Below are 144,179 nucleotides of genomic sequence, written 5' to 3'. Positions count from 1 at the left end.
CTGTAAGACATCAAATAGCTAACTTATACATGAACCATGATAATATATGAATGAAATAAGTCTAGAGATCTGCTTCCCAAACTGCATTGTTTATTTTAAAATACTATATTTTCCTTATTATGAAAGTGATATGTGTTCATTATAAAATATTTAGAAAGCAAAGAAAAACTATAGGAAAAATTTAAATGATTTATCATTCAACCAGCTGTCATAACCTCAGTTGGAGTTTCCAAATGAATAATTTTCATACGCCTATGTAGGAACATTTTATTCAGAATACCTGCATAGCACTGAATATAATCCTATATAACATTGCATTGGCATGTTTCCATTTAATATTATCTAATATTATTATTTTTAGTACTTGGTAACATTAAATTATATGGATCTTAAAAACTTTATATAATTAGTAACATTAGATTGTTTTATTCTAATGTGACAATAAATATGCCATACAATTAATAACACTGATGTTTGTTCTAATTATTTCTCCTCACAAATTTCTCAGAGATGAGTGCACTATATATTGACAGTATATGTTGATTTCATCCAAGAAATAGAATTGCAAAACTGAATAATCTAGGGTTTTTATTTTTTATATAAAATTCTACAGTGTGTTCAGATACTTCTATATTAGAATGAGCCGTAAATGACACTAAATAATACACTTCATTTTAATCTTTGACAATCTGGAGACAAAATTATTTCTTTGCTTTTCTAATATTAAAATCAAACATTTTTATTACTTTATTTTTATTGTTTATTTTCTTTTGTGAATTGCCTATGCATCTAGTTTGCCCATATTTCATTTAGGTGTCATTTATTTATTGATCTTGAAAATTCTTTTATTTCATATATTAATATCATACATATTTTAAATTTATTCCCAATTTAATGTCTCAGTTTACATATGCATCAAGCATAGCATAATTGCTTTTGAAAAATTATGTATCAAAATAGTCATGAGCATGACTACAAAACAATCAAGTTGTATCAGACCAAAAAAAATCCTCTTACTTAATGACATGATTATAGCTATGAATACACCTAAAAATCACTATCTTTATCTATTTAGTTATAATCTATTTTTCTATGTTTCTTGTTTCAATTATCTAAGATATTTATCTTGAAAAGAATATTTGGAAGACATGACCAGCTAAAGCCATATAGGTTAGAAGACAAAAAGCTCTGAAGTGTTCATAACAGTGATAATTCTTATTCACAGTACCTCCCCAGAACATTTATAAAAATATTGAATTACTAAGAATTAATATATATTTAGAAATAAGTCATCATCACTTTTGCTATTTGTTTTAATGAAATGATTTTCAGTTATCGGGAAGATGAATTCATATGATATATCTCATTTCTTGTTAACCTTCACTGGAATATTCAATATTAAAAAACTAAAGAAAATTGTTTTCTTTTATATCATTTCTGAAATAATGGAATAAACTTCCTACAAATAAAACATGAGTTTGAAAATATAGTTTCTAATGTTTTTAATGTTAATCATCACTCTACATTGGATATTTAGGTTAATTACAAACTTCATTTTATTTTGCTTTTTAGACTTTAATAATCATAACAACAACAAAGAAATAGATCTATACTGAATTTTTTAGCTCTCTGGCTCATTATAACACTTATGTCACCTACAAACTAGAGGTGAAGTTAATTAGACATTTGTGCCCTCATATGTATTCTTACAGTTTTTGTATGTACCCTATATCATTAATTCATTCAATAAATATTTCATGGGTATTTTAAAATATCCATTATTTTGTACACTTCTGGGAACAATAGAGAACAAGAGTGAAGTCTTGTACTCATGGAATGTATGGTTCAAAACTGGTAGTAATTAGATAATCATGTTAACAAATTTATAGTTGTCAGATGCTCTGAAGAAAACACACAGAATCTACGTGAGCTCATAAGAAAGCAGCATTACCTAGACTGTGCACTGGCTTTGTGTGAGGCACAGATGATGCTGTTCTCTCAGTGCTAAGCTCCTCATACTCAAGTGTTACATTATATTTATCTTTGTATTTCCAATGACAAGCACTGTAACTAGGCATATATTGAGTAATCAAAACATTCAATCAACTGACTTTCTGTAACAATAAAATTTTAAATGACTTTATGTAGTTGGCACTATAAGAAGACTCCTATTATTAAAATTAATTAATAATCCAAAATAAGCTATCAAAAGAAAATATTTAGTTCATTGTTGGTAAAATATCTTTTATTTTATAAAGAGACTGTTTAAAATGAGATAACATACTCTGTCTCCAAAATGTCAAGAAAATATTTTTCTCACCTAACAAGCATAAAACATATAATTTTTGAAGCATGACCATAAAAAAAATCGTATTTAGCATTTTTCTGCCCAAACTTAAGTAGCAAACTTCATTGCACTCACGAGAACACTAATCTCTACATATGAAGATTAGTTAGAGCTGAAATTTCTTCTGTGCTAATCTCATGTTATTCCTGTAAACAGTTATGGGATAGATTAATGAATGAGGATCACTGGTTACCATGTAAAATATGATAAATAATAGTGCTTCACCCCACTCCATTTCAGTATACAATCTTGGGTCAATGTTTTCCCATCTGTAAAGGCTAACAAAATAGAAGATAGTCAGAGAAAGGCAACTGTCTTGTTGTGGATTGATTTGTTCCTTTTATTTTGTTTGAATAGATAAGTGGTAGAAACTGATTACTATAGATTGGATAACTAGGAGTTTACTGTGATAGGCTGGCTTCCTTTACATCATTTTGCTATTACCCTCAGTCACTTATGGAAATATAGCCACAGTCAGGGAAGTTAGGAATCACTTAGCTTTAATGGAAAGAATACTCCCTTTGGGGAAAGGAGTTGAGAGGAGTGGGAGGGAGTAGGAAGGATCTAGGGGAAAAAGATTTCCTTTATGTTGTTAGATGAATGAGTATCTCCTGCAGGCCTCAGGCCTGGAATCCAAAGCTAATGAACTAAAAGTGGGAGTAATTGGTTCAAATGTTAATAAACCTAGAAGGTTGCAGACATATTCAGGGGTGCATTTGTGGTATTGCATATTGGCCTTTTGCGTCATTTAAAAATATATGTTAGTTGTTGAAAGATGTGCTGTTCATACACTTTTAAGATGTTTACAATTGTTCAATATCTCATCAACATCTTTAATAGCCATGCAAGTATATTTTCTTACAAGATATATTTCAATATTAGTCACAGTTTAATATCTGTGGTTTCCTATTTCAAGTGCTGCTACTAGGGTGTTAATCCACATTGCATAAATTGTGTTCAGTAAAATCACTAAGGCTATTTTTTTAAAACTTAATTGAAAAGGAAACACTCAAATAGAACAAAAAGCAATCATAAATTCAAGGAATAGTTAATTTTTATACTGATTGTTGAGCCAGTGCTGCTAATTGTGATGATTGATATTGAGTTACTTTCTTGATTTTGGGAAATATTAGTAACGTGAAATATATGACTTGTATTTATGCAAAAATTCCAAACTTCAGTTGCCATTTACATGTTTCTGTGTCTATAAAGATAGGTTTTGTTAGATCTTTAAAATAAAAGGAATTTTTATTTAGACATGTTTATGTTAACTGTTTGATAAGATTCCATAATTAAGCTCTACAGGAGGTACTTTTTCAGAGTTTTTTGCTGTATAAATTTATGAAAAATATTTATGAAGTCCTAAAATTGCTGGTGACTCTTGGATGGTTGCATATTATCTATGGGAGCCAAATGAAATCAGCAGTTTTGTCTGCTTAAAGTCCAGAGGAAGTTAAACTTCAGCCTTGGTTTGTATAGATGGGCCTTTCAGTTTAAGTGTAAACAATAACATTAGGTTATATAAGGTTAAGAAACATACATGGAAACAGTAACAATGTTTACCTGTCTTTCTTCTTTTGATGAGATTTTCTTTCAGAAAAGGTTGAAAGAATACTTTCTAGTTCCTTTCATATTTGATACTGTCACATAGCGATAATCTTGCTGGAACAATGTTATTTTACACTGTTTTCTTGTATCCAAAGCAAATACTAGTTCCCAGTCCTTTGCATTTTTTCAAATAGGACTGTTAGAGTTCTCAATTATGAACTGTATTTATTCTGCTATAGTTAGAAGGTTTGGCAAATGTCTTCTAATGAAACTTTGTAATATACCTTATTAGGTTTCTACCTAAAAAAAAAAAAGTTGGAGATCTGGAAGAATAAGTCAAAGAAATGCCTTATAAACATTTTACCTTAATTTTCTAATAAGGGAAATGTATCAGACTTATCACACGGATGTCCTTTTTAAAATATATAAGGATGGGGATTGAATATCATTTTAATAAAACTAATTTCTCTATAACAGAAATTCCCTCTTCATGTTAATTGCTCCCATTAAAATCAGCTGTGAAAAAATTAACAGTGCATGATACAATTCATTTTCTTACTAGAATATACTGAGTTTCCATATTTTACATCAATTTGTACTATTTAAATAAAATAAAATTTGCATTTATTTTACCCGTGAATACTTTAGGATTCTTGGTGGGGAATCTACCCAGACAAATTTCTCTGGGATGTCCACAGGGACATCCACCACAGGAATATCTCCTACCCTAAGAGTCTGATTTCCATGAGGAGGACCACTTCTCAAGTACTCAACTGATTGGACCAGGGTTGGAGCCCTCCTTGCCTCCCCAACTTGAGCTGAGTCAATCAAACTTTCTCTCCCAGGGGGCTTCCCTGGTGGCGCAGTGGTTGAGAGTCCGCCTGCCGATGCAGGGGACGCGAGTTCGTGCCCCGGTCCGGGAAGATCCCACATGCCACGGAGCGGCTGGGCCCGTGAGCCATGGCCGCTGAGCCTGCGCATCCGGAGCCTGCGCATCCGGAGCCTGTGCTCCGCAACGGGACAGGCCACAACAGTGAGAGGCCCGCGTACCGGAAAAAAAAAAAAAAAAAAACTTTCTCTCCCAGGAACTTAGAGCTCTGAGACTGGAGTTTGCTCTTCATCTGTGACTGAGCCTATTGCTTGTTACCTTGATGCTGGTGATACAGCCTGCCTTCAGGAAAGAAGAACTGGCTTATTCCTAACATTAATGGGACCAGGAACAAGCCTATTACTTTTTTGTTTTGTTTTGTTTTTCTTGGCTCTGCTTTTATTGGATTGATGTAAACTTTTGACCATTTTCTTGAGTTATTACAAATTTCATTCTGACAGATTTTGCTTCATTCTTCAGTGATTTTATGGAGGGTCAGATCTTTGGATTTATCTACTCTGCCATTTTCACTAATGTCATACGATCTGCTTTTGTAGTTTAAAACTATATTATTAGTTGCACATGAATTGAGAACTGAAATATTTTCCTGTCTAATTGACATTTTTATCATTTTAGAATATATATCCTCATCTCTACTAGGACTTCATAAATTAAAGTCTGGTTACTCTATGATATATTCATCAGAGTTTTCTTTGGCTCATGTTTGCAAAGTATAGCCTTTTCCAGCCTTTTACCACCAAACTGTCTTTATATTTAATATGTGAATTATGTATGCATCATATTATTTGTAGTATATCTTACTCAATTTACAAAAAATGCATTGGGCTTCCCTGGTGGCACAGTGGTTGAGAGTGCCTGCCGATGCAGGGGACACGGGTTCGTGCCCCGGTCCGGGAAGATCCCATATGCCGCGGAGCGGCTGGGCCCGTGAGCCATGGCCGCTGAGCCTGCGCGTCCGGAGCCTGTGCTCCGCAACGGGAAAGGCCACAACAGTGAGAAGCCCGCATATCACAAAAAATAAATAAATAAATAAATGCATTGAAGAGAAATTAAAGATCTGCATGAATAGTAGGATCTATTATATAAGTGGATTGGAAGACCCAAAATTGTAAAGTTATTGTGACTTTCCAAACTGGTTTTTATGTTCAATGCTATTTCATTAAAAATCTGAGCATGAGAAGAGGAAGGAGTTTAACAAAATTATTTTTAAAAATTAGTGTTTTTCTTTGGTTCTTAGGAATTTTGCTATGTACGTGGCAAAATTTGTGTTTATCTGTGTTTATCCTGCTTGGGGTTCACAGAACTTGCATCTCTGGATTTATGCCCTTCATTATCTTTATTTTTGTTTTTATTTTTTTTGGCCACACTGCATGGCTTGTGGGATCTCAGTTCCCCGACCAGGGATCAAACCAGGCCCTCGGCAGAGAAAGGGTGGAGTCCTAACAACTGAACCTCTAGGGAATTCCCTATACCCTTCATTATCTTTAGAAAATCTTGTCCTGGATGACTTCAAGTGTTTTGCTGCCAAATTCACACTCTTCTCAACTTCTAGTACTCCAATAATGCACATGTTATGCCTTTTCACTGGTTCCCATGTATCTGTTAGAGTATTATGTTATATGTTATCATTTTTTTCACTATGATTCAGAACAAATATTTTTCACTGAATTGTTTTTGAGTTCACACATCTTTTCTTCTCCTGTTAGTCTATTATTAAAACTCAATACTTGCCTTTACTAATGAAACTTTTTGTTTCTGACATTTCCATTTTATTTCATATTCTATTTTCCATTTAATATACAATCTTTGTGACTGAGCATTTTGTATGATTCCATTTTCTCTCCATTTTTAGCATATGATTTATCTTAATTTTTCCACTTTTTTAGAAGAGGTTGCCCTAGAGTTTGCAATATACTTTATGACCAACTCAGGTTAACTTTCAGGTAATACTATGCCATTCCACAAGCTAGTGCAAGTACCATATAATAACAAATTATGGCTATTCCTCCCTCTCATCCCTTGTATCATCGCTATTGTTTATTTTATTTATTTGTAACTATAGAGATGTAATCATCAATACATTATTACTATTATTTTAAACAAACTGCTATCTGTTAGAATATTTAAGAACAGGAAAAATAAAAGTTTTTATTTTACCTTCATTTATTACTCTTCCTATGCTCTTCCTTTCTCGTGTATATCCATATATAAATTACCCTATGTCTCACTCTATGTCTCAGCAATGATCCTGTAGATAAATTTACAGAAGTTAAAAGCTGAAATATTTGACTCTACTGTGTATATGCATTATTTTTTTATAATTTAATATTCAAAATATTGAGAAATGATTCACTTTTTCTACTACTCAGTTACCTCTAGGGAAGTGAACACAATTCTATAATGTATTTGTTTTTTAATACAACATATGCCCAACTGTGTCAGAAAAGGTTTAGGCAAGATTCTGGTTGGTTTACTTTCAGTGTCTGTGATATTAGTATGATGGATTTTTTTTTTTTTCCTCTGTTGTTAGGTTGAAATAGTCTCTGCTACTTACTGACAATCTCTGCATCTTTAAATAATTTTAATAGCTCTTTAAGCCTGTTTTGTACTCCACAAAATGGTGATAATATTACCTATCTTACTTGGTTTTGTTAGTATTTACCTAGATATACTGCATACTGTATTTAGCACACTGCTTAATGTACTTACTATACTGCTTTGCAAATATTAAACACTTAATACATGACAAATTTATGAACAGTACTGTAATTACATTCATTGCTAATAGTAGACAAGTTTTAGAATCATTTTCATATCATACCTTAGAGAAAAAATTAAACATGACATCTAAATAGAGTTGATCATTCAGTTTTACTAACTTAAAATAAGGGGTACCACTCATTTTTTATAAAAAGATGGATAAAATTACTCTGAAATTGTCTGCATCTGAGAACATCAGGGGTTTTAATATCATAACTTGTGTTTTATGCCAGCTTGGATTACCATAACTAAGCAGTAAAAAATATATAAATCCTTTATTATATTGTTTGCTTCTTCTTTTTATTCTCTTTACTTTTTTATACAATGCCAGATTGAATGAGCTATTTCTGTCTAATTGACATATGTAACAGTTTATTGGGCTAAGTGCTTAGAGGATTGCATGAGAGGTTTAAACTTCAGTGTCAAGATCCTGTTGCTGCTGTAGGCTATTCACCTCTTTTCAATAGCAAGTTCACTCCAAGTGTCACCTGCTTTCTTGGATGTGCAAACTTTGTGGCAGAAAAGGGGTTTGGAATCCTCACAGCTGGTCAAGAGGGACAACATATTTCAGTATTCTCACATAACACTCACACACGATTTTTTGTTTTTTTCTATCCAGCTGACTTACATCTTCATTTTAACATCTTGTTACATCTGCCTCTGCCAATATTTGTCCCTTGGCTGATTGGCACCCCTCTCTATGTTTCAGCCATTCCCAAGCAGGGCACATACACAATATAATTTCAGCAATGAATTTGAACAAAATTTATATGTTCCTTGTTCTTATATTGGCTTACAAGGTTTTCTTGTTTTTACTCATCTCTCTGTTGTCTTTTAACTTTCTGCCATACAATTTTTTTCTAAGCAAATATGTGTGTAATCTGTCTACAAAATACACTTTCTCACTTGTCAAATTATTACCCCTTGTTTATTATTTATGTTATAAATATTTCCCAGATGTGATTTTCATTTTTGAACGTGTTTTTTTAAATTAATGGCATTATGATTAATAAAAAAAAACCCAAACATTTAGGAAATGCACTAAACTAGACAGCTTAGAAATCAAAGAAGTATGATGGCCCTTTCCTCATTTTTACATATGACGGAACTAGTACCTTTAGTCCTCAGGCTTCATTAACTGTCTGACGTACAATGCAATCATCAACCAACGCAAAGTTAAATAACAGCTTCAGCCTCATCTGCTTATGAAGATTGGGATACGCCTTGGTGGCTGAAGACCCCATATTTCATAGGTCAAGTGTAAACTATATGGCAGATCCTTAGCCTTTGGTTTCCAATAACCTCCCTCTTTAACGCTTTTGCTATATTGACTCAGGTTATCACCTGATATTTCTACTTCATTTTTCTGTTCCTTAGCATGATAATTCCTCTTTAAAACTGCAACTTCCTATGAACCTCAATGGGAAGAAAAGTAAATCTCTCTTCCTCTTTGACAGTAGTTTAGGATTTTCTTCACTCCTGAGTGGTTTTAATTTTCTTGAGAGAGCCTCCTAGAGTTGTGGGGAAGAGCAAGTTTGGGCTGCAGGCTCAGGATGTGACATGAGAGGACAGTGGAAATAAAGGCTATAAGCTAGGAAATGTTTCAAGAAATTCCCAACCTGGAAACTGATTCAGACTGTTTGACACAGAGAGGGAGGCTGGGTACAGCCAAGGCTGCAAGACCCACTCTAGTGGCACGCTTACTAAGTCTCATCTTCCCAGTGCTTTCCACATGTGAACTTTTTCACTCCTTACAATTACAATAGATACTATTGTTCTCCCTGTTTTACAGTGAGTAAACCAAGTCACAGAGGGGTTAAGTAACTTATTTAAGGTTATGCAACTAACAAGTCATCAAGGTAGAATGTGAACCCTGGCAGTTGTCTGCCTTACAGTACATGCTGTTAACTACCTTTTAAGTCGATATATTGGGAGTAGTGGCAAAAATCAGATGCTATAGCAAGAGACAGCAGGAAGGAGAAAACTGTGTGTGGCACAGCAGTGCTCAGGTTGAAAAGTTACTTTAGATGATAATTGTGATGGTTAAGACACAGAGGGCTGCATCACAAACCTTTGAAAAGGCGGGCGGGCTGACAATACAATTTATCATCCAAATTTAGGCACTTTTAAGGATAAAAAGAGGGCTATTAATAATTATGCTGAGATTCAGGCTTAATTCAGGACCATCCTAGGCAATCTGAACATATAATCACTAAATGTATACTGTATAAATGTCTTCCCCAATATTTCAGGTGGTCAGAATAGGGCCAATGTAGAAAATTGCTATGTTGATCTAGCCAGTAGTAATGAGCCAAGAAATCACTGTTTTGTACCAATTTTTATGTAAACATTTTGTGCCATAGGTGGGTTACCTACTACATCTATTACAGGTTCTCAGACAATAATATTACACTTTCCAGAATATCTCTTCCAAAATTTCACTTTAACGCTGCTCCCTTGATTTCTGTGTCAGGATATGACAAGAAATAACCATATGAAATTTCTTATTGAGCCTGTTTAAAGATGAGTTTGTGACAAGTGTATATTATATCACCCAGTATCCTTTCTAAAAATGTCACACCTGAAATATTACATTTAGAAATCGATATTAGAAAAATTATTTTCTCTAAAATGTAGATAGGTTTACTTTTCTCATGAATATTATTTAACTCTTTGTTTTAATTTGTCCTGTAAAATATGCTGACCCTTCTAACCTTCATAGTTGTATTCTCATGTACTTGGTCTTCACTTTCTGTGTATATTTATATTTCTTTTTGTCTGGATTTTCTACTTTTATTTTATATTTTTTAAATATAAGTGCTTTTTTGCTCACAGCTTTAGTTCTTTCCTGAAGTGAGATTAAATAAAGTATCATAAGTGCCTTTTCAGTTGTAGCAAACCAGTAGAATCTGGATACACCTTTCATAATTATCATTCTGGAGACAACTGTTGATAATGTTCTTATTTTTTAAAATTTCTTTTCAGGGAATTATCTGAAATAATACCCACTGATTATATCATTAGTGTTTCTGTATGGGTAATTTACCTATACTCTGTCCTCTAAATCAAAATAAGGGCAGCCTTGCTCAGAAATGCTTCAATTCTTGCCACTAGCTCCCCTAAGTGGGGAAGGGTAGCATAACACTGATCAGAAAATCAGATGTCAAATCATCTGTAGCACAAAAGTCAGCAAGAGTCATCCCTACCCAAGAGATCTCTTTTTATACCTCTGTATAAATGTTAGTAACCTCCACTATAAATGCAATCTATATGAAAACATGCTGGACACAGGACAGAATAAGTCTTAGTGCATTTAATGTAAAAGTTCATAGTTTGTGTCAGAAAAGGAATTTTGTGAAAGTTGAAATTTGGAAGAGCATAGACCTGTGTCTGAGGGAATGCATTATATATTAAACAGAAGTGAACAAAGAATTGTCAACTGCACCTGATTCCAGAACACCCACAACTTGAGAAGAGCCTGCTCCAGTGTGTCCCTGCCCAACATGCTGAATGATTTCAGGCACAGAAATTTAGTTGGTGAAGGTCACCAACACTTATACCATGCTAAGACATGAATATAAAGAGCATGACTTCAAACATAATTACACAGAAAAGGATTGGAGGGCAGAGAAGAGATTAAGGCACTCCTCAAACACTGACGAAAACTTTGCGTGTGTGTGTGTAGAGGGGGGAGCTTAACTGATCTATTATTTGAAGGAACATAGATATAAAAAGACAAGCATGGATCTCATAAATAATTTTGCAACCACTGGAAAAAGAAAAGTGGCCATGAAGATCCAGAGAAAAAGCACAAATTTTAAAAAAATGCTGGGCTTCCCTGGTGGCGCAGTGGTTGAGAGTCCGCCTGCCGATGCAGAGGACACAGGTTTGTGTCCCGGTTCCAGGAAGATCCCACATGCCGCGGAGTAGCTGGGCCCGTGAGCCATGGCCGCTGAGCCTGCGCGTCCGGAGCCTGTGCTCCGCAATGGGAGAGGCCACAACAGTGAGAGGCCGGCGTACTACAAAAAAAAAAAAAAATGCTTTCTGTGGCAAACATAAAAATATTACGATAGCAATATTTTCTTTAAAGATCCTGAGGACCAGGATAAGTGAATAAACTTAAAGAGAAGTAAAATGAGAACTATAGGGTCCAAAACAAGTAGATTTAAAATATAGATAAAAGGAATGTAAGTGGTAGTTTATTCAGAATAAATGGAGAAGTAACAACAATCAAGGACATAATAGAATATTATTATCTTCTAACATGCTTTAAAGATATTTTTATCAAGGTATTTAAACTAATTGAAACAGTAATGATCATACTCATCTTAATTGAAAAGCCAATTCTCATTGCAAAATGAACCATTCATATCAGATTTATGGTAAGAAAATATTTGTCCTCATTTTTCAATTTCAATAAACATGCTAATATGTGTCCCTGAGACACTCATTTTTTTTTTATTTCTAACTCTAATATTAGGTAGATTAGGTGAAGACGGATAGATAGTAAGATAGGTAGTTGGATGGATGGTTGTATAAATGACAGATAGATAGAGTTGCGGCTTGAGTTGTGTTCCCCCAAAAGTAACTGTGAATGTAAACTTATTTTGAAATAAAGTCTTTGCAGACTTAATCCAAGTTAAAATGAGGTCACGTTGGATTAGGGTGGACCTCATTTATAAGTTTATAAGAAACTGCCAAACTGTTTTCCAGAGTGTCTCTGCCTTTTTATATTCCCCACCAGTAGTGTAGGAGTATTCCACTTTCTTCACACCCTTGTTATCACTATTTTTTAAAATTTTAGCTATGATAGCTGTATAGCCATATTTGATGGTAGTTTTAATTTACATTCCCCTAATGGCTAGCGATGTTGACTATCTTTTTATATACTTATGTGCCATCTGCATACCCTCATTGGTGAAATACCTGTTCATGTCATTTGCCCAGTTTGTAATTGGACTGCTTGTCTTTTTATGGTTGATCTTTGAGAATTTTAAAATATAGATACTTGTTCTTTGTTTGATATGTGATTTGCATACATTTTATCCCAGTCTGTTGCTAGTATTGTTATCATCTTTAATGGTCTTGTTCGAGAGAAAAGTTGTTAATTTTGGGTGTGATATATCAAATTTTCTTATATAGATCATGCTTTTGGAGTTAATTCTAAATTGTTTGGATATCCTTAGATCCTAGAGATTTCCTCCTAAATGTTTTTATAAAATTAGCAGCCCCTGAGATAATTTTATTTTGTTTTGTTTTTAATTAAATCCTATTGCTCTGTCCTTGAGCTCACTGATTCTATCCTATTTTCTCCATTTTATTTTTGAGCCCACTGAACAAGTTTCTTACTTATTGTATTTTTTTCAGTTCCATGGTTTTTATTTCATTCTTTTTATAACTCCTCTTTCTCTGCTTAGATTTTCTATTTTTCATTTGTTTGAAGATCATTTGAAATTACTTATTGAAGCGTTTTTATGATGGCTGCTTTAAAATCCTTGCCAGATGACTCCAAAGTCTTACTTACCTTGGCACTGATTTCAGCTGATTATTTTTACTCAATCCATTTGTGATTTTCATGATGTTGTTTTTGTGGATACTTCTTACTAGACATCTTGGGTATTATGTTAGGAGACTGTTGCCCTCATTTAAACAATTTATTCAGCAAGCAGTCCACTGTATACGTTTAGCATGCAGGTCTAGGTCTACATTCATGAGCTGTGATTCCAATGAAACCTAATTTTCAGAGCCTTTGTGGTGCTATTTTCATCTGCTTGGTTTATCTCTTGCTGGTGGAGTTCCCATTGTTTCTTGCTGGTACTATTTGCAGAGATGGATTTTGCTTCAGGCTGGGCTGCCTGGTGCCTCTTGCTGGGGAAAAGGTGTCACCAGCCCAGAGGACTTAAGAGCTCTTCCCAGATCTGGTGCTAGTTGTAGCATGATCTCTCCTGCTTTGGGGGGATAAAAAGTACTTCCTAGGCTGTGTACTTGTGACTAGGTTAAGCTTGCTGGTACTGCTTGCTTGCCTGGTACCTCTAATTGAGAAAAAGAGTCTCAGGTTTATGGAGACAAAGAGAATTCCTGGACTGGGCACTCATTGTGGCTGGATCTTTCTTGCCTGCCTATCCCACCACCACTACTGCTCTTGGTCGGGGAGGGGATTCTCAAGATCAGCAGAAAGCAAGAGTGCTTCAAGAGCTGGATTTGCTTATTGTAGTGGGAGGTCCTCTGTTGGTGCTCCAGGGCCACGTGCTGCCTCTGAGTGTGGGAGGGGAATTTCAGTCCCCGAAGTGAAGAAATGCACTTTTCCTAGCTTCTTATTGTCAGCATGGGTTTCCACTCTATCTCCCTTGCTGGTTCTTGAGTATTAAATACTCGTTAGGGAGGTAAAATATACACTTTAGAAAATATGTAATTAGGAAAATCTGCTGAGGCACATGCATAGCAAATAAACAGTGTACTGACTCCTGCTAAGTAAAAGTTAGAAATATAAGAACATTTGTGTCATTGGATATATGTCTTCATATAGTTCAGTAGACTCCACTCCAGTTCTTTCTTAGTGCATGTAGACTTAACCAGATATATTAGAGCTCACAAACAAGTCCAGTTTGATACAATTCAAACTATATATGATGTGGGAGCATTGAGGAAATTTTCTAATAAATCAATTTGTAGAGTACTTCATTTTGAAATTTTTAGTTTCTTTCTTAGTAAGTACCAACCTTTAAGATTATTCCCTAAAAAGGTGTAAATGCTTGACATAACAACACTTTTAGGTACCCTTCTCAACACAGTAACCGAGAGCTACATGTATTACATATTGTTCTAAAAATATTATAGTAAATAATAACAGTAAAAATAGTTATTGAGCTCTTATGGTGTCAGTCAATCTTCTAAGTATTTTATATGAACTTATTACTTTAATTCTTATAGCTGTCTTATGAATTAAATACTTATTATCACTCTGTATATGAGAAACCTGAGGTACAGGAGTTAAATAAATACCTTGCCTAAGGTCACATAGCTGGCAACAGAGCTAGGATCCAAACACAGGGATTCTGTCTCATATGCCTGTGCATATTGCTAGTAATAAACAAACAAACAAAAAAACAAAACAAAAACCACACTTTAGACAGTAATTACCAAATTCAGGCAATTTCTGGGGCAAATAGAATAATCTGTGAATAATATGGGCATACCATATTTAAGAAAAAATTATACATTTTGACATAACTAGTTTGTTACATCTCCTCCTTAATACATGAAAAAGGAAACACATATATTGGTTTGCCATGTTAAGGCAATTTTTCTTGTTAACGTGAGCACAATTATTCTGTTTTGTCAATGCCAAGAGTGTTTTTGCATTTTGAGACATTTTTATATAGGAAAGAGGAATTCTTCAAGGGAGCTCTGATTTCCTATTTTACAGTAGTTATTGTTTCCTCAGACATCCTGTGCTCCCTCACAGTCAACATCTGAGTATAGTGCAGTGTTTGTTTCTTTTTAGTTATACATTTAATCTTTGGTCTCTTGAAATAACTCATATGCCTATTAAAAAATGGTAAGAGAGACTTTTAAAATGATCCTATGCACTTTAATAACATTACTCTAAACCTTTCCAAGACCTTATGATGTTCTATTTTTGCATTGAAACTGCATGAGAATTTAAAAGGAGATTTAAAGATATTAAAATTATTGCCACATTTTAATTTTGTTTATTTTCTATTTTCTCATGTTAATTTTACAATCCAGTGTAAAACAATTTTTTGTTGCTGATTACTAGTAACTGAAAATATTATCAAATCATACTGAATCACAGAAATGTTCTAGCCAAGCTGAAATCACTTGTGATTATTTGGACTAATCTATGTGTTCACTGATGTATGTAAAACATTTGTAAGGAAATAATAAATGCTGTGAGTTTGTGATTATTACTGTGTCAAGGGGCAGTGCATAAATTAGTAAAATTCTGCCCTGAAGAAAAATAATCTAGCTAGAAAAATACATAGTTAAATGTAAAATGATAACCACAGTCTTATTAACAACACAGTTTCTTAGAAAACGTTTTACCAAGAAAAAGTCATTTAAAGTTTAAAAATTATTTTGCATTAATGAAATTTGGAAAGATAAATTAGTAAAATGGATCTTGGATTTTATTAACTAAACAACAGTACTATACAATTAATTGTTCTCAATGAGAATACTTCTGCAGGCATGTATTTTTGGCACTTCCTCATAAATTTCAAAGAGAAGTATGGAGAAAACATTTTAGGTTAGTAAATACCATGATATCTGTTTTTTCAAACATTGCCTTCTATTCTTTGTGTTCTCTTCCATGTAGGAAGAGAATGGCAGAGCACAAATGATGTAATTTAACAGCACTTATATACTAAATAAACATTTAAAAAGTGTAACAGATTACTGAAATAAAGAGGGCCATTTTCATACCTGTAATGTCCCCACCTTTAATAGAACTTCATTTTTCTTCCAGTTGTGGACTTGAAATCATAAGTATTTTTAATGAAAATAACTTTACAAGCCTGTTTCATTTATTTTAAGTCAGTTTGTGAAATACTTTTATTGTTTCATCTAAAAACAGCAGGTTCATAATATACTATCATCACAGGACAGGAGAAATTTTTCTTTGCTCATCCAAGTTGTATTGTACTATGCTCCATTATCACGGTAAATAATTCCAGTATTTGAAATTTAGACTTTGCTTTAAGAAGGACAGTTATTTCAAGTTATCAGTACAGCCACAGTTTAAATAGTAGGAACTATAAAAAATTAATTAAATGCCATTATCCTAATATAAAACTTAGGATTTTTTTTTTTTTTTTTTTTTTGCGGCACGCGGGCCTCTCACTGTTGTGGCCTCTCCCATTGCGGAGCACAGGCTCCGGACGCACAGGCTCAGCGGCCATGGCTCACGGGCCCAGCCGCTCCGCAGCATGTGGGATCTTCCTGAAACCGGGACACGAACCTGTGTCCTCTGCATTGGCAGGCGGACTCTCAACCACTGCGCCACCAGGGAAGCCCTAAATTTATAATTTAAGTACAATTTTGATTGTAGTACTAAACCAAGGGCAACTTATATTTAAAATTACGCAATTCAAAAATGCAGGAAGAAGGTAATTGATGTGAGCCAATGTAATAATAGTCAAATGGAGCTGTATCTGGTATATTTGTGGAAAACAGTCTATCTTTCACATACTCAAAAGTAAAGTATGTGTACTGCACAATTTATGGCAAGTCCTTATATTTTTTGTTGCTCCAATCATCATTCTTTATGTGAAAGTTTGATTAAAGACAAATAATTGATAGATGGAAGTTTATTATGCCACCCCAGCTAACTCATAGTTATCTTTTAAAAAGTGTGGTTATTTCTGGTATGGACCAAAAGGCATATAGTGCTCAGTAAAACTATAAACCACAGAAATAACACAAAAGACAAGCAAAGGAGGACTCTGAAAGGTGATAAGGCAGGGCACTCCAGGACTGGAAGAACAATGGTGCCAGAATGTCTTCGCATTCCTTGCACAACAGAGAAAGAAACCCTGACTTGGCATTTACTGTCCCCCAACCTCCTACCTAGAACAGAAAGCAGCACAGGTAGGATCATTGCTCCTATGATTCAACCAGGAGTCCCTCTGACAACACTAGGAGAATCAGAATATATATATAGACACACACTGGAGCTACCGTAATCAAGACAGTGTGCTCTTGGTGGAAAGATGAACTCATACATCAGTGGAACAGGGTGGAGAACTCTAAAATAGACCCACACAAATATATCCAACTAAATTTTGGCACACAGGTACTAAAACAATGCGGTGGAAGAAGGTAAACCTTTTCAACAAATGGTGTTGGAGCAACTGAGCATCTGTAGGCAAAAATATGTACCTCAATGTAAATCTCAGACCTCATACAAAAATTACATATTTTTTACACCTGGACTTATATGTAAAATGTTAAACTATAAGTTTTTTATAAGAATAATAAGACAGGACTTCCCTGGTGATGCAGTGGTTAAGAATCCACCTGCCAATGCAGGGGACATGGGTTCGATCCCTGGTCTGGGAAGATCCCACATGCCGCAGAGCAACTAAGCCCGTGTGCCACAACTACTGATAATGCGGCCACAAGTACTGAAGCCCACATACTCTGGGGCCCACAGGCTGCAACTACTCAGCCCGCATGCTGCAACCACTGAAGCCTGTGAGCCTAGAGCCTGTGCTCCGCAACAAGAGAAGCCACCGCAATGAGAAGCCCGTGCACCACGACAAAGCGTAGCCCCTGCTCACCCCAACTAGAGAAAGCCTCCACGCAGCAACAGACCCAACACAGCCAAAAAAAAAAAAAAAAAGAATAATTGGAGAATATAATTGAGATATAGGGATAGGCAAATAAGTCTTACATACTCCTGTATTATTCAGAATATTATTCAACCTTGAGAAAGAAGGAAACCCTGCCATTTGTGACAACATGAGTGAAACTTGAGGATATCATGTTAAGTGCAATAAGTCAAAGATAGATAAATACTGAATGATATCATTTATATTTAGAATCTTAAAAAAAGTCAAACTCAAGAAACAGAGAGTAGAGAAGTGGTTGCCAGAAGCTGGGCGAAAGTGGGGTGAATAGAAAGGCATGCATTTCTTGACCACTTATAGACTTCAGAGTTAGTGACTGAAATAAAAATGTCTCTAGATATTTCAAGAAGAAAGGACTTAATACAAGAAATTAGGTCATGAAAAAATCTAGGGGAGGGTGAGAGGAGCAGAAGTTGAAGAAACTGTTGGAATATTGGTTTTGACATCAATTACCATTGCCACAAGACAGTGGCCAGGATGTTGCTGCTGCTGGTGGTGCATTGGACACGACCATGACTTCCTCCCATCATGAAGGTAGTGATTAGGCATTGGAGTGTGGAGTTGAGCCACCGAATACTTTGAGTCTGTCAGAATCTGTCACCAATCAACACAGCAGGAATATGGCCGCTGTCTCACTTCTGCCTTCTAAATCTATTATGGATTTATGTCCTTCTCCAAACCTTAATCTCATTTAGGACTCAAAAAGCAGTCTTCTGAGAAATACATTTTGAGCCTGATAGCACCTGCAATTCATGGGTAATATACAAGGTGTGAAGAATGCCACCTTATTTAATGTCTTGCCTTAACCTAGTCTCTCTTATACCATTATTTTGTATAGTATATATCATATTTTTTCTTTGTCCATTATAATTTGTTACATTAGCTATCAATCTCCACTAATATGCCACATGAAAACAAAGATCTTTTTCACTTGATCATTACTTTATTATCAGAAACCAAAACAGACATATGATAGTTGCTCAGTATATATTAAATAAGTACATGATTTTTTATTAATAACCCCAAATTCCCTTGTCACTTCACATTCAAGCATCAAGGAAGCTTGCTAAGAGATTAGTAACAAGAATCTGTTTTCCCCAGTATTGCTACATTCTGCCCTCCCATTTAGCTCCTTTTCTTCTTAATCAGGAAATGTTAGTAAGATTTCACTGACTCCCAAGAAATCTGCTCTTTTGTGAACCATGAGAGTAGTTTGGTTTTCTTTCAATCCAAACTTGCCAGTGCTATAATCAGGACATGACTGTCAAAGTTTCTGGGTTGTGTGCACCAACATTGCTAGTTCAGAGCATCTCCGCATGTTCTGTCCACATTTCAGGTTTTTATGACTTATGAGAGTAGGGCCATATTAGCCTCTTAAGGGCAACTCTTTTTTCTCCCAGAGCATAATTCATTACGTGCTCAGTACCAAAAACTGTTCTCATGTGTAGAAAGTAAATAAATATCGGTCAATGAATGAATGAACCAATCAATATATGGGAGAATCCTACTTCCTTGGTTAGGTGGCTAATCTTTCCAAGAAGCCTACTCCTCTGTTGAAAACCTTAAAGCCGTTTGTCTACAGAAAAGTAAAATAGAAGTTTTAAATTTTTAAATATTTTCCTTTCTGCTCATTATCTATGTGATATTTATAAGGGATTATTTATGGTGAGTGATTGCTTGCTTGACTTACTTAAAAATAAAACAAAACAGAAAATGAAATGAATTGTATAGGGTATTTACAATGAAATACAAATTAATTTTAAATATTATTTTGTAGACTAATATTCTTTAATAAAATTAATGATTAAAATCTATGTTTTAGGCTATATTTAATTATTATGAAATCATTGTTCACCCAAGCCCAATGTATAATATGAAGTAAAATGGAAAAAGTTTGCTTTACTCACTTTATCTCAGTTAAAAACCTAGAAGTCAGGGGTGGCAGATGGCAGTGCAAGGCGTTTGTGAGGTTTGGTTGCCACTGAGACTGGCTGGGCAATGTCAAAGGCAGAGAGAACCACACTTGCCAGATTTCAGCTTATCATTGCCTCACATATCAATTGTCTTTCTTTTTTCCTGGAATAAAAGACACAATGTGGTCTTTTAATAATAACCCGAAAAAGTAAATTAAAGTTATATATAATTCTTCTAATGCTTCTTGGCTTAGTTACAACTTACCTATCATTGTTGAGACTTGAGAATAAAATCATTCTTGCTAGTCCAGATGATGTTTTATGTTTTTATCTTCCAAAATAAAAAAATAAACTACCTTCTTATAATTACATTCAAAATGGCTTATTCTGTGGGTTAAGAGATTTCCACTGTAAAATTGGTGGCCTCACAGTACAAACAGATAAATTAGAGTGTAGTAAAATGCCAGCCTCAGACATATATTCAGAGCTTGTGATTATTTTAATGGAAGGAGTTTCTTTGTGCTACTTGTAAAGCCCAAAAGTTTAGCTTATTTTCAGCCATTTTTTCACTGCCATAGAAACAAAATCAAGATAACCAGAGTTAAGGATCTCTCATTTATTCTATCTAAGATATTGAATTATAACAACCATAAGCTTTTTCAAAAATATACAATAAAAATCTTAGCTAACTTTCAGAACATAGAACTTTTGATTATACTTCTATAGTCTAAAACTGTGTTTTCATTGCATATATGTAATGTATATGCCAAGTAAATATTATCTTTTGAAATTAGTTATCATTGTCTTTTTAACTAATTAAAACAAAGATATGAGATCAAATTGTTTTCCTTACATTTTAGAATTTATCCATAAAAAGACTCAATTCCATCAAATTTTATTACTCTCAGTGAGATTTGTAGAAATTATATTATTGGTGATTGTCCTCTTACACTCTTACTAGCAGAAGAGAGTCACCAAATGACATCTTATAAATTTATTTATTTTACTTATTTATTTTGACTGCAGTTGGGTCATCGTTGCTGCGCGTGGGCTTTCTCTAGTTGCGGCGAGTGGGGGCTACTCTTCGTTGCGGTGTGCGGTCTTCTCATTGAGGTGGCTTCTCTTGTTGCAGAGCACAGGCTCTAGGCACGTGGGCTTCAGTAGTTGTGGCATGTGGGCTCAGTAGTTGTGGCTCACGGGCTCTAGAGCGCAGGCTCAGTAGTTGTGGCGCATGGGCTTAGTTGCTCCCTGTCATATGGGATCTTCCCGGACCAGGGTTCGAACCTGTGCCCCCCTCATTAGCAGGCGATTCTTAACTACTGAGCCCCCAGGGAAGCCCCCAAATGACATTTTAAATGTCTCCCATTTTATTATAGATGAATTTTTCTTTAAGTTTTATTTGAAATGTCACTGAAAAGTGTAACAAGTGAAAGTGAAAGAGAAACAGCTATTTCTAACAACACTAAAATAACATCCAACTGTGGAGTCAGGGGGTCACAGTTCAAGAAGACACAAAGAATTATTTTATATAATCAAAATTTCCGGCATCATTTTTTTAAAATTTCCTTTTCATATAGAATATCCTATTAACAAGTCCTTATAAAAATAATTCTGATAGAGTAGGAAAATCATCCCACTCATGACTTTATACTTTCTACAAATGATTTCTTGTGTAGCATGCAGAAATAGAATTCCACATGTGTTGCAACCACAAATTACAAGTGTGGAAATATAGTAGTTCCTACAGTTTAACTGCAGTGAACCTGACATCTGGCAGCTACACTGCTGTGAGTCTCCACTTGAGGGCAATTTTCTGATCATTTTTAACTTAGTGTAACTTTTTCTCTGTGCAGTAACTTGTTGTGTCCATAGTATAAATTACTCTGCGGTAGAAAAGAAAAGCCAAGCATGAACTGATGGCAAGGTGAGGGAGCTCACAAATAAAGCCATTCTTCCTTATTCTTTCCATCTCTCCAGAGAAGCATATGTTATGTATAGCATATCACTGATAAATGGCAGGGGGTGAGAAGGATTGCAGAGTTTTTCTCATTTATTATAGGTTATAATCTTTTTCTAGAATTTACTACTCTTTTGATTTATCCTATATTTTTATAGTTTAATTATCATAAGTTGTTTTAAATAATTCCAGAAAGCTATAAATTAGTAAACCAACATTCAAAGTTTCTAGTTGCAAAAGGTACTGCCTGAGTTAGTTTTACCAACCTCGGAATATGCTGTATTTTATAGCTCTTTTTCAAAATGCACAATGGCTATTAACATAACAAAAGCTATGAGAATATATAAGTTAAATTTTCACTTAAGTTTTGTTCACCAGAATTTTTTAAATTCAATGGCCCTTTTGACATAGATTAGTTCCACATAGAAGAAGTTGGAAAACACTGGAATGAATGATTTGGTTAATTGATAATCAAACAAATATATACCTATAGAAATAAATTTTAACATGATCTATTCAATTCCTATTGAAATTTGATACAAGTTTAATAAGGGTAGTAAATAATAACAAGTGACTTCAGGCCATCTGCTTTACATGACATAGCCATGGGAAATGTTGGAAGGCAGGCTGGTATTTTTACTTCCCATGAATGTTCTCTACAGGTATGGTCATTATAGTCCATATTAAACCAGATGGAGTTATAAGATAAATAATACTAGCTAATTTTTTAGTATTTTGATTACAGTACTCTAATGTGGGTGTAGATTTTAAAAAATAATCGTCAATATTATGGAGCTGTGTGATGTGTTATTCTCAAGATTCAGAGGCAAAAATCTTGACTTTCTCAGTATTGGGATGCACACATGCAATTTTAAATCACAAGAACGTCTTTCAGTAAATTGTGTGTTCCATCTGTCACAGTCTCCACATTTTACCATTGACAACATTTGTGATGTGATCTAAGAAATTGTTCCCAGCAGGTCCCATCATATTGAAAAATAGTCTCTTTTATATGGGCAGGTGGTTAAATCAGCAACACTCCCAATTTCAGAATAGAAATGAAAATCAACATTAAACTTAACACATGAATGAAACTGATGGTTTCCTATAGAGAAATACATGAGTCAATTTAGAAATGTAGTTAACGCAATACAAATCACTTAAAGAAAAATAATAAAATAAGGAGCCATTCTTCAGATTATCTATTAAAATCTGATTCTACTGTAGAAAGTAAAAATGCGGTTCCTCCTATGCATCTTACTAATTTTGATAATTAAATCAATACATTTTTTGGTTGGTTCAAGCTCACCCCAATCTCTAAGGTAAATATAAGAAATGTTGCAACTGGTGTTTTGTTTTGGTTATCTCTTGCTTCACAACAAGCTACCCCAAAATGTGGTGGTTGAAAATAATAATTTTGTTTTAACTGTATTTTTGTAGGTGAGTAATTCAGGTCTCACCAGGTCTATTCTACTGCAGTGGAACCTATAGGGGTCACTCAGTAGATTTTGGCTAACAGCTGAGTGGTGTAAAAGGTCTAAGATAGCATCACTCATATGCCTGATGCCATGGTGCGAAGTCTGGAAGGCCGTGCTCAGCTAGACCTGTTTCCATCTCCTTATCGTATCACTGCCTCTCTAAATGGTCTATCCAGCAGGATAGTCTCACTTCTTACATGGACTCCAAAGTGAAAAAGAAGAGGTTTCTAGTCCTCTAAAGGGCTAGGTCTGGAACAGATTTATTCAAAGTAGTCTCTGAACAAGCCCAGATACACAGGGAGGGAAATTAGACCTTAATTTTTGATGGAGGAAGTATCAAAGAATTCTTGGACTTTTAAAATCTACCACAGTCTACTATCCAGTAACAAAATATTTACATTTCTCCCATATGCAAAATATACTCAGCCATTCCAAAGACTCTTGAAGATTCATCTCATTAGGGGGTTGATGCAAATTCCAAGATATTGTCTTCTAAATCACGTTCAGATGAAGATCAATTGCCTTGGTTGGGGCTCCTCAAGTACAATTTCTCTCTTTCAGAAAATGGAAGAAAGGTAGCACTCATTGGTCCGTATCAATTCTGAAATCAAGCAGAGCACATGATAACAGTTCCTTGATTAGGGCCTTGTTCTATTTTGTAAAGTGGTTCTTCAATACTTTTAGTTCACCTTCTGTGATCTTGGCTGCAATCTTTGAACCACCTTTTGCATAAGGATGGTCTGTGTGTTTGGATGGTCTGAGTACTTTCTTAGTCTATTTCCTGCCTATGGAAGGGTTGAGGCATTCAGGGTTATTCTGAGTGATCTTTCAAACCAAACTAATAATACTTTTGCAAGGAAAATTCTCCTAAGAATCTGTGGGTTTCCTATGGATGGTGTTGAGAGCTATTACATTAGACAAAAGCTATATACACAAATCTCTTCAGACAGGCCCAGTTTTGCTTGGATCTGAGTTACATACTGTGGGACAATAACCTTAAGATTCTTCAAAATCCTAATGGACATTTTCTTATTTTTTTCTCAAGTGTCCATAAGGTGCCTTGGACCCATACCCTTGGAATATTTATCTTTATGCTATACTATACTGCAGTGTCCTGGATTTTATCTTTTTCTTGAATCTTTCTTTCTTTGCAAGTCTTTTGCCATCTAGAAGGATTGGGACTTAGGTACAGTTTTATTTTAAACAATCTGGCAAATTCTGGCTCCCTTATATTTTCTCTAGATTTTGCTCAACAACTGAGTATTCCTTCCTTAGCACAGGTCCTGTTTCTCATATTTTATCACGGGAAGTTAGGAGAAGCCAGTTGGCACTTTGTACATACTCTGTGGGAATTTCTACAGCCAATCCATGAGTTAAGTACCTTTTCTATTCTTCATGTTACTGAAAATCACAGTGTTTACTAATTGTCTGCTACTACATAGCAAATGTCTATTATACTTTCCAGCTTCCAATAACAATTTTTCTCTTTGTCTCCTCAAGGCTCTTATTGCCTTTATAAAGCTTCCTAAAGGTCCTTGCACCTCTTTCCCATCAACCCATCCCAAAGTCACTGTCATATGCTTTAGGTTTTTGATCCAGTAACAAATCACGCATTACCTGGTCCCAAAATCATACCGCATGCTCACTGACTCAACAGTGAATCCACTTGGCTTTGACATATTCCCAGTAACCACTTTCCTGCTGCTCTGACAAATGTAGTTTTGAGTTAGGTAGAGTTCTTTACAGAATAAAGCCACATGAGCTGGTCTAGGGATATAATTATGATTATGATAACACATAATAAACTGTGAGAGATAAGAATGGGTATAATATCACAGATTATAGATGAGACTGCTTATCTTTGGTATTTCCTTCCTTTAAATATGTTTTCTTTCTTTCTCCTTCTAATCCTTAAGTCATAGGAAGGAAGAATAAGATGTTGGTACTATTTGTTTCTAGTACATGACATAACACATTTCACTAATTTCTTCTCTGTCTCTACTACATTCACTATAAAAAATGACTAGGGTCCAATAATTGTATATAATGACTAAACAAGGAATTTTATTTAGATATGTTGAGGGGTGCTGTTATGGAGTGAATGTTTGTATCTCCCCATAATTTGTATGTTGAAGTCCTAACGTCCAATGTAACTGTATTTGGATATGGGAATTTGGGGAGACAATTAAGGTTAGATGAGATCATAAAAGTGGGGTCCTTATGTTAGGATTAGTGCCCTTATAAAAAGACCTGCCAGAGGCTTCACCCTCTCTCTCTCTCTTCCTGTGCACATTATAAGGAAGGTCATGTGAGAAGGTTGGCACCCTGATCTCAGACTTCTCTGACTTCTCGAGAACTGTGAGAAATAAATGGTTTTTGTTTAAGCCACCCAACCTATGTCATTTTTCAATGGCAGCCTGAACTGACTAGTATAAGAAAGTTTGGTTTATCGCATGGGTACTTGCAAATTAAGTTGTATTGTGCAGTAAATCTAAGGAATATTTTTGTGACTTGTTTTCAATTATTTTTCACTGATCCTAATTTATGGGAATCCTATTTATGTTATTCCTATGATTATCATATAATATTGCCATGGCTCTCAAATGGCAAAGATCTTGAATATGTACTTTATCCCTCAACTCCAGAAGAAATTTTGGTTTGGTAAATAAGGAAGAATAATTCTAATTACAGGGACCAAATGTATAGAGCATTTGGATATCATTCTCTTAGAAGACATTACAGAATGTATAAGTTTTTGCATTTGAAAGAAGCTTGAAATGTACCAGTTTCCAGATATATGTGCAAATGATGGAGGGTCTGTAGCTTTTTTCCATCAAATAGAACAATTGCACTCTAAGGGAATAATTTTTTAGGATAACTTAAACCATGGTTTTCACTAAAAATAATTATTTTGTGAAATGTTCTGAGGTTAAGATTTATAACTTCTAGGGCTTCCCTGGTGGCGCACTGGCTAAGAATCTGCCTGCCAATGCAGGGGACACGGGTTCGAGCCCTGGTCTGGGAAGATCCCACATGCCGCGGAGCAACTAAGCCTGTGAGGCACAACTACTGAGCCTGCGCGTCTAGAGCCTGTGCTCCGCAACAAGAAAAGCCACGACAATGAGAAGCCCGCGCACCGCGATGAAGAGTGGCCCCCCTCGCCGCAACTAGAGAAAGCCCACGCACAGAAACGAAAACCCAACACAGCCAAAAATAAATAAATTTATTAAAAAACAAACAAAAACAAACAAACAAAAAGATTTATAACTTCTATTTGATGTTTTAAGAAAATCCTTTCTTTTTTGTTAGCACTTCACTTTTGGGGAAATATATGGTACCCCTCCCTCTCCAAGAACTTAGCAATAATGAAAAAAAGAAGTAACTCTCAATGTTAAACCACAATATTGATATGTAAAATCTATATAAAACACTTTTTTAAGTTTAATTTTTTTTCTAATACAAGACAGGGCATCAATCAATTAAACAAAAAAACAAGGTATGCAAACTTGCATTGAATGTTTATTAGTTTAGATAAAATTCACTAAAGGCAAGAATATTTTTATAGAAATAATTTATTACTTAGAATTATGTTTGATAAACTATTAGAACCATAGAAAAGTAAGGATTTCAAAACATATATTGTTAGAGAATTCTCCAGTAAGAACAAAATACAGCACAATCATCTTCAAGAACTGCAGTCTCATATGCAAGACTATATACTTGAAAATGTTGAGGCATCAATACATTTCAGTAAAATTACATTTATAGTCACAAAAATAAGAACTATACTTCACTTTTTTGTTTTGTTTTCTATTTTACTACCAATTAATCTTCTGATACAACTTGACTTCTCAGGGATGTCAAGTTAGAATAAGTCAAGCTGACCTTATTATTCCAGTTAATTGATAGCAATATTTCATATTGAAAAATAAGAAGTTGGCATTCTGGTGCATGTCCTAGTTTCTATGAGCTTGCTTAATGTACTTCTCCCATGGAATCATTTTTGTTTTGCTTAACAGAGCTAGTTTTGAAGCCACTTTAGTGGCTAAATGTCAGCAGTGCCTCTCTACAAGTTCCTTGGCACATGCACAGAAGCCAACTATTTTCCTCATAATTTTCTGATAAGTTCTTGCATTCAAAAAAAAGAGCCATGATTTTATTAATTTTCTTTACATGGGGAAAAAAAATACACGTTCCAGTTTTGGAACTTTCTAAGTATATGTTGATTTCATAGAAAAAAGGACTAAAAGAGTTAAATAGATAAAAGAGGGAAAGCAACAAAAGATATTTTTCTAAGTTATTTTTCTCTTAGCATTTAATAGAAAACAAAAGTGAGTTCATTGTTTTTATTACAAGAGAGTCATATTTATCACCTAATTTATCACTTAATACATACTTATGTTTTTACAGCAGGTATAAATAAGGAAAACACAAAGTAACATGCACAAACTTATATTTTTATAAATAACTACCATGATATATAAGTATTTCTACATACTGTACATATGTGGATTAACATGGTTGCATTATATTCCAGAAAGAAGGTAAAACAAATTAATTACACAATCCATTTATTTTAATGCAGGATTATTTTAATGAAGGATTTTTATGTAAAATTATAAATTTACTTCCATTATCTAACTTCAAATATCAATGATATTTTAAGGATTGTGATACACATAGTAGAAAGTTTTCTAATTGTCTTTCACCTAACTTGACAGATTAGTGATTTCAGTTATCTTAAATACTGAATACTTAAACTGAATGTTTATGGCTAATTGGTCACCCTCTAGTCTGCATGTGTACTTACATTTCCAGGAATTGAGTTAATTACATTTGTGTCCAAATCAGTTATCCCAGTTATACATGTTTACTACATAATTGTATTTACAATTAACAAAACTGATGAAATAAGTGTAAAAGATTTATCTGTGAGAATATTGTTGAGTATTTGGAAATAGTAAGTTAAATCATCAATAGAAAATTTCTATGTAATTATTGGTAGGCAAGACATCTATAAAAGATTGATAAAAATTTGAAAAGTGTCCTGAGGTTTCACTGAGTGTAGCTTTAGGACACTTTTAAGTGTTTGGTATGAGATTTTGTAGCCTATGTATATAAGTGCATTTTGTGAGACAAAAGAAAACAAAGCAGAGGTAGGCTCTAATTAGAGTTTCACATACAAAGAATTTTATGTACCAAAAAAAAAAAGTCTTGTTCCTACAACTAGGAGTTGATGAATAAACACATTATTTGTTTTTGCCTAAAACTGTTAATGTAGGAATGTCAAATTCTTAACTAACCTACTGATCACTGATCCAATCATGTCAAGACAAGAGGGCTTCTAGTGTTGCCAAATTGTCCTCCAGAAAGTTTGAACAGATGTACACTCCCAGGAGCAGTACAGGAAAGTGGGTATCCCAATCCACTGCCAACACCCAGTACTGGTATAGTTGAATATTTGTGGACTGGATGAATGAAAGATATCTACCTGCTTTATTATAAATTTTATTTATTTCTAATAAAAATTTGCATTAACATATGTGTGCATAGACAATCATAGTTTGAATTGCTTATTCATTAACTCTAGCAGTATTTTTTAAATTTTTTTGATTTTTCCTAATATTTATGAGCTCATTTTATATTAAACCTTTACAATAAAATATCTCAGGAGTAGTTTATTATTTTTTACAGTTTTACTGAGACAGCACTGACATGTTACACTGTGTAAGTTTAAGATATACTGTGAAGTAATTTGAAATATGTATTTATTACAAAATGATTACTACAATCAGGTTAGTTAATACATCCATCACCCCCTGTAGTTACATTTTTTTGCATGTGATGAGAAGTTTTACAATCTACTCTATTATCAACTTTCAAATATATATGATACAGTAGTGTTAACTATAGTTACCATGCTATACATTACTACCCCAGAATACGTTCATTTCATAACTGGAAGTTTGTACCATTGAACTACCTTCACGCATTTCCCCCACACCCTGCCCCGGCAACCACCAATCTGTTTCTATGAGTTCGGGTTTTTTAGATTCCACATACAAGTGAAATCATATATTATTTTTCTTTCTCTGTCTGACTTATTTCACTTAGTATAATGGTGTCAAGGATCATCAGTGTTGTTAAAACGGCAAAATTTGCTTTGTAATATATTTTGAAATCAGGAAGTATGATGACTCCAGCTTTATTTTTCTCTCTCAGGATAGCTTTGGCTATTTGCAGTTATTTCTAATTCAATACAAATTTTAATTTTTTTTTCTATTTCTGTAAAATTGCCATTGGAATCTTGATAAGGATTGCATTGAACCTATAGATGATTTTGGGTGGTATGGACATTTTAACAATGTTAATTCTTCCAACCCATGACCACAGGATAACTCTCCATTTTTGTGTGTATTCTTCAATTTCTTTCATGTAAGTTTTATTGTTTTAAGTGTACAGATCTTTTCCCTCCCTGGTTAAATTTATTTCTAAATATTTTATAGTTTTTGATGATATTATAATGGGATTTCTTAAAATTTCTTTTTCAGATAATTCATTGTTATTATATACAAACACAACAGATTTTTGTACATTGATTTTGTACCTTGCAATTTACTGAATTTCTTTATTAGGTCTAACTGTTGTTCCTTTTTTTGTTTGTTTTGTTTTTGGTAGAGTCTTTAGGATTTTCTAAATGTTAAGATCCTGTCATTGCAAACATAGAAAATTTTACTTTTCCTTTCTGATTTGGATGTATTTTATTTATTTATTTAACATCTTTATTGGAATATAATTGCTTTACAATGGTGTCTTAGTTTCTGCTTTATAACAAAGTGAATCAGTTATACATACACATATGTTCCCATATCTCTTCCCTCTTGCGTCTCCCTCCCTCCCACACTCCCTATCTCACCCCTCTAGGTGGTCACAAACCACCTAGCTGATCTCCCTGTGCTATGAGGCTGCTTCCCACTAGCTATCTATTCTATGTTTGATAGTGTATATTCATACTCGTGCTACTCGTCAGCGTGCTTGAGTCTTTTGTCTTTTATTTTTTAATTGCACTGAATTGAGTTTATATTTTATACTTTTGCCTGAATGCTCTGGTTAGACCATCCAGTATTTTGCTGAACAGGAATGATGAGAATGGGCACTTTAGTCTTGTCCTAATCAAAGAAAAAACTTTTAACCTTTCAACATTGAATGTGGTATTAGATGTCATATATGAGCTTGTCATATATGAGCTTTTATGTTGAGGTGCATTTCTTTTATACCCAATTTGTTGAGAGGTTTTATCATGAAAGGATGTGGAATATTTTTCAAAGCTTTTCCTTCATTTATTGAGATGATCATGTGATTCTCATCTTTTATTCTATTAATGTGATGTGCCACATTGATTTATTTGTATATGTTGAATCCTGCTTGCACCTCAGGAGTGAATCCAACTTGATCATGGTGCATGATTTTTTGATGTCCTGTTGAATTCAGTTTTCTAGTTTTTTGTTGAGAATTTTTGTCTATATTCACCAGGGCTGTCGGTCTGTAGTTTACTTTTCTTGTATCCTTATCTGTCTTTACTATCAAGGTAATATTGATCTCATAAATGATTGGAGGAGTCCCCTTCTCTTCAATTTTTTGGAAAAATTTGAGAAGGATTGAAGATAATTCTTTTAAACATTTGGTAGAATTGACAGTAAAACAATTTGGTCCTGGGAATTTCTTTGGTATGTTTTTGATCACTGATTCAATCTTGTTAACATTATTGGTCTGTTCAGATTTTTATTTCTTCATGATTTGATCTTGGTAAGTTGTATGTTTCTAGGAATTTATCCATTTCTTCTTTGCTATCCAAGTTGTTATTGTACAGTTATTCATAGTGCTCTCTTACAGTTCTTTGTATTTCTGTGATATCAATTGTAATGTCTTTCATTTATAATTTTTATTTGGTTTCTCTCTTTTTTTTTTCTTGGTTTGTCTAGCTAAAAGTTTGTCAATTTTGTTTATCTTTTCTAAAAACTAAGAGTTGATTTCGTTAATCTTTTCCATTGTTTTCCTAGTCTCTATTTTATTCATTTCTGCTCTAGTCTTTATTATTTTTATTCTTTTGCTCACTTCAGGCTTAGTTTATTTTTATATTCTAATTCCTTTGAGGTGTAAAATTAGGTTGTTTATTTGTGATCTTTTTGTTGTTGTTGTTTGTATTTAGGCATTTATCGCTATAAACTTCCCTAATAGAACTGCTTTTGCTCCATCCCATAAGTTCTGGAAAGTTGTGTTTTCCTTTTTGTTGGTCTCAAAATATTTGAGTAATGGTATGGATGTACCACAATTTGTTTAACCTTTCACTCATTGCAGTATATTTGTGCTGTTCCCAGTTTGGGGCTATTATAAATCAATTACTGTAAACATTCATAGCTTTCTCTGAGCTGGTAGGGTTTTTCTGGTCTCCAGTTAAGGTGTAGTAATACTTTGTGACTCCCAGCTTTCTTTGGTAGGTAATGTCTTGCATCCAGTGAACACAAGGCACACAGTTATAATTTCCCCCCCCGAAACATTAAAACTCCATTTCCAGCTAATAAGTATTAAACATATCCCTAATTCTCTGATGAACTTCAGCAAGCACACACTTCTTTGATGCTATATCTTTATATTTGTTAATTGGCAGATTTCTATTTCCTTCATCTCATTCTACTGGGAACTTCTATTTTATTAATTTCATCTAGCATTTCTATGTCGTTGAAGCAAATGAAGTTTAATATTCCATAATGACCAAATGCCTCACATTTGTTTCCTTTACAACAGTTATCACTATCTGATATTCATGTTTATTAATCTGTTACTATTTTGTGTGTATGCATCTTTTCCACTAGAAAGTAAGATTCATAAATGCTGCGACTTTATATACCTGGTTCTCAAATATATATATATAAATATATATATATATATATATATACTCACCATTTAGAAAAGTTTCTGATACATAGTAGGTACTTAATGAATATTTGCTGTTACTTTGGTTATTATTCATTGTTAATTTTATCAATAACTTTATAAAAATCAGTATTTTTGCCTTAAAAAATGCAAGTTGAAAATTAATTTCTCTACCTTGTCTTTCTTTATCATTTAGAACCATTAGTTTCATATCAGATACCTCTTCTCTTGGATTCCTTTCTGGAAAATTAATCAAATAAATATTTTTATTGTCATTATAATTAATGTTAAACTTATAATTAATGTATATAAATTTATTAATTGGATCACAGATCATATTTATATTTTACTGATGTTTGCAGATTTATACATATATTATTATAATCAATTTACCCTAGGTAAAGTAAAAATATGTTCTTAAATTATTTTTATTACATATAAGGTGAGTATTACTAATCATTGATATCTTTCAAAGTAAAATCAAATTTTTATAATGTTACCACAAATATATTTCATCCAAATAGTTTTGTAGAGGAAAATATTTTGAAAAAAATCACAGTGTAGGAAAATCTTTACTAACTATAATGATATGAGTAAAAACTAGAGGGTGTATTATCTTTGCATTATTAATCTTATAAATTTACTGACTGTAAAACACAGGAAAAGGCAAATAAAGCTATAAAGCGGTTTCTTAAAAAGGAATTTCAAGAGCAACAGCCATGAAAACTTGAAGGAACTATTTTTTTACCCTGTTTCAAATGCCATAAATGATCGTGACTTGCTTGTCAATTTTAGGTCACCTGGAAAGGATATGGTAACTATGAAGTCATAAATTCCTGGAGTGAAATTCCTACCGAATAATTGAGGAACGTGCTTCAAGTGAATTGGCTCTAGTCCTAAGAACTATCTATTCAAATATAGGAGCGAGCAAGCTGAAATATTTCATATGTATCTATTATTGTTTTTTACAAGCAGCTTTCACAATCATCCATTCTTATCCAAATTTATGAAATCTAATACAACATTCTATATAAATAGGGTTCAAAATATTTATGAGGATACTGAATATCACTGTATGGTGATAAATTTTATGTGGTACATATAAAAAGTAATATGGATAATTGGAAGTTAGAGCTAATCAACCATTTTTCCCAGGACTAATCCCTTTTCTTTTATGTATTACTTGCAATATATATCAAGGCAATAAAGATAAAATGATGTTTCATTACTCTTTTTTTAAAATTTATTTATTATTTATTTATTTTTGACTGCGTTGGGTCTTTATTGCTGTGCGCGGACTTTCTCTAGCTGCGGTGAGAGGGGGCTACTATTTGCTGCGGTGCGTGGGCTTCTCTTATTGCAGAGCATGGGCTCTAGGTGTGAGGGCTTCAGTAGTTGTGGCATGCAGGCTCTGGAGTGCAGGCTCAGTAGTTGTTGCACACAGGCTTAGTTGCTCCACAGCATGTGGGATCTTCCCGGATCAGGGCTCGAACCCATGTCCCCTGCATTGGCAGGTGGATTCTTAACCACTGTGCCACCAGGGAAGCCCCATTACTTTTTGTTCTTATAAAATTTTTACACGTCACCTAACTTAGACTTAAGAATTTTAAATTGCACCAAACTTGCTACATAATTACTGCAATTCTTGGAATAAAAAATAGAAATTGATGGCAATAAACAATTAAAATTTTAACACTTTCTAGGTTATTTGGGAAAAATAAATATAATAGGCAAAAAGCAACCCAAGTTTCTATGATTTCTATCAAGACTGTTCTTCCTATCTTCTCCTCTAGGAATTTTATGGTTTCTGGTCTTACATTTATGCCTTTAATCCATTTTGAGTTTATTTTTGTATATGGTATGAGAAAATCTTTTAATTTCATTGCAGAGACTTTTCATGATTACCTTTGTTGATTCTGACCAGCTGTACCATCAGAGCAGATTCATGAATTGTATCAAATGTCCCACTGCTGTGGAGGATTTTGATAACGTGAGAAGCTGTGCTTGGGTAAAGCAGGGGGTATACGGGATACCTTCCCCTCAGTTTTGGCTGTTCATCAAAAAATGCTCCAAACAGTAGTCTTCATGTTTAAAAAAAAATAAAAAATAACGGGATAAGGAGCATGTACATAACGAACCTGTAGTGTTGGGTGAATACATTTTGTGGCCAAATATTAAAACAGAAACTGGTTTTATCTACCAGGAAAACAGGAAGTGAAAAGCACCAAAAGGAATGGCCAGTTTACAAGCAGGATTTAGAGGAAATAAGGATAGACTTAACATTTCAGAGGTGGAAAATAATCAAACTGTGGCCATGAAGAGAAAGCTTTATAGAAAGATGGAATCAAGAGTGTGGTTGTAACACTCTCTTCTAAGACCTCTGAAGGTGTCTAATGGATCTTTCTGGCTCAAAAAATAGCTCCCAGAAAACTTAAAGACATTGTGCCACAGAACTTCAGGTACCAAAATTACTCATAATTAAAACTAGAGATAAAAAACTAAACTATCTCTTAAGAAAAAAACTATGTGTGTGGTTCTGGGACATGAAGTTCACTTCAATGTTGCACTCTTTTCTTTTTTTTTTTTTGAAGATGTTGGGGTTAAGAGTTTATTTATTTATTTTTGCTGTGTTGGGTCTTCGTTTCTGCGCAAGGGCTTTCTCTAGTTGTGGCAAGCGGGGGCCACTCTTCATCGCGGTGCGTGGTCCTCTCACTATCGCGGCCTCTCTTGTTGCGGAGCACAGGCTCCAGACGCGCAGGCTCAGTAGTTGTGGCTCACGGGCCCAGTTGCTCCACGGCACATGACATCCTCCCAGACCAGGGCTCGAACCCGTGTCCCCTGCATTAGCAGGCAGATTCTCAACCACTGCACCACCAGGGAAGCCCCAATGTTGCACTCTTATACTCCTGGGTTTTGCCACAAGATGACTTGGGGAGATTTTGTTTCAAGGAAGATAAGATCCATGGAGAGAAAACCCAAATTTCATCTGAACTTTTGAGCCAAGCCCAGGCATGCCCAGCTAGATTAAGTGACTCCAATCTAACTTGAAAGTAGGAGAGCAAGAAATAAATGCTTGCTGCTATAAGGCAGTGAGTTTCAAGTTTGTGTAATCTAGCAATTGCTTCCTGGCATAACAGCACAAATCAAATTTATTAAATGACTGTAATACACCAAGTTTGTGTTCGATAATGTGGATATAACAATGTGTGAAAAATTCTCCTTGCCTTTGAGGAGATTATAATCAAATAACTAGTGATATCGAAATAGTATAACATTCATTTTCACAGTAGGATTTTTGAGAAGAAGGTGACCAAAGAACTAGATTCCTTAATGCAAGTTTTTTCTTCCCTCAGACTATTTTCTGAATGTGTTTGTCTCAATGCTTGTCCCTTTCTCTAAACCTGTGATTTAGCAACCCCACTCTGAATAACATGGTTTTAGGAATGTTAAGAGTTTATGTCTGGTTACAGTTGAATCTTGATGAACGAGTAGACATACTTATGAAAATGATTTTTGTATAGCAAAGTTCTCATGTGTTATGAGCAAATGTATAATTTGCCGCTGGTGTGAGGATTATCTTTTTTCTAAATCCTTGACTGAGCAGGACCTCAGTGTTCTTTGGGGGTACATAAACATGTTTCTGTAAATATGAATACATAAATAAAAATGAAGAGTAACTAAATTTATGTATGCTCAAAATTTAAATCTGAATTAGTCTGAATTACTATCTGAAAACATCTGCAGGGTAGAATGTTTAAAACAAAATCAATATTAAATTGCCTGCTGTTGATAAATAATACTTTGCTGACCTCCACCACTCTGAGTGCCTTTTTTTTTTCCTGCTTGGCAAATAAGGCACAGGGGCTAAGGATACTCACTGTCAAATACTCCTTGGCTGCCGGAGGTCCACAGAAAAATGAAGGTAGTCAAAGAGATGCCACCAGCTTATGTGCCAGACTAGCAAGATTCCAGATTTAGGTTATGTTTATGTGACATTTATCTAATAAGGAAGGCCAAGCAGAATGATAAATGCTTTTCACTGTGTCTGTGCAGAAATGGGTTTATAAACAAGCACCTGCCATAAATCACAAAAACAGCTTTGTCAAAAGTAACTAGAGACTAGATGCATCTTTATAATTACTCGAGACATCTTGTGTCCTGCTTTCACATCTTCTACTGTTCTCTTAGATCAACTATTTAGCCCTGCTTTAAACCCAACTTGTTTTCATTCTATTTACTACATGTGTTATGGCCAGAACACTTTTAGGGTACCTCCTTGATTATTTTATTAGAATCTATAAATATGTCTGGGTATAATGCTTATACACCAATAATAAAATATCACAGATGAACCTACCATCTTCTGCCAATTTTCCAGCTCTTTCTTCCTCACTAGACAGCAGTCTTTCCTTTAACATAACATGTTATCTTTTCACATGTGTATAGTAAGTTAGTCATTTCCAGATTTGAAAAGAGAAGTGTTCAAAGAAATCAATACCTTATTCAGGATAGTGGCCAAAAGGTTTTATTTGGAAGTTTTAATCATGTTGAGCAACATGTAGAATAGAATAAATAAACACTTAATAATAGAAATGACACCAAAAGGGTCAAAAAAAATTTTTTGGAAAAGTGTGATACATTGAAAAGTAGTATATCTAGTCCTAGCAATTTTTCACTGTACAGTATTATCAACCATCAAGAAATGGTCTGAGTGCAAGAAAATACTCAATTCATAATAGACATTCACAGCACAAAGAATAAAAAATTAGAGAGGACGACAGCTTGAACAGATAAGAGCAGATTGAATTTGACTTCCTTTAAAAATTGACTTATCTTTCTTCCTGTGGCTACAATACTTAATTGATGCACAATTGTTCTAATAGTGTTTCTTCATATTAGCTTACAAGAGAGCTTTGCAGTAATCACAGAACAGAAAGTGCAGAGCTACACAATAAATGTCTTAGCACTTGGGCCAGCCCATTTAATTTCTCTTTCAAATTCAATTGTTCACCTGCTGTGCTTATTAAATACAACCATACTGTCTGTATTTGAATGCACTGGCTGTGTCGTTTTGGCACTGTCTACCTACTGCCTTTGCCATTTCTAATGAGAGCTGCCTCTGTCAGAGCAAATCCCCAGAATTTAAATTAGGTATACTTTTCCACATGCATTTTTTAGTTATTCAGATTACCTTATAGCTAATTTATAATCATGGCATTGCTACTGACTAATCAACTTATTATTTTTATAGTAGCTTGAGGAACAACATACACTGCCAAAGGGAACATATTAAATTAGTCAGGTTAGTGAGTTATGTGAGTTGCTTGGTTATTATGACTAATTAGGAATGCTTTTGGATTTCAATACATTTAATGTTTGAACACTCAGATATTTGCTGATAGACTGATGGAAATAGTATATAAAAAAGAAATATTTTTTATTTTAGGCTGGTCAGAAACAACAAAGACAATCATTAAAGTTCTCTGGAGATTAATAATAAAATTTAAATCAGATTTGGGAAATATTTATTTAACAAAAACTACTGAAACTTAGTAAGAACAGTGAGAGGTTGTAGCATTCAAGCTAGAGACTGCACACATTCCTCCTCCCACCCCACCTGCCAACACACCTGTGCCTTGTAGAAGGACTGTTCTAGAGGTCTCAGAAGCCAAGTGATAATTACTTTCTCCCTCAGCTCCCTGAAATGGAAGAGACACTCTAGATGGATTCAGCAACCATTCAACAGGGACATATCTTTTTTTCCACAGTTAAAAAGGAAAAGAAGATTTTCAACAAATGACATGGGGATAATTGGATATCTATATGCAAAAGAATAAAACTAGGTCCCTACTACACATCATGCATAAAAATTAACTCCAAATTGTTCCTAGACTGAAATCTAAGAGCTAAAGCCAAAGCTATAAAACTCTTACAAGAAGAGGTGGGAGTAAATCTTTGTAACTTTGCATTAGGCAGTGATTTCTTAGATACAACAACAAAAGCACAAGTGACAAGAGAAAACAAAATAGATAAATTGGACTTCATCAAAATTTTAAAATTGCTCTGAAAATAATACAAACAAGAAGGAAAAATTTAAAACACAGAAAGTGAGAAAACACTTCCAAATCATTTGTTATGATGGAATTGTATAAAGAATACAGAAAAAATCTTACAATAATAAAAGAACAAATAATCCAACTTATAGATGGGCAAAAAGTGCAAATAGACATTTCTCCAAGAAGATATACAAATGTCCAATAAGCACATTAAAAGTTGCATATCATTAGTTATTAAAGAATGCAAATCAAAACCATAATGAGATGCCAAGTCACATCCACTAAGATTCTTACCATAAGATAGACAATAGGGACTTGCCTCGTGGTGCAGTTGTTAAGAATCTGCCTGCCAATGCAGGGGACATGGGTTTTTCTGGTCCAGGAAGTTCCCACATGCCACAGATCAACTAAGCCTGTGTGCCACAACTACTGAGCCTGCGCTCTACAGCCCATGAGCCATAACTACTGAGCCCATGTACCACAACTACTGAAGCCCACACACCTAGAGCCCATGCTCCACAACAAAGAGAAGCCACCGCAATGAGAATCCTGTGCACTGCAACGAAGAGTAGCCCCCATTCGCCACGACTAGAGAAAGCCTGTGCACAGCAATGAAGACCAAACACAGCCAAAAATAAGTAAAATAAAAGAAAAAGACAATAACCACAGTTGGTGTTATGAGATTAATGTGTCCCTCCTAAACTCATATGTTGGAGCCCTAATCCCCAGCATCTTCGACTACAACTTATTTGTAGATAGAGTTTTTAAAGAGTTAATTGAGTTAAAATGTGGCCATTCTGGGGGTCCCTAATTTGGTATAACTGTTGTTCTTATAAGAAAAAGAGGTAAGGATACAGACAACAAAGACTGAGAGACACCAGGTGCATATGTAAAGAGGGGCAACCACAAGAAGAGGCTGCAAGACGGTGTCCACCAGCAAGCCAAGAAGAGAAGCCTCAGAGGAAATCAACCCTGCTGGCACTTTGATCTTGTGTTCCGACATCAAGAACTATGAGAAAATAAATTTCCACTGTTTTAACCACCCAGTCTGTGGTATTTTTTTTATGAAAATCTTGTGAAACTATCACAGTTGGCAAGGATGTAGAGAACTCTCACATACTATTATAGTGAATGTACAATGGTGCAGGCAGTTTGGAAAACATTCTACAATATAAAAAACTCTTAAATAAACATTATTATTTGACACACAATTTCACTCCTAGACATACACTCAACATAAATGAAAACATATGTCCATGCCCAAACATATTCACCATTGTCCATAGCAGCCTTATTCATAATAGCCAAAGGTAGAAACAACCCAAGTGTTCATCAACTGATGAATAAGGAAACAAAATGTGGTGCATTCACCTCATGGAATATTATCCAGGAATGGATTAAATGAAATCCTGTTACATTCAATAACATGGATGAACCTAAAAATGTTATACTAAGTGAAAGAAGCCAGTCACAAAATACCCATGGAGTATAAATCCATCTTTATGTAATTTTTAGAATTACAGAAACAGAAATTAGATTAGTGATTGCATTGGGGTGGGAATGTTGGCTGGGAATGAAGAATGATTGCTAACAAATACAGGGGTTTTGGGGAGGTTTGGAGTGGTTGATGAATATATTCTAAAATTAAATGCTTATAATGGTTGTACAACCCTGTGAATATACTAAAAAAAAACTAAAAAAAAACATTGATTGCACATTTTAAAAGAGTAACATAAAGTGATGGAAAATTACAATATTTGTCAAAGTTCTGTTTGAAGCTTCAAAAAGCAATTCATTCATATTTAAAATATTGACAAAACTTTATTTTCTCTGAATCAGTGAGAAATTATTAGAATAAGATCTGAAAGGAGAAGAAACCTAGAGACTTGAGCCCATTACGTGAGACTAAGAAGCTGAGCTTTTAAATACCACATGATTAAGAAAAGAAAATGCATGTCATGGCCTGCAAGGCAGATGAGGAAAAGTAAACATTCCTCCACTTGAGACCACATGGCTATACAAGACATGTACTTATAAAGCTGTACTGAAAATAGATCAGCTCTCATAGGGACTAAAATTCTTGTTCAAATCATGTCAATCCTTGATAAGATTAAAAGGATTTGGGGATCCTGTGATCTTAGACTATCCGTCTTGCAGAGCAAATTTAAATCCTCTCTCAAGTGACACTTCACCATTCAGAACATTAAATTGTATGCAATTTGTCATACACAGTGCACTGACCCAAAGGAAAGAACACACAACAGAAACAATTAAAGGGGATCCAGAGGATGCAATTACCAAACAAGGACTTTGATATAACTATTCTTTTTATGTTCATTTAACTAAAAGACAAGGATATATATTTTTAGCATAGAATTAGGGCACTATAAAATAAGAAAAATAATTAAAATGTAGAAGTCATGTGTTAAACTCAGTGGATGACTTAGTATTTTAGTCACAGCTTGTGAGAAAATTAATGATCTGGATGGTATCAGAAGAAAGTGCCTGGACAGACACAGAAAAAAATGGATAATACAGAAAAAAGCATAGAAGTGTTTTTTGCAATATCATGAAACAGACAATATACATTTTACTTGGATTTCCAAAAGAAAGGGAATAAAGGAGGGGGTTGATGGAAATCATAAAGAAATAAAGGCAGTGATGCCAGCATCATGGTGGCATTAGATGCTTTCTTTGTCTCTCCCCTTCAATCCACCACTAGCAAAACATCCATAACTCAGAAAGTTCCCTCTGCCCAGGATGCCAAAGAGATCCACACATCTGTACATTTGAAGGTGGATAGATTGTAACATATTGGGGGGGGGGCAGAGCCTAAGGAACATCAGAAGCAGTACTCACAATCCCAGGCCCCTAGTTGCAGCAGCTGAGCCCACAGTCCTAATGAACCCGGTAGTAGCAGCAGAGGGGCTGTACACAACCACAGCCTCCTGGTCACAGTGGTACCCATGGCTGAAGGGAACCAGGCAGCAGGTCTCCTAACCGGTCCCTTCAGGTGTGGCAATGCCTGTGACTCCAGCCCCCCACCTCTGGCGGCGGTGCCTGTGAACCCAACAACCGCAGACATGGTGAAGGCATCCATGACTCCAGCTCTGCCCCTATCCTCTTTCTCCCCCAACAGCAACAGCAGTACCTGCAACCCAGGTGACTTCAGATGCAACAGAGGTGCCCACCATTCTGGTGCTCATGGTGGCAAGGCCAGTGACAGCAGCAATACTGGCAACAGTGAGGCACAGGTGACTCTGGAATCACAAGCAGTGACGATGAAGGCACTGGAGACAGCTCTGACAGAGGCAGTGAGGGAAGAAAGTGCCAATTCTCAACCATAGCCAGTCAACTCAGGCAAAAACAAACAAAAACTTGCGCTATAGTGCCATCTACTGAAAAGTAAAAGAAAGGCCTCTAATTATCAATATTAAATTGTTAGAATCAAAGTAAACAAAGCTTTACCTAAGTAAGAAAGGTGTTTGTTATTTCAAATGTGTCAGCAGAGCAACAACTCATCAAGTACCATGAAATACCATGGTAACATGGTATCAAACTTAAATTCATAGAAGACTGCGAACTAACTGACAGAGGAATCAAAATAGCTGTCATGAAGAAACTCTATGAGCTACAAGAAAAATCAGAAAGGCAGTTCAATGAATTCAGGAATAAAATTAATGAACAGAAGCAATACCTTACCAAAGAGATTGAAACTATATAAAAGAACCAAACAGAAATTCTGGAGCTGAAGAACTCAATACATGAGATTAAGATTGCATTAGAAAGCACTGGAAATAGAGCATATGGAAGAGAGAATTAGCAATCTCAAAGACGGAAATGTAGAAGGGATTCAGGAAGAAAACTAAGATTTAAAAAAATGAAGAAACTCTGTGAGAACTATTTGACTCCATTAGAAAAAGCAACATAAAGATAATGGGTGTCTCAGAAGAAGAAGAGCAGTAGAAGGGAGCAGAAAACTGATATAAAGAAGTAATACCTGAGAACTAGAAAGGAACAGGATATACAAGTCCATAAAGTAATAGAACACCTAATTATCTCAAGGCAAAAGATCTTTCACAAGACATGTTATACTAAAACTGTCAAAAGTCAAAGATAGGGCTTCCCTGGTGGCGCAGTGGTTGAGAGTCTGCCTGCCGATGCAGGGGACACGGGTTCATGCTCCGGTCCGGGAAGATCCCACATGCCACGGAGCGGCTGGGCCCGTGAGCCATGGTCGCTGAGCCTGCGCGTCGGGAGCCTGTGCTCCACAACGGGAGAGGCCACAACAGTGAGAGGCCCGTGTACCACAAAAAAAAAAAAAAAAAAAAAAAGTCAAAGATAAAGAATTTTAAAGGAAGCCAGGGAAAAAAAACAACTTTAACCTACAAAGTTACCCTCATTAGGCTATCAGCAGATTTCTCAGCTGAAACTCTGCAAGCCAGGAGACAGTGTAATGATATACTCAGAACACTGAAAAATAAAAACTGTCAGCTAAGAACATTCTATCCAGCAAAGTTATTTTTCAGATATAAAAAAGAAATAAAGGCTTTCCCAAACAAAAGCTAAAGGAGTTTATCACCCCTATACCTGCCATACAAGAAATGTTGAAAGGAGCCCTTCAGCCTGAAATGAAAAGGCAGAGTTACAAAAAACTTTGAGTAAAATGATAGAATCAAAAATTGAAATTGTATATTAGAATAGATTTTTAAACATTTAATTAAAGCATAAAGGTTAAAGGGAAAAAGCATTAAAAATAATTACAGCTACTTCAATTGGTAACAAACTCACAACATAAAAAGATACAACAAAAACATTAACGAGGAAGAGGAAAAGGACAGAAACTATATAGGTAAATGAAGCCAAGATGTTATCAGCAGAAAAGGACTACTTCATCTGTGAATGTTTTATATAAACATCATGGTCACCACAAAGCAATAATCTAGAGCAGACACAAAACAAAAAAGAGGAGACTGAGTAAAACATAACAGAAAACCATGAAACTAAAATGGCAGATAGAAACACAAGGAAAATGCAAATCAAAACCACATGTGATATCATCTCATACCCAGTAGAATGGCTATCATCAAAAAGACAAAAACAAAACAAAAAAAGAACAAGTATAGGTGAGAATGTGTAGAAAAAGGAACCAGCTGTTGGTGGGAATATAAACTGGTGCAGTCACTATGGAAAACAGTATGGAGATTCCTCAAAAAGTTAAGAATAGAATTACCATAGTATCTAGCTATTTCAATTCTGGTTATTTATCCAGTGGATACAAAAATACTAATTCAAAACTATATGAGCACCCCTATGTTCACTGCAGCATTATTTATGATAATCAAGATATGAAAACAACTTAAGTGCCATTGACAGATGAATGAATAAAGAAAATGTGGAATACATATGCAGTGGAATATTACTCAGCCATAAAAACAATGAAATCTTGCCATTTGTAACATATGGGTGGACCTTGGCTGTTTTATATGCTATATATGCTAAGTGAAGTAAGTCAGATGGAGAAAGACAAATACAGTATGACTTCACTCATGTGGAATATAAAATACAGACACAAAATAAACAAACAAAGCAAAACAAAACCACACACATAGATACAGAGAAGAGATTTGTGGTTATTAGAGGGAAAAGGGGTTAGAGTGAGGACAAAATGGGTAAAGAAGGTCAATTGTATGATGGTGGATAGCAATTAGACTTTTGGTGTGGAGCGTGATGTAGTGTATACAGAAGAGTAATGTACACGTGAAACTTATAATGTTATAAACCAATGTTATCTCAATTTTAAAAAAGTGAGAGATAATGGCTGCAATTTTTACAAAATGAAAAAGCCATCAAACTACATATTTAAAAGCACTAGGAACTCTAAAGATTATATATAGCTCTTAGTGGAGAAAGATTATGTATATGTATAATCATCAAAGAAACAACAATGATAGATGACTCAGTAGAAACAATGAAGTCCAGGAAAAAAAATGGAACTTTTACATGAAAAATAGAATTGCCAAAATAGGAAAAATAAGAACATTTTCTAGCAAACAAAACTAAATTAATTCATCACCATTAGAACCATGTTAGATAAAATACTGAAAAAAAAAGATTGTTGACAGAAGAAAAGATACTAGAAGAAAGCTCAGGAATGAAGAAAATAATAGTAATAGAAAGAAAAAATATGTGAGAAATTTTAATGTATATTTATTGTATGAAACAGTAATGATGTTTTTGACGTCTAAAAAATGTAGAGTTAAAATATAAGATGACATAAACCAGAGTGGCATAAATAGAATCTATGTGTTCTGAGGTCTATCACTAAATGGGAATTTATGAAAGAATAATTTATATTAACAAGAATGCATTATGTAAATTACTCAGTACTCTCTAAAAATGGCAAAAGTAAGTATAACTGAAAGAATAGTAAACAAATATAAGGAAAGGGAAGATATAACAATATAAAATAAATCAGTTGAATGAAGGCAAGAAAATAGAGCTAAAGGAAAACAAAGCAGCTGGGATATATAGAAAGCAAATAGTAATATGGAAGTTTAAATTCAAATATATGTTATGTAATAGATTGGATGCTCCAAGTAAAGGATGAAGACTTTCACTGGCTTAAAAATTAAGTTACACTTTCAAATAATGTTTAATATAACATATTCAGAAAGTTTCATAACTATAGAAAGATTTAAAGGAAACTTTGATACAAGAAGGAACCAATCCACCACAAATATGTAATACTTCCAATGTATATATATATATACACAATAATATAGTCTAATTAACATGAAGCAAAAGTGGACAGGACTGAAAAGTTAGAGAAAATTATATGGAAATATTTTTAACACAGCCCCATCAATACCTAATAAAAGAAGGCAACATTATATAACAATGCATTCAAAAACTAAAGAACGTATATTATAAATATATATTTAATTTGCTGATGTCTCTATTTTTTTAATTTTACAATGGTGTGTTAGTTTCTGCTTTATAACAAAGTGAATCAGCTCTACATAAACATATATCCCCATATTTCCTACCTCTTGTGTCTCCCTACCATCTTCCAGATTCCACCCCTCTAGGTGATCACAAAGCACCAAGCTGATATCCCTGTGCTATGCAGTTACTTCCCACTACCTATCTATTTTACATTTGGTAGTGTATATAAGTCCATGCCACTCTCTCACTTCATCCCAGCTTACACTTACCCCTCCCCATGTCCTCGAGTCCACTCTCTACATCTCTGTCTTTATTCCGGCCCTGACCCTAGGTCCTTCAGGAACATTTGTTGTTGTTGTTAGATTCCATATATATGTGTTAGCATATGGTATTTGTTTTTCTCTTTCTGACTTACTTCATTCTGTATGACAGTCTCTAGGTCCAACCACCTCACTACAAATAACTCAATTTCGTTTCTTTTCATGGCTGAGTAATATTCCATTGTATATATGTGCCATATCTTGTTTATCCATTCATCTCTTGAAGGACACATAGGTTGCTTCCATGTCCTGGCTATTGTAAATAGAGCTTCAATGAACATTGTGGTACATAACTCTTTTGAATTATGGTTTTCTCAGGGCATATACCCAGCAGTGGGATTGCTGGGTCGTATGGTAGTTCTATTTTTAGTTTTTTAAGGAACGGCCATACTGTTCTACAGAGTGGCTGTATCAATTTACATTCCCACCAACAGTGCAAGAGGGTTCCCTTTTCTCCACACCCTCTCCAGCATTTATTGTTTGTAGAATTTTTGATGATGGCCATTCTGACCTGTGTGGTAATACCTCACTGTAGTTTTGGTTTGCATTTCTCTAATGATTAGTGATGTTGAGCATCCTTTCATGTGTTTGTTGGCAATCTGTATATCTTCTTTGGAGAAATGTCTAGTTAGGTTTTTGGCACATTTTTGGATTGGGTTATTTGTTTCTTTGATATTGAGCTGCATGAGTTGCTTGTATATTTTAGAGATTAATACTTTCTTGGTTGCTTCATTGGCAAAAATTTTCTCCCATCATGAGGGTTGCCTTTTCATCTTGTTTATGGTTTCCTTTGCTGTGCAAAAGCTTTTAAGTTACATTAGGTCCCATTGTTTATTTTTGTTTTTATTTCCATTTCTCTAGGAGCTGTGTGAAAAAGGATCTTGCTGTGCTTTATGTCATAGAGTGTTCTGCCTATGTTTTCCTCTAAGAGTTTTATAGTGTCTGGCCTTACATTTAGGTCTTTAATCCTTTTGGAGTTTATTTTTGTGTACGGTGTTAGGGAGTGTTCTAATTTCATTCTTTTACATGTAGCTGTCCAGTTTTCCCAGCACCACTTATTGAAGAGACTGTCTTTTCTCCATTGTATATTCTTGCTGCCTTTATCAAAGATAAGGTGACCACATATGCATGGGTTAATCTCTGGGCTTTCTATCCTGTTCCATTGATCTATATTACTGTTTTTGTGCCAGTACCATACTGTCTTGATTACTGTAGCTTTGTAGTATAGTCTGACATCTGGGACCCTGATTCCTGCAGCTCCATATTTCTTTCTCAATATTGCTTTGGCTATTCGGGGTCTTTTGTGTTTCCATACAAATTGTGAAAGTTCCTTCTATGCCTACTTTCTGGAGGGTTTTTATCATAGATGGGTGTTGAACTTTGTCAAAACCTTTTTCTGCACCTATTTAGATGATCATATGGTTTTTCTTCTTCAACTTGTTAATATGTTTTATCAGATCGATTGATTTGCATATATTGAGGAATCCATGCATTCCTGGGGTAAACCCCACTTGATCATGGTGTATGATCCTTTTAATGTGCTGTTGTATTCTGTTTGCTAGTATTTTGGTGAGGATTTTTGCATCTGTGTTCATCAGTGATATTGGCCTGTAGTTCTCTTTCTTTGTGACATCTTTGTCTGGTTTTGGTAACAGGGTGATAGTGGCCTCATGGAATGAGTTTGGGAGTGTTCCTCCTTCTGCTATGTATTGGAAGAGTTTGAGAAGGATAGGTGTTAGCTCTTCTCTAAATGTTTTATAGAACTTGCCTGTGAAACCATCTGGTCCTGGGCTTTTGTTTGTTGGAAGATTTTTAATAACAGTCTCAGTTTCAGTTCTTGTGATTGGTTTGTTTATATTTTCTGTTTCTTCCTGGGTCAGTCTCGGAAGGTTGTGCTTTTCTGAGAATTTGTCCATTTCTTCCAGGTTGTCCAATTTATTGGCATATAGTTGCTTATAGTAATCTCTCATGATCCTTTGTATTTCTGCAGTGTCAGTTGTTGCTTCTCCTTTTTCACGTCTAAGTGTATGGATTTGAGTCTTCTCCCTTTTTTTCTTGTTGAGTCTGTCTAATGTTGTATCAATTTTGTTTATCTTCTCAAAGAGCCAGCTTTTAGTTTTATTGATCATTGCTATTGTCTCCTTCATTTCTTTTTCATTTATTTCTGATCTGACCTTTATGATTTCTTTCCTTCTGCTAACCTTGGGGAGTTTTTTTCTTCTTTCTCTAATTGCTTTAGGTATAAGGTTAAGTTGTTTATTTGAGATGTTTCTTGTTTCTCTGGTAGGATTGCATTGCTATAAACTTCTCTCTTAGAACTGCTTTTGCTGCATCCCATAGCTTTTGGTATTTTTTGATTTCCTCTTTCTTTCTTTAATGATCTCTTGGTTACTTAGTAGTGTACTGCTTAGCCTCCATGTGTTTGTATTTTTTACATTTTTTTCCTGTAATTGATATCTAGTCTCATAGCATTGTGTTCAGAAAAGGCACATGATGTGATTTAAATTTTCTTAAAATTACCAAGGTTTGATTTGTGACCCAAGATATGATCTATCCTGGACAATGTTCCATGAGCACTTCAGAAGAAAGTGTATTGTGTTGTTATTGGATGGAATGTCCTATAAATATAAATTAAGTCCATGTTGTTTAATGTATCATTTAAAGTGTGTATTTCCTTATTTATTTTCATTTTGGATGATCTGTCCATTGGTGAAAGTTGGGTGTTAAAGTCCCCTACTATAATTGTGTTTCTGTCTATTTCACCTTTTATGGCTGTTAGTATTTCCCTTATGTATTGGGGTGGTCCTCTGTTGGGTTATATCTTCTTCTTGGATTGATCCCTTGATCATTATGTAGTGTCCTTCTTTGTCTCTTGTAATAGTCTTTATTTTAAAGTTTATTTTGTCTGCAATGAGAATTGGTACTCCAGCTTTCTTTCTTTTTTTTTTTTTTTGCGGTACACAGGCCTCTCACTGTTGTGGCCTCTCCCATTGCAGAGCACAGGCTCCGGACATGCAGGCTCAGCAGCCATGGCTTACGGGCCCAGCCGCTCCGCAGCATGTGGGATCTTCCCGGACTGGGGCACAAACCCATGTCCCCTGCATCGGCAGGTCGACTCTCAACCACTGCGCCACCAGGGAAGCCCTGTATTTAATTTTTGATAGCTTGATTAATATGTGTTTTGGTGTGTTTCTCCTTGGATTTATCCTGTATGGGACTCTTTCTGCTTCCTGGACTTGATTGACTATTTCCTTCCCCATATTATGGAACGTTTCAACTATAATCTCTTCAAATATTTTCTCAGTCCCTTTCTTTTTCTCTTCTTCTTCTGAGACCCCTATAATTCGAATGTTGGTGCATTTAATGTTGTCCTAGAGGTCTCTGAGACTGTCCTCAATTCTTTTCATTCTTTATTCTGCTCTGCAGTAATTATTTCTTCCATTTTATCTTCCAGGTCACTTATCCGTTCTTCTGCCTCAGTTATTCTGCTATTGATTCCTTCTAGAGAATATTTAATTTCATTTATTGTGTTGTTCATCATTGTTTGTTTGCTCTTTAGGTCTTCTAGGTCCTTCTTAAACGTTTCTTGTATTTTCTCCATTCTATTTCCAAGATTTTGGATCATCTTTACTATCACTACCTTGAATTCTTTTTCAGGTAGACTGCCTATTTCTTATTCATTTTTTTGTTCTGGTGGGTTTTCACCTTTCTCCTTCACCTGCTGTGTGTTTCTCTGTCTTCTCATTTTGCTTAATTTACTGTGTTTGGGTCTCCTTTCACAAGCTGCAGGTTCATAGTTCCCGTTGTTTTTTGTGTGTGTCCCCCAATGGCTAAGGTTGGTTCAGTGGGTTGTGTAGACTTCCTGGTGGAGGAGACTGTTGCCTCTGTTCTGGTGGATGGGGCTGGATCTTGTTTTTCTGGTGGACAGGACCATATCAGGTGGTCTCTTGTGGTTTCTGTGACCTTATTATGATTTTAGGCAGCCTCTCTGCTAATGGCTAGGGTTGTGTTCCTGTCTTGCTAGTTGCTTGGCATGGGGTGTTCAGCACTGTTGCTTGCTGGTCATTGAGTGGAGCTGGGTCTTAGCTTTGAGATGGAGATCTCTGGGAGACTTTCACCTTTTGATATTACATGGACCAGGGAGGTCTCTGTTGGACCAATATCCTGAATTCGGCTCTCCGAACTCAGAGGCACAGGCCTGACACCTGGCTGGAGCACGAAGACACTGTCAGTCACATGGCTCAGAATAAAAGGGAGAAAGAGAAAGAAAGAAAGAAAGGAAGGAAGGAAGGAAGGAAGGAAGAAAGAAAAGAAAATAGTTATTAAAATAAAAAATAAAAGAAATTATTAAGAATTAAAAAATTAAAAATAATCAAGAAAAAAGAAAGAAAGAAGAGATCAGCCAACCCCCCAAAAAAACCCAACCAATGATAAGAAGCACTAAAAACTATACTGAAAAAAAAAAAAAAAAGACAGACAGAACCCAAGGACAAATGGTAAAGGCAAAATTATACAGACAAAATCACACAAAGGAGGATACACATATACAGTCACAAAAAGAGAAAAAGGAAAAAATATATATTTTTTTAAAAAGGAAGAGAGCAGCCAATCAATTAAAAAATCTACCAATGATAATAAACTCTAAATACTAAAGTATGATAAACATAAGACCAGAAACAAATTAGATGCAGAAAGCAAACCCCAAGTCTACAGTTGCTCCCAAAGTCCACCGCCTCAATTTTGGGATTATTCGTTGTCTATTCAGGTATTCCACAGATGCAGGGTACATCAAGTTGATTGTGGAGGTTTAATCCGCTGCTCCTGAGGCTGCTTGGAGAAATTTTCATTTTTCTTCTTTGTTCGCACAGCTCCTGGGACTCAGCTTTGGATTTGGCCCTGCCTCTGCATGTAGGTCCCCTGAGGGCGTCTGTTCTTTGCTGAGACAGGACGGGGTTAAAGGAGCAACTGATTAAGGGCTCTGGCTCACTCAGGCTGGGGGAAGGGAGGGTTATGGAATGCAGGGCGAGCCTGCAGCGACAGAGGACAGCGTGATTTTGCACAAGCCTTAGGCGCGCCATGTGTTCTCCTAGGGAAGTTGTCCCTGGACCGTGGGACCCTGGGAGTGGCAGGCTGCACAGGCTTCCAGGAGGGGAGGTGTGGATAGTGACCTGTGCTTGCACACAGGCTTCTTGGTGGCTGCAGCAAGCGTTTCATGCCCGTCTCTGGTGTCCGCACTGATAGCCACAGCTCACGCCCATCTCTGGAGCTCGTTTAGGTGGTGATCTGAATCCCCTCTCATTGCACACCCCAAAACAGTGGTCTCTTGCCTGTTAGGCACTTCCAGACTTTTTCCTGGACTCCCTCCCAGCTAACTGTGGCTCACTAACCCCCTTCAGGCTGTGTTCACGCAGCTAACCCCAGTCCTTTCCCTGAGATCTGACCTCTGAAGCTGGAGACTCAGCTCCCAGCCCCCACCCATCCCAGTGGGTGAGCAGACAAGCCTCTCGGGCTGGTGAGTGCTGGTCAGCACCGATCCTCTGTGTGGGGATCTCTCCGCTTTGCCCTCCGCACTCCTGTTGCTGTGCTCTCCTCTGTGGCTCTGAAGCTCCCCCTCTCCGCCACCCGCAGTCTCCGCCTGTGAAGGGGCTTCCTAGTGTGTGGAAACCTTTCCTCCTTCACAGCTCCCTCCCACTGGTGCAGGTCCCGTCCCTAATCTTTGTCTCTGTTTTTTCTTTTTTCTTTTGCCCTACCCAGGTTCGTGGGGAGTTTCTTGCCTTTTGGGAGGTCTGAGGTCTTCTGCCAGCGTTCAGTGGGTGTTCTATAGGAGCAGTTCCACGTGTAGATGTATTTCTGATGTATCTGTGGGGAGGAAGGTGATCTCCAAGTCTTAGTCCTCCGCCATCTCAAAGGTCTCACCACCTACATTATTTTTTGATTTATGTAAAACCAATTCAAAATGTAAAATGACAATAACCTGTGCCACAAAGCAAGTTTCACTAAATTCAAGTGATTATTATCATATAGTATATGTTCTCTGACCATATAATTAAGCTAAAATTAACAGCATAAAAGAGAACTAGGATCCCCTGAACATGTTAAGACTAAGAAGCACATTGTTAAATAACTCCTGGGGCTTCTAGAAGACAATAAAAAATAATAACTTCAGGAATTTTGCATAGGCAACTATTTCTTAAACAGGAAACCAAAAGCACTAAGCAAATGGAAAAATGTTTTAATTAGAGAGCATTGAAGAAACTGTCTTCGTAAAAATAAACCATTAACAAATAATGATCATAAGGATCATAGATATAATGAATTGAAACACTTCAAATTTGTTTTAAAAATACTAATTAGGCATTATTGGAGAGTGTCACTGAACTACTGAAATAGATCAATATTTTAAAAACAGAAAGATGGAAGTGTTAAGTATCTTTCTACATTTCTTTAAGAAAAATTCTATTTTGTAATGAAAGTGTAAATGACAGTAATTTTCTCTTTATAAAATAATTTCAGCTAAAAAGTGAAGGTATTAGAAAATCACCAATTTGTAATCCCTAATAAAATAATTAACCTTGACATTGGCCATTAAAATTCCCTAAGATAATAAAAAGAGAGACAAGCATACATTTATTCCTGTAAGCACAGCTTGATGTGTAAAGCACAATAGTTGATATGTCATATTTTTAGTTTGATAACATTAAATTTCGATATATCATATTTTTATAATGTTCAATGTACCATTATTTGTAGTCAACTGAAAACAATTTAGATGTTTGTTAACAATAGAATGAACATACATTTTCTATTATATTCATATAATAGTACACTATTCAAAAATATACATGACTAAAACATAATTGATGATATTTAGAAATAAAAATCAGATACAAAATAATATGATGTGTAATTCATTCACATAAAGCTCAAAAAAGGGAAAAAATAATAAAAGATAATGGTTATCTTTGTGGTGAAATAAAAGACAATGATTGGTCAAGTGTATGAGTAAAATGGAGAATTGCATCTTTCAATAATCCATAGTTTATTTTTAATTTGTACAACTTTCTTAACATATTTTATACTTCCATAAAATTACAGAAAAAATACTTTTTTTGTTAAATTAATTTTCATCCATACATATTTTTGTTTTGGTTTTGAATTACACAATCTTATTTGCATTTCATTTTTTAATTTTGACATATCCAATTCTTTTCACTAACAGAATTTAATTTCATATTTAATCCATATTTCAACCATTTGCTAATAATTTGAGGAAATTTTGAAACCTCTTAATATCATATTTTCTATTTTACAATGTATCTATTCTTATAGAATTTAAAGTCATTTCCCCAATTTAAAAAATGGAAAATAAGTGATAAATAAATATACTTGGCATTTTTTTTGAGTTTTGACATGGCTTGATAAATGAAGTCATCATAATACAACTGACTAAGATTTTTTTTAAAATAGTAGCTTTCCTCTGTCCAGTTCCAAAGATGCATCAATAAACTTCGACTGAGAAAACAATCCACCCATGTGTTGTATGTCTTGTATATGCTATAATTATCTGAATAATGTATTTATCTAAACAATTGTTGTAATTTATTTTTAGACCACTTCAATTCTCTACAGCTGTTGCAATAATTGTATTTAATAGCCATCATACAAATAATTTTTCAAGAGAAAGGCTATGAGAATGGGAGCAGTAATATTCTTACTCTGTGCTTTCATTTAATTCTGTACTGAGATTAGTGCCAGAATTTGAGAAAATTAAATATATTTTTGGCAGTAATCTTAATTCGAGTAGTTTCATTTAGGCCTAAACAACCCTTTGAATGCCCATGATTAGTCTTATAGCCATAAAGCCTTATAATAATCATTATAACAAATATTACTAATAATTATAACATATATAGTACTCACTCTGAACCAGGCAGAGTTTTAAAGGTTTTCATATCATCTCATCCTCACAGACACCCCACACCTGTGATGATGCTCATTTTACAAATGAGGAGACTGAGGCACAGGAAAGTTAAGTAACGCCCCTATAGCACACAGCTACTCAATGTCTAAGTGAGATTCTAATTTAGGAAGTCCCAGTTCAAAATACACTGCTTTTAGTTTCTAATCTCTCCCTAACATTTAAGCAGTGGTAGACACTGGCCTTTTAGAGATAGTGTTAAAATGCCAATGTGTGGTCTGGCAGAAAGAGCAGTCCTTTAGCACCGCCCACCCCTAACCCCATTTCAAATTAGTGGATGGAGAGTAGTTTATAACATTTTAGTTGTAGTCTTGGCAGTCATAGAGACTCTGGCTTTTGTAGAAGACACCAAGAATACATCAGTTTCCAGGAGGCATGTGAAAAGTTAAAAGGTGGATTATAAATTGCAAAAGAAATGCCCAAGTGAGTTTGGCACATGCATTATTGGATTTATGAATCACCAAGGCTCAGCTTTGGAGTTGAGAATCCTTAGATTTAAGGATATTGGGCAGAATTTAGCAGTCCAAAATTTCGTGGAACAGGTTTATCCTCTGCTGCCTATTGAATGTCTAATTGTTCTCTTTTCTGTTATCTGCTATTCATTTATTCTACCCTTCTGTGACTAAAACCTTTAGATTTCCAAAATATTGGGGGGGGAGAGGTTTTTAATCTCTCTGAAATAATTCTGAAGACAGCATATAATATATAATAGAAGGACATTACACTCCTTCTCAAATGGAAGTTGTCTCACTATCTCCTGGGATGTGTCTTAAAATTAAGATTAATGGAAGTAGTAAATTTTAAAACCTAAATTAAAAAGAAACAGTGAAATGGACATTAACATATACAGACTAAAGATAGATATAATGGAGACATTATTTAAACACTGATTCAGCTTGTGTTCAAAGCACAAGTAAATTACAAACACACTTCTACCACCTCTATTGTGTAGTGCAATCTTAAGGAAGTAGAACTAAAAGGTGTGGGGTGGGGATTGAGGCAGGAAAAGCATGAGAGCAAATGTGATGGGGCATTTTCCTGCTCCTGCTGTAGGTACAGTGGATTGCTTAGTCTTGGGGGACTACATAGAGATAGATTTTACGAACTGCTGCCAAGTCCTTCTAGATGGAAGAAGGGAGAAAACAACCCACCAGTGTCCTACCTTTCCCTGCCTCCCATGGGTTCAAATTTACTCTACAGACATCTACTCCCCACACTTCCAGATTGTATCACCTGGACTCTCCAGATAGCAGCAACTGGTACAGCCAGGGGATAGCAGGCAAGAGCAACAGCACATGATTGACTCTGCTACAATGAGAACATGCACAAAAGCTATTTTGGGGCCACGTCAAGCTACAAAGCAAGTGACATGCACGCATCTGTGGTAGTAATTACTGAATATCATACAGTAGGTACAGCCCTCCAAGAAAGGAAAAAGGACAGAGTAGTCCTCCAACAAAGGAAAAGGTAGAGAAAGGAATACAACCTATCTGTCTACAGGTCTACTGGGGAACAGTCAACTATTAAGACACAGATTTTCATCTTGTATGCAGTGTAGACCCAAGACACAGTGCTCCCAGACAACTACTAACAGGATCAACTTTCAGCCTCTGGTATTAATCTGCCTTGCAATAATCCACTTTTCAATTCATCCACCTAAATCCTGACTACATTCCATCTTCTTATTTATCTGTCCACACAAATATCAGACTCTACTCTTTGACTTTAACTTAATTTGACCGTGATAGTCCAATGAAACAGATCCCCCCAAATTTACAGCTAAATAAGAAAATCAGCTTTTCTTTTTCCTTACAAAGCCTGAAGGGGGTGGGTACAGCCATAACTCTTCTTTGAGGCTTAGAAAATTATGAAATGGAAAAATTACAAAACAATTATAAATAGCTAGTACATTTATGGAAATATATTCAATATCAGAAGTAATAAAGGATATGCAAATGCAAAAAATACATATTTTTGCCCAAAAGTTTGTTAACAATTATGTCAGGAAGCATATGATAAAACAGACATACTTATTTGTGAGGATACAAAATATTAAAGCATTTTTAGAAGAATCTGTCAGCATATATCAAATTTACAGAGACAAATCCAAGACCATAACCTAAAATAGGCATGTGTATTTGTGTGTGTGTGTATATATGTTATATGTGGTATTGAATCATTATGTGATATCGATAAAAAAATTAAATGATAAATTATATAGCCATTAATAGGTGTATGATTGTAAGTATCATACTTTGGAAAACTAAGCATGCAGCTATTCATAATAATGGGAGACATCTATATGACTTTGACATGGAAAATCGCCAAGAGAAATGGTGAAGTGCTAAAAGCAATTAAAGTAAATTTAGAACTTCATTTGGGTTTTTAAAAATGCAGAACTTCATTTAGAAAAAAAATACAAGCTAAAACTTCCATTTGCTTTGGTGATTAAAGACATATGATTGTATGTACAGTATTTGGATAGAAAGTTACAGAGGAATTCACATTATGCATTATATACTTTTATATCCTTTTTTACAGTAAATATAAATTCATGTCTTATTTATAGAATATTAAAACTGATTAAAATGCAAAAATACTAGAATAAAAACGATGCCTTTTACACTCCTGACAGCTATACAGAATTATAACGCCACATTTGACATTCTGTCCCTTTGTAAGTCTATGAAAATAATAGATTATTGAGGTAACCAATTGTTGATACTCAGTGCTCTGTATTTATGAGGGGAAATATACCCTCCAGGTGAATTTCCTGGGAAGCAGTAAGCTTAACCAAACAAATATAGTCTATTAATTTTCATCATATTATTAAATATATGCTACTAAAATTAATGTTTTATTGAACTTTAAAATAAATATTAAGTACACAAATGCACAGTTAAACAACCCTGTATTTCTGGAATAATGGCAACTTGGTCATAAGATATAATCCATTTTATATATCACTGGGTTTGATTGATTAATATGCTATTTAAGATATTTATTTCTATGTTTGAGAGAAATTGGCCAAAAATTGCTTTCTTGAAATATCCCTGTTGGTTTCAAGGTTACTCTGGCCTCAAAATGCAAGTTGCCATATTTTCCATCTTTTCCCAACTTCTGCAAGTGTTTGTATAAGCTTCCTATTATTTCCCTCTTAATGTCTGGTGATGTCATCAACAAAGTCATACTAGTTTGAAGCTTTCATTTTGTAAGGTTTTAAATTGCTGATTTTTTAAAAATAGATGAATTAGCTTTCAGTTTTTTTTCTTTCTGTGTCTTTATTTTGTTAGGCTTTTTAAAGGAATTTTTTTATGTCATGTTAATTTTTAAATATGCTGGCATGAAGCTGTTCATATACATTATCATCTATTTAATGTCTGTAAAGTGTGGTAGAATTCTGTTTTTCATTCCTCACATTGTGATTTGTACCTTCTCTCCCATCCTTTTTTTTTTTTTTTGCGGTACGCGGGCCTCTCACCGCTGCGGCCTCTCCCACTGCGGAGCACAGGCTCCGGACGCGCAGACTCAGCGGCCATGGCTTATGGGCCCAGCCGCTCCGCGGCACGTGGGATCCTCCCACACCAGGGCACGAACCCGCATCCCCCGCATCGGCAGGCGGACCCCCAACCACTGCGCCACCAGGGAAGCCCCCCATCCTTTTTTATATCATCAATTGTTGTCATCTTTTAAAGATAATTTCTCATTGAATTTCTGTATTCTACAATATATGTTTTCAATGTCATTACTTTCTGCTCTTGTTATTCCTTCCTTTTATCTTCTATAATTTTAATCTGCTCCATTTTCTCACTTCTTGGAATAGATACTTCATTGATTTCAGCATTTTTCTTTTATATTTCCATAAGACTATGTATTTCCTTTTAAGGACAGCTTTAACAAGATTTCCTAGGGACATTCCTTTATTAACATTCACTTCAAAATATTTTGAAATTTCTGTTGTAATTTTTCAGGAATTTTCTAGCATTTGGCATTTTGTGGTTCTCCTAGCTATCCTAATTCCACAATGATCAGAAAATGTATTTGTTATTATTTTTTAGATATTTGTTGGCCCAGTATTTGAACATGGTAAATGTTTTATATGAATTTGAAAAGTCTGTGTTTTACCATAGTCTACTTGTTGATTATTTACTGAGAGAAGCTATAAAATCTTCAACAATATGTATGTATTTTAATGTCTCTTACATATTTATTGAAGCTGTGTTATTAAGTGTATAATTTTAAAATATATTCCTCTTGAATTGACTCTTTATAATTATAAATATTCCTAACATCTAGTAATATTTCTTGAGTTAAGGACTTTATCACCCTTTTTTGATAAGTGTAGACTTATAGTAATATATCATCCTTTTATACTTCTTACCTTCAATATCTTTGTATCTTTATATTTAATGTACATCTCTTATAAACAGCATATAGTGGGTTTTTCAAAAATTCATAAAGAGAAAATATTAACCCACTGCCTAGAAGGTAAGTGTTCCATAAAATAATTAGATCAAAATCTACACAATAACATTCTTTTATTTTATTGTGAAATTAACACAAACAGTTAATATGAAGTTTAATAAAAACCTATAACCCTAAGGTGAAGATTCCAGTTCTGGGAAAGATGAATTAAGCTCTCTGCAGTCTTTCTTTCCCAGTGATTATAACTAAAACCTCTGGCCAAATGAAACCCACTACACACACACACACACATACACACAATGCCTGAAGAGTCTGAAAAGTAAATAATAGCAGGGAAATCAGGAAGGAAAGTAAAAATTTGAAGAAAGATAAAGAAAGTGAAGGAGGTGAGTTTTCTTTATTTTTATTTCTTTTTTGCCTTCTTTTATTTTCCAGCAGTGCCCCAAAGGAGGCCAGTCTTTCTGGACCATGGGCAAGGAGAAAAGATGCCCATGGCCAGAGTGTGAAGAGAGAATCACATTATTGTTATTATTATTTTTTCTTTTTTTCTGTCCTGAGCCATCTCTGACATCTGTTTCAGTCCCAGATCTGTACTGCCATTGCCATCCTGTGGGTGCAAGCACCTTAGAGAAAATCTGTGCCTCTGGATCAAAGAATCAGAAAAAGGGCCCTGATTGTGTAAAAATTATGAGGAAATATGAGGAAATAGTCCTGTTATTGGTTGATTGATTTAATGGTTGGATGAATATCTTTCTCTCATTGTTTTGCCCTAAATATAGCCTCAATCATGAGGAACTGTGGGACAGTGTTAAATGCTAAAACTTAAAACTCTAAGAAATATCAGTATTTCCGGCCATAGCAACTGGTGAAAGATATCCCTTGCATGTGCAGAGTGTGGAGGAAATCCCACAGAGGAGGACCCTGGAAAAGGAGGTCCCCTGGTCTGTGTATGAATGAAAACATATATTGGGATCAGTCCCAAGCTTGCACGTGTGCAGAAATAACCCAAAGAACTATAGCAATCCCCAAGCTTGCACGTGTGCAGAAGTAACCCAAAGAACTATAGCAAAGGCTTTGAGAATTGAATTGCAGTAGAAACACTGCAGACTCCTAAATGGACCCTTGAGTGGAGCATGGAGGGGCAAATTCAAATAGCACCTGCAAACACTTTCAAAACTCAATCACTGTTGGAATCACCACCACCACAGAAAGTCAGATGGTACTTGCATTCAGAAAATAATCAGCCTGCCTGCCCACTAAAATGAAACTATAACATCCCCAGAAGATTCTAACAGAACCCAGAGTCTCAAAACAACTATTCACAATGTCCCAGTAAGAGGCAATAAGCATATCTCACCTATGTTTCCCACTGGAAAAAAAAAACAAAACAAACTATAATACTAGGACAGAAGGTGTGGGAAGAAGCTTATTTGAGGAAACTCTGAAGTGAGCACTGTGGTGCTGACAGGGAGAGCTCATGGACAGGGTTTTTAGTTCTGGCTCGAGGAGTGGAAAAGGGAGCTCCTAAAGTTCAGAGAGAAAGTGTGGAAATCGACTCCTCTTTCTAATTTCTTCTCTTATTTTCTTTATTGTCTTACATCTCATCGCAGGCAACCCTCACATTCCATGGTGGTGGCCATTAAAAGGGGCAGGAAGAGCCATAATTCTGACAGAGGGAAGTATGATCCTCCATTTGGTTGAATTGTAGGAACAAAAAACAAAATGGGCGAAGTCACAAAAGCACAAAAATGCTTAGTTTGTCTTGAAAAGACAGAAAAGCTCAGCATGGTGACAAAGTCAGGCTGATTAAAATGAAAAATAAACCTCAAAAGCAAATGACCCTATGTATCAGGAAATGGGATAGAGACATTATTCTGTAATAATTCTGTAATGAACTCATGGCACTATCTGAAAGCTCCAGGTTAATTCAAGAATCACATGCACAAAGTCAATATCTGTGTGAAGAGAGAAGACAGAATAAAGGGCATTTAGTGGGACAAATAACATTTGCATGCAAGGATGAGAGAAAAAGGTGTAAAATTTGGTAAAAGCCCCAAAGTAAGTTTTAGTCCTATGAGAAGCAGATGCCAAAATACAGTGAGATGTGTGGGAGACTTATTGGAAGGAGTAAAGGTAAAGGATAAAATGGGAGGGAATAGGTGTGGGTAAGGAGAGCTTTTACACCATAAGGAGGCTTGATAACAGAAAAAGGAGAAAAGGAGTGAAGAACTGGTAGAAAGATACTCAGATCACAGTTTAGTTCTGAAAAATTCTCAACTAGCTTGTACTAGAATTTAGAAAAAGGAGGTTAGTGAAACTAACCCCAACCCACATAACTGAAATCAGCCTCAGGGTTACAACTTGTACTTATCTCTCCTTCCTGAAAAATCCATTTGAAACTCTCCTCAGCTGTCAACTTGGCAGGTCCTGATGGTATGACCCAAAACATTATTCTTGAAGGCACTGAGATCTTGGTGATTATACTTATGTCATGGTGGTCTCTGGACACAGAGTCCAACATGGCCTGGTGGCAGATGTATCTTGTAGGTCCATAGGACAATTACTGTATTTCCTGACAAGAGGACACCACATTTGGGCATCCTGACCTCCAACTAGGCAGAGTGCAAAATTGCAGGGACAGGAAGCACAAAGGTCTCTAGTAGGTCATTGGAAAATAATCTAGGTAATTATAATAATGTAGGTCAAAATAATGAAGGAGGTCATTCTTATTTTCACCCTTGGTTCCCAGTCCCAAGTATTCTTCCTATTAGGGACAAAGCTCATAAAAACATATCTAATTCAGTGCCTATACTGTGTCTGCAGGTTGGCACTCCATCCTTGTGGGGTACTGCCTATGAAGCCAATGCTTCAGCGTTCTTTCAGTAGTTCTTTTTATCCATTTGTTAGGCTAGCTGTCCCTTGATGGAGAAGGGACATAACTTTGAGTTCATTTTTGTTTTTAAAATTTGTGACTGTATAGAATTTGCTTATATTCTTTAACATGCATAGCCCATGTTTCAAAGCAGATACAAAAACATTGTATAATTATAACATCTGTAGACCAGATGAAGAACAAGTTATTTGGTCCATCTTTCAATGAAGCGCATGATTTATTATTCAACAAAAAATTTAGTAAAATGGAGTACTGTATCTTCCATTGGGTAACTCATGACACCTCCAAAAATTAGATTCTTAGTAAATTTTTATGAAAATGCTTTTTCTACTATAAGTCATTACATATATCAGTAATTTTAACACTACTAATATATAATTTATCAACTACAGCATAGGTGAAATATAAAAGCATAATTACCTTTACAGAACAGTGTAAAGAGCTTTATATTGATTTCCTTATTGATTCTACAAAGAGGTCAGTTTCCTTTTTGTTTCTATATTTCTAAAGAAGGCAACACAGAGATTGCCTAAGGAATACATGCAATTTGAATGGAAGACTATTACAATAACAACTATAATAGCAGCTCTACATGGATATTTATGTTAAACATTAGCTGTATGGATATCTATATCTAGTCACTCACTGAAAGCATAAGTCTACAAGTTCTAGAGAGAGACTTTTAGAAGGACAAGGTCAACAAAAGCACTACCTGGATGTTGTTTGTGTCCTCGTTTTTGTCTGCTGATGATCTAGGCTGGATCACCTAGATCACCTAGATCACCTAAAGCATGTCTAAGGCCAACCACACTCTAACTCAAAGCAAATGAACATTTCATCCCATGCCCAGAGCTTGTATTAATTCTCTAAATATTGTTATCTTTCTCAGAAAGAGAGCTAAGAAAAATAAACTCAAAGAAAGGTGCACTGAAAGAAAGATCCAGAAGGAGCATTTTTTCTTAAGGCAACAGCAGCAGTGCTGAGACATCTACTACAAGATCCCTTTCCCTTGTACTTTGCTCTTGTTTTTACAATATGTACATTAACTCAAAAGGGTCTATCAGTGTTTCTCAGTCCTGGACACCATTAGAATATTTTGAGGAAATATTTAAAATTCCAATGCACAGACCACACCGAAGGCTGACAATTTGAGGATACAATATCCTGTACACTGATAGCCTTCATTCAATTGCTTTGACACGTATTGGTAATATTTGTTTGAGTTAATAATTCACTTAGGAATTGAAAAATGATGTGTTTCTAATTTTATTATTTTTCCTACATTTATTATGTGAACTTCAGTTGCAAAGAAGACTTTTCCCCACCTTCTATTTTTTCATGTCATTATGTACCACCAAATTCTTTTTTATTGTTCAATATAATTCATTATCATCACTGTTATATTGATGTTCAAATTATACCAAATTTGGCCAGTGAATTCCCTTAAATTTAGCTCCTGTGTCCCTTTGACATATTCAATAGGATCAGAAACAAGATAATGCCCACTATTTCTATGACCACTTAACATTGTATTGGCATTATTAACCAATTCAGCTAAATGAAAGAAAGCAATTACAGGCACAAGAACTGAAAAGGAGAATTTAAATAACTTCCATTTGCAGAAAATACTGAAAATAATTGAATTTACAGTTAAATTTAAGAAGTAGACATAAAATAGATTAAAACTAAAGAATTTAAAGAGAAAGTAATAGTAAAATTCAAAAGTAAAAATTAATAAATAGAAAAAAAGCAGGAAAAGAGTTCAATAATACATAAGCTATCTTTAAGAAGATCAATAAGAATGGCAAACTCTAAAATATATCTTAGGCAGGTATGACTTTGAACCTGCTGTAAGGATGTGTTATGGAAAATTGTTGTTCTTCCCTACTCCCGTCTCTTCCTAACCCCTCAGGAATGTGCTGAGTTTCTTGCCTGCCCTTGGCAATAATGATGTAGCCAAAAACTTCAGAAGTAATTGGATGGATCAAAAGGATAAGACAAACCTCAAGAAAATGAATATATGTGATCCTTACCAGGATCAAGCTACCAGGAGTCTTCATGGGGGTTTTATCAAGATGTGATTGTTACTCTGTAGCAGAAATTGTTGCTAAGTCTTGAGTGTCCTCCTTCAAATAGTTAAACTGCACACTTTACCTACAATAGGGTAACTTTCAGTCTTTCTTTCCTCACTTACCATCATTCTTGTGCATCCTTTCAAACACTTAGTAGAGCTTATCAAGAAAAAATATTTAGAGAATAATTAGATAAACAATCCTAAGACAGGTAAAGGTGCTTGTTAAACAATACATTGAACAAATGTATGCTAGTACTTTTTAAAGTGAAATAAGTAAAAAATATAAATTTATAAAGACTGAAAGATAAAATCTGAATATATTAATGAACATTAAAATAAAATTCCATACCACTAGGAAGGTTATACATCTTATTTCTTTTGAGGATGTGTAAATTTTGATATCAAAACTCAACATGGGGAGGAAGTACAAGAGAATTAAATTTCAGACTAATCTCACATATAAACAGAGATGCAAACATTTTAAATAACACATTAGCAAATCAAATATAGTAGTTTTTAAAAAAAAGTAAATAGTGAATAAGTATGACATAGAATGCAGAATCATTTTAATATCTATATGATAGTAAAGGTAATATTGATGTGTACAGAAAAAATATATATATATATATATATTCTTTTTTGCGGTACGCTGGCCTCTCACTGTTGTGGCCTCTCCCGTTGCGGAGCGCAGGCTCAGCGGCCATGGCTCACGGGCCCAGCTGCTCCGCGGCATGTGGGATCTTCTGGGACCGGGGCACGAACCTGTGTCCCCTGCATCAGCAGGTGGACTCTCAACCACTGTGCCACCAGGGAAGCCCAGAAAAAAAACCAATATTTGATAAAATTGTACCTTAGTTCACATATCTGAAATAAAACAAATTTTAGCAATCTAAAATTTCAGCAATCTAAAATTTTAAGGGAACTTCCTTAAAATGATAAATATCTTTAGCAAAAAGTTATGGCAAACAGCATAGAGATAGGAACAGGACAAGTAAGTCAGCTATAGTGAAAGGGAAAGATAAACTATCCATATTTGTAGATTATATGATTGTTTAAGTAGTTTAACATAGAAAGTATAGAGACAAAATATTTAATTTACTAAGAGTGTAGTAATGTTCCTGGGTGTAAGATAAAAATGATAGTAATAATTGATATCAATTTTATTCCTCATAAAGGAAGGTAACTCCAGATGGCACTGGAGGCTCCTTTCCTCTCCAATTTAAACTACTTCATCAGTTTTCAGTTGTCTCAATCATGTCTAGGCTGTACCTGCACCTAAACTTTGTAGGCTCCTTCTTCCTAAGAAGGCCATATCCTAGATGAGGAAGTTTCTAATGTGTTCCCCTTTGCAGAACTGTTAGAGTGAGCCCCTCTCCTGGCGTAGTCTCTGTGGTGCATCTTGATAAGATTGGCCTAAACACAACTCTTTTGGGGTAATGAGAGTCTGTGGAATTGTGAGTGCTTTGTTGCTTCTCTGCCTGGATATTTACCTAATAAATATTATTTAGGTACACACACTAACTCCACTTTTAAACTGTGGAGTTAGTATATGTCAGTGATCCTATGTATGGTACCATAATTATGCATTTATAAAATAAAATAAGGAAAAACTATATACATATCATTATAAGAGCAATTCTATAAATTATCTAGGAATAAATCTACAAAAAGATATGCAAAATCACTAAAGAAAATTACAAATTATTTTGAAGAATAAAAATGAGGCATGAATAGATATTCATGGATACTAACGTTCAAACTGTAAATTATAAAAATGTTCCCACAGAAATCTATAACTCTATAAATAAATTAACTAGAAATTAATCTAAAAATTCAAAAGCAAATTCTACAGGCTTCATGGATATGTTAATGTATAGTAAAAATTAAAAGTATAGCAATGTGATTTAGAATGGTAAACATACATTTCAGACAAGTGGTTACTTCTGTGGGAGAAACACATCATTGGAGAGGCACACATAGGCGATGAAATAAACCTAAGATATTTTTTTCTAAAATGAATAAGATTTGAGCTTAAAAGTCAAATATCAATTTTTAAAAACTTGGTCATTGGTATATGGATGTTCATTATATGCTTACGAAGATTTCTGTACATTTGTAATATTTCACAATAAAACATTTAAAATAGTGGTGGTGCAAGGCTGTATCAGCTGAGCACAAATTTTATATCTGCGGTTTAAAACCGAGAAAAGAGAAAACTAAATGACTCTAGTGGTCTTTTGTTGTAAAGATGTCATTATTTTAGGACAAATGTAGTAGCAAAATCAAGGGGAACATATAGAGATCGCCCCTCTGCCCTGCTGTCCCCACACATGCATGACCTCCTCCATCATCAGCATATCCCACCAGAGTAGTTTGTTACAACTGATGAGTCTACACTGACACATCATTATCGCCCAAAGTCCATAGTTCACATTAGAGTTCACCCTTGGTGTTGTACATTCTATGGGTTTGACAAATGTATAATGGTGTATATCCACTCTGGTGGTCTCTTACACTCAACAGGAAATCATGTTTTTTTCCTGACCTAGATGTCTTTACTTCTTTGAGGACTATAGAAGACACACTGAATAATATGATATATAACAATATAATATAGCAGTGAATGAGAACAAAATCTGTATTTGAGATTTAAAATAAGGCAAAAGGAGGGATGGAAAGAACTACATGAATCTCATGGCCTTAATACTATGAATATAGTTTGAATAGTAAATCAAGATTTTCCTTACTGAATTTCCTTGAAGACTCCAGAAGACACACTGAATACCATAACAAATAATATTCTCAATAGGAGATATAACCTACACACAAATTTTGCAGAGGTGAACCATTTATGGCTGTATCATATTTCACCCATAATCTGATTGTGTAATTTTCTTAAAGTACACTTTTATAAAATAGGATTTAAATGTTAGAATAATTGTTAGCCTTGGATGTGACTTTTTTGTTGATCTTTTTAACTAAAGGATAAAGTTTGCAGAATCTTGAGAAATATATGTTTAATAAGTCTTGCAAGCTCTCCTCAAATCCCAGCCATCTTTACAGACTTGACGGCTGCTGGAATGTAGCCAGGCTGACAGAAATGAAGTAATGGAAAGTACCACTGAACACACTGGAGGTGTACAGACACTACATGAAAAAGGGTACCCAAAAAAGTTACTTTGTGGGGATAATTCCACACCTTTGCATATAGGGGTGATAGAGAAACTAATTTATAGATACACAGACATGTGTAAAGCCCAGTGAAATAATCTTATTATTAATATTGGATGCATCATTTTAATGGGAAACAAAAGACCTTTGCTTTCTCTTCTCAATACTATCACTGGCAATTGTTTAAAATTAAACCGGTGATTTTTTTTACTTCCTATTATTCAAAAGAATATTAGATCCTAATTACTTAGGAGTGCTATGGCCAGAATTATTTCTGCTTTAGTTTATTCTTTAATAATACTCCATACAAGTTTCTTAGATTAATAAATTCATTCACCTATGGCCACAGTAACAATAATAACAAATATAACATTTTAATTCTCATCCAGTATGTGTACTTCCCAGTGATAAAATCAAGCTAATTTGAAGAGAGTAATTTGTTTACTTTCATTATTAGCATTTTTGAAAAATTACCAAATTCTGTTTTGTAGAAAAGTTACTTTTTTTTTTTAAGTTACTTTTTTAAGCCATTATTCTATGAGCTGGCATGTCACCTAATCAAGAAAAAAAAAAATTGGAGGAGTCTGCCATGTATGTTGATGTATAAGATTTTGATTACTCCTTCTAGAAGCAAATACACAATGACATTATTGAAATGTGAGGAAAATTGTAAATACGCTGATAGTAATTTCTGCCTTATTTATGACATTCTTTCTTCTAATGAAAGATTTAAAAGCTTTTTTTTGTCTCTACATAAAAAGGTGCATGTTGGTTTATGAAAGGGCAGCAAGTGTGCTTGTTAGAATGTTGCTTTTGGGGTAATTAATGACTAAGGATGTACGCAACAAAAGAAATTTTTTGTGTGTTATTGCTAAGGCAGCAAATTCAGCCTGACATTTCCACAGCACATCCTCCAATTAAGAAGGCAGCTGTCATATTGACCAAGTTGATCATCTGTTTCTATGTCACCAGAGAATGAGAGGGTTCAAGTTTAGAAATTAATGTTTCCTTGGATTTTTGTCACTGACAACAAGAAAAATATTCATCTTGATTGTCTTTCTGGCTTTGCAGAGTTAGACTTGTTTTCTGTAGGTCTGAATTATTAATATTGGTATAGGGCAGGAGTCTTTTTAAAAAATACAATAAAAGTAAGGATTATTTACTTGTCTTCTGCCCTCTGTGAAAAGAAAAAAAAAGACTGCGATGTCTGATAAAATGGTATAGTTGAATGAAAATGTCTGTATGAAGGCTTGTGACGTTTTAGTCATACCAAAATTGATTTTAGAAAACAAGCTAAAGAATTAATGTAGTAGTAAATTTACAAATCCTTCTATTATGGATAGCACATATCTTCTCTGAGTTGGTCCCTAAATACTTTTAGTCTGTGTCTCCAGGTTCTTCACAATACCTTTGATACTAAACATCATGTCGTATAACAGAAACACATGCCCACAGGCATAGAGACTGAAGAAAAAAATCAAGTTGGCTGTTTTTGTGTGTTTTGTAGTATGTACAACATTAATTTTTTTACCTTTCTGTCCCTTTTTAAAAAAACTTGTTGGTTTCAAAGACAAATGTTGATCTGATGACAGAAGGCATCAGATAGAATAAAATATAAATGATGGGGAAATCAAGTGAGAATGTGAAAAGGAAAGGTGAGAGAGAAGTACAAAACTGGATAAAAGAGGAGGAAAGAGAAAAGTAAGCAGATAAAGAATGAGGTAAGAGAAAAGGAGAGAACAGAAAACAAGAAACATTGAAAATCTGCATGCTTCTAAGCCCCTCAGTTGAGGAATGTAATTTAGAAGACAGTCGAAAAACTTTAAAACTAAATTTTAATTGGTTTAGAAAATTCATATTGCTCCTACCTAATCCCTTAAAATATCACTTCTCTTCATATCGGTTTCTACCATTACATTTCTCCATACTCTGCCTATCACTCATTTGAGCTATATCAGTCTAATATAAAACATTTTAGATCTTGGCAAATACCAGAATTGCAAATGAAAATCAATTAAAATGTCAATTCTAAAATTAAGGTATATGTCTATTTCTGGGATAATGTGAGAGTGAAATATAGTATTAATTTATACAAAAAAAAGCACTTTTATATTAAGTGAATAAAGAAGTTTACAAAACTAAAAAATATGGTTCCAAAAGTATAAGCAGAACTGGAAAGACATCCTTGCCTATGGAGACTAGAGGTTGGACCAGTCATGATGAGGTGAGTTTGAAGTTGAGTATAATGCTTCCCTGCTGCTATAGTTGAATTCAGAGGTGAGCAGAAGGAATGTGACACAAGACACCAAAAGCATCTGCTACAGGAGTTAAGAATGACTGCAAAGATGGTTAGCCTGAGTAGCTGGAAAAATGAAACTTCCAACAATTGAAATGAGAAAAGCAACATGTGGGACAGATTTTTGGACAGATTGACTTTAAAGGGTCTACTTTTGTTCAAGTGGAGATATCAAAGAGTCAAATAAATTTGGAGTTCAGGATCTATTCTGAATATATGCATTTAAATGTCATCAGCAGGTTAATGATATTTAAACACATTACTATGTTTTGGTAAATAATTTGTTTCTTTTTCCTCGATGCTATCCTTCCATTCCCCAGCTCTTCAAATTTTACCATTCTACTGACAAATGATGGCATCGTTTATATTTGAGCTCCATTCTAGCCTACCTTGAACTCATCTCCATTCCTTGATTGATTTTAAGTTTTGGTTTCAAAATCTCTCATGTTCTCTAGTGAAAAATTCCTGGCCTTAAAGAACCCTATTCTTTGAGTTAGTCCTGCTAGATAGTATGAAATTCAGGTAGATACAGGCTCATGCTTTGAGACTCCACATATCTATCACTACTGCAGAATACATGTCCAATTTTTGAGCTCCACTTCTGCTTAAAATTTAGATCCCTGTCCTCAATCTAGCTGGGCCTCCTCTCATTGTCAGACGTGAACCCCTACTTTTATTTTATTTTGCCTATTCTCAGCTCTTTGCCAATGGATCTGACCAATGCTATCTATATACCTGGTAGTACATTATGTACCATTGGTCACAGACTTCAGGATGATCAAAGTTACCTAATGTTTAAAAGAAACTCATTTTTAGCCATTTTAAATGCACCTTTTGTTCTATACAAATAGTTTATAAATTCATACTTCACTTTGAGCTTGTCACTAAATGATTAAAATCTTATAATTATGTAAAATAAATAAAGTTTTATAAACTCAAAATGTTCTGGTGCTTGCATAATTAAATCCATCTCAATACTTACACATAATAAATTCTGCATTCACAACTCTAAATAATTATTAATATAACATTAAAGTTTAAAAACCTTAGCTGTAAAAATTTTCATTCCATTGGCCATTTTACTTCAATCACTTGTCATCTCTTAATTGGACTAAATGAATAACACAACCTAAGTAGAATATCAAATAATAAAATTTCTTTCAAAATGTTACAGTATCCTATTGCAAGAAACTAGAAATTGAAGACCAAAATACACCCAAAGCAATTGGAAAGAAGGACATAATAAAGATAGTAGCAGAAACCACTTTTGTTGAAATTAGGAATACAATAGAGAAAAACCAATGAAACAAGAAGATGATTTGTTGAAAGGATCAATAAAATTGATAAACCTCTAGTAAAACTGACAACAGTATGAAGAGAGACGACACAAATCACCAATATCAGGAGTGAGATAGGGCATATCACCACAAAGACTGAAGCCATTTAAAATGATATGGAACTACTACTAGCAATCTTACACTAATTAGTTAAGCAACGTAGATGAAATTGACAAATTCCTCAAAAACCAGACTACTAAAACTCAACGAATTTTAAAGGGATCATGGAGTAGCCCTATAATTAGTAATTTATTTCAAACTTTCAAAAGCTCCCATAAAATAATCACCAGTTCCAGATAATTTCATTCAAAAATTCTATCAAACATTTAGATAATAATTAACACCAATTGTGCACAATGTCTTCCAGAAAATAGAAGAGAAAGGAACATGTATTACTTTCTCATTGATTCTGTAACCAATTTTTATAAATTTAGTGGCTTCAAACCACACAGATTTATTCTCTTATAATTCTGTGTCTTATGTGGCTAATATCTAGGTCATCAGGATGAGTTCCTTTTGAAGACTCCAGGGAAGGCTCCTTGACTCTTAAGGCTTCTGGCGACTGCCAGCAGTCCTTAGGTTATGGTCAGGTCACTCTAATCTCTGCCTCTATCTTCACATCACCTTCTCCTCCAAGTGTATCTAATTTCCCTGTACCTTCCTCTTATAAGAACTCTTGTGATTACAAAATAGTTAGGTATATACTTAACAAAACATGGGCAGACTCTGTACATTGGAAATTACAAAATGTTCATGAAAGAAATCAAAGAAGATGTAAATAAATAGAAAGACATGCCATGTTTATGTATTGAAGACTTCATATAAGAAAGATGTTAATTCTCACAAACTGATCTATAATTTTAAAGCAACTGCTATTAAAATCCCTGAAAGTCGGGCTTCCCTGGTGGCACAGTAGTTGAGAGTCCGCCTGCCAATGCAGGGGACACGGGTTTGTGCCCCGGTCCGGGAAGATCCCACATGCCGCGGAGCGGCTAGGCCCGTGAGCCATGGCCGCTGAGCCTGCGAGTCCGGAGCCTGTGCCCTGCAACAGGAGAGGCCACAGCAGTGAGAGGCCCGCGTACCGCAAAAAAAAAAAAAAAAAAAAAAAATCCCTGAAAGTTTTATTTTATTTTATAAGTAGACAAGCAAACTCTAATATTTATATGGAGAAACACTGGTCCTAGAATACCTAAAACGATCTTAACAACAACAACAAAATAGTGAAAAATATCACTCTACCAAATATTAAGGCTTATAATCATCATAATAACAGTGTGGTTGTGGAAGAGGATTAGAAATATAGAACACTGGAATAGAATGAAGGATACATAAATAGACCCTTAAAATATGCTCAACTAATTTTTGACAAAGGTGTAAAAGGAATTAAATGGAGACAGAAGAGGTGTTTTTAATAAATGACACTGGAACAAATGAACATCCATAGGCAAAAACAGCAACAAACAAAAAACAGAACCACATAAACCTCACATCTTATACAAAAATGACTCAAAATTTTTCATGGAGTTCAATGTAAAATTGTAAACCTTAGGGCAAAAAAGAAAAGAAATAACTTTAGAAAAAACCTTCAGGATAGCTAAGCAAAGAGTTCTTAGATTTGACACCAAAACCATGATCAACAAAAGGAAACACTGATAAGTTGGACCCCATGAAAATTCATCACATTTACTCTGTAAAAGCCCATGTAAAAAGGAAGGAGACAAGATAGAGACTGAGAGAAAATATTTACAAACCACACATATGACCAAGGACTAGTACGTAGAATATACAAAGAACTCCCAAGATGTAACCAAAAAACAACAAAAAATCAAATTAGAAAATGGGCAAAGGACATGAACAGACAGTTTACTTATGAAGATACATAGATAACAATAAGAACATAAGAAGGTGTTTAACATTACTAGCCACAAGGGAAATGCAAATTGAAACACCCATGAGATATTCCTACAAACCTATCGGAATATCTAATACCAAAAACAAAAACAGCAACACCAAATGATGTAGAAAACTTGGATTGCTCATACTTGTTGATAGAAAACAGTTTGACAGTTTCTTTTAAAACTTATCATGTAATTAGCATATGACCCAGTGGTTTCACCCTTGGACATTTATCCCAGAGAAATAAAAACTTGTGTTCGCACATCAAAAAAATATCCCAAAACTAAAACAAAACAAAAATTAAAGAAAAAAGACCTGTAAAATAATATTTATACAAACTTTATTTGTAATAGCCCAAAACTGGAAACAACCTAGATGTCCTTCAACAAGTGAATGGTTAACCAAACTGTGGTACATACATACCATGGGGTACTTCACAACAATAAAAAGAAACAAACTGTTGATATTCAAAAACTTGGATGAATCTCCAGGGAATTATACTTAATGGAAATTTTGGTGGGTGGTGGTGCTGGTGGTGGCAGTGGCAGTGGTAGAATGAGGCCAGAGAGAAGTGAGTGTGGTTATAAAAGGACAATAGGAGGAATGCAGAGGAATCCTTGTAGTGTTGGAACTGTACAGTATTGGAACAGTTGGAACACTACATTATTGTAGTGCTGGAGACTCAAATCTACAAAGGTGATAAATTGTATAAAACTTAATATAGACACACACACACACAAGTACAAGTAAAACTGAGGAAATCAGAATAAGATTAATGGATTGTATCAATATCATTATTCTGATTGACTAATATAATTTTGCAAAATATTACCAGTGGAGGAAACTTGGCAAATTATACAAGGAATTTCTCTGTCTCATTTTACAACAGCACAGTAATCTACAACTATTGCAATAAAATTTTTAATTTAAAAATGCTGCAGTACCTGGAATAAATATTTAGTGAAGAGATTTAAGAATCTGTGTCTCTCTTAGCACCCTACTCTAAAATCATCTTTATTTTTTACATGTAAATTTCTCAATGACTATCAGAGTGAAGTTACTGCTGTACAAATTAGATTGTATCCATCTTTGATAGGGCAATCGTTTAACCTAATGCTTTCTTATACTGTAAATTCTTACTGGTAGAATGATAGAAAATGACTAGTTTCTATATTGGTATCTGTTCTTTCTGTTATAAAGCTTTATATTATTCATTTAAAGCATATTCTCGGGATTACATTATTTGAAAATGTAGTCAACATGTAACGTATATGACACCTAGATCATCTCTCTGAAATATACTTTATTTTTTTGCATTTGTTTTTTCAGAATGCACATACTTCATAAATGATTTGGTATTTCTTGCACTTAATTTTTTCATAGTTTCTTCAGAATTAAAAAATAAGATATAGAACATAAGGGAATTTATTTTCACCTATTAAAGGTAGACAAATATCAATGGAAGAGGAGAGAGAGAGCAGAAATCACCCAAATTTATAAGACCATTTGCTTTTGTATAATGATGTCAAAACCATCTAATAGAGAAAGGAAAGCCTTTCCAAAATATTTCTGGAAGAACTGGATAACTGTAGGAAAAAATAACCTTGATTTTCCCTCACATTATATTCAAAAATTAACTTGAATAGATCTAAATTTACAAGCTAAAATCATAAATAAAGAAAAATAAAAGATAAACCATATTGCATTAAATATATAGTATTAAGGAATTCAGCCTTATAAAGTAAAAATTACCCAGAGGTTTCCTAGAGTAGTACTACTAAAATATGGACTGTGTATTTGTACTGATTCATAAACTGCTTTTACCTTATATCTGTGACAAAATAAGTTCAAAAATTGAGAATAAGTGTTTTGAAATTTTATAGCAGTATGACATTACCAGGATATTATCCACGATTCTCCTAGAAGATATTCCTGAGAGTTGCCAGCAAATTTATCCTAGGGTCTTATAGGACAGCGCCTCAAAAAGTGTGGGCTGTGGACAGACGTCAATTCATGAACTTTTTTTTAAACTTCTCCATGATGACAGAAGCCTAGACATTGAAAGTAAATGCTATAAATTTTTTTAATATCTTTATTACAGTATAATTGCTTTACAATGGTGTGTTAGTTTCTGCTTTATAACAAACTGAATCAGTTATACATATACATATGTTCCCATATCTCTTCCCTCTTGCATCTCCCTCCCTCCCACCCTCCCTATCCCACCCCTCTAGGTGGTCACAAACCACCTAGCTGATCTCCCTGTGCTATGCAGCTACTTCCCACTAGCTATCTGTTTGGTAGTGTATATATGTCCATGCCACTCTCTCACTTTGTCACAGCTTCCCCTTCCCCCTCCCCATATCCTCAAGTCCATGCTCTAGTAGGTCTGTGTCTTTATTCCCGTCTTACCCCTAGGTTCTTCATGACCTGTTTTTTTTTCTTAGATTCCATATATATGTGTTAGCATATGGTATTTGTTTTTCTCTTTCTGACTTACTTCACTCTGTATGACAGACTCTAGGTCCATCCACCTCACTACAAATAACTCAGTTTCATTTCTTTTTATGGCTGAGTAATATTCCATTGTATATATGTGCCACATCTTCTTTATCCATTCATCTGTTGATGGACACTTAGGTTGCTTCCATGTCCTGGCTATTGTAAATAGAGACGCAATGAACATTTTGGTACGTGACTCTTTGAATTATGGTTTTCTCAGCGTATCCAATCCAAAAATGGGCAGAAGACCTAAATAGACATTTCTCCAAAGAAGATATACAGATTGCCAACAAACACATGAAAGAATGCTCAACATCATTAATCATTAGAGAAATGCAAATCAAAACTACAATGAGATATCATCTCACACCGGTCAGAATGGCCATCATCAAAAAATCTAGAAACAATAAATGCTGGAGAGGGTATGGAGAAAAGGGAACACTCTTGCACTGTTGGTGGGAATGTAATTTGATACAGCCACTATGGAGAACAGTATGGAGGTTCCTTAAAAAACTACAAATAGGACTACCATACAACCCTGCTATAAAATTTTGAAAGCAATTTGGTATTGCCAGGATATTGACTGGTGTGTAGATCAGTTTGGGTTTGTTGAATTTGCATGATGAGTCAAATGCGGGGCAACGTGCTTATTAGTAAGAAACAAAAGGATTACATCACAGCACTGGTTATTTTAAGGGTAGTCTGTTAGATGTTTCCCCAAAGCATGTGAAAAGTGAGAAAATGTATTTATTTTTAATATAATTGTTTATTTTATGATCATTCTAAATTTAGAAGCTTTATTTATAGTTAAAAACTTAATAGATAATTCAGGGAAGTAAAACATTATATAATTTAAATTCTAACTTAAAAAAAGCCCAACTACAATCCACTTGTGTTATTTGTCAAAAGATTAAAGAAGAAAAAAGAAATGCATTTCTGAGTGTGACAGTAGCAGTAAACCGAAAGACCATGATGGCAGTGATTTTGAAAATATGAAAACAAAAGTGCACTAGTTTTATACAGAATGTGATAACTAACATATTGTTCCATGTTGTAAGCATAAATAAAATGCTAAAACCAATACATGTTTTCTGGCAGACATGTACTAGTTAATGATGTAATGAAGCAATCAAAACTTCAGCAAAATTTAGAGACAAATCATAAAGAATTAAGTTCAAAACAAAGGAACAAAATTTTTTTAAATAGTTTTGAATTTAAAAGCTATAGTAGCATACATGCTAAGTACTTTACTGGCCTGTGAAAATATTAGTAGAAGGCTGTACCAAAGATGTTTACCTGATTGTTTGGTGATGGATGCTGTGACAGCGTGGAACAAGCCCAGTCATTTTATAACTTTCATTTACTCTTCTTTTTGTCAAATCTCCAAGAAAACAACCAATAATGGTTGTTTAGATTAAAAAAAATTTTAATGCATACCTTTCCATATAAAATGAAGCATTTATGAAAAAAAATCTAATAGTACTTGTCATACGTTGATCATTTACTACCTATAAATTTGGGGATCAGCAGTCTACAAGTATTATCGCTTAATTTTCCTATTATGCTCATAACAACTCTGCAATCTCACTCTTCTCTCTCTCCAGCTCTGTCTCTCTCTGTCTATATATATACATGTTAGACTATTATAATATATATTATATATAATCAGTATATATTAATAGAAATATGCAATCATAAAATACATCTATGTCATTATTTGAAATGTATCTATGCCTATACTTACATCTCAAGCTACACCTATATCTATTTACAATTATTTATAACTACAGTATATCTAGTTCTTTATGAAAGATTAAGTTCTACAACAATCACACCCAAGACTGTTTAATTTCACTGCTAGTGATTCTACCACCATTCTCTTTTACCTCGTGGTCAGAAATATTTAAACATATCCAATAAACCACATGACTGGGAAGTAAATACTTTCAATGCCAAGAACAGGTATCCCTCACTTTTTAAAAGCTTGCTTTACACTATTTTGCTTTTACAAAAGACCTACATTAGTACCTCTTTTCACTAACTGAAAGAAATTGAAAGAGGATTTTTGCTTTTACAAAAAAGGTGAAAAGTTAAAATAGCATTCAGCTCTTGTTTTGCAGCAGCTGTTACAGAGGTAGCAGGTACCTTGAGGAGAGTGAGTGGCACCACCAAGGCCCTTCCCCAGGAGTTATACTCAGCATCTCAGTATTAAGCCACCATAACTTTGAACTGTGTCTGAGCATCTGTGCTTTATCTCGATTTATTTTGTGCATTTGTTAGCAAGATGTATATAAGGTAATTGTTTCTCCACTTTATACCATTTCATAGGAATGCTCTGCTTTCAGATAGCAGGGGGAAACTGTACTGCCTTTCTAGCCATTTTGTGTATATTTTAAAAACATACTAGGAATGATATATAGCTGAGCTGCAAATGCTTCATATACTCATTGTAAAAATAAACAGATCCCAATAGCATTTCACCACCCAGTGTGTGTCTACCGTACTGTGGATATTTGTCTTTATTACGCTTTTGACACAACTAAAGAATGGAAATATAACAATCCCTAAAGCTCTTGCCTTAAAGACTTCAGGGTTTATTCAACAAGCCCTCATAAAATTCAGCCTCTCAGTAGGTGAGACTGATGTACAGTAACTTAGGAAGAAAAATAAGGACACACTTATGTCAGATGCAGCATCTGAAAGCCAATCCTGGGATATTCTTTGCATTCTACAGTTTCAGTCTGTGTTATGCTAATACATTAAGCTGTTAAAACTTCATGAGTTCTTTTGTTACTTTTAGGTGTTTGGCTATTTCTGCTGTTTTATATTCAATAAGATGAGTGGTTATAGTTGTAAGATCAATGAAAAAAAGTTGAATTTCTAAAAAGAACAGAAAAAAATAAGTAAAATATAGTTTTTAAAATATATTTTGTCTAGATATAGTACTTGTAAAAATAATAAATGTTAAAATGCTAGGATATTGGGACTTCCCTGGAGGCATAGTGTTTAGGAATCCGCCTGCCAATGCAGGGGACACGGGTTTGAGCCCTGGTCCGGGAAGAACCCACATGCCGCAGAGCAACGAAGCCCATGCGCCACAGCTACTGAGCCTGAGCTCTAGACACTGCAAGCCACAACTACTGAGCCCGTATGCCACAACTACTGAAGTCTGCGTGCCTAGAGCCTGTGCTCCACAACAAGAGAAGCCACTGAAGTGAGAAGCCTGTGCACCTCGACGAAGAGTAGCCCCTGATGATTGCAACTAGAGAAAGCCTGTACACAGTAACAAAGACTCGACACAGCCAAAAATAAATAAATAAATAAAATTTTAAACAATAAATAAATAAATAATAAAATAAAATGATAGGACTGAGTTTACTATTTTTATAAGCCAATTATACTTGGCTGCAAATTAAGTCCCCATGATTTTAATATAATCTTATTATTGACCTTCATTATAAAATTGCAGAAGTATCTCACCAGACTAAAATTCTTTATCAGAATTAAATGTCATAATAAAGTCAATTAAAGATATTTTCTTGAGGAGTGAAAGTATAAAGTGTTGCTATATGTAAATTTTTGTGCCCTGCCACCCCAATCCATATGTTGAAGTCCTAACCACCCAGTGTGTCTGTGTTGTGTTGTAAGGCTAAATGAGGTTGTAAGGGTGGGGCTCTGATCTTATGAGATTAGTGTCCTTATATCAAGAAAAGAAGACACATCCCAGAGAGCTTGCTCTCTGTCTCTGCCTGCGAGACCTTGTGAGAACAAAGAGGTCATGTGAGAACACATCTTGCTGGCAGCCACCCACAAGCCATGAGAAGAGGCCTCAGAACGAAAACCACCTTGCTGGCACTCTAATCTTAGAACTCTCAGCTTCTAGAACTATGAGAAATAAATATCTATTGTTTAAGTCACCTAGTCTATTGTATTTTGTTACATCAGCTCAAGCTGACTAATATACTATATCTGCCAGAAGTAATAGTTTACTTTACCTTTTAAATATTTTCAGCATTTAGTGTATTTTTAAGAATTTGTCCTCCACTTTCTGACTTTGCACTCTATTAGGGGGTTCTTAACTGATAACAATTTTCACACTTAGAAGAATATATATACATATCATCCCTCCAAAAGCAAATGGATTACCTCATACAAATTGGTGTTAAGAACCATCAACGACATATTCCTATAAACAGAATAAAATGATTATTGTTCTGAAATTCACCACTTAGGCTTAAACTTGAACCCTTTACTATAATAATGTAGACTCAATTTTATATTTTGTTATGTTAACACTTTATCATGTGTTTAACTTTTTTTTTTTTTTTTTTTGTGGTACACGGGCCTCTCACTGCTGTGGCCTCTCCCACTGCGGAGCACAGGTTCTGGACATGCAGGCCCAGCGGCCATGGCTCACAGGCCCAGCCGCTCTGCAGCATGTGGGATACCCCCAGACCGGGGCACGAACCCACATCCCCTGCATCGGCAGGCGGATTCCCAACCACTGCACCACCAGGGAAGCCCCAATATTTTAATACTGTTTTTCACTGTTGTTATTTAGGGTTATTATATATAAACTAATATTCAATGACTATAACTTTTCTTAAGGCTTCTCTTAAGGTTAAATATTTAGAAATTTAATATTTTTATTATTAGAAATGATACTGCAATAAAATTTTCCTGCATTTAGCTTTTCCTTCTTATGAATTATTGTTTTAAAGGAATGCCCAGAATTGTGGTACAAAGTATTGTATTTCCATATGATTCTGAGCAACTTTGGAACCCACCAGCAGTACATGAAATAGTTGATTTGATTTTAAATCACCAAAATTTGGTATTATTTTCTTTAAAATATGTACATACAGTGTCATACATATAAGACAGAATGAGAGAAAAATAACACATTTTCTGATTTATAAGAACTTCACAATACAAAACAAATAAAAATATAAGCAACTAAGGGGCTTCCCTGGTGGCACAGTGGTTGAGAGTCCGCCTGCCGATGCAGGGGACACGGGATCGTGCCCCGGTCTGGGAAGATCCCACATGCCGCGGAGCGGCTGGGCCTGTGAGCCATGGCCGCTGAGCCTGCGCATCCAGAGCCTGTGCTCCGCAACGGGAGAGACCACAACAGTGAGAGGCCCGCGTACCACAAAAAAAAAAAAAAAAAAAAATATATATATATATATATATATATATATGCAACTAAATACATCTAAAAGCTATATTGCAATACAGAACACACATTGGAGAGGTAAACATTTTTAAAAAGCTTGAAGATCAATGAAGAAAATGTATACATCCACAGAGAACATGACAAGGATTGGATTTTTTGTTTTTGTGTTTGTTTGATAAAACAGGATGAAAAAATTCATGGGAGTAAAATGGTACAAGTCATACTTAGAGAGAATTGAATTGTCCAAAGCTAAGTATTATGGGAAGTTTAGAATCATCCAAAGTTAGGCGTTTTTGCAATGAATCAGGCCATAACAGGGTTGAAGTTGATAGATTGAAATTTTAAAATAAAACTTATACAGCATCATGTTTTTCCGAATCCAAATAACAGTTTAGTTTCATTTTTCTAATATTTTTATTATAAAATTTTTCAAGCAGAGTAAAATTGATACTATGAAACAATATATGTGCTAACTAAATCTAGATTATTAACATTTTTCCATATTTGCTTTATATATATACATTTTAACTAATAAAAATTACATTGTAGACATCAGGACAATTCATCCCTAATTCAGTATGCATCTTCTAAAAAGAGGGACTTTCTTTTTCATAATCACAAGATATTATTTTTAGCCGTGCTTTTCAAACAGGATTCTGTCATAGTGGATGCACTGCATTTGTTTTCTGAGACTCTTAGCTCTCTTTTAATAGAGAACAATACCACTTTATTTTTTATGACCCTGGCTTTTTAAAATAACTTGACTGATAGTGTCTATTATATAATTTAAATTGTTCCCCTCATCTAGATTTTGCTATATAAACTGAAAGTTATGTCCAAAAGCATAATCAGATTCAGGTTAACAGTTTTTTGGCATGAACACTTCATAATAAAGTATTCCACATTTTATACCCCATCACATCAGTGGGTGCATAAGGTCATGATTGACCATTAATAATAATGATCATTTGCTTGAGATAACGACAAGAGACTCTTCATTGTAAAGATATGGTTTCCCTTTAAAATTAGCAAGTACCTGGGGGTAATATTTTGGCAATGTTGGAATATCTTATTTTTTTCAAAATCTTTCACAGAATGACTGTAACATCTATTGATTCTTCTTGCCTTAATCAATTACGGTTGCTTCTGCTATTAACACCTTTTATGTGTTCATGAAAAATCTCACGATCTGAAAAATAATTCATAAAATATAATAGCTTCATGTTTATTATTTTTCAAGCTCTTTGGAATGTTCTCACCAAATATCTAAAAGGCAATTGTAATAGGGTAATTGAAACAGATGTATGTCAGCCAGCATTTGCACTTAGCCATTTTCATTTTTATTAGTATGGTGGGTATCACACTGTGGTTTCAATTTTCACTTCCTTTATGGTTTATTAGGCTGAGTTCCTTTTCATGTATTTACTGCTCATTTGGCTACCTTCATTTTTTAACATTTGATTATTTATGTCTCAGAGAGGTCTGTTCTAAGCTGACTTCCCTATATATACAATGTATCTTTTTTATGTATCAATATATATCTTCTTTTATTTCAGGTAGAATTATTGAATTTGATGTTTTAAGATATCAGAATGACAATTTTGTTGCATTGCTTTACAGTTTTTCTTCAGACATTTCGATTATACTTATGTTGGACTTTTTTGCCTGGTTATATATTATAATTTTAATGCTGAACATTTTTTAAATATCCTACATTTTCTTGGGTCTTTTTATTCTTATTTTATACATTCTTTGATTATGTCTATGGTTTCAGCTAATATCCCTGTTGAATTTTATAATTAGTCTTCATGGTATATAAGAACTGTGATCCAGGTCCAAAAAATAATTTATTAACGTAGAAGAGTGTCTAAGGATTCAATAATACTAAATTTAAATATAAAATTTTAGTTTCAAAAATAAGTTATTTATAAATCATGATGCATGAAAGTGGTTTGAAATTAGCTATAGAGAGCAGCTTCCCCTTTATCTCTTGCATGCAAGTTAGGCAAATAATGGGAGGAATAATTTTCAATGAGCATATAAGAAATACTAATGGAAAATTAAAGAAAAATCAAGTTCATATATTTATGAAAAGGAGGAGGTTATTGTAAAGGAAGTAGTGATAAAATGATTTTCTGTTGCCACATAATATAGAAAGGAATCAGATAATATACACTGATAGGAGGACTGTAGTGAATTAAAACAAAAAAAGAGAAGGAAATGGTTTGTACCCAAGATATACTGTCCACTGGGTGTCTGGATATTTCTTCATCCCATTGTTTTAGATCTCTGCTTTTTCTAAAATGCACTGAGACATAAAGAATGATTCTAGAAACTGTTAATTGTCAGTTACATTATAATGTGATTTTATTTCATATTGTTTTTGAGAAAAAAGTTTAGACATAGAGAAAAATAAGCCACAACCAATGATGGGAAGTTGTCCAAGACTTGTATCCTAGACTAACCTTTATCTTTCATTCACTCAAATATTTCCAAATTCTTCCATAATAAAATATACACAATCCATTTTTCATTTAAAACAACATTATCAATTGAATTTTTGCTATATCTCCTTTTCTTTTCTTTCTTTCTTTTTTTTTTTCTGAAAGACTATTTGGAACAAAAATGAGCAATAGCATTCAATTAAATGTGTGTACAATTTGAGCATTTGTGGATTCCCACCAAGTGATTATTACTTGGTTTAAGCAACTGTGATGTGTTCAGGTAAATCACTCAGTTTGTGCCCCTGGGAAAGTTGACAAATGTCAACATTAAACCTATCAATTCTAATTTACCTCCTTTGAGACAGCACTCTCTTGGCTAGGGTGGATTGGAAAACACTGCAAAGGGACCAGCATTTCATCTTCTAGAAAGGGATGACAGCTAAAGTCACCCAAGGACACATAAACAAACACAGAGCTGTCTTAACAACTTGACATAAGTTAATCATATATCCCCTTCCCTTATTCAAAGACCAAAGTATCCAAAAGTAGCCTTGTGGAGAAATATTGAGAAGAGGTAAGTATATAGAGGGCCATTTGGAAAATATTTATCCTCAGTAGGTTATGTAAGAGTATTTCTCCATATAATTGGAACTAATGCTTCAATTACCTGGGTGTCCAAACAGTGAAGGTTAAGGTAATATACCTTATCACCAATAAGAACCTCACTTTGTAGCCATTCTTCAACATAACATTTCTATGTCATTGGAGAAATTTCTAAGTTACTTTTGCCAAAACTGTAAAATATGAAGAAATACAATATCTTGATATAATATTTAAGGATTAAGTGACATGTGAGAGCACCAATTACATAACTGGCACACAATAGGTTTTCAATCAAGGTGAGTTTCTTTCCTGAATGTATTTTCAAGTGACCTGTTGTTCACATCTTGTGATGTGACTTGTTCATGTCTTGTGAAACTTAGCTATGTGCAATGAAGAAAACCAATCCCAGACACAATTATAAGGAAACATCACTTTAATAGTAAGCAATGAGGTACACACATTTAATGCCACACTTTAAATGGCAGGACAGGAAAATAAACCACACCATATCTTCATGTGTATATGTGTTTGTATTCTGTTAAGTTTTCTCTTTTGAATGTTTGTCTTATAATACCTTTATATTAGTAGATAACTGCATATAAGTTATAAATAAATGTATGTATACTGTGAGTGTGTGCTAATATTTTATTTTACTGTGAATAATAAAAATGTAAAGATCACTAGTTTAGTTAGTATAAGCAAACACAAACTTTGGGAGTATTTGTGAGGTCCTGCATAGAAGTCCATTGTAAAGTAAATTGAAATTAATTGCCAAATTTCTTTGTGTTAATAGAAATTTATTTCAAAAATGACTGAGGAAATCATTTATGAAAAGAGAACAATTTATAACACCACACACATACACACATACACACACACACACACACACACACACACACATGCATACACACACAGAAAACAAACACCAAAATATCCCTGCTTGAATCTGGTTAAATTGCTGACAAAAAGAATGCAAAGTAGATTGCTCCAGGGCTGGAATGAGAGGCATATTCTGAAGAATAGTAAACCTGTCTACAAATGAGCATTTTTCCACTTGACCTCCTTGCCATATAAATTAAATATAGCAAGGAAAATGGCTAAACTGCAGGCTAACATTTAGAGACTATCTAACATCAATATTGGACGCCCTTCTCACTTTGAATCCTATTTAACAAATTATTAACTTCTGTGAAGTTGCTTTTTGCAATGCCAGATTGTGTTTTCTTGCATTATCTCTAGTAGTGAAAATAATCTTTTTGTATTCCTCATGTTTAATTCCCATTGGAATTAAAAATGGCCAAATGGACACACCTTTCTGTGTTCTGTGGAATGTTTTTGGTACTCTTAGAACTTTTCCTTCTACCAATTATAGGTACAGCAAGATAGGTAGATGCCTTTCTTAAGAAATGCTGTGCTCTTCTGTTTTGAACAGTATTAAATACAAACTGAAATAATCTGATTTGCATATCTGAAGATAGTTAAAAGATAGGACAAATTCTAACAATGCCATAATTATTTATGTTGGCAAATTTCTGTTTAGCTTATTATATGTTAGTGATTTTAATACCAGTATAGTGCCAAGTGCATAGACTCAGACATCACCTCACTGAAAACATGTATTATAAAAGTGAAAGTGCCATTATTGGAGGAAAAAAACTCATACAGTGAGTAGCAGAGCACATATGATGCTCCAACACTTATTATCTCGGAGAAGGTTGCTCAGTCCACACATATCAAAATATATGCATCTTAGAATTGGCTTTAGAAGAGGGTGCCTGACCCATGAAGCTCCCATAGTTGTTACAAAGAAGGTTGAAGGTTGACTATGTACCAGAAGGATAAACCTTTTTGGTCAAGAAAACACACTGGTTAAAAAGGGGAGCCTCCTGGGCACAGTGAAGCCTCATCCTGTTTTTCACTTGATTTAATGAGATGGAGGTTTCAGGGTATGTCTCTCTTAAAACAGCTGCTCTTAAATAACTAGAACTATCCTCGTAATGCTGCTATCTTAAATTTAAACTCCAGGAATCGAGTTGGAAGTGGCTTCCAGTTCCATGTTCCAGCTAATGATTACCAATGCTATGAAGACAATTTTAGCAATTTACAGGATATTCTAACGTTTCTTTAATTAGGAGTGACAGGAAGTTTTATAGACAACTTTATCTCCTTGATTTTACATCAAACTGCATTGTACATTTGGGGGTTTATAAATTTATCTTCTAATTCCTTCAGTCTAAACCTCTGTAGTGTGCTCAGATATCTTAAGAACATGATTTAAATCTTATAAACCGTTACTTAAATTTGAGAACAAACACAATGTGAATTGCTTAAAGCTTGTAAGTTGCGATGCATTTCATATTAATTTGCTTAGTAATGCCATGTTTTGAAGATCTGTGAATTCAACTGGCTTTACTTTCTTTGTTTGATTAATTTGTTATAAATGTATGTGATTAAATAAGTAATGTTAAGCTTCATGAAATATTTATTGAGATGAAAATAACTTTTTATATCATTTTTATTACAAGATTGCAAAACTTTTAGAATTCAAAAGTGTTGACAAGTAAAAGGAAACCATTCAATATTATAGAGATGAATGTTATATTACAAAAAATAAATAAGTAAACACAGATATTCATGAACTCAGACTTTCCTACACATTTTTGCAATATCAGCACTTAAGTGGTCATTAAAAAATCAGAAGCACAGATAGATTTTTACTTTTGTCATGTCTTGAATCTAAGCATTAAAAAAATTTTAAAAATTAAAGTTTTAAAAACTAAAAAAATACTTGTTAATGCTAGTTTTCATGGTTTTAATAATCTATTACTGTAGTAGATTAAATGATTTCCCCCTAAATTCACATCCACCTGACACCTAAGAATGTGACCTTATTTGGAAATAGGGTCTTTACACATGTAAATAGTTAAAGAGATATTGAGATGAAATCATATGATTGCTGTCTTATAGGAGAAAAGAGGAGGAACTTTAGAAACAGAGACACAGATACACAGAGAAGAAAATAATGTGAAGATACAGGCAGAGACTGGAGTGATGCATCTACAAAGCAAGGAACACCAAAGATTGCCAGCAGCTACCAGAAGCTAGGAGAGAATAATGGAACAGATTCTCCCCCAGAGCTTCCAGAAGGAACCAACCTTGATTTCACCTTGATTTTGGACTTCTGGCTTCCTGAACTGTGAAAGGATATACTTGTATTATTTTAAACAACCCAGTTTGTTGTAATTTGTGTAATTGTGTTAAGGCAGCCCTAGAAAACAAATACAGTTGCCTGATATACCTGATATACCATGCCCTTATTACTTTTCTGCTTGATGCCTGTTCTTGACTTGTCACTTCTGCAACATATTAAATATCTACTATATTCACCACTGTCATAAGGATTTTCTACTGCCAAATTACTGTTTTCTGGTAGTTGAGATATAATTGCTCACCTTAAGGTTAACAGTTCCACAGTGAAAATAAAATCTATGATTTAACTAGTCCAATCTTTTTCTGTATAAAGATTCTAATATTATTTGTTTGATATTGTTATTCTTTAAAATATGTAAAAGAGAGTTACTCATATTTTAAAAGATGAAATATTTAAAATATAAAGAATTAAATAAAAATCTCCCATAACGAGAGAAAGAAAGAAAAATGATAGATGGTTAGGTCGACAGATAGATAGACATATAGGTAGACAGGTAGGTAGACAGATAGTTTTATTTTCCATATATATTCTTTCAAAACTGGGATCACCTTGTGTACATAGTTTTATATCCTGACTGTTGAAAACACATTGTATTGAGAACATTTTTCTTGTAATTAGATTAACATTTTATGGTTCCACAATACTTCCATCATGTAGCTAAATCTTAACACTCTAATTACCGTATTCATTTTTAGGATAAATACATTTCATAGAAAGCATTATTCCTGTCTGATTATTTTCAAAGATAACTACCAAGAATTAGAATTACTTAATCAAATGGTAAAAAACCCAGTAACATTTTTAAAAGTTGTTTTGCTTATGAAATATTTTATTTTTCACTGATAGAATGGTCAATTGCAAAGGAAGTCTTCCTAATGTGATCTTCAGCCAAAACACTAAACAATCTTACAACTGATGTTATATAGGCCAATTTAATTTTGTTAGATAATCTATCTTTCAACATTTATTCTATGATAGCTATTTCTAGCAACAAGGTGATAACCAAGGTGACATGTCTCTTTAGATATACTTTGGTGTTCACAAAGGTGCACAGTTTGTTCATATCCCTTCCATATTCATCCTGGCCCCCAGTTCCCTCCAGGTTTGCCAACTCTCACTTAGCTAATTTGAATACCCTCCTTTGAGGCAGAGACTAATATGGCTCTTTCCCACGACTGTCCACAATCTCAGGATACAAAGTATGGTTTCCATGGGTTTTCTATATCCCTATGCATAGATATTTTTGGTTATGGGGTTTTTTTCTTTGTATATTTTAATACCATGTTGTCACATCAAACTTTTCAACAACTTTGCGTTCTTAATGGTAAAAATTTATTGTATCACGGTTTTGCTTTTAGGGGTCACTAATTACTCATTCTCACACCATCTACTTTGGAAAAAAAACTAACATCACCCTTAGCACAAGGTATGGTCGTGTCTAGTGGAAAGCAATCAGTTTATGTTATTTTTCTGGAGGTAATGATTAGTTCAGAGAGTGGCTGATCAGTCCAAAAAAAGCCGAGGAATCCCATTTTACTACTTTTGAAAACGCTATTTGGAAATGTATATTCTTTTAATCACAAGGCCTGAATCGAAATATAAAGTTAATGCTGCTATAGTTACCTTGAAATCAACAGAAGAGATTTGTTTTTGAAAACAAAGCTAATACGGTTATTTTTTTCTAAAGCCTGGTAGAATACTTCCTTTATTAGCCCTATGGTTTACAAATTTAACAAGAATTTATCTACCTTTTTATCTGACCTGACACTTAGAATTACTTCCAAGCTGTGAAGAAAGCCTGAAAAACAATAAAACAAAATGAAATATTGTATGCTAATGTTTCTTTCTTCCTTGCTCAACCGGGATCTGTGCCATACAGGAATTTGTCCTGCGGATCTAACTTCAGTGTCTACTCTTCCATAGTTTGTACTTTTGCTCTGTGACATTATTTAATTCTTCAGGACTGTTATCCCCAGTTTCACCAATGTTCATTCTATTCTTTATCTTCTCAATGCACTTTTAATTTCAAAACATCCCCTTTTTCAAAAATTTGATCATGTGCTTAGAACATTTCATTTATATGAGTAACATCTTAAATGTCATTAAATGTGTATGTCTGTGTATGTGTTGCTGTTTTTAAAATGAAATTTGCTTTAATATGGTTCCTTTTTCATAACAGTTTTGCTAAGTATCTTTCCATCACTTTAAATCAGAGTGGTTTGCAACATTGGCTGTTTACTGGAATCAACAGAAGTGTTTTCAACAATTCAGGGCCTGGCTGTGCTCTGACTAATTGAGTTAGAATCTCTGGGTGTGGGTCCCAGGTGCCACTATTTCTTTAATTCTACTAGATGATTCAGTGCTTAATAAAGTAGAGAACCACTGTGCTAAATGGTTAGTAATCTTTCTTTGACCACATATTTACTTATTCTCTCCTGAAAACTACCATCACATAAAGCTAGTGACCAAGCCGTTGGATTTTTCTGGGTGTTTGTAGTTCAGCAGGTGTGAGAAGGATAATTTTCTTCCCCCATAGACTAGCATTGAGCATGCTTGTGCTCAATTATAGATTTATTTAAAAGAAGTCCTTACATCTGTGGGCACCATGTATAAATTAAGGAAGGTCATGCTCTGCGATGCTCCATGTCAATGGGATTATTGTGTTATAAGATTGTGGGAACAAGTCTTCCCCATGTTCTGTGGAATTCAATCCATTTTATTTCATTAGATCCCTCTAAAAGCAGCCATGAAACTGGTGGTTTTTTCCACAAACTTCCCACAAAGAATAGAGAAGTTGTCCTTCCACTGGCTAGTGACTCTATCATTACTTCTAGTTACGCATCAAGATAGAGTGACATTTGGCATTGTTCATTATTCCTGTGGATAGTTGATAGGGAGAAGTAGTCATAAACATGTACCTCTCACTTGCCAACTTTCCTGCCTTTCAGCTTTAACATATATATACCATTTTTTCTTAGTTTTGTATCTTAGAAACAATATATATTTGGTCCTTAGCAGTGGTTATTATAACGTTAAATCATGAATAAAATGATAATTTGATAAAAATTATAGTTTATTACTATCTGTAATTTAAGAACAGATTATATTAATTCAATACTATTATAGAGCTTTCATTCTAAGAATTTATTTTAATATTTGCATTTATTTTAGTAAGCACAGCTATAGAAATCATTTAACTCATTTTAATAATCACCGTGAAATTTCCTATTCTATAATCTCCTGATTCATAAATTATAATCCATTTTTATGTACTCAGAAAATGTTTTCAAATATTCCATCAAGGGCATTAAAACTGGTTATTTTCTTCTCTTTTACTAGCTAAAAATGTGGTAATAATATGAGAATAGTAAATAAGCTGCTTCTTTTCAAAACTAAGATATTGTTCCATTGTCTTTAAGCATTGACTATAGGAAGTCAGTGTGGCTTCTTTTGAAGTGATAAGGTACTAATCACTCCTCCCTGATGCTTAGGTTTTTTAAATATTATGCTTTTATTTTTTCCATTTTACTAGGATGAAATTTTACACGAGACTGATCTCATTCATCTTATATGGAATGTAGCAAATTCTATTGACATATATTCCAATCATTTTAGCACCTAAATGTTTTCCTCCTCTTTAATTACATCTTTAATTCTACTGTTTTTATTTTCCTGTACACTTTAAATTCAATCTCCATATATTATTATCTCATCATTTTCATCAATATTACTGTGATATAACTTATGTACAATTAAAAGTACCCCTTCAAAGAGTCCAAAAAATTGTGCCAAATATATATATCTGTGTAAACATTACACAGTGAAAATATGGAATATTTTTTCACTACCAAAAAGTTCTCTCATACCTATCTGCTGTCGATCCCTGCCACCGGAGGCCAATGTAATAGCTGTTATGCTTCTGGTACTTTTGATTAGCTCTTCCTATTCTGCAATTTTTATGTAAATGAATCATGTAGTAAGTTCTGTATTTTGTCTGGCTTTTCTTGCCCAACATACAGCTGCTATTTCAATTTCCCTAAAATTTTTCTTTATTCATTTTTTGTTCTTATTTCAGCTTGTTCTCTGCATTACATGATGTTGCCATGTATACTCATCATGTTATTTTATCTCACTCTTTCCTACTCCTTTTTATCTTCTTAATCCTTTCTAAGTGTCTCAAAATACATTTTTTTGGTTGATTTTCTGCTTCTGTAACAAATATGTATTTCAGAAATGTTACACTATTTTATCTCTCAGGATCATATTCATGTTTTATATTGCTTATTTGTTTATTTTCGCCTAGAACTAATGTTAGTTGACATCACATTAACCTTTTGAATATTAGTTCAAAATAAGACATAGTCATATTTGGTAATTTTTAATACATAGACTAAATTTCAATTGGAAAAGCTCTGCTAAATCACAGAGGAAATTTGTATCCCCACAAATACATCTAGCATTACTCTTACCTTTGTTTCAATAGTTAACAATTAAATTTCAGAAACTATGCTTCCCACAGAACTATATTACTATCTGTCTTCTCATACCTGATTTCTTCTAGCTTTCCCTCTGATAAAGTCTCTAAATCTAGAAAACAAGAACTTGTTAGATAATACAGTATTTGGCTCAATAAAAAAACAAACACATTGAGAGATGGAGAATATCTGTATTTCTACAGATAATGGAAGAAAGATGTGGTACTTTTCACTTTTTCAGGATTCAAAATTATTTTATGGAGATAAAATATATTTTTTCCTTCAAGTCTTATTACCCTCCAAGTTGTCAGATATTCCTTTCAATATATTACTTATACTGAGCAGGACCATGTGGGGTTCCTGGGCAAGCCTTTCTGTGTCTCCCATTTCTTTCTTTCTTTTTTTTTTTTGTGGTACGTGGGCCTCTCACTGTTGTGGTCTCTCCTGTTGCAGAGAACAGGCTCCAGACGCGCAGGCTCCATGGCTCACGAGCCTAGCCACTTCGTGGCATGCAGGATCTTCCCGGACTGGGGCACGAACCCGTGTCCCCTGCATCGGTGGGTGGACTCTTAACCACTGTGCCACCAGGGAAGCCCCCCCATTTCTTGATTACAGGAAATAGGCTTCATTCAGCCTCCATGACCTAGGTGAGTTCCAATGGACAGGTTCAAGCAGATGCTAATTAGGGAAGGGAAGGGATGAGGAGACAAAGGAGGAACAGTCAAAAGAAACAATAACACAGCCTTGGAGCAGGGTCCTGGTTCTCCCTCAAGGGATATACATAACAGTGTCTTTGAACTGTTGTGCAGGTACTTAAACCCCCACCAAGTATGGTGCCCACAAGCACATAGCCCCCAGACCAACTGGAAGCAGAAAATTGATGATGCTGACTCCCACTTACCTCACCACCAACCAATCAGAAGAATGTCCACAAGCTGATCATGCCCTCTTTGAACCATTACTATAAAACTTCACTACCACCTCCAGGTCAGGACACAGTTTTTGAGGGCATTAGCCACTGTAGCCCCCTTTGCCTGGCAAAGCAATAAAGCTATTCTTTTCTACCTCACCCCAAACTCTGTCTCCAAGATTTAATTCGGTGTTGGGGTACAGAGGCCGTATTCAGCTTCATTACCTGTTTACTTTTTGTGATGATAAGAATTTTATTCTTTTATTTTTTTAAGGTAATTTGTGATGATTTTAGATAAACTGTGACATGAGTTGATATTTGGATTGTATTTTTGAAAGCAAGCCATAGGATATTTTTTAAAATATATTAAATTCATTAGTTACTGAAATTCAATAATCTTACTGTTACCGAGTCCAAGCTCACTCTGCTCGCCACACAACAGGCCAATAAATCAGGAGATGAGGTGTTGAGGCAAGGAATAGTGGCTTTATTTGGAAAGCCAGGGGACCATGAAGATGGCAGACTAATGTCTCAAATTAACCATCTTATTGGGGTCTGGATGCCAGTTTCTTTTCTAGAACAAAGAGGGGGAGGAGGTGAGGAAGTAAAGTAAAAAGACCATTAGTTTTGCCTGGTTTGGCCAGCATCAGGGAGGGGATGTGTTAATTTCTTCTTTTCTGCAGCCATTCACAGGTAGGCAGGGTCAAATTGTTTCCCTGTGAGCTGAACAAAAGTACTTTAACATTCAGGCAGAAGGGCAGGGTTCCCTGAGGCAGGCAATTATGTATGATTATAATAACAAAAGCAATGAAAAGCAAAGGTTAAAGTCAAAGAAGCAGATCCACTATGGAGTCAAAATTGGCTCTTTCCTGTTACATTACTACAATAATCTTAAAACAGTATTCTTGATTCATAGTTTCTGCTACACATTAGCAGTAATCAAAATGAGGTTAAAATCATTCAAAACTTATGCTATATTTTACATAGGTAAAGAGTACTATAGGTAACTCAAAAATACTTATCTGTACATATTTAATAACGCATTAAATATTTTAAACACAGCCATGCTTTATAAAGAAGTTGGAGCTCATCTCTCTCTCTCTCTGTTTTGTTTTTTTTTTTGGCAACTGATGTGTTTTTTTTTCCTAAATTGTTTTTCTTCCCTCACATTTCTCTAATGAACTAAGTTATTTTTCCAAATAAGTCTTGGAAATATTTTGAACTGACAAAACATGCCCCCTCTAATTTTTTTAATGCGTATATGCAAAAAACCTAATTATATCTAGCAATTCTAGATAAAACAGATTATTTTAAAATTTCCATTTAAATGTCTAATATAGTTGTTATTTCTTGATAATGGAGTTGAATTATGAGCAACACTTAAGTTATTTCTATTTCCAAATAGCAAATTGAAATTAAATATTATCCCAAACACCACAATTTGTTCATGCTTAAAATATAAATTTTAAAAGGAAATAATAAAAGGCCTTTTAAAATAATAGGGTTCAGGGCTTCCCTGGTGGCACAGTGGTTGAGAGTCCGCCTGCCGATGCAGGGGACATGGGTTCTGTCCCGGTCGGGGAAGATCCCACATGCCGCGGAGTGGCTGGGCCCATGAGCCATGGCCGCTGAGCCTGTGCGTCCAGAGCCTGTGCTCCGCAACGGGAGAGGCCACAACAGTGAGAGGCACACATAGCGCAAAAAAAAAAAAAGAAAAAGAAAATATAGTTACTAATTTGAAATAGAAGTACTGTGGTAGTGAAAAATTTTAAAACATGAAGTAAATTTTGAATGTATTTTTTTTAAAGAACAGCATGTAAAAGAAATTAAATTTGGTTTATTTAGCAATAAGTATTTTTTGCTTGTGAAGTAATTCCCTTTTTTGCCCAACGATGGAAATATTAAAGAATAAATACATGGTATATATTAGAGAGTCAATATACAGCATTATGAGATGAAATTTTACACTGTATTTAAGAATTTTATAACTACATTATGAGAAGGAAAATATTTAAGGGCCAGAAAGAATTTTCATTTACCTTGAAAAATTTCACAGTAGATATAATCAGTTGTCATTTTTTATATTTCCACAGTGACTTAAATGTCTTCTTCAGAGACACACTACTTTTTAAAATTATTGGTTTAATTGCTACCAGACTATAAGGTCTACAATAGAAATTGTTATTTTTCATTTACAATGGCCCAATGAGTTTGGTGTATATTTAGTCCCATTTTACCTGTGAAGAAGTTGAGGCACAAAAAGTTTAGTAATTTGCCCAAGTTAATGTAGCTTGGTAAATGACACAATCAAACCAAAGCAGTTTTATCTTCTGTCAAGGAGTCTCTAATATAGTATCTGATGACTAGTGGATCTCTCTGTAGTGATCCAATGATAAAAAATAGTCATTAGCTACTTTATCCTACTGTTAGAATAAAGTATAATATTCTATAGTTAATACCAGTTATCATATTATGTTTGTCCTTCTGATCAAAACTCTTTATTGAAACTTAATTTCTTATATGGCTTTTAAGCATAAAAAGCACCTAAGCTATTTTTTCTTTGTTGAGTTTAAATTCCAAACTTGTACCAGAAGAGAAAAATAAAAGACATGCAAAAGAATTCCAACCTAGGTCTCAGTTTTAACAGAGCTGTGCAAGTCCAGGTACTGGGGTGAAGATGTGCAGTAAAAGGGGTGTGTTATAAGGCCACTGAGTCTTTGAAAGGAAATGTAAATTTTTGAAAAAACAAGCAGCAATATCTAGAGAAATGAGACAAAACTAAAGTCCTTCAGGTTGGGTTATTTTCTTTAATTTTCTATAGCATGAGTTTTTTTCCTTGTTCCCCTTGGGTGTTTGTGGTTACAATGTTTATAGGCACAGTGGCTTAATCAAGAACACTGATTAAACTTCAAGAGGTCCAAGTACTCCTTAATCCACTATGACCTAGAAGTGAGATTTTAGGCAATCAAGTTAAAGACTCTGGGGCAACATTCCTTCAGATTCATAGGCTGCTCCTTCTTTGGCATTTATCAGTTTTTTTCTTTGAAGAAGATTTTCTTGAATAATAGCAACTAAATAAGAAATACATGAAAACGTATCTCTTTAAAAAGCAGAATATCAAGAAATTTCATCTACAAAACTAGCATGTACAATGCCTATGATATTGTTTTGTTCTTAGTCCTAGTAGTTAGCTAGGTCATGGTTGATATGGTTTGAGTAATGTTAGAAAAGGTTGCCATTTCTCACAAATTATTTTTCCAAAGCATTTCTTTTGCCCCTGAAATCCATAAAGATTTACTTAGATTTATTACTGGCACAGATATCTAGTGGCTAGTCATTAAAAGTTGAATGAATCAGGCAACACATTATTATACTACTGATTATTAATTCAATTCAAGAGACTTTATCAGATATCTATGAGAAGAAATTATATATCAGATTGTCATGACTTTCTGGGAGGAGGTGAGTAGATTAAAGGAACTGAAACACTAGAATAATGGTGGGAACAAGAAGTCTTTTCAAGCTTGGAGTATGAATAAGAAGGATTGACATTTTCAAAAGTAAAGGAAGGGGTTTAAAAACAAATAGATTAATACTGAGATAAATTTAGGTACTTATAAATTTTAAAATGAGCTAATATTTACCATCCACAAGTATTTGGAGACCAATCTATACAAAAAATAATCCCAAAAGTTCCAGCTCAGTGCTAAATTTCAGAAAAATTCATAATAGAAAAGTAATTTGATAGATTCTGAAAATGAAGAATTCTATGGGTAGCATTGCAATCCACATCTCTGCATATATCTTATCTAAACAGAATCTGCTCTGGAATAATTCTTCCTGGGAATCTTTAAAGGTGAGAAATTTGCCTAAGCCCAGAGTGGAAGATTCAAGGCCATTTTGTGTATCTTTAGTCACAATTATGTGAACGGCCTTCTCCAAAGTCACCCATAGAAGATCTTGAGGTGATCAATTGCCTTATCACTTCATGGCCTTGAAAATGGCAATAAAAAGAAAAGAAAAAATAATAAAAGAAAATAAAAGAATAAAATCAGTCTATTCTATCATCTATCTAGCTAGCTATCAATAATCTATATCTGTATAGATAATAGATATTTAGCTATCTATTGCTGAGCAAAAAATTATCCCCAAATTTAGCAACTGAAAACAACAAATATTTATTATATCACAGTTTCTATGAGTCAAGAATTCTCCTATGGCATGGATTAGCTGGGAGCTTCTGGTTCAAGAACTCTTATGAATTGCATCCAAGCCATTGGTTGGGGCTGTAGTCTAACCTGAAAGCTCAGCTCGGGGCGATCCACTTTCCAACTCACTCACATGGAAGTTGGGAGGTCCCTGGTATTGGCCGTAGACATCAACTCTTTGCCAAATCAGTCTCTCCAAAGGGCTGCACATAATATTGTAGTTTGCTTCCCCAAGAATGAAGAATTCAGAGAGACAGAAAAAGATATCCCTCGAGGCAGAAGCCACAGCCTTTTGTATAACCTAATCTGAAAATTAACGTTCCATAATATCTGCCATATTCTATTCACTAGAAATGAGTTAATAAACCCAGATCCAACCCACAATCAGGAGGAGGAGATAACTCAAGGGCATAAATATCAGGAAAGGGAGATCACTGAGGGCTATCTTAGAATCTGCCTACCATACTCACACACAATAACACAAAATGAGCTGTTGGGCTTATTATTTAAATCATACCTTTGATAGATGGGCTTTGATGTTTTGAAGACTTAAGGAGAAAAAAGATAGATTTTTAAAAACATTGCTTTTGTGGTCTAGAAATAATTTCACCTTTTTTCTCTGCTTATTTCTAGGCTTCCTTGAAAAAACTTGCACATGTGAAGAGCTCCACACTGCAATCAGAGCATTTTATCATGGCTTTCAGAAAGAAATTACCTCTAAATTATGCAAATTGCCTTAATCAACTAGATAAATATGAGTGTGAATAAAACGCAAAGTGTTGTTGGAGATTCACTGATATGCATGTTATCATATTCATCATTCTTATTGTTAGTGAATGGCCTGTGAGAGCCCCAGGAAAATATGGGTTTCCTGTTTCAGTTTCTGTTCTCTGCTATTTATCTATGCTTTGTTGTTTTATTATTGTTACTGTTAGTCAATTTGAGAACAATGTACATAAAGTCATAAAAAAAATAAGTGGGTGTAATATTTGTTGACTGATTATGTGAGAGAGCAGTTTGATAATATTTGGAGTTTTTTCAGTTTTACTGACAAAGGAATAACTTTCTGTTTTTTGTATTAAAAGCGGAAATACACATACACAAACATTTTCTAAAAAGGAAAAAAATACACTGTAAATTAGCAATCTAAATATTAGTAAAAAAATTACTTTCGAAATCATGAAAAATATACTGACTAAAGACACAGATTAGAAAAAGAATATTGTTTGGTCTTATGATTGTACAAAAATAATCATTGGAATTGAAAAGGATGTTGGCTTAGTTTTATTCATTGTTATTTCTAATTGAACAAGAATGTGAAGTTCTTCAGATTAAGATTGCAGGATTGGGCTTCCCTGGTGGCACAGTGGTTGAGAGTCCGCCTGCCGATGCAGGGCACGCGGGTTTGTGCCCCGGTCCGGGAAGATCCCACATGCCGCAGAGCGGCTAGGCCCGTGAGCCATGGCCACTAAGCCTGCGCATCCGGAGCCTGTGCTCCGCAATGGGAGAGGCCACAACAGTGAGAGGCCCGTGTACCGCAAAAAAAAAAAAAAGATTGCAGGATTATTTATGGAATGTCTTCTCTCCCATCTTACAGACAGTGTATTACCCAAAAATATGCCCTGAAATGATGGTTGATTCTAACATTTATTTTTAAATACTCTCTCTCATGCATATAGCTAAAATTCTATGAAAAAATTTTATTTTTTTCTGAATTTCACATGTTGATCTTTTCCAACTTTTTAACTTAAAAGCTAATGTTTTTTATACAAAAGCCTTTTATTTTACACAAAAATTTGTTTTCTACAAAAAGAAAATTTCACAAGTATATATTTTCCTCCAAAACTCAAAATTTCCAAATATTAAGTCATTTTTCATGGAGACTGTTCCACAATTTCTTTTGTTTCCCTATAGTTCCTATCTAATTACCCCACAGCACATCATTAGGATTAACACATTTTGAATATCCACAGGGAAACATAGTACTCAATAAGGACTTTGAAGTTTAAAAGTTAGCATGCATTCTTGACCCTGAAAGAGATGGCTAACTGCATTTAGAATTCTAATAGACTGTAGTCTGATATAATGTTAGCATGCCAACAATATTCCTACATGTTGCAGTAAGGAAGGAATAGGACGAATACAGGGTCAAGAGGTAGAACTTGAAACAGAGAAAAAGAATGCATTTGGAGAGGATTTATTAATTGCTCTCAGGTTTCTATGTGGCTGGCTTAAAAATCATTTTACTTCTACCAGGGTCATATACTGCATACATAACAAAATCATTTCTCCTTTTGGCAAAAGCTCTCAAATATGTGTCTTTCATGAAGTAACCATCATATGCTACTATTGCAACTTATGTATTACGCAGACTGACAGTATATTCAAAGACAGGCCCATTGTTCAGCAAATTTTGCCCAGACCTCAGTACTGTATAAATTACTGTGCATCTAAAAATTATTAGTATTGGGTCTACTTCTCGGGAGTGTGTTCTTTAGATAGTTTTTGATAAAGTATTCTCTCTGGGAATAGTATTGTCTTTCCTAGTTTGAGGCTTAAATTGAGTATTTCAATTACTAATGTAATAAAGCAAATAATAAAGTAGATTAGTTTTTTTAAATCATCTTTTTACATTGTAAAATATAATCATACACATAAATATTTCTCTCTCTGAAATTTTATCAGACATAATGCAATAATTTAGAAAGAGAAAAAATAGCAGTGTAAGATGAAAAGAGCAGCAAACTTATAAAGCAGAATTTATGAAATACTACGTACTTTCACAGTAAAACATACTTTCTGTTAAAGATCAATTTGGATATTGAATAATTTAAAAATTGAATCTGAAGAGACATGAAGAAAACACTGTTATTGATTTATTCATTTAGCAATTTGCAATTATCCAGCAGCATTTAGCAAGCTCTTCCTATTTTTCTGGGTTGTCTCAAGCTAACTAGTGGAATAAGAGTGTTTACAGGCTTGTGAGATAAAGAGCCAATAAAATTGTTGTTGTTGTTGTTGTTTTGCATACGCGGGCCTCTCACTGTTGTGGCCTCTCCCGTTGCGGAGCACAGGCTCCGGACGCGCAGGCTCAGCGGCCATGGCTCACGGCCCTAGCTGCTCCGCGGCATGTGGGATCTTCCCGGACAAGGGCATGAACCCGTATCCCCTGCATCGGCAGGTGAACTCTAAACCACTGCGCCACCAGGGAAGCCCTGCTTTATGTTGTTTTACTAACAATAAATAAAAGACTGAAAACCAATAATGAGCATTTTTAGATCTACTTTCTTAACTCAATAATATATTCAAAACTAAATATTTTAAATTTTTGCAGCATTTCACTTGCCTGAAGTATATATAGCTTTGTTGTTTTGAAGTATCCTTTATCTGAGTTCTAAGTAATGACTCAGGAGCTAGTTTATCCTGGCATGTTTTCATCTGAATTTGGAGTTAATTTCTTATATGGTTGATAAGTTAAATGAGATAATGTAGATACAATGCTTAGCACAATGACTGGTGCCTAGAAAATACTCATTGCATGTTTGGTTTGATTATAAATGATAAGCAAAGAAGACAATTTAAGGAATCTCTCTAGACATACTCTGGTATTAATTTTAATATATGTGTGCATGAAAAGCCCACATATTTTAACTCTCTAAAAAATTCTGAACTTCATGCTTAATAAAATAGTTGACAGTGTTTGCTTCAAGAAAGTTGGCAATCCTGAGAGTATAGTTGGGCTAATGTGGTGCCCGATTGTCTGTGCCCTCTGCAAGTGAAGGAAGAGTGAAGAGCATTTTTCACTTCTCCAAACCTCAGGAAACTCTGACTGGACTTTCAGAATGGTCTTTCATAAAAGCAAAGTGGCAGGATGGTGTACATATAGCCTAACAGAGCACTTTATCTTACAACACTAAAAGTGCTTAACAATAGATCCTTTCCCACCCATACATCAGCAAACCTACATAAGTTTCCTTTAGTTCAGCAAGGAGAAGCTAAATAAATAATTTATTTTTATAAACTTCAGTTTCAATCTGGTAGGACCTGCCACCTATAAGAAACTCATCGTTGATAAACCTGACCAGAGACCAGAACTGCTTGTAATCTTTTTTTTTTTTTTTTGAGGCTTTCTTTCACATTTATCTGAATAATTTTCCTCTTGTTGATGTCATTGACTTTAGGATGAAACCATTTTATATGTTTATAAAATCTTACTATGCATGATATAAATAGTTTATATTTATTATAAGTATTTATGTATATGCCCTTTAAAAGTTTCATTCCTAGAGCTAAGATTTACAAAACCTCAAACTTCATCAGAAGCAAAATTATTTTTGAAACTCCTGGGCATTACAGCTCTTTGGGGTACGTTAGTAAACTTTTAGTGAAAAAGAAACAAAAACCTCGTGATTTCTAAAGGAGCATAGTTAAGATTGACAGGAAAATTACAGGCATGCCTCAGAGATATTGTGGGTTTGGTTCCAGACCACCGAGATAAAATGAGTCACAAGAAATTTTTGGTTTCTCAGTGCATATAAAGGTTATGTTTACACTGTACTGTAGTCAATTAACTATGTAATAGAATTATGTCTAAAGTAAAAATGTACATACCTTAATTAAAAAATACTTTATTGCTAAAAAATGCTAACTATTGTCCAAGCCATCAGGGAGTCATAATCCTCTTGCTGCTAGAGGGTCTTGCCTCGATGTCGATGACTGCTGACTGACCAGGGTGGTGGTTGCTGAAGCTTGGAGCAGCTGTGGCAATTTATTAAAATAAAGCAATGAAGTTTGTCGCATTCACTAACTCTTCCTTTCACAAACGATTTCTCTGTAGCATGCAATGCTGTTTGATAACATTTTGCCTACAGAGAACTTCTTTCAAAACTGGAGTCAGTCCTCTCAAACCCTGCTGCTGCTTTATGAACTAGGTTTCTGTAATATTCTAAATTCTTTGTTGTCGTTTCAACAATCTGCACAGCATCTCCACCAGGAGTAGATTCCTTGTCAAGAAACGACTCTGTTTTCTCATCCATAAGAAACAACTCCTCATCTGTACAAGTTTTATCCTGATATTGCAGCAATTCAGTCCCATCTTCAGGCTCCACTTGCAATGTTAGTTCTCTTGCTATTTCCACTGCATCTGCAGTTACTTCCTCCACTGAACTCGAGCCCTTCAAAGTCATCCATGACAGCTGGAATCAACTTCTTCCAAACTCCTGTTAAAGTTGATACTTTGACCTCTTCCTATGAATCACAAATATTCTTAATGACATCTAAAATAGTGAATCCTTTCCAGAAGGTTTCCAATTTACTTCGTCCGGATCCATCAGGGGAATCACTATCCATGGCAGCTATAGCCTTATGAAATGTATATCTTAAATAATAAGACTTGAGGGCTTCCCTGGTGGCACAGTGGTTGAGAGTCCGCCTGCTGATGCAGGGGACACGGGTTCGTGCCCCGGTCCGGGAAGATCCCGCATGCCGCGGAGCGGCTGGGCCCGTGAGCCATGGCCGCTGAGCCTGCGCGTCCGGAGCCTGTGCTCCGCAACGGGAGAGGCCACAACAGTGAGAGGCCCGCATACCGCAAAAAATAAATAAATAAAATAAGACTTGAAACCCAAAATTATTCCTTGATCCATGGGCTGCAGAATGGATGTGGTGTTAGCAGGCATGAAAATAACATTAATTTCTTTGTACATCTCCATCAGAGCTCTTGGTTGACCAGGTGCACTGTCAATGAGCAGCAATATTTTGAATGGAATCTTTTTTTCTGAGTAGAGTAGGTTTCAACAGTGGGATGAAAATATTCAGTAAACCATGTTGTAAACACATGTGCTGTCATCCAGGCTTTGTTGTTCTATTTATAGAGCACAGTCAAGGTAGATTTATCATAATTCTTAAGGACTCTAGGATTTTCAGAATGGTAAATGAACACTGGCTTCAACTTAAAGTCACCAGCTGCATTAGTCCCTAACAAGAGAGTCAGCCTGTCCTTCAAAGATTTGAAGCCAGTCATTGGCTTCTCTCTAGCAGTGAAAGTGCTAGATGGCATCTTCTTCCAATATAAGAGGCTGTTTTGTCCACACTGAAAATCTGTTGTTTAGTGTAGCCACATTCATTAATTGGCTAGCTGTTTGGCACAAGAAGCCAATTATAAATAAAGCTGTTATGGGAAAATTCCTGTACAAGTCTTAATGTACATATGTATATATTTTTATTTTGGGGGGTCAATATCTAGAAATGGATTTGGTGGGTCAATTCCACTCAAAGATACATGTTTAGCTTTATAAAAACTGACAAACTGTTTTCCAAAGTGGTTTTACCATTTAACATCCCTTCCAGCAATATGTGAGAATCCCAATTGCTTCACATCTTAACCAATAGTTGTATTCACAGTCTTATAAAATTTTACCTATTTAGTTAAATAGGTGTGTTAATTTAGTTAAATAGGTGTGTAATATTATCCTATTTTTGCTTTTATTTTCATTTTACTGATACTGATAATGTTGAGCTTATTCTAATTACTTTCAGTTCATACATAATTTTTGTGAATTGTCTGATTTTCAATTGCTCTGCCCAATTTTACTGAATTGTCATTCTACTGTTAAGATATAAGATCTCTTTATATATTCTGCACATAAATGTTTATCTTTTAAAAGATCATCTTAATTTTTAATTTAATGAACTCTATCTTTTTATTTTAATTTTATGGATGTGCTTTTGGTATCAAGTCTAAGTACTCTGTATGCTCTCCATTTCCTTTTCTTAACTTATTAAGCTGGCTAAAATTCCTAGGACAATATTAAAAAGGAGTCATGAGAGAGGACATACTTGTCTTGCTTCTGATCTTGGGGAGAAAGCATTCTGTCTTTCATCATTAATTATGACCTTTGTGTAGGTAGTTTGTGTATGTTCTTTATCAAGTTAAGAAAGTTTCCCTCTGTTCCTGGTTTGCTAAGAGTGTTTATTATGAATCAGTTTTGGATTTGGTTAAATAATTTTTCTGCATCAGTTGATATGATCATATTAGTTTTCTTCTTTAGCTGGTTCATGTGACGATTACATTGATTCATTTTTGAATGTTAAACAATTTTAACAAATTTTAAAATAAATCCCCCTTGGTCCAGTATATCATTCTTTTCATACATCCTTGGGCTCCATTGCTAATATTTTGTTGAGGATATTTACATCTATGTTCATGAGACATAGTGGCCTGAAGTTTTTCTTTCTTGTAACACCTCAATCTGGTTTTAGTATTAAGATTATTCTAGCCTTGTTAAAATAGTTAAGAATACAGACTGTGACAAGAGATTCTAATTGTATAAAAAATGTATGAAATAATCTCACTAAAGGTGGTGGGGAAAAATGTGCTGACTTAAGTGATTTTGGAAATGAATGGAGACTGGAGTCTGTACAGTGAAAAGGAACAGTTTATAAATAGAGTATACTAGTAGGTAAAGTTTTCCCACAGGGTTTAATGCTAGCAATTCTGATGCTGCTGTACATGTATACAGGAATTTAATAATTGACTAGATGGATGGTGGATCAGATTTCTCACTATTTCTCACTGTTGGAGTGGAAATTTATAGATCAGCAAAGGGAGGAGGCTAGAATGATCCATGTGGTAATAGGTCAGAGTTGGAAACATCAGTAAGAACTCATGTTTAATTTAATATACATATTGATATATATGTGTATATATATATGATGGCTACATATACAAATAGTTATAGATATGTGTATATACATGGGTTAATATATGCACATATATTTATTTCCTCTGTTAGCTGAGAGCACTAAAAAATGATACTCCACTACCAACAAGCACACCTAGCACCCAGGTCTTTGTTTCTAGTACCAATCTCCAATAAAAGAAACCAGGGCTCCTTGGAGAAATGGACAATTCTAGGAGTGTGGCAGGAAATATATATAAGATGAGCCTAGAGCATCTTGTAGTGCCAGAGAAAGTAAGAAAGTGCACCAAAAACCAAAACAAACAAAAACAAACATTGTTGGGGTATGTCAAATGGATGCAAGAGCCAACTAAAAGTTTCCAAGGTTCAAAGCTAGAATAATTTGAGCAAAATAAATAATATAGTATTGAATTATAACCCAAATTATAAAATACATATTCATGATATATATTTATATAATTAAATGATATATAAAAATAAATGAATGGGGTAAAACTTCCCATGCAGAAGAATTGCAAACAAATTATGTAGACACTCCATGCTAAAGAGGGAGGGCATAATTCCTCACATCTTAAATGTGGGATGTGACTTCCTTCTAAAGCACAGCATGGAAAGCAGAAAAAACAAGAGTAACTTTGTGAGAAAAACCTGGCAAGCACCATTTTAGCCAGATATTTAAGACCAATTTTAACAGTCAGAAAAGACATTGATAAGAAGCACCCTTGATACAATGTGATGAAAAAGCACTTTAACCCTATGATTTTCCTCCCCCAAACTCATACCCCAGTCTATCAATAAGAAAAACATCAGATAAATTATAATAAAATGAAGTCCTACAACATACCTGACCAGTACTTCTCAAAACTGTCGAAGTTAATGTAAACAAGGAAAGTCTGAGAAACTGTTACAGCCATATGGAGCCTAAAAAGTCATGACAAGTAAATATGAGTGAGATCCTGGGACAGAAAAGGATAAAACTAAGGCAATATGAATAAACTCTGCAGTTTAGGCAATAATATATCAATATTGCTTCATTAATTACAAGAAAAGTACCATGCTAATATGAGATATTAATAATAGTGCAAATTGATTTCAGAGGTATATACAGGAATTGACTATACTCTCTGCTCAGTTTTTCTAATCATAAAAAATATCATGGGATTGCTAACTTTTAAGTCAAATCGTATCAGCATGAATTGACACAATGTAGGACAGTAAATTTTAAAATGATACATATGTTAAATACTATAAAATCATTTTGCTTAATGTATTGAAATATTTATCAAGGTATATTTTTTCTTATTGGTTGGTGGTTACTATCAATATAGTTAATTCTTACGACATCAGCATATTTCACTTTCTGTATCCAGTCAGCTTTTCCTCTCAAGCCTATAGTATTTCCAGACTAAAACTTTAATCAGTGCCTTAGGTAAGCTTAGCATTCAGGATTGTTTCTGCAAGTTAAGTAAAAAGAAATTAACAACAAAATTGTATTTAACACTTTGTTAAAATTAATCACTCTTTGTAATTAAAATATGATTTGCTGAAAGAATTTTTAAAATGAGGCTTTAAAGATAGCTAAAGATAAATCTAATTGCTTCTACACCTAATGCAACTGCTTTTGTCAAAAGTATAAATGTGGCATGATATTTTTGTTGTTGTTTCACTTAAATAAACCTCTGGGTATACCTTCCTTCTAAAATATTACCATATAACCTGAATATATTTTTATGAGGAATCAGGCCACTTTTCAGATAGTTATTAGCACTCTGCGATTATTAGACTACTTTTCTTAGAAAGTAACAGAAGCTAACTTTTAGTTCTCAAGACACAATAGATTTTAGTGTGCAAGTTTAATTTACAGCAGAAGATATCACATAAAGCAGAACAAAATTTAATTTAAAAAAGTTATTGTTATTGTATTAGTTTACTAGCGCTGCCTTATCAAAACGCCACAGACTGGGTGGCTTATACAATAGAAATTTATTTTCTCATGATTCTGGAGAAATCCAAGATCAAGGAGTTAGCAAGTTTGGTTTCTCCTGAGACCATTCTCCTTGACTTGCTGGTGGCTGGCCTCCAAATACAGTCACGTTGGGGATTAGGGTTTCAATATATGAATTATGGGGGGGGCACGATTACATTCATAACAATTAACAAAATAAAAATAAAAGTTTTAACACTTTATAAATTAAACTGGTTTGATGAGTAGATTTATCAAGGAATTAAATGAGTCCCATTTCATTTTATTTTCTGGTAAGATTTTCTTTTCATCCAGCATCAAATGTTCAATCACAAAATAATTTCTCACATATCCACTCAAGGTAAATCTCTCTACTTCTCTACCCACCATTCTAAGCTTTTCTATGTCTTTACTTCTTATTCTAAAATGTCCATGGTCTAAGATAAAGAATATAGATATTTTACCAGCTCAACACATTTTTTAAAAATTAGAGGATACTTTATTTTTAAAAGAGGATCCACAGTTTTAGATTCAAAAATCAAAATAGATCAGTTAGTCAACTTTGCTTGTATGGCCACAGACAATGCAGCATCATCAATAACAACAATGTTTTTTGTTTCTTATTCCTATGTTTTTGGCTACATATCTTTTTAATGTCTCTGTGTATACCAACACTTTTCTACTATTATTTTCAAAATACAGACTAGAAAAGAATCAATCTTTATTCTTGCATAGTCAATAGAATATTATTTTATCATTATCATTATTACTTTAGAAAAATTTCTTTCAACTTTAAAACTCATTATTGTATTAGCCTATGATTGTGCTATAATTTTGGAAAGTCTCTATAGGTGCTATAGGCTGAAATTTGTGCAATTTTTTGTTTTGCACCAAAATTTGTGAAAATTGTGATTTATAGGAAACAATATATATTTGGTCAATCAGATGATATATGAGAAATATATGCTTGGTCTTCATCCACAGTTCCTGCCTCACAGCTCCCAAAACACTTGAAATTTCCTGAGCAATAAAAGCAATGGGTTAATATTTGGACTCTTGTCCTTAGTTTCTGAAAATGCTTCAGGGAAGAAACTTTTGGATCCCACCCAAGGGTGGGAGCTGGTTGCCAGGAGAACCAACCATGTGATTAAACGATTGGAACTTTCAGTCCCACCCCTGATTTGGGGGGGTGAGGGCATGGAGAGGGGCTGGAGATTGAATTAATCACAGTTGACTAATGATTTAGTCAATCATGACTATGTACTGAAGCCTCCATAAAACCCCAAAAGGACAGCTTTTTGGCCCTTTTTCAAAGAGCTTCCATTTTGGGGAACCACTAGCTTCCAAGGGCCACCATTCCAGGCCCCATGCTCCAGGAGGACAGAAGCTTCTTTCTTTGGGACCTCACTCTATGTATCTCTTCATCTGGTTGTTAATTCCTTCAACATCATTTTACAATAAATCTTTAATCGCGTGAACAAATGGATTTTCCTGAGCTCTGTGAGCCATTCCAGCAAATTAATTGAAACTAATGAGGGGGTTGTGTGAGCCTTTGATTTATAGCCAGTCGGCCAGAAGCACAGGTAACAACCTTGTGAATGTAGGCTGAGGCGGAGGGACTTCTTGTGGGACTGAGACCTTTATCTGTTGAATCTGATTCTATCTCCAGGTAGATAGTGTCAGCACTGAGGTGACTTCTCTGACACTCTGCTGGGGGCTGAGAATTGCTTGTCGGTTTGGGGAAGCCTCCACACACATACTGGAATTTATCCAGGAAACCTTTGCTATTTGTGTCCCTCATAAAATTTATATGTTAAAATCCTAATGCCCAATGTGATGGTACTGATGGTACTGGAGGTGGGGACTTTGGGAGGTGCTTAGGTCGTGAAGGCAGAGTCCTCATAAATAAATTTAATGCCCTTTTAAAAGAGGCCCAAGAGAGATCTTTCATCCCTTTCCACCATCTGAGGACACAACAAAGCTGCTGGCTATGAAAAAGGAAGAGGGCTCTCACCACATTCTGACCATGCTGGCACCTTGATCTTGGATTTCCAGCTTCCAGAACTGTGAAAATAAATTTCTGTTGCTTATAAGTCACCCAGTCTGTGGTACTTTGTTATAGCAGCCTGAGGGACTAAGACTGCCTCTATCCAGTTATTTTAAATATATAAACTGCATTCTGTATCTCAGACTTTTGGGGGTTAGAAACTTAAATCTTTCAGGAATTGGCAACTCTCTTTAACCAGTTTGTTTCTGATGTTATGTTCATTGATGCTAGTATCTTGTGTCAAATTAGCAGGAAACAATATTTTTCTAATGTTTACATATAATCCAATATTCATTCTGCAAATGTATCTCTTGTCTTTAATGAATTACTACTTTTTGTCTAATATAAAAATGATTTGTTTCCATTTGATCCTCGAAGTCAAAATAATCCCTGTTTATATTTTTGTTGATTTTTATCACTTGTTTCATATTTTCCCATTACATGTTTTTCATTACATTTTTATTTGAAATTTTCTCTCAGTTCTTTCACAAATAAGTGTAATAATGAAAATGCTACCACTTATAAATACACAAATCAGAATTTAATTTCTCACTTATTTTATTGAAATATTCCAAAGTTCTTACCAAATTGATTTAAAATTTTTTTGAGTTTAATCAGCATCTTGAATAAACATTTTGTATCTCATTTGAATTTGAGTTGCTCTTCCAAATCTTTAAAAATAAAAGTCAGAGTCTTTAAACTGTTGCTTTATGCATATTGTAAGACTTAGAGAATGTTCTAATGTGCAAACTGTATCATTACAATTACCCACTAAAAATTCAACTTCAAGTGTGTTTAAAATACTCCATCTACCACTGAAGTGAAAATAACACAAATTATTTCAAAATACCAACTAGTCAACAACTTCAGGAGCTGTGCATTTTCCTCAATAAGGTTAAAGCAATGAGCTGTGCACAACACATTATGCATAGTTAAGGTTTTAAAAAGTGCATCAATCCTTTTTTCTCACCTTTCAAAACAGCTTTGTTGTCATGTGACTGGCATTGAATATTGTTCAAAAGCAGGATACAGTCATCCAGAACTCCTTTCACTTGGTTGAATCAAGTCACAGATAGATTGTTTTCTTTAATGAAAAATTTTAAAACCACTCAGAAATTTCTGTTATAATAAAAGGGCACAATATTCTCTAACTGGTCAGTATTTTGTGTCCAAGTTCATTTTATTTTCTATTTTATCTTCTATATTAATTTGTTTTATAGCTTTCCATTAATTTGATTACTTCTTCACTATTTTCAGGAAAACAAGTCACTTTTTTTCATTTTAATAGGTTTTGAAATATTCATGCAACAATTCATCAGGTTTGGCCTTTATTTAGATTAAATTTCTATTAATTTGAAAACTACCACTTTTGGGAAAATCTCACTATTAGAAGTGAAAAAATAATCATCTCAACAACTATTTTTTTCAGGCTTTCAAAAAATATTGAATATTTTGTTTTATTTGTCCTTAAAGATATTGATCTACTGAACTCTATTTGATTAACATAAAATCCAAATTAGCACAACATTCTGTGCTCTAAGGAATCTTCATGCTTTTTGGAGGTTCTTACCATACTTATTCAGTCTGAAAAATCGCCTGAAATACTTTCTGTTTTGTTAAAATCAGTTTACAAGCTCATTAAAGTTTGGAAATTGTATTTTTTTATTTTATTATTTTTTAACTTCATGTGTTTGAAAAGCATCTATTGTTTTCATTGAATATCCTGTTTCAGGATCCTTGTTATAATCCTTATTATAATCACTAATTTTAAACAAGATATCTTTCATTAGATGGTATTGTATAAATTATTATTCATTATAATGGCCATCATGAAAGAACATGCTATTTTTCAGTCATTACAGTTATCAAAATGAGGCTATAACTAACATTTGTACATTCTCTATCAATTTTGCTTTTCTTTACTATTTTTAAAATTTTTTAATATAGTCTTAGAGAGTATCCTCATTATTACAAATTTTTGAAAATTTCTTCTATTATCGTTTACATTATGTGTATTTCTTCATACTTTTTATCTTCATGAATTTAGCATTTATAGTCAATTGTGATAAATAATGGTTTTTGACATTTTCAGGGACTATTAGTTCTCTTTTAAGCTTACATTCTTATATCTTCCATTGAGATAGTTCTGTCATAATAAAAAGTAAACTAAAATTTAGTCATACACATAGGCAATTTAAATGAATTTTAAAAATTGACACTACATATGTATGTATATCAGCTCACTAATGAATATGTGCAGTTTTTCAAATGTGACAATTGTTTCTTTAGGTGATTTTTACTGTGTTTATCACAGTTTTGTTGATTGTTTCATCTAGAACTCCAGATTACTTTAAGAGAGGATTCATCAGATACTAAAGACCAATCTAGTATGCTGGGATGCATAAAACGAACCTCCACAGACAGACTTAATTCCCAATTATATATCACTGCATATTTTCCTTTTATAGACACCAGGGTATTGATAACTTATCCTTTGCATGATCCCAACAAAATTTTAAGATATTTGTATATGATACTATATATTACATTATTAAGTATATTCCTGTGAGGAGAAAACCTCTATTTTAAGTAAGTGTACAGCATCTGCTTACAATTTAATATGTCTGTTGATGAAAAGCATTTTCCACACACTAGGGTTACTCTTCTTTCTCCTCCACCATCCACATATTTCCCATACTAGGTGCCATAAGACATGTAATATTGAGAAAAGACCAAAGGTCCTGCTTGTGTCAGGATGCTGGTGAGTCTGGATGAGTCTGTATTGTGTGCGAAGTATTTATGTCATTCCTACTCAGGATGCTTACCAGTAAACCAAATATACATGGAAGGTATTGGGAACCACACCAATATATCCTATTAAATCAACTAAACATATTCAAAACCCCAGATCTACCTAAACATATCAAGTGAGGGTGGCCATATCTGATACAAAAAGGAAATGTGACAGAAGTCAGGATGAAAAGGGACAGCACTCTAACCAAGCCATTTCATTAAATTTACAAAAACTAACACATGGACACATTTTTATGATCCCTCCCAGGTCTTTACAAAACTGGTATGGGACACAAAAATAAGTAAAAGAGAGTAAATGAAACTTAAGCTTCATTATTTACAATGTAAATTCACCTCAACGAACAGTGTTGTCATAAAAGTGTTTATTTCTAAGGAGAGAAATAAAATGTTGTAAATGCAAAAACTGATTGGATAAGCAGAAAAGACCTCTCTGAATAGGAGATATTTTAACTGCTCTCTAAAAGATGAAGCAATGTCAGTGATGGCTGATATCTGTGGAAGCAGATGGAGCAGGTAGTGAAGATACCCAGAGATTGTCCTCAAATCTAAAGGGGTCTAAAGTCTAGGGAGTCTAGGAGGGAGAGAAGAGAGTAAAAGATGGATCACAGTGATAGACTGGGGCCAGCATATGTCAGGTTTGGTGACCCATGTGAAGGAGTTTAGGAGAGAAAGACAAAAGTGACAGGGTCAGAGAGCTGAGGGGCTTTATAAAAGTGTGATAATAATGATGGACCACAGAATCCCAGCCACATTTATCTTAAAGATAAATTAAAGTTACTAATTTTCTAATTTAGTTCTGAATTACTTTCAACTGGAGTTGTGCATATAATATAAATGAAAAAATAAAAATAAAATTGAATATATATTTTTGCTGTTAATATTGTTACTTTATATGCTTACAAAGTTTTTTTCAACCACTTAAGCATGATTTTATTCACTTAAAGTTTTGATTTATTCCAAATCTATATTTATATAATCTCAGACCCAATATCTGGGAAAAGTGAGAGATGTATTATGAACTTAAACATTCAATAGCTAATTATAGATGGCATCTAGTCTTTTGCTATAAGATATTTAAATAAAGTAGGCAAATTAAATTTGAAAAGAAAATGCATAAGGGACAAATAATATTAATTTGCATACTTTCACTGAACAAACACCATATTCTCCAAGGTAATCATGTGAGATAAACATAAAAACTGGTACAGCTTTATCAGCGAATTTCTCACAGGTAGAAGGTCTGTGAGCAGACACCTGGAAAAAGTGTAGGAATGATATATGAGGATCGTTGGGAAAGACCTCTCAGACAGAGGGATCAGCATGCATAAAATATCTAAGGTAAAAGCTCACTTACCACGTTCAAGGAACAATTAAGAGATGTGTGTAACTAAGTCAGAAGGAAAGAAAACCATGAGATGAGCAAAAGGGAATAACTGCATATTGCACCAGTAGAGACACCATCACAAATACTCTACTATATTTACACATTAGAACAAATTGGAGGTCAGATAATGTTTATTCTTATGAAATATTTTAAGGACATTAGTTCTTACTTTAAGAAAAGCGAGATGTTATTGAGGATTATGAGCAAAAGAACAATGTTACACTTTAAAAGTATAACTCTGGCATGAGGTTGAAAATAGACTCTAGAGGAATCTCAAATAATTTATGTTACTATCAGAAAAAACAATAGACGGAATTCTTTGGGGTAAACCATGAATTTTTGTTTTTTTAACATCGTTAATGGAGTATAATTGCTTTACAATGGTGTGTTACTTTCTGCTTTATAACAAAGTGAATAAGTTATACATATGCATATATCCCCATATTTCCTCCCTCTTGTTTCTCCCTCCCACTCTCCCTATCCCACCCCTGTAGGTGGGCACAAAGCACCGAGCTGATCTCCCTGTGCTATGAGGCTGCTTCCCACTAGCTATCTATTTTACATTTGGTAGTATATATATGTCCATACACACTCTCTCACTTCATCCCAGCTTACCCCTCCCCCTCCCTGTGTCCTCAAGTCCATTCTCTACATGTGCGTATTCATTCCTGTCCTGGCATAGGTTTCCTCAGAAACATTTCTTTTTTTAGATTCTATATATATGTGTTAGCATATGGCATTTGTTTTTCTCTTTCTGACTTACTTCACTCTGAATGACAGACTCTAGGTACAACCACATCACTACAAGTAACTCAATTTCATTTCTTTTCATGGCTGAGTAATATTCCATTGTATATATGTGCCACATCTTCTTTATCCATTCATCTGTCAGTGGACACTTAGGTTGCTTCCATGTCCTGGCTATTGTAAATAGAGCTGCAATGAACATTGTGGTACATGACTCTTTTTAAATTATGGTTTTCTCAGGATATATGCCCAGTAGTGGGACCGCTGGGTTGTATGGTAGTTCTATTTTTAGTTTTTTAAGGAACCTCCATACTGCTCTCCATAGTGGCTGTATCAATCTACATTCCCACCAACAGTGCAAGAGGGTTCTCTTTTCACCAAACCAACTCCAGCATTTATTGTTTGTAGGTTTTTTGATGATGGCCATTCTGACTGGTGTGAAGTGATACTTCACGGTAGTTTTGATTTGTATTTCTGTAATGATTAGTGATGTTGAGCATCCTTTCATGAGTTTGTTGGCAATCTGTATATCTTCTTTGGAGAAATGTCTATTTAGATATTCTGCCCATTTTTGGATTGGGTTGTTTGTATTTTGGACATTGAGCTGCATGAGCTGCTTGTAAATTTTGGAGATTAATCCTTTGTCAGTTGCATCATTTGCAAATATTTTCTCCCTTTCTGAAGGTTGTCTTTTCATCTTGTTTATGGTTTCCTTTGCTGTGCAAAAGCTTTTAAGTTTCAGGAGGTCCCATTTGTTTATTTTTGTTTTTATTTCCATTTCTCTAGGAGGTGGGTCAAAAAGGATCTTGCTGTGATTTATGTCATAGAGAGTTCTGCCTATGTTTTCCTCTAAGAGTTTTATACTGTCTGGCCTTACATTTAGGTCTTTAATGCATTTTGAGTTTATTTTTGTGTATGGTGTTAGGGAAAGTTCTAATTTCATTCTTTTACATGTAGCTGTCCAGTTTTCCCAGAACAACTTACTGAAGAAGCTGTCTTTTCTCCATTGTATATTCCTGCCTCCTTTATCAAAGATAAGGTGACCATAGGTGTGTGGGTTTATCTCTGGAATTTCTATCCTGTTCCATTGATCTATATTAATGTTTTTTTTTGGGCCAGTACCTTACTGTCTTGATTACTGTAGCTTTGTAGTATAGTCTGAAGTCCAGGAGTCTGATTTCTCCAGCTCCATTTTTCTTTCTCAAGATTGCTTTGGCTATTCAGGGTCTTTTGTGTTTCCATACAAATTGTGAAATATTTTGTTCTAGTTCTGTGGAAAATGCCATGGGTTGTTTGATAGGATTGCATTGAATCTGTAGATTGCTTTGCATAATATATTCATTTTCACAATGTTGATTCTTCCAATCCAAGAACATGGTATACCTCTCCATCTGTTTGTATCATCTTTAATTTCTTTCATCAGTGTCTTATAGTTTTCTGCATACAGGTCTTTTGTCTCCTTAGGTAGGTTTAGTCCTAGGTATTTTATTCTTTTTGTTACAGTGGTAAATGGGAGTGTTTCCTTATTTTCTCTTTCAGATTTTTCATCATTGGTGTATAGGAATGCAAGAGATTTCTGTGAATTAATTTTGTATCCTGCTATTTTACCAAATTTGTTGATTAGCTCTAGTAGTTTTCTGGTAGAGTCTTTAGGATTTTCTATGTATAGTATCATGTCATCTGCAAACAGTGATAGCTTTATTTCTTCTTTTCTGATTTGGATTCGTTTTATTTCTTTTTCTTCTCTGATTGCTGTGGCTAAAACTTCCAAAACTATGTTGAATAATAGTGGTGAGAGTGGACAACCTTGTCTTTTTCCTGATATTAGTGGAAATGGTTTCAGATTTTCACCATTGAGTATGATGTTGGCTGTGGGTTTGTTATATATGGTCTTTATTATGTTGAGGTAAGGTCCCTCTTTGCCTACTTTCTGGAGGGTTTTTATCATAAATAGGTGTTGAATTTTGTCGAAAGCTTTCTCTGCCTCTATTGAGATGATCATATGGTTTTTCTCCTTCAATTTGTTAATATGGTGTATCACGTTGATTGATTTGCGTATACTGAAAATTGTTGCCTTCCTGGGATAAACCCCACTTGATCATGGTGTATGATCCTTTTAATGTGCTATTGGATTCTGTTTGCTAGTATTTTGTTGAGGATATTGGCATCTATGTTCATCAGTGATATTGGCCTGTAATTTTCGTTCTGTGTGACATCTTTGTCTGGTTTTGGTATCAGGGTGATGCTGGCCTCGTAGACTGAATTTGGGAGTGTTCCTCCCTCTGCTATATTTTGGAAGAGTTTGAGAAGGATAAGTGTTAACTATTCTCTAAATGTTTGATAGAATTCCCCTGGGAAGCTCTCTGGTCCTAGGCTTTTGTTTGTTGGAAGATATTAAATCACAGTTTCAACTTCAGTGCTTGTGATTGGTCTGTGTATATTTTCTATTTCTTCCTGGTTCAGTCTCGGAAGGCTGTGCTTTTCTAAGAATTTGTCCATTTTTTCCAGGTTATCCATCTTGTTGGCATATACTTGCTTGTAGTAATCTCTCATGATCCTCTGTATTTCTGCAGTGTCAAGTGTTACTTCTCCTTTTTCATTTCTAATTCTATTGATTTGAGTCTTCTGCCTTTTTTTCTTGATGAGTCTGGCTAATGATTTATCAATTTTGTTTATCTCCTCAAAGAACAAGTTTTTAGTTTTATTGATCCTTGCTATTGTTTCCTTCATTTCTTTTTCATTTATTGAAGATCTGATCTTTAAGATTTCTTTCCTTCTGGTAACGTTAGGGTTTTTTTGTTCTTCTTTCTCTAATTGCTTTAGGTGTAAGGCTAGTTTGTTTATTTGGGATGTTTCTTGTTTCTTGTGGCAGAATTGTATTGCTATAAACTTCCCTCTTAGAACTGTTTTGCTGCATCCCATAGGTTTTGGGTCATTGTGTTTTCATTGTTGTTTCCTTCTAAGTATTTTTAAATTCCCTCTTTGATTTCTTCTGTGATCTCTTGGTTATTAAGTAGTGTATTGTTTAGCCTCCATGTGTTTGTATTTTTTTACAGATTTTTTCTAGTAATTGATATCTAGTCTCATAGCATTGTGTTCTGAAAAGATACTTGATATGATTTCAATTTTCTTAAATTTACCAAGGCTTGATTTGTAACCCAAGATATGATCTATCCTGGAGAATGTTCCATGAGCAGTTGAGAAGAAAGTGTATTCTGTTGTTTTTGGATGGAATGTCTTATAAATATCAATTAAGTCCATTTTGTTTAATGTGTCATTTAAAGCTTGTGTTTCCTTATTTATTTTCATTTTGGATGATCTGTCCATTGGTGAAACTGAGGTGTTACAAGTCCCCTACTATGATTGTGTTACTGTCAATTTCCCCTTTTATGGCTGTTAGCATTTGCCTTATGTAATGTGGTGCTCCTATTATGGGTGCATAAATATTTACAATTGTTATATCTTCTTCTAGGATTGATCCCTTGATCATTATGCAGTGTCCTTCTTTGCCTCTTGTAACAGTTTTTATTTTAAAGTCTATTTTGTCTGATATGGGAATTGCTACTCCAGCTTTCTTTTGATTTCCATTTGCTTAGAATATCTTTTCCATCCCCTCACTTTCAGTGTGTATGTGTCCCAGGTCTGAAGTGGATCTCTTGCAGACAGCATATGTACAGGTTTTGTTTTGTATCCATTCAGCCAGTCTATGTCTTATGGCTGGAGCATTTAATCCATTTATATTTAAGGTAGTTATCAATATGTATGTTCCTATTACTATTTTTAAAACTGTTTTGGGTTTGTTATTGTAGGTCTTTTCCTCTTGTGTTCCCTGCCTAGAGAAGTTACTTTAGCATTTGTTGTAAAGTGTTTTGATGGTTCTGAGTTCTCTCAGCTTTTGCTTGTCTGTAAAGGTTTTTATTTCCCCATCAAATCTGAATGAGAACCTTGCTGGGTAGAGTAATCTTGGTTGTAGGTTTTTCCCTTTCATCCCTTTAAATATGTCCTGAGACTCCCTTCTGGCTTGCAGAGTTTCTGCTGAAAGATCAGCTGTTAACCTTATGGGGATTCCCTTGTATGTTATTTATTGTTTTTCCCTTGCTGCTTTTAATATTCTTTCTTTGTATTCAATTTTTGATAGCTTGATTAATATGTATCTTGGTGTGTTTCTCCTTGGACTTATCCTGTATGGGACTCTCTGCACTTCCTAGAGTTGATTGACTGATTCCTTTCCCATATTAGGGAAGTTTTCAACTATAATCTCTTCAAATATTTTCTCAGTCCCTTTCTTTTTCTCTTCTTCTTCTCAGATGCTTATATTTTGCATATTGTGTGTTTAGTGTTGTCCCAGAGGTCTCTAAGACTGTGCTCAATTCTTTTCATTTTTTTTCTTTATTCTACTCTGCAGTACTTATTTCCACTATTTTATCTTCCAGGCCACTTATCCGTTCTTCTGCCTCAGTTATTCTGCTATTGATCCCTTCTAGAGAATTTTTAATTTCATTTATTGTGTTGTTCATCATTGTTTGTTTGCTCTGTAGTTCTTCTAGGTCCTTGTTAAACGTTTCTTGTATTTTCTCCATTCTGTTTCCAAGATTTTAGATCATCTTTACTATCATTACTCTGAATTCTTTTTCAGGTAGACTGCCTGTTTCCTCTACATTTGTTTCACCTGGTGGGTTTTTACCTTGTTCTTTCATTTGCTGTGTGTTTATCTGTCTTCTCATTTTGCTTAACTTACTGTGTTTGGGGTTCTCCTTTTTGCAGACTGCAGTTCCCGTTGTTTTTGGTGTCTGCCCCCAGTGGCTAATATTTGTTCAGTGGGTTGTGAAGCTTTCTGGTGGATGAGGCTGGATCCTGCCTTTCTCGTGGACAGGACCACGTCTTGTGGTGTGTCTTGGGGTGTCTGTGACCTTACTATGATTTTAGGCAGCCTCTCTGCTAATGGCTGGGGTTGTGTTCCTGTCTTGCTAATTGTTTGGCATGGGGTGTCCAGCCATGTAGCTTGCTGGTCGTTGAGTGGAGCTGCATCTTAGCATTGAGTTGGAGATCTCTGGGTGAGCTTTCGCTGTTTGATATTACATGGACCCAGAAGGTCTCTGGTGGACCAATGTCCTGAAATTGGCTCTCCCACATCAGAGGCACCGGCCTGACACCTGGCCAGAGCACCAAGACCCTGTCAGTCACATGGCTGAGAAGAAAGAAAGAAAGAAAGAAAGAAAAGAAAAGAAATAAAATAAAGTTATTAAAATTAAAAATTAAAAAATTATTAAAAATTAAAAAATTTTAAAAAAAAAGGAAAGAAAGAAAGAAGAGACATCCAAGCCAAAAAACAAATCCATCAATGTTAACATGTGCTAGAAGCTATCCTAAGGAAAAAAAGCAAAACAAAAAAATATGGACAGACTGAACCCTAGGACAAATGGTAAAAGCAAAACTATACAGACAAAATCACAGAAAGAAGCATACACATACACACTCACAAAAAGAGAAAAAAGAAAAAATATATATAAAAAATTTATATATATAAAATATATATATATAATTTATATAAAAAAAGAAAAGGAAGAGAGCAACCAAATCAATAAACAAATCTACCAATGATAATAAACTCTGAATACTAAACTAAGATAAACATAAAACCAGAAACACTTTAGATGCAGAAAGCTAACACGAAGTCTACAGTTGATCCCAAAGTCCACCGCCCCAATTTTGGGATGATTCATTTTGTATTCAGGTATTCCACAGATGCAGGGTACATCAAGTTGATTTTGGAGATTTAATCCGCTGCTCCTGAGGCTACTAGGAGAAATTTCCCTTTCTCTTCTTTGCTCACACAGCTCCTGGGGTTCAGCTTTGGATTGGCCCTGCCTCTGCATGTAGGTCACTTGAGGGCGTCTGTTCCCACCCAGACGGGACAGGATTAAAATAGCAGCTGATTAGGGAGCTCTGGCTCACCCAGGCTGGGGGGAGGGAGGATTTTGGAATGCGGGATGAGCCTGCAGGCGGCAGAAGCCGGAGTGACATTGCAACAGTCTGGGGTGTGCTGTGTGTTCTCCTGGGGAAATTGTCCCTGGATCACAGGACCCTGGCAGCGGCGGGCTACACAGGCTCCTGGGAGCGGAGGTGTGGATAGTGACCTGTGATGGCACACAGTTTTCTTGGTGGCTGCAGTTGTAGCCTTAGTGTCTCATTCCCGTCTCCGGTGTCCGTGCTGATAGCCACAGGTCCAGCCTGTCTCTGGAGCTCATTTAGGTGGTGCTCTGAATCCCCTCTCCTTGCGCACCCTGAAACAGTTGTCTCTTGCCTCTTAGGCAGGTCCACAGGCAGGTCCAGACTTTTTCCCAGACTCCCTCCTGGCTAGCTGTGGCACATTAGCCCCCTTCAGGCTGTGTTCACGCCGCCAACACCAGTCCTCTCCCCGCGCTCCGACTGAAGCCCGAGCCTCAACTCCCAGCCCCGCCCGCCCCAGCGGGTTAACAGGCAAGCCTCTCGGGCTGGTGAGTGCTGGTTGGCACCAATCCTCTGTGAGGGAATCTCTCCGCTTTGCCCTCTGCACCCCTGTTGCTGTGCTCTCCTCCATGGCTCTGAAGCTTCCCCCCCACCCACTCCCCATCCCTGCCAGTGAAGGGGATTTCTAGTGTGTGGAAACTTTTCCTCCTTCACAGCTCCCTCCCAGAGGTGCAGGTCCCATCCCTACTCTTTTGTATCTGTTTTTTCTTTTTTCTTTTGCTCTACCCAGTTATGTGGGGGAGTTTCTTGCCTTCTGGGAAGTCTGAGGTCTTCTGTCAGCATTCAGTTGGTGTTCTATAGGAGTTGTTCCACATGTAGTTGTATTTCTGATGTACTTGTGGGGAGGAAGGTGATCTCCACATCTTACTCCTTGAAGATCTTGAAGATCTCCCCCGACCATGAATTTTTGTAAAAACAAAATTACAGTAGTTCTAAACTACCTATTTGATTATAGAGTTCAAATATATTAGTAGCATTCTAGTAATGTATTTTGTAGATGCTTGTTTATTATATTATTAACTTTTATAACTTGCATTTCTGCAATCTATAATTTCATATTGATTAAATATCTCAAATAGAACTATTCTTAAAATAAGTAAGAAATTATATACTAAAATAAATATTTGATATGAGAATGTGCTAAATGATATTTTTTTAGTTGTACTGACAAAAATTGAGGTTGCATACTTCTTTTCATATTTTAAAAAGCAGAGTATTACTTTAGAGATATAAAGATAAATAAATGTGTTAAAACAAAAACATCAAGGAAAGCATGAACTTTCATTTAATCACATGAAGTATTTTGTTATTTGACAGTGCTTTCCACTATGGCTAAATTTAGAATATTGCAGAAGGTCACACAACTATTCTTTGCAAACACATTTGCTACCAAAAACTAAGAAGAAGAACAAAAAACATTTAAAAAGTTTTAAAATATATTATATACATAATTGAATGAAATCATTTATACATATAATATAATACACATATATATCATATATGTACTTTCACAGTTCATGTTTATATCCTAAAATTTTGCAATTTTCATTTTTTTTGCAATGCAATGTTCTGGTTGAAGGTAGTATTATTTTAAAAGTGCTTAGAAACCCAGTAGTAAAATTTAGAGCTTGAAGTTAAAGTATTATTGAATATTTACTGGACATAAAATAGAGGACAAACAGGTATTCTTCATCTATTAGAAGAGAGTCACTAAATCAATCCCACAATCAAAGGGAGGAGATTACACAAAAGCAAAAACACCAGGAAGAAAAGATCTTTGCAAGGCACCGTAGAGGCTCAATTTAATGGGAATGTTTTTAGAACCTTCAGGACAATATAACAACTCAGAAGGGCAGACAAAATTTTTGAAAAATTCCAAATCCTTTATGAATTAAATACACAATCAAAAATTTTCCTTGAGGGGCTTCCCTGGTGGCACAGTGGTTAGGAATCTGCCTGCCAATGCAGGGGACACGGGTTTGAGCCCTGGTTCAGGAAGATCCCACGTGCTGAGGAGCAGCTGGGCCCATGTGCTACATCTACTGAGCCTATGCTCTAGAGCCCATGCACCTAGAGCCGGTGCTCCAAGACAAGAGAGGCCACCTCAGTGAGAGGCCCATGCAAGGCAATGAGGAGTGGCCCCTGCTCACTGCAACTAAAAAGAAAGGCCACGCACAGCAATGGAGACCCAACACAGCCCAAAATAAATTAATTAAAAAAAAATGTATTTCCAATAAAATTTAACTTTAAAAAAAATTTTTTTTCCTTGAGAAATTCTGGTACTAGATGGCATCATTGGTGAATTCTTTCAAACATTTAAAGATGAAATGATAAAAATTTTACATGAATTATTTTCAACTTTTCAATTCGTTTTTTAATATTGCATATCCCTGATACCCCTGATTTTGGGGAAAAAAATTATAAGAAAAGAAAAGGAGCAATATGTCTCATTAATGATGTTTCAACAGAATAATAACAAAATTTAACCAGTAAAACATGATCAAATTATGCCAGTGATCCAAGGTTGCTTTAACAGTTAAGAAACAATCTTTGGGAGAAGAGATACATCTCCTTGGCAGAAGAGTTCCAAATAATTCAAGTAGATCCTTTGACCTCAAGGAAGTGAAGCATCATTCCTCACTCTTTAAGTGTGGGTTGCACATAGTGACTTCCTTCTAAGACTGCAATATGGAAGGGTACAAATAGGTAGCTTTTCAGTGGAGAAACATCACAAAACTACCTTAGCCAAGTACTCAAGGTCAACATCCACAGTGCTACGTCATGTTGATAGTGTGTACCCTTGTCATTATGGGATATAAATGGCACTTTACCTATGCGGTCTTCCTCCAAAACCCAAGTGTCAACTAATTATGAGAGAAACATTGGACAAATCCTAATTGGTGTCATTTTACAAAATACCTCACAAGTAGACCTCAAAACCGTCAAAGTCATAAACAATGGAAATCTGAGAAAATGTTCTAAGAAAAGGTAGCCTAAGAAGACATGACAACTAAATGTAATATGGTATCTTGGATGGGATTCTGGAAAAGAAAGTGATGTTGGATACAAACTAAGGAAATCTGCATAAAGTATGTATTTTAATTAATATAATATATCAACATTTGTTCATTAAATGTAAGAAATTTACCGTAGTAATTTGAGATGTTAATAATATGGGAAGCTGGGTATGGGGTACAAGTTATCTCTATACTATCTTCATATTATTTAAGGAAAAAACTGTTCTAAAAATAAAGTTTATTTAAGAACAGATGTAATTTACCAATTAAAGGAATAAAAATTAAAAGTTGTGAAAATGGATTTAACAACATTTAAAACATATTCTAATAATGCTAAGATAAATCTAATGCTAAATGAAGTATCCTTTTCACCTAAGACCAGGAAAAGGGCAAATATGCCCACTTGCCACAAGTAATATTCAATATTTTACTGAAGTGTTTGTCTAGTATAATAAGAAAAAAAAATAGAGATAATGAATAGGAATTCAGAAGTAAAACTCTTCTTATTCATGGATGGCATCCCTTGTATGTAGAAAATTCAAAGAAATTAAAACAAATGAAGAAACCTACTAATTCTAATGAATGAATTCAGCAAGATTGTAGAATACAAAGTCAATTTTAAAATATCAGTTGTGTTTTATACACTTGAAATAAAAAATTGGAAAATATCAATACAATTAAAATACCCTTTACTAGAGCTTCCAAAAATGTACTATGACTAAGAGTAAATTTAGCCACTGATATGCAAGACTTCTACCCTCAAAAACTATAAAATTTAGGTGAAAGAAATTGAAGATTTTTAAAATTTTGAGATGTGTTATTTTCAAGGATTAGAAATATAATATTGTTAACACACAATTTACCCCAAATTGCAATCCCAAACAAAATTCCAAGAGATTTTTTAAATTGAGTAGCCAAATTATATATTTTATATATGAAGGAAAAGGGTATTGAATAAACAAGTATCAAAAAAAAAAAAAAGATTCAGTAAAAATAGGAAACTTCTTTTCACCAAAAGATTCTGGCAAAACTGGGTAACTGTGTAAATAAAAAATTAACTCCTTACACAAATATTATTTTCAGGTGGAAAATAGACACAAGTTGTAATAGATATAATCATATAATTTATAGCATAAACAAAAGAAAATAATCACCCTAATCTTTAGGAAAGCAAATGTTTCTCTGGACAGAATAAGTACTCTGGTAGATGGAACAATGGCCCTTCAAAGATGTATATGCACTAATCCCTCAAACTGTGAAAATGTTACTTTACATGGAAAAGGGGATTCTGCAGATGTGATTAAAGATCTTGCTGGCTTATCTGGCTGGGCCCAAAGTAATCAAAGTAAGGGTCCTAATGAAAGGGATGGGGAAAGGTCTGAGTCAGAGTAGGAGATGTGAAAAGACAAGGTTAGAGTGATTCAAGGAAGATGTCACCAGTTATAGAATGCAGGTAACCTCTAGAAGCTGGAAAAGTCAAGGAAACGGATCTCCTCATAGAACCTCCAGAAGGAAAGTAGTTCTACCCACACATTTTAATTATGACTTACAAACATGTAAAATAATAAATTAGTGCTGCTTTAAGCCAGTAAATTTGTAGTATTTTGTTATAGCAGCGATAGGAAACTAATATAAGTACTAACCAAAAAGAAACACAGATGGATACATTTCATATAAAAAAAATCTGCTCATTGAGAGACATCAATAAGAATATGAATAAGTAAGTTACAGACAGGGATAAGATAATCACTACATACCTTTTTATGTGTATAACATCAGACAAAGAACTCTCATTCAGAACATAAAGCTCCTATAATTCAATAATAAAAAGACAAACCAATAAAAAATGAACACTATAACAAAGGGGATATTTAATGGTCAATATACACATGATAATATTTTCAGTATTATTCATGAAAAGAAACATACAACTTTGAAACCATAATGTGATACCACTATCAACTCACACATTTGGCTAAATTTAAAAGCTGCCGACAACCAAATGATGATGAAAATGTGGAGCTACTGGAAATCTAATTCATTGCTGATGCAGGTATAAAAAGTACAACTTCTTTGGAACACTGGCAGTTTTTCCACACCTAGATATTTAACCCAGAGAAAGAAAAACATATGTCTTCAAAAACCACTTAAATACAAAACCAAACAACACCTTTTTATAGCATCTTTATCTATAACAGCCCCAAGTTAGAAACTAGCCAAATTATACACTTACAATAAAATATTACACACCTTTAAAAAGTAGTGAAATACCAACACATACGGCAACAAGAATTAATCTCAAAAGCATTATACTGAGTGAAAGGAATAACATAATTTATGATTCAACTCAGATGAATTTTAAGAACAGAGGCAGAAGTATGTTGTGATAGAAATCAGAGCAGTGTTTGCTTCTAGAATGTAGGTAATCAACTGTGTAAGGGAGGAAAAATAATTCTCCCTTTACCCTTCTAGGTTCTTGGCTGAGACCATCCTGTAATAAAAGGATGATTAACAGGACAAAAACAAGCAGAAGTTTAATAACATGTATACCTCCTGTATACATACGAGATACCCAGGAAAACTGAGTTACTAACCAAAATGGCCTAAGCCACCCCATTAAATACTATCTCCCTCAAAAGGCAAAAGGAGATGTAAGTGGGTGGGGAAACAATTAACAGGAGGTTATTAGATAAAACACAGTAAAAAAAAAAAGGTTAAAGTTGTTAATCAGATTTAGTCCACTGCCTTTTCCTTTGATAAGAGTTTCTACAGATTTAGTCATTCTTTTCTTCCTAGTACAAAGAGGGAGACACCCTTACATATGGAGATTTCCCTTATAAATGCAACTGTCTCTTACAAAAGGGTATCTTCTACTCAGTTTTCAGAGCTTATCCATTGTCTGCTGTTTCTTAAAAATAATCCTCATGCTAAAAAGGCGTATTTTGAACTGGCAAATTCTGATCCTGTTCAACTGTAAGGGAAATGTAAGGGAATTCTCCCAGGTTGATGAAATATTCTACATCATGACCAAGGAGTGGGTTCAATGGGTGTGTGCATTTGTCAAAACTCACTCAAATGAACTTAAGATTGATACATTTATCATAATTATTTAAAGACAGAAAAAGTAGGTACTTCTTGGAAAAGTGTTTTTAGAATTGTTTAGGTTAGAGGAGTGAAGCGATGCATTTTATAAATGATTTAATTTAATAAATCTTTTATTATTCTTATTTGTAAAATATTTAATATTTTTAATTAAAAAAGATTAACAGATACGTACAAAGTGTAGTATTAAAGTAAATTAAACAAGAAGAATAAAGTTTTGTAGGCAGATATGGTGAGCCTTTAAATAAACTACTCTAATAGGAGTAATTGATTTTAAAATTACATGTTTTCATCCTTTTGCTTTCCTGAGTATCTTGGCCTTTGCCCTGGACTACCCTATGCATCCATCTGCTTAGAAGAAGATTAAAATTTGTTACAGCTGGGATGAAAAGAGAAATGCCCAAGCAATATTAATTTTTTGACATTCAAATTGGATTATGCACAAGGCAATAGCTTTGCAAGACAGTCTATTATCTTGGGAATGGATTTTCCAAATTCCTTTATTCTTCTGTCTCATATCAACAACTGTACTCCAGAGAACTCAAAGACTTGAATTTCCTTGTGGTGAGGAGAGGATTCAGGATTCACCTGTATCAGCTAAGCAAAAAGAACAGGGGAAGAGTGAAAACATATTCAACGGTTTTCCCAGATTGAAGATACTGGGGAATAGGCAGAGAGATAAGTGACTATCTAAAGTAGATACTAATTTCACTGTTGACTGAAAAAAAAAAGAACAATGTGAGAGTTGTAAGTTAAGTTTTATCTGGGGCAAAATGAGGACTATAGCCTCTCAGATAGCTCTAAGGAACCGCTCAGAAGAAGTAGTGGGGGAAGTCAGTACATGTGATTTTGGTGAAGGGGAATACGTGCAATCAAGCACACATTTTGGCAGAAGGCTGCCGCTAGTCACGAGGAGCAGATGTATCCAGTAATGATTTTAAGTGCTTTTCTAGATATAAGAAGATGCAAGAATTTGGGCTCATAAACTCTTCTGAATACATCTAACTGACAGACTGTCCTGCCAGTTTTTCCCAGAGCACAGAGTGCCTCATTCTTGATCTCCACCCTGAACTCCTTTCAGGGTGCATTGAAGGTCAGCAACTACAGTGGCTAGTGAGTTAATAGGCGTGTAGTGGTATCTCAGTGTTTAACTTGAGATTCCCTAATGATACATGATGTTGAACATCTTTTCATCTGTTTATTTGCCATCTTTATATCTTATTTAGTGAGGTCTCATTTAGATATTTTGCTCAGCCCTGTTCTTAAGTAGTCACACAAAAAAACTCAACCAACATTTGTTATCAAGAGCAAAGTTGTTTCTCTGGAGTTTTTGATTAGTTTTATTTTAATCACTTATGACAATTATATTTATTGGAAAGAAAAAAAAGGCCACTTAAAGAATAACTTGCTGCCATCTCTTTTTCATATTAGGAGATAGAGCAATAGACTCTTAGTAGTGAAGATGATAGTTTATAAGGAGTTGACAATGGACCTTGAGTGATAAAAGGTGAGTCGGCTACTGCCTTCCAGAGATAATGTTCTCAAAGGAAACTGAAACAAAGAGTGAGCTGAATCTCTTTAAGATAGTTAAAACAGATGTTGAATTTCTGAGGCAACATAAAGGCTGATGGATAGTAATATTAGAGAAAAAAATATATATGGGGAGAGAGAGAGAGAGGAGGGAGAGGCAGAAAATAAACTCTACAGAAAGGCTGGGTCATGGTGTTTTACCTGTGGTATGCAAAGACTATGGTTTTATCTAATACTAAAATGTAAGCTTTTTGGTAATATGTTAATTTTTATTAATGCTATTTCAATTAATATCCAATAAAACCAACAATTCCTGGGGTTCTGTATTGTAAGCTAATAAAAGGAATGAGGTAGTACAGTGCAAAAGTGGCCAAAAAGAGAAAATAGTGGACACAGGAACTGAAAATAGATGACAGTGAGAAAATAGGCTGCAATATATGTGACAAGAGAACAGAAATCCCTTAGAATAAAAAGGGAAATCCTGACCAGCAGAGTAAAACTCTCTTAGAATTGTGAAGGAATATTTTTTGAGACTTCCCAAAGTTATAATATGGGGCATACCTTTGGATAATAAAAATTATTCCAAAGCTGGAAGATTTGTTTTATGTGGATTGGAGGTGTAAGTTATTTCCTCCCTTAATTCTTAGCTCTAGGAAGTTTCCAGTTAAATTATTCATATATTTAGTTTCAGTATTTGACCTATTTAACCCCATGACTTTTGTTTTCTTTTTTATCTGATATTCTTAATAACCTACATATGAACAAAAATATAAATTATAATTTATAATAAAATGTACATAATAGTTTAAAATATATTATAAAACAATTTCCCTTTGCAGCTTTCTTCTTTGCATAACTATATTTAAAGACAAGTTTAGCTTACTTTTACCTTATATTTTGCCTGTATGAAATGTACGTTATTTTTTGATTTGAACAATGAAGCAAATGCACATATGTTTACCAAATTTAAAATTCTTTTAATTTTCAATGTTTTTGCTTTCTACTTTTTAATTTTTCTTCTTCACATATTTACTTCCACAAATAGAGGAATTTTATATTAGTGAAGAATACTGATTTCCTTGCTAGGAAATATTTAAACTTTTTCTCTCCAAAGCATCAGAAAAAAAGCAGATCATGCAAATATTACCTCCTAGGAAAAATAAACATATAGTCACCCAAATAAGTGAGCACTAATGATTTGTCCCCAGTGACTCTCTCAATGAAAGTAACTAAGGGGTTGAATATTGTAGTCAAGAAAAAGAAATACAATATATTTATAAAAATACTGTCCACAATGAAAAGAGATCTTGTACATGATCATACTGTCCCTGAACTGTTATTAAAAATGTGGAAAAGAGATAAAATTAACATCTTCCTCCACATTCCACATGTGATATTTTTGGAACATAATGGACTTTTATACACAGTGTTCATGTTCCTTCTTAAACCTTGAATCATACTTGATTACTATCTCATCACATTCAATCAGTCATAAAGTTTCCTTGATTCCACTAATGAAATATCTATCTCTCCCTCCCCAGTCAGTTCCTACTTCTTTTGCTCCATTTGAAGTTCTTATTATATTTTATCACAGTTGAAATAATAACTTCTTTACTAATCTCCAGATCCCTTGTATTACCAAATCCCAATCTTTCATATAATGAAAAAAAGCCACGTAAATTCCAAATATATACTATTATCATTTAATTCTCAAATAGATTCAGTTGTTTATAAACATCTACCAGAAAACAGCCTAATTCATTTTTCATTCTACCATAGCTAGGATTACATCATCATCATCAACGTCATCATCATCATCAAATATTCTGTAAGTCCACTTTCTTAAGTCCTGAATCACTTTCAGACCATGAGACTTTAAGTCCTCCTTCCATTTAATCATTTATTAACAAGTCTTCTGCACTGTGTTGTGTTTTATGCTCTGTGTTGAATCCTGCAACCACAATGGTAAACAAAATATCAACTCTGTCATTGAGGATCATGCAGTCATGAGACATACATGTAAATAGAAATTTAACAATGCAGTTGATGGCGGAGGGGTATAGACACCAATAGCTCTGAGCTTGGAGAGCCAAGTCAGGAGAAGTACTACAAAAAAGAACACAATTCAAGTGCCCAGGAATTGTACTGAATCAGGATTCTGGTAAGTCAGCAATCCCAAATTGGTTGCATCTGTGACTTGGCCAGCAAATTTTCTAGTCTTTGTAATTAGGATCTTAGCGCCATTTGACTACAGACTAGCCGATGAACATGAGAAGAGTCTAGTCTGTGGTTTGATGCCCTGATCCACCATCGTCTATATATTTAGTTTGTTACAATTATAACAATGTCATTCAATATAAAAAGTTTTTTAAAAATTCCCAAAGGGATTCCTGTACACTCAACTCAGTAGTGCTTAAAACTCCTGTAACTATATTACATAATCAAATACAAAAGAAAACAAAACCTTCAAAGCTGGGACAAACGACTGAGCAATGCACTCACAAATAAAAAGCAATACATATTTGCACCCAGTTTTCAGAAAAAATGTGTCATGGGCATCCTCTAAACTCATATTTGCAGATACTTACTTAAAAAAGCGTTAACATTTAATGTCTAAAGACTTAATGTGAATAATTTTGATAAGAAAGTAATTTCATTGTTAAATGAGAAAGAATGATGTAATAATAATATAATATGAAATATTTTAAAAGTGTCCCCCAAGATTATGCAAATGTCACATACATAAACTTGCTTTGTCAAGTAATCAACAATATATGGACTGTTTGTTTTTACTAAATAGAAATTTGAATAGCCTGGAGAACTCTCTTTTTAAATAAACACACAGTCAATATCCTTGACTACAATTTGAGGTCATGGCCTTTAGATCTGAAATGTTAAGTAACAGATGAAAATCATTTCATTTAGCCAGTCATTAGTTTATTCACTCAGCAGATGGGACAATTAGAAGTATGGAAATGATTATTAGTCCATCACATCTGGTTTCCTCTAGAAAATTATAACATCGTACTAAGCAGCATGTATAAAATGATGCCCAGTGAGGTCATACAAAAAATAAAGTTTCCCAGCCACTTCTATATAAAGGATGAAGGGAGCAAATCACTTTGGAGCACTTTTTTTTTACTATTGTGGGGCAAAAATCCTCTGAATGTCTTTTGCTTTTAAGCCAGGAGGAGACCAATGCCATTAAACCAATGGCTTGATAAAGAGTCATAATTCACCTTCTTTTTAAAGCTGAGAGCTAATCATTTTGGAAGAGATGAATAAATTTACATAAGAGCCAAAGAGCTTCTTTTGAGGAAAATGGGATAGCTTTTGAATCTTGCTTCTGTTGGGATCAAAATTAATAGAAAATTAGTGATGGACCAATGATGGTATAAAGAATCACTGATAGGAAAACACATGGAGACATAAAAAGGTAACATCATGAGAGGAGATGGGAGTTAGGTCATGGCCCGAAGATTCATCAAGTAAGACTAGCACCAATACATTAGGTCCTGAAGCTTGGAGCCTCCCCAGTCCCAGCTACCTTAGCAAATTTGGACATTAAGAATAGTCTGAGCCTGTGAACATAAACGTCAAGAGTACAAACCACAGAAAACCCTATATTTTCAATATAATCTGAACAATGCACAGATAATTTGAAGACATTTAGACAGTTTACCCAATATGTTGAATAAGTTGTTTTAAAAAAAAAATCTTTTTTTCTTTTTAACTGCTTAGGTTACCCATTCTAACCAGTTTATGTTTATATATATTACCATAGGAAAACTAATGCCTGATGAGACAGTAAGGCAATAATGGATTCCTTCATAATAGAATAGAAGTGTCCCACTATATGGCTATTTCTAACCCAAACAACAATTCACTGTGTTACATGAATGTTATTACTGAAATAAACGGAGGATCTGAGGGTTAAAAGAGAAATGTATCTATATACATTTCTAAAGTGTACACTTTATATGTTCTTTTTTTTTTACATCTTTATTGGAGTATAATTGCATTACATTATTGTGTTAGTTTCTGCTGTATAACAAAGTGAATCAGCTATAACTGTTTCTAAATTTACATGTTTTTGTTTGTTTCTTGACCCAGTAATGCTTTTAATACATGACTTAATCACTTGGGTTATGGATACCTAACAACTTAAAACTTATTGAGGGACTAGTAGTGGATTATGATTCTTTTAAGAGACACATGAGACATACATACATAAGAAAGATACTTTTCAGAATGTTCTATAATTTTAGATAATAAAACTCAAAATATCATCGGTGTTAATTAGTAGTTCTTGCAAAAATACTGTAACATATAAAACTGGCACTTTTAATTAAGACAGCCTTGGATTTACCCTGATATATCTTAAATGGCTAGGAACATTAACTCAAAATATAAAGGACAGAAAGGGATTGTATGATATATTTTATTAAAAATATAATACTATTGAATCAACCAATTGAGATATATACATTGTATTGAATTATGTGTATTCTTTTAACTACATTAAAACTTACTCGAAGAGATTTTATAGTACAGCATGTGAATAGGAAGATGCCATTCAAAGTACATGGTTTTGGTCGTTCATGGTACTGATTTGAAAATAGATTTGAAGAAGAAAGCATGATCAGATGTCTTCCTAACTAGTAACATAAAATATGTTAGAAAAATCTCAAAGTTTAAATGTAGAGAAATTTAGCACAATAACTATCACACTGTTCCTTAGAAAAACAGAGGAATCAGATTTTTTCTGTTTTTACAGGACTTCTAAAAACCATCAACCAAAGCAGTGCATTAATTTACCATATGCACTTCAGATTTATGGCTTAGATATTTCAAAGGTCTAGTGAAGAATCAGAGCATATTGCTGATTCCACAAGACTCCCACTCCTAGAGTTTGTTGCTTACTCTAATGAGTCCAAAATTCCCTCCATGTTTTACTTAGGGAAGCATCTAGCCACTGGGAGACATACATCTTGTACAGGACTAAACTGAGGAAGCTCACCTGTCTTTTTATAAAAATATGCAAATTTAAAATAAGGTAAGTATGAGAGTATGAAGGAACAGTAAGTAAAAATAATGAAATAATGGAATCACTATTAATTCTCAGTAATATTTTGTCTTACTATGCATTCCAAAATCATGCGAGTTATATATACTTTAATACCAATGAAATTAAGAGCTTTAATTTCCTTTGCCTGGTTCAAAAATTTAACTTAATCAATGTTGTATTTCTCATGAAAATTTCCTTACTGGAATAAAGTCAGAAAAATCAACGAAGTAAACACAATTTTTCATGATATTTCATTTTATTGCATATGCTAAAAGGTGATTAGATTGAAATAAGAAAACCTTTTTGAAGGTAATAGAGAATGTGACAATATTAAGGTAATCTTTGTAACAACCTAAGAGGGATATGTTATTACACCTAGATGAAGGGGGAAAAATGTAAGTTCAGAATATGTTATTTTCCCCAAATCTGACACTGAATAGTTGAGTATGGATTTAGTGTTTTGCCCATGTTGTTTGACAGGGTTGCCACCTACGTGTAAGATTTTTTTTTTTTAATGAAAATTGTAAAAAGTTGCCTCCTCTGAGTGAAAAATTATAATTTTTTTGGTGGGGGGAGGAAATTTTTCAGAGCTGATGCAACTCTGTGCTGTAGACTGGATTTCAGTCCCCAACTGCCCACCTATCTAGAGATTTCATGCCCTGAGTTACCATAACCAGTGGTCCCCATTATTCCACTACACTATGCTGCTCTTGTAAAGAGTTTATCATTATGATTCTGAAAAAAATTTTTAAAGAAAAGCAAAACAAATAATATTAAAGAGAAACCTGTGCATCTACCATTCTGAGGTAATAAACATTAATTTTTGCATAAGAACGTTTTTTTAAAAAGCAAAACATTATTACAGATAAATTTGAGGTCTCTTTGAGGTCCTTCCTTGGTACAATTTCCTTTCTATAGGAAACTCTTATTGTACATTTGGTGTAAGTTTTTCTATTTCAGTTTTTATGGTCTCAACCATATAAGTATTCATAGTTGTATACATATATGCACATAGTTCATGGAGACATATGTATACATGTGTCTTATGTATTGTTGATAGACAAATATATGTATGGATATATATTTACACATACATACTATGAATACAAATATGTATCTATGTATCCATAAATAATCATAAAATTATTTATGTTGGAAAAATTATAAATTGTACTGTGTACATTACTTTTAAATTGCCTTTTGTTTTAGAGATCTATGTTTATGCATGAAGAATTAGTTGATTTTTTTCTAACTACTGCATAGTATTTTAATCATATTTTTATTGAATAACTTATTTTCTATTCCCTTGTTAGTAGAAATTTACTGTATTACCACTTTGTCATTTTTACAAATAATAATTCTGGTACTTGTGTACGTTTCTTGAATAAAAAGCGTATCTTTCTATTTAGTAGAGCTCAGTTTCTTCAATGTATTTTATAATTTATTGGATAAATTATAAATCTACCACATCAATCATGATACTTCTGAGCTTTCTTCCTTGTCAAGTGCCCAGAATGCTGTCAGGCAGAAGGAGGTAAGAGATTGTAAAATTTCTCTGAAGAATATGATCTTCAAGAGAAAGAAGACTAGGAGGATAGTACAACTTGATTTCCAATTAAATTACAATATCATGTAATTCTTGCAGAAGGTCAGCAGCTAATAACCATATTTACATACAGTGCTTCCAATTGGTATTGTAGTGCCACACCTTTATGTATGAAGAGAGAGCTAAAGATTTTCAACAAACATTTGAGGGAAACTTCAAGATAAAATTAAGTTGCAAAAAGAAGAAAGGAAGGGAGAGTGGAAGGGAGGGCGGGAGGGAGGAAGGAAAAGGTAAAGAAAGAAAGAAAAGAGAGGGAGGAAGGAAGGAAGGAAGGAGAAAGGAAAGAAGAAAGGGGAAGGAAGGAAGGAAGAAAGGAAGAAAGAAAGAAAAAGAAAACAAAATATAAACTTCGAGAAAATGGGACAAAACATGGAAGAATAAACTTCCAAAAATATTTCATTGATATCCTGAAAGATAAAAATTATATATCACCTGTATGAAACAAAATATGATTAAAGGAACATTAAGAAAGCAAAGCAAAAATATCCTTTGGAAATTAAAATTATGATATTAGAAATAAAAATCTCAATATAGCTATTGAAATATATGGTAAAGAATTTCCCCCAGGAATTTAAGAGGAAAAAAAAGCATAGAGACAGAAATCAGAGAGAAATACTAGGAACATTAGGGGATTTGTCCAGGAGGGGAAATGTCATAATAAGTATTCTAAGAAAGAGAGTGAGAGGGAGTGAGCGAGAGAGAAAGGAGAAATGGAGGGAGAGGATGTGGCACAAGGAATTATGAAAAAGACATTGTGAAATATTCTCCAGTACCCAATGTCATAAACTTCCAGATTTAAACACACCAAGTACCAAAAACATCCTATAGCAAAAGACTCACATGCATCCTGAAACCACAGAACATAGAAAAATAAGATGATATAGAAGTTTCTATAAAGTAAAAATTCAGTCAAATGCAGAGTCAAAAATAGAATGGCATAGTATTTCATAATTGCAATATTAAACATTAGAAATAGTGAAGAAAATTTTGAACTGCAAAATACTTAGGAAAAACGATTTCAAAAATAGAATATTCTACTGAAGCAAACTTTCAATTGAGAGTGTGAGTTCAATAAAGATGTTTTCAGACATGCAAACTTTTTAAAAAAAGAAACACTTATCTCTGTGCACTCTTTCCAGGGCAGCTAATGGAGAATTTGCAGCAGCACAACAAGGAAGCAAACTTCATCTAACTGAGCTCTAGGTGCAGACACAGATCTTAAACTGATTCAAAAGGAGTTGCATATAATTCTCTCCTACACGTTTGGCCATTCAAAGTCCTCTTTTGTAGTAGTCATTTTAGATTCCTTACAATCATCCAGCCAATCCTACTTTGGCAGCCTTTGTCCATGTGTCACCTTCTGATGGACTGACCAGCATGCAGATATTGAAATAAATTGGTAGAGGTTTGATTGATGTCTAATAAAATTTTAAATATTCAATGAATTCCTGCTAGTCTTCCTTAGGTGTTAAAAGTCCTTAACTGTACCAATTCTTCCATGAACTATTCACGCTTCTGGAAATTTTAACACCTTTTTAAAGTGAATTGAGGGGAAGTCCTTTTAAGTAGATCTGCAGTTGAGGTATGTATTGGGAATGTAGGGAGACAAGGATAGAGATATCCTTATCAAGGATATCTTTTAGTCAAGATATCTTTTAAGAAGTTCAAATTTGATTATGTGTTTTTCTTGGAGGTTTCAGTATAATGATCAAAGAAAGCAGATCATAGAATGTTTGGAATTTTTCCTCCTTTGTTTTATAAGGCTCTTGTATTGGTCAGGATTTTTCAAAGAAAGAGAATCAATAGGAGATAGAGATGGAGATAGAGATGATAGAGATAGAGATATAGGAAGATATAGATAGGGAATATCTTTATCTAGCTATCTAGCTATCTATCATCTATCTATGTAGCAAGGATTGACTCTCATGGGATTGTTGGGTCTGGCAAGTCGGAAATCCATAGGGCAAGCTGGCCGGCTGCAGCTTCAGGTAAGAGCTGATGTTGCAGTCTTGACTCCAAAGGTTGAAAATTCAGGCAGAATTTCTATGTTGCAATCTGGAAGTGGAATTCCTTTTTCAGGAAACCTCAATCTTTGCTCTTAAGATCTTCGACTGTTTGGATGAAACTCACCTGTGTTATAGAGGATAATGTGCTTTGTTAAAGCCATTGAAAATTTGATAGGAATTACACTGAATTTGTACGGTTTTGGGGTAGTATGAACGTTTTCAAATATTAATTCTTCCAATCCAAGAACAGAGGATGTCTTTCCATGTAGTTTTGTCTTTTTCAATATCTTATAGTTTTCACTCTACAGGTTTTTCATCACCTTTGTTAAATTTATTCCAAAGTATTTTATTGTTTTTGATGCTATTGTGCATGAGATACCTTTCTTAATGTCTGTTTCAGATAGTTTATTGTTAGTGTATAGAAACACACACACACATACACACACTTACTGTTTTAAATGTTAATCTCACCTAAAAAATACATTCATAGCAATATTCTGATTGATGTTTGACTAAACAACTGTGCACCATAGCATAGCCAGGTTTAGACATAAAATTAATCGTCACAGCTCACCTTAAATGTACTAATTTAGTAATATTACACAATATCTGTAGGGACCAATGCAATTCTAAGTCATTCTTTGCAGAACTTTGTCATTTACAAAAATAGGCACATCTATTTAGATTATAGTGAGGAAACATGTAAAAGGCAGGAACTCTCTTAGGAAAATTTGTAGACAAACTCATGACAGATACAAAAGAAGATGCATTATGTTTGGAATAAATTGGAAGTGTATATGATATTTTAGGGAATAGGGCTTATTGTATTTGGGCTCTTTCCAGACTTTGGAGTTAGGACCACAATGCACAGAGCTTAATAACTGAGCCAACCTATTACAAGAAATCAAAGGATAGTCTCAGGTGAAATAAGCAAGGAAATTGACATAGAGACCTTTAATAAAGCAGTCATTCCCTTAAAAGATTTGTTTTTGAGCATCCAAAGTAATGAATCAGTAACCTGAAGTTTACAGTGAAAATTTACATTCATAGAGGAAGATGCTGCCACTTTATAGGGCATATAACCCCAAAGTCCTGGAACAGACTTGGGCAGTAAGTTAGGGAGTCTGGTAAACATCTGTTTCCTATGAGCAATTCTTAAGACACTAGGACAGCAGGTGACAAAAAACAAATGAGGGAAGCATGGAATATCACAGAGTAGTTTTTGATTTAAATGTGTACCAGTTTGTTGCTTGTTTTACTATTTAGATACATTGCAAATTATTTCTTCTAATTTATTTTGTGTTTTATTTTTAGCATATTTCTCTTATGTCTCCTTTTTACTCCATTCTTGTCTTCTTTTGTGATCATAAGGTTAGCTCATTTTTCTGTTTTCTCCTAGTTTGGGAATTAAGAGCTTTTATTTATGTTGTATTTCAGATAATTTTAATTGTTAAACCTATATATCAAGTTTTTACATTTCTTATAAAATATTATCCTATTCCTTATGTCCATCACCTAAAGTATTTTCCTACCTCATATTTTATTATTTAAAATTTTAAATCACTCTCTAGCCAAACTAAAACTAGCTATATTATTATTATTACTAGTATGGTTACTATTGCCATTTTTATACTACTAATAGATAATAAACTTGCAAACTAGTAATTTTTTTGGACACAATTTCTTCTTCCACTCCACCTCTTCTGGGCTCCCTCCTTGATGGTAAATATTCTCTAGCATTTATTTCACTTAATTTCTACAGTGATAAGTTATTGATCTGGGTGTTCATTTTACCACTGCCTTTGAAAAAATTACATGTAAAATTCTAGATTCAAAATTATGTACTTCTTCTGGCTGTTTCTGTTGTTGTCTTTTCACCACTATTATTGTTGATGCAAAATCTGCTGTCAATTAAAAAACACAATAAATAAAATACAATTTTAAAGCATCCATTCAATATAATACATTATAAGATGATGACATTTTCATGGTGAAACATAAGGGGAAAAATATTGCTCTATCAGTGGTAAATTAAAGCCCCACAAATGTATTATTAGGCAGATGTAGGACTAAATCAAGAGATTAATGTATGAAATAATAATCTTAGATCACTGAAAGCCCTCAATCAAAACGATCTGGCTAGGAGTAGTTCTGTGAGAAAAAAAATGGCATTATACTGTGTGTATAGAATTTTAAAATAATGATAAACTAACTAAAATATGGCCTGCTTTTTATTATGATTATGTGCCTTCAATTCTAAACAGCATCACTCGTAAAATATTTCTCTTGGAAAATGTTTTTATTGTTCTCTGTTCTAAACAATCTTTGTGGTTACTATTAATTTTTAATAACACATAAGTATCAAATTAGCACATTTTATTACTTTTTCTTTCATAAATATTGTATTCTACATGGAATTAAATTATAATAACTGTCAGTTATACAGCTAGCCCCAAATGCACCCAAACCCAGCGACATGTATTTGTTTTGAGATTAAGTTCAAAGAAGTTGAGAATTGTTGAGCTTGCTCTTAGAGAAATGTGGATATCCAGGCTCTCATCGTTCTTCATATTCCTGATTTTAAGCAGTAGTTTCCAAATAAACAATGATAGCCCAGTGGTTGTAAATGTAGAGGACAGAACTTGATTCACTTAAATGCTGTCATAGTGTGGAGCCACTCAAATTTTTTACTTGTGTTTATAATTTAAAGTTGAAACAATGTATGAACTATAAGGCTTAATCTTTGTTTTTGGTATTGGCAGATTTTAGTCTGTATGTGAATATTAAATAATAGTTTTAAAAGCAAAATCTACTCTTTTAAATAATTATTTTAAAATAATGAATCAAGAGCATATTTATTATTATTATAAGATTTTTCTGAAGATAATTTTGCTGTACTGAGAAAGGGGAGTGTTAAAAAAATATCTACGTCATGCTAGGCAGCCACTGAAACTGGCATTCTGAGACACACACACACAATATCTATCATATATTAAGTTTCTTGGACTAAAAACCTGTGAATCACACATGAACCGTGGCTAATTCTTCAAAGCAAAAATCAACCTGTAAGATACGTTGGTAAATAAGCAGCTGACTCCCCTGGGCAGCTGCCTGACCTCACCTTGTCCCTTTCCTTCACAGACCACCAATTAAAAGATGGGCAAAAGATCTAAACAGGCATCTACCACATGAAAGAAGATATACAGATAAACATATGAAAAGATGTTCAACATCATATGTCATTAAGGAATTTCTAATTAAAATAACAAGATACCACTACACACCTATTAGAATGGCCAAAGTCCAAAACACTGAACACAGTGTTTGGACTATCCTCAAATGCTGGTGAGGATGTGGAGAAACAGGAACTCTCATTCATTGCTGATGGAAACACCCAATGGAACAGTCACTATCTGGGACTACAGTCACACATAGGCAGTTTCTTAGAAAACTACACGTACTCTTACGAGGAACTGTACTCCTTGGTATCCACCCAAATGAATTGAAAACTTAACGTCTACACAAAAACCTTCACAACTGATTCAAAATTGCTAAAACGTGGAAGTCTTAGCCTTTCAGTTGATGAATGGACAAATAAACTGTGGTTCATCCAGACAATGGAACATTATTCAGCACTAAAAATAAATGAACTACCAAGCCACAAAAAGACATGGAAGAGCTTTAAATGCGTATTACTAAATGAAAGAAGGCAACCTGAAACGTCTATATAATGTATGGTTCCAACTATATGACATTCCGGAAAAAGAAAAACATTGGAGACAGTAAAAAGATCAGTGGTTTGCAGGTGTTAGAGAGGAGGAAAGGATGAATAGGCTGAGCCAGAGGATGTTTAGGAGAATGAAACTATTCTGTATCACACTGTAATGGTGGATACGTGTCAGTGTACACTTGTCAAACCTATAAAATATACAACACCAAGGGTGAACTTCAGTGGATTTTGTGTAATAAAGATGTGTCAACACATTTTCATTGACTGTAACAAATGTACTGCTTTGGTGAGGGATACTCACAAAGGGAGAGGTAATACCTGTGTGAGGACAAAGGCTGCATGGGAACTCTGTACTTTCTGTTCAATTTTGCTGTGAACCTAAAACTTCTCTAAGAGAAGTTTATTAATTTTAAAAATATATAAATAAGAGTAAAAAATGCTCACAAAAAGATATTTTTCAAATGTCATATAAAATTATGAGCAACATTTGGTTTCAGCATTTTAGAGAACCAAGCTCGCTTATGGTGAATATAGTGATTTAGAAAATGAGAAGAAATAAGACTGAGGTGTTTTCAAAAACACTAAGGTGGTGCTCAGATTTGAGCGGCCCGTGTTGAGACTCCATGGAGTCTGCACACCAATGTCGTCCTGCTGTGCTCTGCATCCAGCCCCTCTTCTCTCTGATCACAGAGTTTCATACACACATGAATTTTTCTGTCATAAAATGGGAACCGCAGCAGGCCTGTCGTCAGGGATAAAATGCTCTAAAAGTCTTTTGGATCTGGTTTAAAGAAAAATATTGGACACATATGGTTTTGTAAAGGAAAAATAAAAAGAGTCAAGGGAAGAATAGATTCAGGGAAACAGTTGTAACTGCTAACAGATTTAGATTATGTGCCCTAAGAAAGAAAGAAAAAGATTTTCTCATGGAATAAGAAAGCTAGTAAATACATTTTTATGGAATTGTTAGAAATTGACATTGTTACTGTCCGTAAAAGATGGAGACCTCATTTTTTCTTTATAAAAATGTAACAGGAATGCACCCCTTTTTCCCCTCCTCATAGCATAATGATAATTCATCTAGTTCTGTTGGGACTTAGTTATCTGACATAAACTAATTCCTTCTAAAATAAATTTTAGTATTAAAATATCTCTACTTGTTATCTCTTTAATAACTTGATTTTTTTAAGTTACCAGTTCGAAATATTCGACAGGTTATGTTGAAATTATTTTTTCTGTACTGGTACTCTGAAATTCTTTCATGAATCTCTCTCAAAATGAGTAATTTAAAAACTAATGGCTGACACTGATTTCAATATATTCATTCAAAACCAGACATAGACACACACATTCACACACACACAGAGCTGTGGACTTTGTCCTTTAAAAATATTTCCCCAAGTTTTATTTTACAGTTTTCTCCCTTTTACTTAGTATCTTCTGTTTTTAGATTTCTGGAAGTCATATCTTTATATTTGAATTTATGAACTTCTCATTTTCTAAACATCCTAAGTCATTTTACATAATTTCCTATCCTCACTGGCATATGCAAACACCTAGCAATTTATTTCATTTGGAAATTGTTATCACTTCTGTCAGAATATAAATAGACACTTTAAATAAAAATTGTGTTGCCACAAACTCACTCTCCTTCCAAATTATCTGCCTTGATTGCCTTGCAAAAGTTGCAGTCATTACAACAATGCTCACATCCACTCAAATATAAATGTGTGTATATGTGTGTGAATACTAACCTGTATTTTTTAGTTTAATGGGTACACACTTCTCTTCTGTTCTACGGGAGGAACAAAACAACCAGGATACAATTCATAGGACACAGGACCTTTGGAATACAGCAGATGGTTGTGGATGTATACTCTGGATCCTGACGACCTAGGTTTTCATCCTGGCTCCTGCCTTTACCAGTAACCTTGTATAAGTTTCTTAACTTATCTGTATTTTAATTTCCTCATCTGAAATAGGGGTAATTTAGGATGAATACTTTGCTCCCTGTAAAATACTTTGAATACTTATGGGGGGGGGGTGAGTTGAAGATGGCAACATAGAAAGGTCCTGAACTCATTTCTTCCCATGAACACAACAAATCTACAACTACATATGGAATAGTTGCCTCTGAAAAAGACCTGAAAACTAGATGAACAAGGGGGAAAAGGGCAACATCAAGATGGGTAGGAGAGGCAGAGACATAATCTTGCCCTCAAATACCCCCTTTCCACATATGGTGATACACAATAGGGAGAGATCTCAAAAATACACAATTTTTCTTAAGCAGCAAGAGGTTTGGGCTCCTCCTCAGGCATCCCAACCCTTAGATCCTGCTCAGGAGAGACAAGCCCCCAAAATGCCTGGCTTTGAATATCAACAGGGATTACATCCTGAAAAACCCTAAAACTATAGGGAATAAGGAACTTGCTCCACTCTTAAAGGGCTCATGCCCAGGCTCACTCATCCTGGTGTTTCAAAAAAAAAACAGTTTGAAAAACACCAGCATGGCTCAGACCACACACAAAGGAGACCACTTACTAATCTTGAAGTGTATGTCATAGATACAGGAACCTGCTGGGACTCCGTCCGGGGATGGAGACAGTGGAGGGTGCCATTGTTGCAATCTCATTCTACCTTGCTAATGCCAGCACTGGCGGGTACCATTGTGGAACTCTTCCTCTAACCTGCTAGTACCAGGAGACATGCCCCATTGAGATCCCTGCCCATTCCCATGCCGCAGTTTCATGCCACGGCTGGGCCAGGCAAGAGCCCCACCCACTCCTGTGTCACAGCAGGTAGGTGTGCCCAGCCCAAATAGGGGACACCCCTTGAGCACCTATCTTTAATGCCTGGTTGCAGGGGGGGATTATGCTTCTGGGTCCCATGGGTCATTTCTTACACAGACCACTCCTTCGAGATTGGGAAAGGTAGCTGATTGGCCTAATGCATAGAAACAAACACAGAGAGTCAGGCAAAATGAGGAGACAGAAGAATATCTTCCAAACAAAAGAACAAAACAAAGCTTCAGTAAAAGACCTTAATGAAATGGAGGTAAGCAATCCACCTAATAGAGTTCAAAGTAATGGTCATAAAGATGCAAACCAGATTCAGAAGAATGGATGAACACAGTGAGAACTTTAACAAAGAGATAGAAAATATAAGAAAGTATCATACAGATGTTATAGAGCCAAAGGATACAATAACTAAACTGAAAAAACTACAGGGGTTCAATGCGGACTGGATGAAGTGGAGCCGAAAAATGGATCAGCAAGCTGGAAGACAAAGCAATGGAAATCACACAGATGGAGCAGCAAAAAGAAAAAAAGTATTTCAAAAAGTGTAGGTACCTTAAGGGACCTTTGCGACAGCGTCAAGCAGAATAACAACATTTGCATTATAGGGGTTCCAGAAGCAGAAGAGAAAGAGAAAGGGTCAGAAAACTTACTTGAAGAAATAATGGGAAGAAAAACTTCCCTAATCTGGGGAAAGAAACAGACATCCAGGTCCAGAAAGCCCAGAGGGTTCCAAATAAGAGGAACCCAAAGTGATCTACACCAAGACACATTATAATTAAAATGGTGAAAGTTAAAGAGAGCGTCTTAAAAGGAATAAGAGAAAAACAATTTGTTGTGTACAGGGAATCCCCACATGGCTATCAGCAGATTTTTCAGGAGAAACTTTTCAGGCCAGAAGGGAGTGGCATGACATATTCAATGTGCTGAAAGGAAAAGAAATTCCAACCAAGAATTCTCTACCTGGCAAGGCTGTCATTCAGAATTGAAGGAAAGATTAAGAGTTTTCCAGATAGGCAAAAGCTAAAGGAGTTTATCACCACTAAACTGGCCTTACAAGCAATGTTAAATAAACTCTTTAAGCGTAAAAGAAATGGCACTAATTAATAACAAGAAAACCTACCAAAGTAAAAATCTCACTGGAAAAGGTCAATATATAGTAAAGGTAATGGACAAATCACTTATAAAACATGTATGATGGTTAAAAGATAAAAGTAAAATTAACTAAAACTATAATGATTAGTTAAGAGATGCATAAATTAAAAAGATGTAAATTGTGACATAAAAATATAAAATATGGTGGGGTGAATAAAAATGTAAAGTTGGGGAATGTGTTCAAATTCAAGTTGCTACCAACTTAAAAACAGACATTTAAATACACAGGAGGTTATATGTGAACCTCAGGGTAACCACAAAGCAAAACCTTATAGTAAATACACAGAAGAAAATGAGAACTGAATCTAAACATAGCACTAAGAAAAACCATTGAGCCACAAGGTAAGAGTGAATACTTACTCAGGACATAGTACATTCAATAAATGTTAGTTCCCATTATTAATTATTATTAAGTATGGATTAGAAAAAAATAATCTAGGCATGAACTTAAGAACATGATCAGATTGCTGGTAATAAACACTTTACTTTTTCAGTTAGTCAGAGAACAATTCACTTTAGCACTATGTCTCTCAGGGAAGGAGGCATCTTTGCAAATGCATCAGCTCCTTGGTGTTCAGGGGCTCTGACTCTGGTCAACCTAACTCTGATTATGTTCAGAGGTAAAGAAACAGCACTAAAGCCCCAAGTGTCATAGCAGAGTCTTTGTCAAAAGAATTGTACAGAAAGAAGTAGGTAGAGATATCACAAATTCCCTTTCATAGAGACACTGCATGTCTTAGGGAAGGCTGAAGACAGGCAGATTGAAAAGCAGAAGATCCGCTGTGGAGAGAAATGGAGTGAGTGATTTCAAACAAGAAGTGCTATGTTGTTGATGCCCTTGATATCAGAATTATCCAGCACTAATGATAGAGGATTCAAAAGTTTGCTGTATTTTTAGGATATTGTCCTTGTAAGTAGAAGGATGCTTGCTTATCCGGAGAAGTGGAATCCCCATTTTTTAGACAGATATTTCAATAAGCTGACGCATAAAAGTTCTTACAAATGACCATGAGACTATTCAGGCATTTCAACTTATTAAATGAATATAACATATAGAATTAAGCTTCTGTACTTCAAATTTATTTTTCACATTAAATAATTTTTTATAATCTTATGTTTATGTGTAATAATTACTGCTCCTGGATGAACTAAACAACACTGAAGGTCAAAACTAAAAATTCTGCTAAAACTAGAAATGAATTTTAAATATTATCATTTATATAATTGTAACGTCTTCTATCAGAGTAACTACAACAGAACAGAAATCTGATTTCATGTTTTTCTTTTATTGAAGGAGCTCTATACATCAACTCTTGCCTGTTGCTGATCACAAAGAAGCAAAATATTGCTACATATTAAGTATGATTTAGAAGTAAACAAAAAGTAGATTCTCTTTTATAGCAGGGAAACAAGTTTAAGGAAAATATATTGATTGAAAATTTTCCTTGTCTGAAGTATTTCAAACATGAATTCACTTGTCTTTTTATTTCCCTGTCAAGCTGATTTTCACTTACTTAAAATCAACTTCTCAATTTCCAGCTCCCAGAAGAACTTAACGTTCTGGTTGAGAGAGCTCAACTCAAAATCTAACTCTTTTCCAGTTTCAAAATATGTTTTTAAGAAAGTCCAATGCCATCACAGTGTGGATGACAATAAGGAAGGAAGGACAAGTTACTATTGGACCTGCCATCCAGAAGATTGATGAAAATTTGCAATTCATTCATGGTCATGGGAGGATGTTATGGCTATCACAACACACAATTTCTCAAATATGAACTTATCTATAAATCTTAAGGGTAAATCAGGGTAAATGTGAATATATGTTTTCATTAGAAGGAAAAATATATAAAATGGATAAAATTTTCAAAATATTTTAAGGTTGATATATTCTCCCTAAATGTTTTGTTCTTTCCATCCTGTTTTTTAATCTTTAGAATTCAGTGCTCTTAACACAGGGCCTAAATCATAGTTTAATAATTATATTTTAATAAATATATTTAGCTATAAGTGTATTTTAATTAAATAGTTTAATAAATATTTTAATTAAATGTTCCATAGAATTGACTATACATATATACCTCTGCAAGTCGCACACAAACTTTTTTTTGCAGTACGCGGGCCTCTCACTGTTGTGGCCCCTCCCGTTGGGGAGCACAGGCTCTGGACGCGCAGGCTCAGCAGCCATGGCTCACGGGCCTAGCCGCTCCGCGGCATGTGGGATCTTCCTGGACTGGGGCACGAACCTGTGTCCCCTGCATCGGCAGGCAGACTCTCAACCACTGCGCCATCAGGGAAGCCCCGCACACTATCTTGATTACTGTAGCTTTGTACTAAATATTGAAATTGGAAAGTGTGAGCTGCTCAACTTTGTTCTTCTTTTCAAGATT

Source organism: Monodon monoceros, unplaced genomic scaffold (genome assembly GCF_005190385.1).
Source record: "Monodon monoceros isolate NGI ecotype Baffin Bay Population unplaced genomic scaffold, NGI_Narwhal_1 Super_Scaffold_16, whole genome shotgun sequence".
NCBI classification, from domain to species: domain Eukaryota; kingdom Metazoa; phylum Chordata; class Mammalia; order Artiodactyla; family Monodontidae; genus Monodon; species Monodon monoceros.
Note: the sequence above shows the minus strand (reverse complement) of the source record.